The 139619-nt window shown below is 52.5% G+C and overlaps 5 protein-coding genes across 13 annotated transcripts; 3 read left to right on the top strand and 2 right to left on the bottom strand.

The window, feature by feature from the left end:
* The first annotated feature begins 1541 nt into the window (after positions 1-1541).
* On the top strand, positions 1542-11839 carry C17H15orf39 (chromosome 17 C15orf39 homolog). Of its 3 annotated transcripts, XM_075535386.1 has the most exons (4): positions 1542-1690; positions 4314-7081; positions 10078-10111; positions 10654-10796. In XM_075535386.1, the coding sequence occupies exons 2-4, from the start codon at positions 4363-4365 to the stop codon at positions 10661-10663; spliced, it is 2763 nt and encodes a 920-aa protein (XP_075391501.1). In that variant the 5' UTR covers positions 1542-1690; positions 4314-4362; the 3' UTR covers positions 10664-10796. The 3 variants fall into 3 exon arrangements, with proteins under 3 accessions (XP_075391501.1, XP_075391502.1, XP_075391503.1); XM_075535387.1 differs by lacking the exon at positions 1542-1690 and having other exon boundaries at positions 2952-7081; XM_075535388.1 differs by lacking the exons at positions 1542-1690; positions 10078-10111 and having other exon boundaries at positions 2952-7081; positions 10654-11839.
* Positions 11840-39576: 27737 nt separating this feature from the next.
* COMMD4 (COMM domain containing 4) lies at positions 39577-42934 on the top strand. The gene is made up of 8 exons (XM_075536141.1): positions 39577-39675; positions 41128-41199; positions 41359-41424; positions 41585-41624; positions 41768-41887; positions 42031-42111; positions 42370-42546; positions 42654-42934. The coding sequence occupies exons 1-8, from the start codon at positions 39673-39675 to the stop codon at positions 42692-42694; spliced, it is 600 nt and encodes a 199-aa protein (XP_075392256.1). The 5' UTR covers positions 39577-39672; the 3' UTR covers positions 42695-42934.
* A 2993-nt stretch (positions 42935-45927) lies between these two features.
* Positions 45928-51398, top strand: NEIL1 (nei like DNA glycosylase 1). Of its 4 annotated transcripts, XM_075536140.1 has the most exons (10): positions 45928-46200; positions 47398-47854; positions 49097-49216; positions 49298-49361; positions 49615-49714; positions 50067-50194; positions 50465-50492; positions 50653-50714; positions 50845-50983; positions 51124-51398. In XM_075536140.1, the coding sequence occupies exons 2-10, from the start codon at positions 47421-47423 to the stop codon at positions 51204-51206; spliced, it is 1158 nt and encodes a 385-aa protein (XP_075392255.1). In that variant the 5' UTR covers positions 45928-46200; positions 47398-47420; the 3' UTR covers positions 51207-51398. The 4 variants fall into 4 exon arrangements, with proteins under 4 accessions (XP_075392255.1, XP_075392252.1, XP_075392254.1 ...); XM_075536137.1 differs by lacking the exon at positions 50653-50714; XM_075536139.1 differs by lacking the exon at positions 50653-50714 and having other exon boundaries at positions 45928-46216.
* Positions 51399-51730: 332 nt separating this feature from the next.
* Positions 51731-64276, bottom strand: MAN2C1 (mannosidase alpha class 2C member 1). Of its 2 annotated transcripts, XM_075536136.1 has the most exons (26): positions 64144-64276; positions 63785-63910; positions 63301-63424; positions 59636-59706; positions 57712-57889; positions 57267-57456; positions 56450-56556; positions 56218-56328; positions 55983-56075; positions 55758-55874; positions 55566-55661; positions 55339-55484; positions 54945-55068; positions 54584-54705; positions 54409-54494; positions 54171-54326; positions 53992-54098; positions 53751-53845; positions 53446-53550; positions 53201-53357; positions 52965-53108; positions 52625-52734; positions 52451-52530; positions 52218-52366; positions 52017-52126; positions 51731-51929 (listed from the first exon to the last, which is right to left on the bottom strand). In XM_075536136.1, the coding sequence occupies exons 1-26, from the start codon at positions 64239-64241 to the stop codon at positions 51803-51805; spliced, it is 3129 nt and encodes a 1042-aa protein (XP_075392251.1). In that variant the 5' UTR covers positions 64242-64276; the 3' UTR covers positions 51731-51802. The 2 variants fall into 2 exon arrangements, with proteins under 2 accessions (XP_075392251.1, XP_075392250.1); XM_075536135.1 differs by having other exon boundaries at positions 52218-52530.
* A 1281-nt stretch (positions 64277-65557) lies between these two features.
* Positions 65558-129903, bottom strand: SIN3A (SIN3 transcription regulator family member A). 3 transcript variants are annotated; one of them, XM_075535999.1, is made up of 21 exons: positions 129885-129903; positions 104043-104264; positions 100750-100926; positions 95278-95384; positions 94420-94702; positions 93068-93319; positions 92402-92554; positions 92096-92254; positions 90157-90246; positions 87234-87352; positions 86475-86685; positions 85982-86098; positions 83416-83654; positions 81931-82114; positions 80252-80825; positions 78345-78514; positions 72774-72947; positions 70624-70716; positions 69871-69965; positions 69223-69421; positions 65558-67413 (listed from the first exon to the last, which is right to left on the bottom strand). In XM_075535999.1, the coding sequence occupies exons 2-21, from the start codon at positions 104229-104231 to the stop codon at positions 67183-67185; spliced, it is 3816 nt and encodes a 1271-aa protein (XP_075392114.1). In that variant the 5' UTR covers positions 104232-104264; positions 129885-129903; the 3' UTR covers positions 65558-67182. The 3 variants fall into 3 exon arrangements, with proteins under 3 accessions (XP_075392114.1, XP_075392115.1, XP_075392116.1); XM_075536000.1 differs by lacking the exon at positions 129885-129903 and adding an exon at positions 126009-126271; XM_075536001.1 differs by lacking the exon at positions 129885-129903 and adding an exon at positions 125025-125370.
* Between the last annotated feature and the right edge of the window lie 9716 nt (positions 129904-139619).

The raw sequence follows: 139619 nt of genomic DNA, 5'->3' as shown, positions 1-139619 counted from the left end.
CTAGCAATCTGGTTTTGTCTCTCTAGAGAACCCTGTCCAACACAGCTTTTGAGCCCTTAGAGGGACCCAGTTACAAGAGGCTCTGCCCTGCTTAACCACTGGCTGGTGGTTCAAACTCACCAGCTGCTCCGAGGGAGGAAAGTTGAGGCTGTCTGCTTCTGTACAAATTACAAAGCCTACGATGTAAGACATGGAAAAAATAATCTGTAACTTATCAAGGGTTCGTGAGGGAGGGCTGGCAGGGTGGGTAAGGGGAAAGAAATGGGGAGCTGATATCGGGCTCAAGTGGGAAAAGAATGCTTTGAAAATGATGGCGGCATATGTGCAAATGTGCTTGACACATTGGAGGAATGTAGGGATTGCGATAAGAGGTGTACGAGCCCCAATAAAAGTATTTTTTTAAAAACTTAAAAAAAAATTACAAAGGCTTGAGGCCTACCCAGGGCCATAATAGGTCAGAAGTGGCTCTATGGCAGTGGGTTTGTTTGGGGGTTCAAATAAATGGCAGTCAATGGAATGTCTTGAAATCTCGACAGTGAAATTACTGGCCAGCTTATAAAGGCAGCACCCACAGAAATCCACTTGGCTCATTTGTTAGGGGCTTAAGCAAGTGAGACGGAAGCAGCGAGTAAAATTCATGGGTTAATTGAAACGTCGAAAAGGGAACTATATTAAAGAATAACAAGATTAATCACAACACTCAGATCCGAGGTACAAGAATATATTCTGAAATCAATCACTACCGGGGCTTCCCGCGATGGGGAGGGGGAAGCGGGCAGGTCATCTAGCCGTCGGCAAAATGGAGTTACTTTGGTTCGCTTGGCCCCGGTTTCGGTTTTCCGCTAAATCAGTCAAAGCAATGGCTTTCTCCTATGCTCTCTAAGGCAGAGGGGGGAGCCTTGCACAACGATTACGCGCTGGGCTGCAAACTGAAATGCTGATGATTGCAACGTCTTCCGTGCCACCGTGTGAGAGCGGCGCATAGACATCGCACGGCCTAGAAAAGTGTCCTAGGCACTTCTACTCGGCCACCCGGGTCCCCAAGAGTCAACCCCCCCCCCCACTCCGCCGCACCTAACAGTAACAATACAACTCGCAGAATCGAAGGGAAAGAAGGCACCCACTGTGTGCCAGACACGTTAACACAACTTATTCTTAGCCTGGACGCCACGGCGGTGAAGGGGATAGACCATCCCGGCTTGACAAGGAAGCTGAAGCTCGGCGGGGTCAAGTGGCTGGCACGAGGTCACGTCGCCTGCAAGTGGCCTTGCCTGCAGGGCACCGCTGGCCGGAGCAGGGCGTGGGACTGGCCTGCAGGGCACCGGTGCACGGGGCGCCGCGGGAGCAGGCAGCGCGCAGCGCCCGGGCCCGGCCCCGGAGGGCAGGCCCCACGCAGGCCCGCTGCGCTGCACCCCGGGGCCCCAGGGCGCGCGGGCTCCCCGAGGCGCGGCCGCGCTCTGCCCCCACCCCGCGGCCGCCCCGCCCCGCCCCCGCCCCGCCCCCAGCCCGCCCCTCCCGGGACCGCAGACGGCGCCCGGCGGCGGCGCGAACGGCTGCGAGCAGGGTGGCTCCGGGCTTGGGTGCGCACGGCGACTTCCCGCCTCGGGCCGAGCGCCCGGGAGCCCCGGCCTGGGCGGCGCGGGAGGATGCGGCCGCGGGCGGCAGCGCCGGGGAGCTGGGCGCCCTGCAGGTAGAAGCCCGCCCGCCCAGCGGGCGCGGAAACTTGGGCCGAGTTTGCGGGCGGCGCGTGGGGACGGGGCGGGCGGCGCCGCCCCTGGGCGCCCCTACTGGCCGGCCCCGGAAGGGAGCGCGCCGGGCCTGGGCCGGGCACCCGCGGCTTGCCGCTGCCGCGGGGCGGGGGGCCCCCGGCGAGCCTGGCGGGGGCCGCGCCGCTGCGCCGACCTTCCCCGGGCTTCGAGGCTCGCGGGGCCCTGGCAGGGCCTCGGGGTTCCGGCGGGGCCTGGGCGCTTCCCGCGGCGGCTGCGCGGGCCGAGCCCCCAGGCCTCTCGCGGGGCCCGGCTCACGTGGACGGGCGGGGGGTCCCGGACGCGACGGCCCCGCGGCTTCTCCGCCACCGCTGGACTCACCGCTGGCCGCAGCCCAGGCCGGCGGGATCGCCCGCGGCTGCAGCGGCCCGGACTCTGCGGCCCTCCCCGCGCGCTCCGGGACCTCCCTCCGGGGCCGGGCGCGCGGGCCCGTGGGCCGGCACACGTGCAGCGGGGCCCGCAGGAGGGGCGCGAGCACTCGTGCGGAGTGCAGACGGGGGCTGCGCACGTACGTGCACGCACGGGTTTGCATGCGTGGCGGCGGCTCGTGTGTCAGCCTGCAGGCGTGCACGTGCGCCCCAGCGGCGCCGCGCGGGGCCTGTGGGCACCCGGAAGCCCGCTGCGTCGGAGCGGACGTCGGATCCATCCCACGTCGGACGGGGAGGTCGCCCGAAGTGAGGTCGGCCGTGGGCCCCAGTGGGGGCGAGCGGAGGCCGACCTCCCCAGGCCGGGCTGTAACTTCGCGAAAGACCCCGCATTTCCTGCAGCGGAGGGTAGAACCCCAAATCCTTTCCCACCCGTGCAGAGGCTTTTAGGGGTGGCAGTCCTAACGGAGCACAGAGGGGGCAGTGGGCTCTTCTGGACGCTGTCTGCAGTTGGCACCCGGCAGGGCAGTAGGTGACTAGGTCTGTCTGCTCGCTCTTGCCGTCCTTTGTCGTGTGTATATGCCCAGGAAAGGGAGAACCGAGCTACATCTTGGATTGGGAGAGGCCCGGTCTCCTGCCTGGAGGGAGATAAGGGCATCCCCATTGCCCCTCATAGCCTTCTGCTGTCCCCTAGAGCCCTTAGCCTTCCCACAAAGAATCCTGAGGGTCCCAAGTGACCTGGCCCTCTATTGACTGGCTCCCTAGGGAGGGTCTCAGGAAGTCTCCGGGGCAAAGGGCACGAGGAGGGGGGCGGGAGAGAAAGACTCCCTGGGCTGGCTCAGACCCCAGGGAGTTGGGGGTGCTGAGACTAGAGCCAGCATTTAATTAATCCAGCACTTAATTAATCCAGCTCTTGGATGCTCAACACCCTGAAAGCCATTCCACTTTATGCAAAGCCCCCTGGAATGGGTGGGGGCTGTACTCCTGGTTCCATGAGGCTGGCCTGCGGTGGCAGAATCTGGCCAGGAGATGGGACAGCTTTTTAAAAGAGACCTGTAGGGGCTGGGGAGGCTTTGGGGCCCCCTTTACTTTTGGCTACTCCTGTCCTCAAATTGTTCTGCTCTGATTCTGAGCCTGTGGCTGCCATTGGTCACCAGCTAGAAGGGAGGAGGAGGAGAGGGGCTAATGGTTGGTAGACCTGTAGCACCTGGGGGCTTAAGAGTCTGGAGGTGGCACAGGTGGAGGCAGACCCACAGTTGACCCCACTGGGCTTGGGTCCCCATCCTTGTTTGCATTGGGGTCTTTTCAGTGGAACTCAGATTTTCCTTTGAAGACGCTAGTTGCTGGCTCTGGTCCTCCCTCGATTCTCCATCTCCTTGTCCATCTTGTCCCCTGGTGCCACGGAATAGTCCACCTGCATCTCAGAGAGTGAACATCTGGGCTCTCCTGGATCCTGGGGATCTTTTTGCTGTCACCACAGCGCCATCTGCTGGACAGGCTTGACCCCCTCCTGCTGGGAGGTAACTGCCTTGTAGGCAGATGCCTCCCTCCTGGCCGCTGCCCTCTAGGGCGACTAAGCCTGATAGCTCAGCATTGGCTCTGAGCCTAGGGACCTCCACCACGTTGGTGGTTGTTATTGGCAGACTGCCGGGTCAAAGCGGGTCACAGGGTTTTGTGTATTGTAGACAGTGTTTGGATTCGATGTTGTGGCCGCAGTGGGCCCGGGCACCCACCGTGGTATCTTGAGAAGGGAGCCTGTAGTGAAGGGCAGGCACTGGGCTTCCTGTCCCGTGTTCCCGTCCCGTGTTTATGGCGGCTCTTCTATAAAAGTAGGGCGTGTGGCCAGACTGCACGCTGCAAAACCTGAAACCCCCACGGCGAGGGACTTTGGGTCCTGTGGAGGCCAACTGGACTCCGGGGGCTTCGGGGGCGTGGGTGTGGGTTGTGTGCTGTGTAGGTCTCCTGCCAAGAGGTTAAGCAAAGGGTTCTGCAGCCTCACAACAACAGCAGCAGCAAACCGCTGGCAGCCCTTTATTATGTACAATGCCTGCAAGCCTGCATTGGTAGTCTTCTTGGTGCATCTCCTGAGTGCCAGGTTCATGGGGGTGGCAGGAAACCAGCAGGAGCTGCAGCCCTCTCCTTGTTCAGACATTTCACTGACGCACCCGCCTCTCTCCCCCAGGTCAGCAGTACAATAGCAGGACCCCGGAGGCCCAGAAGCCTTTGCCGTGATGGCGGAGAAGCGGCCAATGGGGACCCTGGGCCCCATGGTGTATGGCAAGGTGCCCCGCCTAGAGGCTGGCTCGGGGCCTGGCCCCAGCCTGCCCCCTTCTGCTGGCATCCAGGACCCCTGTGGATACAAGGGTGCCTACTTTTCCTGCCCCATGGGAGGTGCTCCCAAGGCAGGATCTGAGCGGCTGGCATCATGGACCCCGTATCCACCCTTGTACCCCACCAGCGTGGCGGGACCCCCACTTCGGACAGACAGTCTGCTTTCCAATTGCCTGCTCTACCGACCACCAGGAGAGGGCACCGAGAAGGGGCAAGATGCCAATCCTATGGAGTTCCTGCCCTACAGCCCCAGGGCTCACTCCTACCCAGGCCCACCTCTGGCAGCCCCCAAACCCGTCTACCGGAGCCCTCTGTGTTATGGGCTCTCAACTTGCCTGAACGAAGGGGCAGCCAAGAGGCCGCTGGATGTGGACTGGACACTGGTGACGGGGTCCTTGCTGCCTCCTGCTGACCCACCCTGCTCTCTGGCCCCGGCTCCTGGCAAAGGGCAGCCTCTGGACAGTAGCTTCTTGCATGGGCTATCAGCCGGTCCATCTGGCAAAGACTCCTCCCTGGGCTTCTCTCCGTGCCAGGCCTTCCTGGAGAAGTATCGGACCATCCACAGTACAGGCTTCCTGCCAGCCCCTTACTCTGGAGACCACAAACAAGCAATGCCCGAGGGACCCTCAAATCCCTGGACTCCGTTGACCCAGCCTCTGGGGCCAGCCTGCCAGGATGCGGTACCCACCCACTACCCACTGCCTCATGCCCCACAGGCACTGCCTTGCCCACAAGCCTGCCGCCACCCGGAGAAGCAGGCTGGATATAACACCCTGCTCCCGCTGCAATCTCTGGGAGCCCACAAGGCCGCTGGGTACCCCCCTGGTGGGTTGGGCAGCTCCTACCTAAGGCAGCAGGCAGCCCAGACAGCCTATGTGCCCCCCGTGGGACTGGACACTTACCCTTACCCCTCTGCTCCCCTCCCAGCACCCTCGCCAGGTTTCAAGTCGGAGCCACCTCTTGCTCCACGATGCCCCCTGGACTTCCCGCCCCAGACACTGACCTTTCCTCATGCTCAAGACGACCCCTCTCTCTATGGAGCTTCCCCTGGGCTTGGAGGGACTCCACCCCCCCAAGGCAGTGTGCGGGCTGCACCCCCACCCCGGGCCTTCCATCGGGAATGCCAGTCTGTGCCTGCCAGCCAGCCACACCTCGAGCACTTGAGGGCCACTGGGAAAGCGGCGCGGGCAGTGGAGGAGAAGACGTGGCTGCCCAGCTGCAGGAAAGAGCGGCCCCGGCCCAGGCCAGAAGAGCACGTCTCGGCCCCCATTGTCATCCGAGACAGTCCAGTTCCCAGCACGCCGCCAGCACTACCCCTACCCGCCTGCACCCAGGAGCGTCAGCCCCGCCCCCAGAACAAGGGCCCATGTCCACCCGGCTCTCCACCCATGCCGGTGATTGACAACGTCTTCAGCCTGGCCCCCTACCGGGACTACCTGGATGTGCAGGCACCTGACCCCGAGCCGGACCAAGTCCAAGCCCCCCTCAAGAGCCATGACCGTGACTGTGCAGGGCCCCTGCCTGCCCAAGAGGCCCCCATGGGGACGTGCTGCTCCCTGAGGGAAGAGGTGGCGCTGGACTTGAGTGTGAAGAAGCCCGTGACGGAGAAGGTTCCTGGTCCCACAGTGCACACCAAGCCTGCAGGGGTGCCCGATGTGGAGGGCACCGCCCTGAATCTGCAGGGTGCTGGGGAGGACACGGTCTTGGCTGGGCCCATGGTGGACATGGTGCCAGATCTATCAGGCCTGAAAAGCCCAGTCATGGGCACCCCAGGGCTGCCAGGGACACCAATGAGCACCGAGGCCACACCAAGGGCCAACTTCCAAAGCTCTGTGGCCTTCATGTTCCGGAAGTTCAAGATCCTCCGGCCAGCACCCATGCCTGCAGCCGTGGTCCCCTCTGTGCCCACCTCGACCCCTGAGCCCGCACCCCCTGTACTCACCCCCACGTCTGTGCCCATTGGACTCAAGATTATCACTCAGCCTTTGCCTGTGGCCTGCTTAAACCTGGCACTTCCCAGCCCCCCAGCCTTGGCTGTGGCCTCTCCGGCCCCGGCTCCAGCTCCAGGTCTGGCTCTAGCTCCATCCCCTGCTCCGGCCCCGACTTCCACCCCGGCCCCGGAGGACCCCCCTGAGCAGCACTTTGCAGGGCTGCACACATCCTTGTGTGATGCCATCTCAGACTCCGTAGCTCATTCGCCGCCTGACAAGCTGCGTGAGTGGCTTGAAACCGCTGAGCCTTGGGGCCAGGCGGCCTGGCAGGACTGCCAGAGTGTGCAGGGCCTGCTGCGCAAGCTGCTGTGCCAGCTGCAGGGCTTCGTGCGCACGCACCAGTGCCCCTTCCCCCACGTGGTGCGGGCCGGCGCCATCTTCGTGCCCATCCACCTGGTGAAGGAGCGCCTCTTCCCACGGCTGCCCCCGGCCTCCGTGGACCACGTGCTGCAGGAGCACCGCGTGGAGCTGCGGCCCACCACGCTGTCGGAGGAGCGGGCGCTGCGGGAGAGCGCCCTGCAGGGCTGCACCTCACGCATGCTGAAGCTGCTGGCCCTGCGCCAGCTGCCGGACATCTACCTGGACCTGCTGGACCTGCAGTGGCGGGACTGCGCGCGCCGCCACCTGGGTGAGAATGGGGCAGTCTTTCCGACCACTGGGGGCTGAGCGCCTCAGGCCACAGGGAAGGAAGGGCAGGAGGCGCAGGACATCCTGCCGAGGATAGAGGGCTGGTCCTATGCGTGGCTGCTCAGTTCCTGGCCTGGCGGGGCCCTGGCAGGCCTTGGTTTCTATCTGCGCCCAGCCCAGCATCCCCTGGGAGGACGTTTGCATCTAATGTCACCCAGACATTTCCTAGATCCACCCCCAAGCTCCCCCTTCACCCACACCACCCTCTCACTTCCCACCCAGCTTCTAGTTCCTGACACCCACTGGGGCCCAGCTTCCTGTTCCAAACGCTCGCTGTGGCCGCCTGTGTTGGTGTCTGCAGCCTCCTAGACATGTGCTCCCAGGGCAGCGGCCTGTATAACCGGACACCACAGGAAGACATTGATCTCTCACGGTTCAGGGGCCCAGAATTCAGAGCACTGGCCAGGGGAGAAGGCGCGCCCTCGCGGTCAGCTGTTTGTCCTTCCTGTGTCCACCGCTGCCGTCGGTGTGGTTCCAGGCTCCTTGGCAGGCCTGCGCCCTCACAGGTCATGCATCTCCCCCAGCGTGCATGTGAGCTAGAGACTGCATCGCGCAGCCCTGGCTGCTGCTCCTGTGAACCCAGCCAGAGGTGCTGCGACTGACACCTACCCTGATCCCTTCCCTGGAAGGGCATCCCACGTCAGCCTCACAAAGAAAACCCTGCTCCCCACTCCTTCTCCAGAACACACGCACGCACACCTGCTCACACAGACCACAGAAACAAGCCTCCTGCCATGGAGTCCTTCGTGGCTCCCTGAGTCCTCCTCCAGGGCAGAGCGCGCTGTCCGTGTGGGCTCCCGAAGCGGAATGAGCCTACGGGAGTGGCTATTTTATAACAGGGCTGCCATCGTGTCTTCTCTCTGCCCTAAGGTGTCACACATCCATGCTGCTCTCTGGTTAGGGAAGGCCGACAGCAGAGCAGTTTCACATTCGACAAAGCAGTTTTATTAGCACGTAACTTACATGCCATACAACTCACTCGTTCAATCATCAAGGAGAATTGTACAATCATTACGTCAATTTTAGAATCCCCCCTGCCACCGCCGCTGACCCAGCCTGGTTAAATCGTCTTTAAAGTGGGTTGTGCAACCACAATCCATTCTGGTGCTCCCGCCCCCCTCCTGCCTTCATTGTTTACTCCTGAAATCCCCTCCCCCTCCCTACCACCCGCCCCCACCCCCGCATCCCTTATCAACCCTTGTATCCGTTCATGGCACGGTGCATCCACCCCTCCTGTGCGTCACTGACTGGGGAACCCACAGCCGCAGTCCACAACAGTCGCTGTCAGGTGGCAAAGATAAAGTAATAATAGGATTACAAACAATGAATAAGACTCCCATCAACATTCAAAGAGCCAGGGAAGACATTCCTGTCACAGAGCAAGTGAGAGAGACTCACACCCAGAACCAAGTCAGATCCAGTCTGTGGGGAAGCCAGCTGACCGAGGATGAAGTTTGATTCAACACAGTCAAGCTTCCACTAGACTGATTGCAGGCCTGTTGGAGACCCTTGCCTGTGGCGAGAGCTGCCAGGGGCTCCGTCCGAATAAGACACTCTGCAGATGGGTTTGCGGCTCCCACTGCCCTCCGTAGCCGTCTACAAGTTGGGTGTTCATTTAGCTATGACAGTTTTCCATGTGAGAATTTTGTAATTGTCATCTTTGGATGACACAAGCTGGTGTGCTGCTTCTGTGTGGACTTAGTTACCACCTCACTTAGATGGCTTCTTGTTTTGAATACAAGCCCTAAAGACCCCAGACACTATTCTGATTAATAGCCGGGCACCATCTGCTTTCGTCGCCACACTTGGCGCTAGCACCCCTGTCTTCAGTGATCATTTCATGAAGCAGGGCCATGTGATCAGAACTAAGTGTTCTTGGATTGGGGCTGGAGTTCATTTAAGTAGGGGTCCAGACTCTGTCCGTGGGGTTTGCAGGTCTCAGTTTACTTAGGGGATCGTAATATATCAAAATCACAACGCTGTCAGATCTCAACTGCATCAAGAGCAGCCATAAGCTAGCCAGCAGCCAACCAGCATGCATACAACCAGAAAGAAAGAAAAAGCAAACTACAAGCCGGAAATCAAAAACCCGTACAAACAAAGTTCAGCATTGTCAGTCCACCCCCCTGGGGGCTCAGTCGCTTGCACTATACTCATCAACCGTCCAGTGACCCGGCACCCCCAACACTGTCAGTGTCAGGAGGCTATGGGGGTGCAGTTCCTCCTTGAGCCACCAGTGTGATTTCTCACTCGACTGGGTGCTGTTGACCTTCAGTATGAGGATCCAGGCTGCACTCGGCCTTTCACGCACGTCTGAGTCAGCTCGTCTATTGCCACCCTTCAACGCACCATTGGGAATCCCGCTACCTCCCGCCTTCCCAGGGCTCAGCCTTGTCTTTGAATGGGCTTCTCTTAAGTCCTAGAGGCTCACGCCCATGGGCTGAGGCTGGGGGGTGGGGTGCTGAGCCTGCTTCCTTAACCAGGACTTCACAGTGGGCTTGGGGTTGTTTCTGTCCCATGGCTTCCCAAGCCCCCACCTCCACTGTCTCCTGGCCACCCCTGCTCCCCACACACCCTTCCTTTCTGCAGGAAGTGTTCCTAGTTCCTTCTCCATCCTGGTGACCTAGCCCTGGGCTCCTACCTGCCCAAGGCCCAGGACTGTAGGTACAGGGGGAACTTGGGCGCCAGCTGACCAGACCCCTGGCCACTTAGGAAGTTGGAACAGATGCCCCATTGGGGGCTGTAGAGACTACCGAAACTGGGGTGGGGGAGGTGGGGAGGGGGTCGGGCATCAGGAGGCCCAGCTCAGTCCTGTCCCTATCTGCACCTATGGGGAAGGACCGCCCAGTTAGGAGGTGGCTGGGGCACCTGCCTCAGGCTGCCCTCCCTGAGCTACAAGGGCTGATTTCAAGTTATCCCCACCTTTGTTTCTTACAGGTTCCTGTGCGCCCCCGGGCAGCCTCCCTTCAAAGTAGGTGTATTCTGGGCCAGGGACCCCCTCCCTTCTCTCTGTTGCTCCCTCTGGGCAGTGCTAGACAGACCCTGTCTGGGCTCTTAACTCCGTGACTCAGTTTCCCTGCTCTGTGCAGTGGGCCCTTGGCCCCAGCTGAAGGTCCTGGGAACTTCTGGGCAGCACAGATGGCTCGCACACTTGGCTGCCAGCCTGGGAGTGGGAGGTTTGCGCCCACCCGCAGCGCTTTGGCAGAGAGGCCTGGCGACCTGCTTCCTGGAATGCAGACAGCCCTGGAGGCCCATGGCGGGTACTCCCCTGCCCCCTCGCCCGTGCAGGATGGCCGAGAGTCAGTCGCCTGGTGTGAGTGGCTCCTGGCCTGTTGGGCCCCTTCCTTCCCTCTCCTCTCGGGACACGGGTTCTGGAAAGCCAGACCGGAGGGCACATGGGAGGACCGACCATGGTAACTGGCCCTGTCGGTAGCGTTCTGCCCTCGGGCAGACAGAACCAGAGTCTGGATGGCAGTGCGGGGTCTGCAGCCTGACTCTGTGTGCGTTTCCCAGGTCACTTTGACACGGAGGCTGCAGCTGTGCCCCCCTCAGGACTCCCTGTGGCCAGAGGAGAGCCGGACAGCCTCGCCCTGGCTCCAAAGTCGCCGGCCCCCAAGGCTAAGAAGCTGGGAAGGAAGCCACCAACCCCTGGTCTGGAGAAGGCAGAGGCCACTGTTGAAGGGTGGACCCACGGCGCCTCGCCCCCCCCAGCCGTCAGCACCAGCACGTCCAGCTCCACGCTGAAGTCCCGCTTCCGCAGCCTGCTGGAGACCGCCTGGCTCAACGGCCTGGCCCTGCCCACGTGGGGCCACAAGGTCCAGGGACCAGACCGGCTTTCCAATCACCCCCAGCTGTTGGGGGACCAGGGCCACCACACATAACATCGATTGCTGATGCTGTGCGGGCTACTGGCTGTCTAGGGGCCACTGCACTCCTCCCTCGGTCTGCCCAGCTCCCCAGGGTTTGTCCAGCCTGCTCTCACCCTGGAGCGCCCGTCTGGGCCGAGATTCACACGAGATCCTTGCTTCTGAGGAGAAGCTGTGAGCCCACGTCCCACCCGGCTCCTCTACCCCTTGCTGGGTGTGTGACTTGGGGGTGGGGTGTCCTTGTTCCTCATTTGGGCCCCAGGCTCACCCCCCTCCTCTTGTAAAATAGAACAACGCAACCTACCTCGCAGGCTTGTGGGGACGGCGCCTGACACACACCCAGCACCGTTCCGTCGCGGCTCCATCTCTGCCGGGCCTGGTGCAGGCAGGAGAGCAGAACCTCCGTAGAACACCTGTGTTCTAGGACTTAGTCTCTGAGAGCGGTACGTTGTCCAGCGTGTGAGGCACACCTGGAGTCATCTCCCAGGAAGGCTCCGGCTTACGGTCCCCAAGTTTGGGGTTGGATCTGACCCCCTGCCTGACCCTCCCTGTCCCCACACTTGGAGCCTGGGGTTGGCCTCCTTGCTTGGGGCCTCTGTTCCCAGGCCTGCCCTGAATCGATGGCACTGGAGGGGACTGGTTAAGTAACAACTCAGCCCTAGCGCTCTGAAGATGTGGACTGGGGCCATGTGTCCCCCTCCTCCCCTTCCCCACCCCCCTAGTGTCACTGCTCTTGTCAGGCCTGCTGTGGGCTCCCTTTTGGCTGGCTGAGCCCAAGGCTAGGTGGAGTTTGTGTAAGGCTTGGGCCCTGGAGGCAGGCCATTAAAACATTTTGGCTGTTTTTGAAGCCAGGGCCTGGTTCTGTTGTGAGTGTGGGCAGGGTCTTGAGCTGTGGGTCTCCTTGGGACCACCTGGATGTGGTGAGGGTCTCCAGGGAGTTTGTGCGGCTAGATCCGGGCATGCGGACCTTTCTCTTGCTGGCTGGCAATGTCTGGGCTCTGCTGAACCTCCTGGGAACCTCCAGTCCAGGGTGAAAGGCTGGTCACGAGACTCAAGGAGGAGGCCTGCCAAGGTCCGTGCCCTCCCCACACTGGTGACCCTGCCGCCTGATGACAACCCATACCACCCCTCACTGAGCTGGGAAGGTTGGCTCCTTCCCTTGGGCGTCACTCCCTCAGAAATTGGTCTTCAAGACTGAAAGTGACTTCCCACCTGGGCCAGGAGCCAGTCTGCTTTTGCTTGTCAGGCCTGCCTGGCCTCAGTCCTGGTCTCTGCGGGTCCTGCTGAGCCCTCCCTCGCCACCCACCCACACACTCGACTGCCGACCTGCACTGGGCCAGGATCGGGAGGCTCACCACTGCCACTACCACCCTCTACCTTGACCAGACAACCCAAGAGGGATTCTGGCCCATGGACCAGACAGGAAGAAGTCCCAGTCACTGTCAGGACTGCTGGGGCTGTGAAGCTTCGGGGGGTGGGGGAGCAGGACCCTGGTCTAGAGAGAGGGGTGGGGCCCCCTAGAGGCGATGCCCAGACTAGATTTGGGAAACAAGCTGAGTGTCATGTGAGGCCCGCGCAGAGGGCATGGCGCTTTGGTAACGGGAGTGCCCGGGTTCAGGACACAAAGAAGGAAAGTGGGGGGTAGGGCGAAGGGACTTGGAAATCTGCCTTCCATCTCTAAGCTCAACCTGAGGAGGCGGGCTGTGGCTGTGGGCTGCCTGTCCCGTCTGTCCCCCCAACACACCCACACCTGTGCCCCACTGCCTGCCCGGCATCCTCGCCCAAGATGACGGGACTTGGCCTGAGGCCTCCTGGCACCACGTCTCTGGGTCCACTAGTAGTCCAGAGGACCCGCAGTAACAAACCTGGTGGCTGCTGTGCCAGCCAGACCCAAATGGGAGGGAGCACCAGTTCCACCCTGAGATGCCAGTCTGAGTCCCCAAGCTCCTGCTGAGTGGGGGCAGAAGAGCGCTTCCCAGATCCCTGATTCCCAGGCAGCTCGAACGGCTCCACCGTGCTTCCCCACAGCCTGTTCCTGCCCTCCACACCAGTGGTGATGGTTAAAGTGCTGGGAAGGGAAGGCTGGGGGCTGAGTACCCCCTCGGGGTACCTGGAGGAGGGCTCCCCTCACCCTGCTTGGCTGGCTTCTCAGTCACCTGGTAGACGTGCCTTGGCCCTACCAGGCTTGCCTGCAGAGCCAGGGGTGCAGGAGTCACCTGGAGTAGCACGAAGCACCCAAGGATGCCCCTCGGTGTGTGGGGGTGGGGGTTCTTAGGTGCCATTAAGGCAGCTCTGACCCCCATCGGCCCTAGCGCTGCAGCATGAACCCCTGCCTGGTCCTGTACCCCCCCCCCCCCAGTGTTGTGTGAGCCCATTGCTGCAGCCACTGTGTCAGTCCATCGCCATCTTCACGGCCCCTCCACAAAGCATGATGGCCTTTGCCAGGTACTGGTCTGACACGTTCAAAGTTTACAGGACAGATTTCACTACCGTCCTTGCCTCTAAGGCATTCTGGCAGTGCTTCTGACACACGGGCTTGTCCGGGGGACTTTGAATATTCTCCCGCACAATTCAAATGCATCCGTGTGGGTGATTCTCTTAGGTTACAGGGGGAAACAGGTAGCATCTAGTTAGGGTTGTGAGCATCCCGGCGGTGGGTCACGATCTTTCCTCAGTTGGGACACTGCCCAGGTGGCCCTGCTGGGGCCCGGCAGCTCCATCTCACCCCAGGCTAATGGGGAGCTCAGGTGAGGCCCTGCCGAGTCGCTAGCCTTCTGCGAAGCATAGAAGGCTCAGGGGCCAACTGGTTTGCCCCTCAAATGGGAGCTGAGCTTGAGGGGCTGATTGAGCCTGGGAGGACACCGCTCTTGTGGCTGGGGGCATGGGGTGGCCCCAGAGAAGGGTGATGTCTGGGTGAGGTCTCAGCGGTCCTCCCCTGATGATCTTGCTTATTCTCACTAAGAATGTTGGGCTGCAGGGACCAGGTCTCCCCTACACTCCTTGGAGACTGGGAAATGGACCTGCTGTGCCTTGACTGACCCCACAGCTCCCCTGCTGGAGATGGGGGGGGGGTGTCTTCAGCCCCCAGCTCAGATGGCTGCCCTGTCAGACCCAGCCAAGTGGCCTTGGGTGCCAACACGGGGGGGGGGGTGTCACAAGCTCTCCAGCCTATGGGCTCTGGGGCTCACTTGCTGCTGCATTGTTCCCTGTGCCCTCACCCCTTGGTGGATGCCCCCATGACCTGGTGCCCTCTGATGAATCCCCGTCTGCTTCCAGAGAAGAGTAGATCTGGGCACAGGGGAGGGGCTGTGGAGTCTGTCCCATCATCCCTCCCTTAACTTGAGGCCCAGCACAGGCACTGGGGGTCACACCACTACCCACTGCCTCTGCAGGGACCCCAACCTTGCACGTGCCCCCATGCCCCAGTGCTCCTTCAGGGTTGGTGCGGTTATCTACAACATCACCCACAGACCTCGTGCGCCCGGCCCCAGCCTGCTCTGGTCACTCTGCCCCCACTGCCCCTGACTCATTCCTGCAGGGACCAGTTCCAGAGGTCCAGGAGAACCTGGACCCCCAGGAAGTGGCTGCCAAACCCCTGAGACCCTTGCAAGGACTTCCTGAACCCCCTCCTTCAGTCACTTGACCTGGCAAGAGGTCCTTTGCTTCTCTGCCCACCAGCCTCTGGGTGACCGACCCCCTGCAAGGGGTGTAGAGCCAGGTCAGACCCCTTTCCCAGCCCTGCCCGGAGCCCTAGGTTCCTCCAACCTGACCCCAGCTTGACGGCAGCTTCTCAAACCCTGCACACCGCCCAGACATTCCGCAGTCTGCAGGCTCTGCTTAGAGCCACGCAGCTCAGGGCCCAGGGGCTCCTGGCAGCCTCCTGTTTGTGGAAGCGTCCGCCAGGCCTTACGTAGCCAGTGGGCCCTGGGCCAACCCCTGACCTGGGTGGGCTGGGTTCCCCAGTGGACGGAGGCCCCCCTGCTCCGCCCCAGGACTCAACTCCCCTGTTTACAGGAAAACCTGGGCCTCCCTGTTCTGCCTTCCCTGCCACCCCTTGGCTTACCACTCCCTGACACTGCACGCACCTGAGTGCCAGCTTCCACAAGCCAAGTCTGCCCCCGCCCTGCCCACCGCCACCCTGGCAGCTCCTCCCAGGCCAGCAGCCGGCCAGTGTTGCGGGCACAGAAGGGCTGGTCCCTGGCAGGTCCTCTTGGTGTTGCCCCAAAGCTCCCTTACCTCACGGGGCCCTCGCAGGCACCCAGCTTCTGGTAGCCGGGTCCCTTCTAGCTGTGGTCTACTGGGCACTCACCTTCCAGCCTGATGCCATGGCTTGGGACGGCCTGTCCCATTGGGAGCCAGCTTAGTCTTAGGGTGCTTCTGGCTCTAAGCCCCCAGCAGCCTGGCTGCCAGCGTTCCCCCGCCCAGCCACATCCTCCATCAGAGGTGCCCTCAGTGCTGGGCTCCCTGCAGGGACCTCTTGGAAGCCACAGACTTCAGGGGGCCACAGCCCCCCCCCCCCATCCATGTGTTTGCCAGGGGACCCATGCCAAGGCCTCAGGTCAGCCAGGCCCCATGGCTCCTTGCTTTCTGGCTGGTGGCTCTTCCCCAGCCTGGACCCCTAAGGCCCTGGGTGGAAGTGTAAGGACTTTTCTCTCAAGCAAAGAAGCTGCTTAGCACCAGGCCCTGGCTCCTCAGGGTGAGCTGAGGGTAGGGGTGTCACCAAGGGTATCGTAGGCCTCAGCCAGTTGGGAGGCGTGCCAGCTGTCTGCACCCCTTCGGCAAATGCCCAATTGGGTGGGAGGGGCTGTGGACTTAAGAGGCTACAGGTCCCTCTCCCTCTGGGTGGCTGGGCTCCCAGCTCTGGCGTCTGGCCAACAAGGTCAGAGGGCTCTTACCAGAGGCAGGCCGGGTCCCACCCTTCCACAGATACGCTGCCTTCATCTTCCTGGCTGGCCAGCAGGCCCAGAATGCCAGGGATGTCTGAATCCCACCCAGCTGTGTTCCCTACACATGGAGTCTGGCTCCAGCCCTGACCTGGGACTTAGGTCCCTTAGAATTGGTGAGCTCATACTGCAGGGCAGGGACCACGTTGGAGGTTCCCAGTGTGGCCCTCGTGCTCCCAGGGATCCACCTCTGGGGGGCCCTGTCCCAGGGATCCACCTCAGGAGCCTCCCTTCTCCAAAGGAGGCCCTTGTCCCAGCTGCCCCTCCATAGGACTAGCTGCCTTCCCATGGACCTGAAGGCTCTTATCCGTGATCCCCTGGAAAAGCAGGTGCAGCTCCCAGCCTTCCCACGGCGCTGGGATCGCAAGGGTGTCCTTCCTGGTGGCCAGGGCAGGGGCAGAACTGGGAGGAGGGAGGCCTCCTCGACACCAAGGTCCATAGGACGTCTTTTCTGGTCCTTCCCTCTGAAAGCTCTGCTCAGACCTTTCCTCCGTAAGTCTCGCTGGCCCCAGAGCAGGAAGGCAGCTTGCCCAAGGTCACTCTGCAGGCAGGGACAGAGGGGGCCCGGGTTGTCCCTTGCCCAGTAAGCTAGAGCCTACCTTTCCCCTGCTCCACCCCCTGCCAGGTGGTGAGGTACCCAGACAATCTTATCCTGTGAGAGACTTCCATTTGAGGGATCCCCATCTGCTGAGGGATCCCCATTTGCTGAGGGACCAAGATCCAGCCTGAAAGGGGAAGAGGAGCCTGGGGTCCTGCACCCTGCCTGCCCTCAGCACCTTCCCCTCCGACTCGGGCTGTAGACCAGAGAGCAGTTTGGGGTAGAATAGGTGCCTTCTCTGCATGCCCCTTCTCTCCTGGAGTCCCGCACCCCTCGCCATCCCCCCACTATGCCCTGTACTTCCATCCCTCAACTTGCCATGCCTATTAATGTCCCCTTTGGCCACCTGTTCTCCCCGGAGTCCTGGACTGCTGCCCTGCCTACTTACAGGCCCTGGGCAGGGGTCGGGGGGAGCGGCTCCCAGCCTGCAGCCCCTCCTGGCCCCTGAGCCTGTGGTGGGACCCCTCAGCAGTCTACTCCAAGACACAGCCTCGCTGGATGTCCCCAGCACTGTCCCCTTTGGCCGTACCTCAGTCAGGTTGGGGGCTCTGCCGCAGGGCAGGCCTAGGAGCCTGGCTTACACGTCCCAGGATCTGCCCCAAGACAAGGAGGGTCACCAATGGTGGCTCATCTGCTTAAGTTCTTGGCTCCTATGGTTGGACCCTCCTTAGGCTCAGCCCTCCCCTGCCTCCTAGGTGCCCCACCCGGCCACCCCTTGGTCGGGCCAGTGTCCAGCTGCCCGTGGTTCTGAGCAGAAGCCCAAGTGCAGAGCCAGGCCAGGGCGAACTTCCCCGGGGTGGTGCACTGCTCAGAGTCAGGCCAGCCAGGCCTTGGACTGAGCTCCTCATGGTGGCTGGTGAGTGATGTCCTCGCCCACCCCTTCCGGGACCCGGCCTGGGCCCTCGCTAACCTTGGTCTGCCTCCGAGGAGCCCCCACCCCTGTTGCAGGCTCCTAGCTGAACCCGACCGTCTTGCCTCTCTGCTGGAGAATCTGCAACATGAGGTTGATGGAGCCCCCGGGGGATGGCGCGTCCCCTCTCCACCAGACCCACCTCAGAGACATGGCTGCTGTGGGGGCCTGAACTTGAGCTTAGAGCCACTGCACAGTGGCTCCCATCAGGCATTCTACTGCACCTGGGCAGGGGCCTGATGGGAGGGGGGGGCCTGCCCCTCCCTCCTGCTGGGAGGCAGGGAAGAAGGTCTGACAGAGCTGCTTCCTGCCGCCCTGATGGGAGGGTGCTTGGGGGCCAGGGCCCGTCCCCCCCACCACCACCAGCAGGCCCACCTGTGCAGCCTGGCCAAGGGGACTGAGTCCCTCCAACACCTGAAGTGCTAGCTCCAGTTGTCCACTGGGGCTCTTGGGGTGGGACAAGGGACTGTCCGATCACTTGGGTGACTGGCCACATGGGCTTCCTGGAATCCCTCACCTCCAGGAGCTCTGCCGTCAGACCCGGCCTGACCACCACCACCTGACATGCTGGGCTGGGCCTTACCTAGGCTGAGGCTGGGCAGGAGAAGGCTGGGTCTTGCAGTCCCTGTCCCCTCCCCTGATGTCTGTCAACCTGGGGCACTATCAACCCCCTCCTGCGGGTGCTGCTCTGCCTCTGAATTACTGTGTGGACATCAAAGTAATTTTTGTACTAATGTGTGGCAGCTTCTTGTCCCTCCACTCTGCCTTGTCCCCAAAGGGTCAGTGTGTCTCTTCCTTCAGACAACAAAAAGACCGTCTTTTGTGACAAAGCACTGTGGCAGGACCCCACATGTCCCCCACGACCCCTTGCCGCAGTGTAGGCTCTGTCTGCCCAGGGCTAGAGAGCCCATTTCTGTGGATGGGTGGGTGTGAGGGGGGCCCTGGTCTCTCCCTCCCATTTACTCTGTGCCCAACCCCCTGTGGGACTCTGGGTTCTCATCCCCCCTCCCCCACCCAGGAGATGGTAGCCAGTATCAGGGCAGAAGGGAGGCAGAGACTGGGGGAGCTCCTGATCTGGCCCTGAGTGTTCCCAAGTGAGTGGACACAGTAACGAGGGCTTCTGTAGCTTTTGCATCTCTGTTGTGGGCACAGGGTGCAGGGGCGAGGTGGGGGGAGCTTGGGGTTAAAGTTCAGGCTGTCTTCCTGGGGTGGTCAACAAGAAGTTTCTTCTTCCCACACCACCTCTGCGCCCGTCCTGAGTCTTTGCCGTGTGACTTCGGGCTAGTGCCTTGCCCTTCGGGGGTTCGAGGCCCCTGGGGAAGCGTTAGGGCCCTGGGTCCGCATCTTCGGAGTCTGTAGCAGGGCGGGGATGGGGGGGCTGAGGGGTCGGGGAAGAGGAGGAGAGGGGCAGTCGGGGCTGGGAACAAAGGAGAGGAAGCAAAGGGTCAGCGCTGGCATGCAGTGCACCTGGGAGAGCTGCTTCGCCCCCGCCCCCACCCGGCCAGAGGTCAGCAGTCAGGGAGAAGGAAGACCAAGTGGCAGGAGAGACACATGGTTTGGGTCCAGATGTCCCCACAGCCCTTCCAGGGGCTGGGCTGCACTGACTGGGTCCTGCCGCGTGGGGGAGCAGTGTTCTGCCTGTGCCCACCCCTCCAGCCACAGAGGGTCCTACATTCAGCCTGTCTCCTCCCCACTCACCAGCGCCACTTTTCGGGGGGTGGGGGGGGTGGTGCAGAGGAGGGACCGCTGAAAATGACTAGGGCCTGGGAGGCCTGTTAGGGGCACATCACCTCCCTCCCTCGGGGTCTGAGGTCAACTTCCTCAGGGAAATGTTGGCAAGAGGGCTTGGCTTCTGGGGAGCCACCCAAGAGTCAGTGACCCAGGGGTCCCAGAGGCTACCTGCACCTACCTGACTGGGGAGGCCCCAGGCTTCACTGAGCAGTGTCACGCTGGGTGTGTTGCATCCAGTGCCCCCTGAAGATGACCCCGAAGCAGGGCCTGCCCTTGAGCAACTGGGCCAAGAGAAGCAGGGCCACTGGGGTCAGGCCAAGCCCACTGACTGGAAACCCCCTCCCCCCCCCCCCCGCCCGAAAGATAGGGGTCCCTCAGCTTAAGCAAATCTGTTCTCTCTCACGCACATATGCACACACATGCTCCCTCCTTCCCTCCCTGATCCGCCCACCCAGGAAGGAGCCCTGGCCCAAGCGGACACTCACCAGGACAAGGACAAGTGTGGCGAGGAGGAGGCTCACTGCAATGAGAGCAATGGCATAGCTGGGGATGAGGGCGCCGGGCTGAGCGGAGGCTCCAGAGTTGGGGGTGCATGAACAGAGAGGAGCTGCAGGAGGGGGCAGGGCCAGAGCAGGGCCTTGAAGGGCAGTCAGCTGGGACAAGGGTCCAGGAAGGAGGGAGGGAGGAGAGAAGGCAGGCTCCAGGAGCAGCTGAAACACCCCCCCTCCCACCTCCCTGGCCAGTGGCGAGCCTGCGGGAGGCAGTGGTTGAAGGCGGGCAGGTGAGGGAAGCGGGCAGGGCACTGACCAAAGTCTGGGGTGACCATCTGGACCAGGAGACCCTCCGTCTCCCATAGGGTGTGCAGACCCTGGAACACACAGTCCTGCACCAGGGCCTCGGCCCGTGTGTCCCCGAAGAAGGTTGCGCCCACTCTGGCAGTCAGTGGGTCTGGCCTGACAGGAGGACCAGTGTGGGGTTGGGCAGCCTGCAGGTGCATGTGGAGGACATCCCCAGCTTCCTGTCCCAGTGACCACCCTCTGCCCCCTACCCCCCTGCCCACTTCAGTGCAGCCCTGTGGCCGGGTCACCCAGAGGCCCCGACAACTCACCGGAACTCCTGTACCACCACTTGGCTCAAGTTCTGCAGGTGCCTGAGGATGGTGGTCAGCTGGGGAGGTCGGAGGATAGAATAGAGGTGGTCACAGCACACCTGGCATTTGTCCCGGCCAACCTGAGCAAGGCACAAACCACCACCACCCCACCCCACCCCCTCACCCCTCTTGTCAGCTGGCTCCGAAGCTCCTGGGAGGCAGGGCTGGTTTTGTCCATCAGGGCCTGCGAGAAGGTTTGGTCCAGGATCTGCAGCCAGACCTCATACAGCACCAGCTGTGCCTTCTCCCCTAGGGGTATCGGGGGTGGTGGTGGGTGTCATTCTAGGCCCCACCTCCTGGGAGCCCAAGAATAGAAGCCCCCAAGCCCCAGCCCAGGGCTGCACTCCCCAGGTTCAAAATCAAGGGTCAGTAAGCGATATCGGCCAACCAAACCCAGCCACCACCTAACAGTGGGTTTGACTTCTTTAAATGGTTGAGAAACATCCCATAATAAAAGTAAAAATATATTTGAATGAGACATGCCACGTCTCTGATAGACAAATACCACTGTCTATAAAGTATTGCTGGAACACAGCTCAGCAGTTTACAGTGTTTAGGTCACAAAGGCAGAGCTGGGTAGTGGAGGCGGAGGCCCTCCGGCCTGCAAAACCAGAAGTGTCTCTTCTGGGCCTTGCTGAAAACCGACTGCTGAGCCCTGCTCTAAGGTGACGCCTGAAACAGCCCTTTGCCCTTGCTCGCTGAGAGCTGACCTCAGCACAGCAGGGGGCCCTGCTGCACCTTGACAAACATTTCCTTTGTCATTGACCCATTTCTTTTCCTTAACTCTGTACCAGGAACTGGTGAAGGTTCTAGATCCATTTTCCATCTCACTGATTACACCCCCACAATGAAGTGCCATCACTTTCTTGGTGGGGGGGGGGGTTCCTTTTCCCCTACCATGCTCTGTCAGAGAACTGGCCCTGGGTATCAGGTCACAGTGAGGACCCCTGGCGACTCAGTGGGTATCACTTATGCTGCGAGCTGCAAGGTCAGCAGTTTGAAACCACCAGCTTCCCCGCAGGAGAGAAAGGAGGCTTTCTGCTCCCATAAAGGTACACCACCTTGGAAATCCACAGACGGAGTTCTACCACCTTCTGCAGGTTGCTACGAGTCGACAAATGGTGAGTTTGGTTTGATTTAGAAAGATCTACAGCCTCAGAAACCCACAGGGACAGTTCTACTCGTTTAATTTGATGGCAGAGTTTGGCTTTGGTCTCTTTAAGAGGATGGGCAGGGCTCTATTATCTGAGGGTGTGTGGTCAGCCTGGTGTTCTGAAGGTGCCCATTCCCCAGGGGAGGGGACAGTGGTTCCAGCTTGGTGCCCCAAACTCTCCACTGGGAGCTTACCAGGGGGCAGCCTGACCCCTCAAGAGGCAGCAGGGTCCTGGCAGGACTGGAGCCACACTGAGTGGACCAGCACCTCCCAAGGTTCAGGCTATTCCAACATGCACAGCGGCCACCGGAGGGCAGTGGTTGGGCCCAGAAGGCTCCTAATGTGAGTTGAACTGATGTCCTCTGTGGATGGCACTCTCTGGCAGCCTGGTCCATCAGAACACAGTCGAACTTCCCCAGGGGTCTCCAAGGCTGTACAGCAATAGACTCAGACCTCCTCGTCTTTCTTAGGCAGAGTGGTTGTTGGGTTCGACCCACCTACCTACCGGTCAGGAGCTCAGTGCTTCACACTCTGTGTCACCAGGGCTCCTTTGAGATTACACAAGCCTATGTAATTCTTCCTGTTGGAAGGGACCAGGATCCCTAGCACTCAGGCCGTGGGGGTTGAGGGGAATGCTTTTGCCCCTGGCTTGGTAGAAGTGACCTTGACCCTCAGGGGAGGGTAACGGGTCAGCCTGCTCAGTACAGACAGGGCTGGTCCACCTTGTCTCTCCGAGGCTGGCTTCTCACCTCTCTTCTTTGCCTTCCCAGGACTCCCTAGCCCATCTCTCTGTGGGCCCAGCATGGGAGATGGAGTCCCACCCTGACTCCGAGAGACTTACCATTGACCAGGATGCTGGACTTCTGGAAGGTGGAGTCCAGCACGTTCTGGGCTAAGTGACTGGCCAGGCCGTGGGTGGAGACAGGGTCCTGGAACTTGTACTGGATGTCGACGTCCACCCACTGGTCTGCGTTACTATGTCAAGTACGGGGGAGAGCAGCAGGTCTCAGCGTCCAAGCCTGCACACCCGCAGGCCCGGGCTCCGCCCTGCTCCCTGGCTGCTAGGGCAGAGATTCATATGGGACCAAGCTCCCCACCCCCGACACACAATGGCTCCCGCCCAGCCATTCTCAACTGTGGGTCCTGACCCATTGCGGGGTCAAACGACCCTTTCACAGGGGTCACCCAATTCATCACAGTAGCAAAATGACAGTGATGAAGTAGCAATGAAAATAATTTGATGGTCGGGGGTCCCCACCACATGAGGAACTTTATGAAAGGGTCGCGACATGAGGAAGGTTGAGGACCACTGCGCCAGCGGAAGCCTGCCTCCCCTGTGACTCTCAGTCAGGGAGAGGGTGGCCCCCACTCTTCCCCAGAACCTGACTCACCTGAAGAGGAGCAGGGGGTCTTCCTGGGGGGGCACCTTACAGAATCTTGTCACCAAGGGCGTGACCTGTTGATAGTCCTGCAGGTCAGCGTGGGGGCTTGGGAGCCAGTTCTCCTGAGACTCAGCTTGGGGGAGGGGGACCCCCCACTCCCCGCAGGGTCGGGACTAAGGTCCATAAAGTGCAGCACCCACGGCTTAATACTTCAGGAGACCCTCACATCCAGGTGTCCCCACTGCACTTGCGTAGCCCTGAGAGTGAGCAGTTCCTTAGATGCTGGGCTCTGGGTGGGGAGTGGGCATTAGGAAGCCAGGCCCAGAATTCCCTGGGGTCTTTCCCCACAGACAAGCCCCTCTCCGAGCTCACTGCACGCACAGCACCGGTGGAGCAGAGTAGAACTGCCCTTCTGGGTCTCCAAGGCTGTAACCGTGATAGAAGCAGACAGCCTCATCTTTTGCCCCAGGAGCAGCTGGTGGATTTGAACCGCCAACTCTGGGGTTACTCACTCTCCACAGAAGGGTAGTGCATCACACCTAAAACTAGGCCCCGTGGGACAGGGCTGTGTTCCTTCTCCACTGTGTCAGGTCTGCGGACCACCCGTGGAATGCCACCCACCCTCACCGTAAACTCCGATGCCCTGCAGCCCAGGGAGGTAAGCGTCTCCGGTCCTGGAGAAGGACTGACTGCCACCTCACCTGTTGGAGGACCAGCTCTTCCAGCTGGACAAAGGGGGACGAACCAGGTACCAGGAGCTGGGTCAGGAAGGGCCTCATGATGGTGAACCGGATGCTGACCATCTCCAAGGCCAGGTCACTCAAGGTGGACCCTATAGACCAGGGTGGGAGTTTAGGAGACCCAGGTGCCATGCCAGCCACCACAGCCTGTTTGGGGGGCAGGTGGAGAGGCATCAGGGTCAGGGCTGGGGCCAGGCTGGATTTGGGACTCACCGTCAGAGGCCAGGCTATTCTCAGCCAGCACCAGCTTGCCTAGCATCTGCCTGGAAGCCTTCACCTTACGGTACAAAATCCAGAGGACTTGGCAGGCTGTGGGTCCCGGGGCATGGCCCCCGAACACGAGGGAAACATTCACAGCCACAGAACTGGGCCAGGGCACAGAGTCGGGCCTGCAGACAGAGCTGGGGCTGTGGGCAGAGCCGTGTCCCTGCCAGGGCCCTGCAGGACTGGGAAGCCGTGGATGGTGGGGCAAAGCCTGACTGCACCTGGACCCTCTGGCCTCAGCTGCCTCCCAGTCAGAAGGGGACAAGGACCCTTTCCAGGAGGACAGGACAGAGTGACAGAGAGCAAAGCAGGCTTTCCGTGAAAGCAAGTTCCCACGGACACTGCAAGTCAGCTCTAAGGGAGATCCTGAAGGCCCTGCCTAGCCAGGAAGCCAGCCTGAGAAGACAACCTCCTGGGCCGTATCACAAGGAGCAGGGCCTCCAGAGGAGGGGAGGTGATAGGCCAGAACAGTGAGCCTGCCTGAGGAGGAGGCAGCTCATTTTCCTGTGTCCTGTTCTCAAGCCCTATTTCCTGCTGTTTGCCCTCCCTTGCACCCCCCCCCCCCAGTGGGAGAGAGAAACTTCTGTTCATCTGTCCAGGCATCAGCACGGAAGTCTTAAAGGGAGAGCTTTCAGGAAGACAGTGGGTTCTCTGTCCCTGGGAGTGAGCACTCAGCCATCTCAATTCGTGCGTTTGGATGGGTTTATCTATGGGACTTAGGACCCACTGTGAGCTCACAGCTCAAGTGGAGCTGCGATGATTTGCATTGGCTCAGCTTTTGCGAGGACCTGCAGGGCTGCCCAGGCTTGACCCTGCCTGCAGGGCCTCAGCACCAGGAAGTGTCCACCCCAAGGGGGTTTAGCATGCCACTTGTGGGTCATTTACATGCTCCTGTCCCGGGAAGCACCCTGATGTTCTTGCTGCCTCTTCTTTCAGACAACGCCTGGCATTCCTGCCCCGGTCCATAGTTCGGCAGGGCTCTGAGACCCCGCAGCGCAGCCAGGGACCTGTGGACCACCTGTCTGTTGCCCTGCAGCTGCTCCTGGGAACGAGGGGGGCAAGGGGTAACGGGGCAAGGCAGGGCAGGGCTGGAAGAATGTCCTGATGGCAGTGGTTGGGAGGCAGGGGGCCAGCCCTGCATGGCATGGCGCTAAGCCCACTCACCTGCAGACCAGGACGCCCATGCGCTCAAAGCTGGGGAAGGCCTTGCGGTAGACAGGCTCCAGCTGGGGAGCAGTTAAGAGGGGGGGGCTGTGGTGACGGTACCAACCCTGGGTCTGGCTCTTCCTGCCCTCCCCTCTCCTCTCTGCATCCCACCACCTTCCCCATCCACCTTCCAATGTCTCTGGTCCTACCTGCCTGCCTCCACCCAGCCCAAGCCATTCACCACTAAGCAGTAGAGGAGCTTGCCAACCCGCCTCCATTCTGACCCAGGAAGCTGGTTCTCTGGGGGGGGGGGGTGCGGGGCCCCAGGGGCCGCCCATGAACCCTTTGTTCCGCCAGGGCCTCTTCTCTGGGGCCCGGGAATCATAGTCCTTGGGCTCCCATCTCTGAGGGGCAACTACTGGGTGGGTGCTCTGCCAGCTGCCCTCAGGGAGCTGATGGTGATAGGAGGGAGGGACTGGGCTCTGCCAGGCCGGCTCTCCCAGGAGGCAGCCTCCCAAAGGCAGGGAAGGGGCCTGTGGCCTGGGCTAAAGACCAGCACATGGTGACAGCACCTGGCAGGCCCAGGAAGGGAGAGGGATGGCCGCGGGTCAGCATTGTCCTGGGGCCCCTGTGTGGGTGGGCAAGGGTGCTTCACCTGCTCCCGAACCTGCTCCCTCAGCAGCTGGGACTCCGGGGAAGTGGGGCTCCAGAGTGCAGCCGAGAAGGCTCCTCTGGCAATTCTGAAGGTCACAGAGTGGAGCACCGGAAGGGGTGCAGGGGCCCACCGGGTAATAATGACCTGGCTGTGGTCTGGAGGGGCGGGAGCCTGGGTGGGGTCCACACCCCCAGAGCCTGGGGAGTGGGTGACTTGTAGGAAGTCAGAGGCAGGTAGGGGAGGGGGAAGTCTGGAGATGGGTCCCAGGGAGAGGGCAGCCACAGGGACGGTTCTGGGAGGGGACATTGGCCTTGGCTGGACTGTCCACCAAGGTGTAGCTGGCTTTGTGGCCATTGGGGAGGGCTTCGGACGACGGGGAAGGGGGAGGCTGGAGCTAGGGATCTGAGCGCCTGTGATGGCAGGTGGGAACGCAGAGGAAGAAGAGCCCAGAGAGACCCCCGTGACCATGACCGTAGGTAAGAGGGCCGCGGGGGCCGGGGCTGGTGTTGGCGATGTCGGTGGCCTCTGGAATGGTGACTGCGGTGACTGCGATGGGGAAGGTGAAGGGGACAGAAGCCAAGCCGAGTGTGAGGGGGGTGGCGGTGAGGACGAAAAGGGACTTGATGGCAGGGGTGCTCCCTGTGGCAGTGGAGGAGCCTGTGGGGTGTGTGCTGTTGAAAAGGCCCGGGCCCCGAGCCCAGGGGTGGAGGATGCTGGTTGGGACTCAGGGGACCTTCGGGAGGCAGGTGTGGTTGGTGCTGGAGGGGCTGCTCCGGATGTGACCCTGCTTGAGGCCACAGCCACAGCTAAGGGGACAGGCAGGCCCACAGGGAGGCCCCTGGATAAGACCAGTGGAGATGCCTCTAGGGGTCGGGCTACGGCCAAGGCTACCCTGGGGGACTCTGTTGACAGGACTTCCTTCTGGCCACCGCCTTGACCAACGGACACACCGGGGGCCGTAAAAGGCCAGCGGGGGTCTTTGTGAGCAGCAGGTAGGGCCAGAGGAGAAACCAAGACCACCAGGAAACCTGAAAACCAAGAGAGTCCAGAATGACTGGTCACCACAATGTTCCTCCCCATTGCCTGCCTCAGTTGGGGAGGCGGGCACCTGAGGAGACCCCAGCTCTGGTCCCAGATCTGCTCCCAAACCACTCAGCTGGCCCAGGCCAGTTACCTCTTCTCCCTGCAACCAGGGCAGCCCCGCCCTGCCTCCCAAGAAGGGGTGCTAGGAGAATACAGGGTCCTACTTTAGGGATCCCCTCCTCTGAGCCTGCTGCAGGGCTCTCAGCCCGGAGAGCTCATGGGGAGAATGCAACTCCCAGGCCTGGAGCTCTGGCCATCCGCTCCCAGAATGACCCCTCCTGATAGAAGGACAAAAAGCTGCTGGTTCCTCACCCTGGAACCCAGATCCCAGACACTTCTGAGAGCAGGGCAGCCGGTGTGTGTGTGTGTGTGTGTGTGTGTGTGTGTGTGTGTGTGTGTGTCCACCTCACACCAACTGCTGTGTGCCCCGAGCCCCATGGGGCTCTATGCCAGGCCCCCCTGAGTGAGGGACCCTAACGGAGAGTGGTGGCTGCCCTCACAGAGCCCCAGGCCGGCAGGCCAGAGGAAGAGCTCCCGGCCCTGCAGTAGACTGCCAGCCTGGGCTGGGCTAGGGCAGACTTGCACGAAGCCAACGAAGGTCACTAAGAAAAGAACTCCTCCCACCCCGAGATGAGCTGGTGGCTTCTGGGACAGGGTCCCCTTCCTTACCGGCCAGGAGACCCCCAGCAACCAGGAGCCATTGCTTGTCCATGCTGAAGCTGCCTGCTCAGATGTTCGAGGCAGAATTGGTGCCTGCTCACATGCCCCTTTGAGGAAGGGCTCCTATGGTTAAGGGTGTGGTCAGATGAATGCCTTCAGCTCCTCCCAGGGCTGCTCCTTCCAGGGCTGCTCCTCCTAGGGCTGCTCCTCCCCAGCTGCTCCTCCCAGGGCTGCTCCTCCCCAGCTGCTCCTCCCAGGGCGGCTCCTCCCCAGCTGCTCCTCCCCAGCTGCTCCTCCCCAGCTGCTCCTCCCAGGGCTGCTCCTCCCAGGGAGGCTCCTCCCCAGCAGCTCCTCCCCAGCTGCTCCTCCCAGGGCTGCTCCTCCCCAGCTGCTCCTCTCAGGGCTGCTCCTCCCCAGCTGCTCCTCCCAGGCTGCTCCTCCCCAGCAGCTCCTCCCCAGCTGCTCCTCCCCAGCTGCCTCTGCTCACCCCTCTGCCTCAGTAACTCAAGCAGAAGCCCTGGCTGTCCTGACTTGCCAAGTGACCTCCAGCCAAGCCAGACCTCTTGGGGTTCCAGACATTGTGAATGGGGATCCCGAGTGCCCGCCCCAAGGCTCTGGAGGTCACGGGCCTGAGAGCACCTTGAAGAAGAGTTCAAGGGCCTGTTTGGACTTCAGATGTAACACGGGCACCTTTCCTGGGGGAGGGGAGGTCTCAGTGGTTCTGATGGTCCAGGTGATAGGGGGTGGGAGCGAGGGAGATGACAAGGTAGTCATGAAGAGCTGTTACCATGGGGGAGGTGCTAACCATGGAGGAGTCTGTTTGGGTCCAGCTGGGGTGGGGCTTGGTGCGGGGGTGGGGTGGGAGGGGGGTGGAAGGAGGGTAGATCAACACCCACCTCTCTACCCCTGCTCTAAGGCCCTGCTGGTTTGGGGTTTGACTGGGGTTCAGAGGAGATCAGAGAAAACAACCATTCTCCCCACACCCGTTAACTGGGCTCTGTCTTACTGGGCTGGTGCCAGTGACCATGGCAGTGGGTAGATTTGGGGAGCTGACTAGAGCCTCCTCTTGGTGCTTGGGGTCACCAGCTACAGCCATCCCCTCCCATTCCTCTTTCCCCTCGCCCTTCTGAGCCCCTGCCCAGCCCCAACCTGATGCACACTCACGGGCTGTGACAGCGCTGAGCCGCTTCCAGCTCAGGGCTGGAAGGGTGGCAGCTGCGGCCTTCATTGGTGCTGTCATCTGAAGACTGGTGTTCAGGGCCCACACCCAGCTCCACCTGCCTTCTTCCAGGGCTCAGACACGGTGCCAGCGCATCCAAATCCTCTCCCTCCAAGAGTCCTCGTCTCGATGTGCCCTCTGGGAGAGCTCCTGGTGAGTGAAAAGTGGCAGGCCAGGGCGAAGACCCCTGTTCCGTGTGGTGAACCTGCCCGCCTCTGGTGACCACACTCGGCAGTTTCCCCCGCCCCGAGGCCCTCTGGGTAAAGAGGCTAAAGGTCCAAGCAGGGCCAGTGGGGTGAGGGAGTCTCCTGGCTTCTTCCATGGGCACCTACTGCCTGTCCCGGCTCCACCACCTCCATCTGTCCACAGGCCCTCCGAAGCCCCCACCCCAGACTCGCCTTCCCTCTTTGGGGCCGCTAGTCTGCGGTGTCCCTTGCCTGTACTCTCAGGTGCCGGCTCTTACCTGTTACTGCCAAGAGGCTTCTGGCTCCAGAGGTATCGCTGTTCCAGGAGGAAGGAGTGAGTGTGTGCTCCTCCTGCCCCACCCCGACCCAGCTTGGCAGTGGCAGGGGGGTGGGATGAGGCCTCCTCCAGCCTAGGCACCCTCCGGACAAGGAAATGGGAAAGATGACATTGCTCCTGCCTCGGGTTCCAGAGAGATTACCCACATCCCCCCTGTCTTAGCACATAGAGGCCTCATCTCTGCCCTCCCCCCTCTGCCCAGGGGACCCTCCAGGCCAGCTGACACTGGAGCCCAAGTTGGGGCAGGGCTGTGGCAAACTTAGATCCTGGGCTCCCTCATGCTGGTGCCATAAAGGGGGAGTCAGATTAAATCCCCAGCAAGTCCTATAAACCACACAGCGGCATTGGATTGTCTTGGTAATGCTTGGGTTTTATTCAGCACAATGAAGCCCGGTAAACAGATTCAGGGATGAAATTAAAGCATAAACCCTGGCTCGGCTCCCTCTCCTCACAGGCTGCCTGTGGAGATCCGCACACAGAAGGGGTCCACTAAGCCCCCACAGGGCGAAAGTCGCACTTGTAAAATCAAGAGGCAGTCCGCAGAAATGAGCTGAAAGGGTCTTGCTTGGCTGATCACTCCTGGGTAGATGTATCTTACAAGGAAGCTAAGTGCCCTGTTAGGAACGCCCTTGTCTCTGGGGTCTGTGGCTGGCCAGCGAATGCGGCCTGAGAAGGCCGGGGGAACTCACGGCCACCAGGAAGAGGCTTGAGCTGGGAGCCTTCAGGGAGAGGACGCTGCTCTTATGCCGCTTGGCCTGGGGAATTCTCGGTTACCAAGTGCAGGGACTGGCCAGGGGGAGAGCCTTCCGCGGGGATGTTGCTAATACACTGTGGCCCCAGACAAATCACCAGTCACCTAGAGCAGGGGAGAGCGGGACGCTGACCACCCCAAGGAGAGAGGGATGCACACTGGCCATGCTCTGCTGCTTATGATTCAGGCTTATCAGTGAGTCCCTTCTAACACATGCTCCTGGTTCTGCTGGTGGGTTCTGGGAGACCCCACCCCCACCCCCACCCCCACATACCCGTCCGGGGTGGTGTCTTGTTTTGCCTCAGTCTCTTTTCAGGCTCCCCGGTCTTGTTCTTTGTTATTGCTATGTTGCTAGCAGTCATGCCTCACCGTCAGGCAGAGGATTCTGGGAACAAGCACGGGGGGCCAGGAGGCGTGGCAGAGCCGAGTACAAGCTCACTGTGCCCATCAAAGCCCCTGTGACCAAGAGGAATTTTACAGAAGAAGCTCCCTCAGGAGCTGCAGGTCAGGGTCCGGCCTGGGTCCGGGCCCACGCCTCAGAGCGCGGTGGAAGCAGAGTCCGCGTCACTAGATGACCAGGCTCAGGACTCAGTCCCCGACAGGGTTGGTGCACAGCATGGGGGCTGATCTTCTGGGCCCTCACACAGCCTGTCCCTGCAATGGCTTCATCCCAATGCCTGGCACACACCGGGCAGGGGTTCTGGACCCGGGGCAGGAAGAAGCCAACAGAAAGGGGCTGGACAGAAGGACAGCCTTCAGGACAGCATGGAGGACAGGCTAGCACTACTCCCCTCACAGGCCAGCTCCAGCCACTCCATGGGGGCCCTTCCTGGACCTCCAAGCTGTGGCAGGGCCACTGTCCTCCTCTGAGCTGGCCGCGCATTCACTACAGGCTGGAGCACTGAGGATTCTGTGGCTTTCCTGGGTTAGAATGTTGCCCGGTGGGCGTTGGGGAGAGAGCCCTCCTGGGTACCCCGCCGAGCAGGGAGGGAGGCAGGCAGATGGTGTGTGGAAGAGCACGAGGCAGGTCCTCTCTGTTGGGCCCTGGAGAAGAACCAGGACCTCCCGGCCCCTTCCCCCGCTCCCCTCTGGTCTGTGTCCTGGGGGAAGATGGGGAGGCTACCCCGGGAGAGATCCTTGCCCCTGGGGAGCACCCTGAGGATCTTGAGGAGCAGGGTGAAAGCGGGTCCCCAGGGTGAATGGGCGAAGGGAAGAGGTGAGTCACCCCGCGCACCACCTGCAGACGTTCATTTGCCTGGACACACAGTGGGGGGCCGGAGGCTACTGATGTGGCTTCCAGTTCAGGGATGGGGAGCAAAGCTGAGGCCGCCCTCTCCTGCCCCCGCCCTGCCCCCACCAACCCCTCAGCCCAGGCTCTGTGGAGGGCATGGCATGGGGGCTCACAACACCACTGTTCCTGCGCCCGCCATCCCCACGTGACCCTTGGCAGTGCTTGCTAGCTCCCGGCCTTCGCCTCCCTCCCTACAGGCTACACAGGAGCACTGGTGCCTTGCTTTTCAGAAAAGGGATGGGGTGAGGGCTCAGGCCTGCCAGCAAAGGCAGAATTGGGGATTCACAGGAGGCCCAAGGAGCAGCAGATGGGAGAAGGCCCAGCCCCGGCACACTATTTGCCCAATTGAAAATTCTCCCTGTGCCATGAGAGGCCTGGGTTCCTGACCCCTGTGGGCTGCCCTCTGTCCTCACGAAGGCCATGGCCATGCACTGGCCTTGATGAAGGACTGGCCAGCCAGAGGGAGGAGACTAAACCCGTCCTGCCTCATGGGTTTCTGAGGACCTTGGGGTTCTAGGCAGAGAGAGGCCCCGGAGCTGAGGGGTCGAGGGGAGTCTGGGCATGCACTCTCAGAACAGCACGTAGAAAGTGCCCATGCCTCCGCCGCCAGCCCCCCTTCTTCTTCCTCCAGCTCTGTGTCTGGGTCTAACCTCCAGTTCTGTGGAGCATTTTGGGGTCACAGCCCTGCTTACTTCCCAACACCCAGAGTAACCCCATACCTCGAGGCAGGTGGACAGGATCCAGTCTGCAGGCTCCCGTCCGGAGCAAGGGAAGGTGGGTTTAAATGGAGCTAAGTGGAGCTGCCTGCTGATGAGGCCCTGGTGGTAAAGGGGGGCTCTGTGCCGCTAACCACAGTCCGAACCCACCATTCGCCATGTGCCACTAACCACAGTCCGAACCCACCATTCGCCATGTGCCACTAACCACAGTCCAAACCCACCATTCGCTCTTCGGGAGAAAGGGGAGGCTTCCTGCTCCTGACCTTGAAACTGTGGAAAGCCGCAAAAGATTGGTTCCTGCGTTATCAAAGGCAAAATGCTCACAGCAAAGTGCAAGTTTATTTCATGTGTTACAAGTTACATAAAATGTGTGGGCGAGTCGAGAGAATCAGTCATTTTCTTTGGGGCGGAAAGTTAGGTGTTAGCCTTGACCCAGGTGTGTTTGCCGCACCTGAGACCCCAGGAGCACTTGCTGGTGGCGCTGGTTCAGTAGGTTTCTGTGCACACCGGGTCGCGCCCGTTTCTTCTGGAGCCAGCAGCAGCCAAGCCCACGGTCCCCTTACTCACCCCTGGGGTCTCCCGACTATTCGGATGCTTAGAGACTTGGTCATCTTGTCTCTCGTGACCGTATGGCCTCGTGCCTCCAAATTGATTTGTGCTTTATCTGACGCTCTTTAAAAACATGCTTGACCAAGGTTTGGGAAAAATTTTTTTCCATATTCTTTTTTTTTCAATTTCATTTTATTAGGAGCTCATACAACTCTTATCACAATCCATGCATACATCAGTTGTGTAAAGCACATTTGTACATTCATTGCCCTCATCCTCAAAACATTTGCTTTCTACTTGAGCCCTTGGTATCAGTTCCTCATTTTTTACCCTCCCTCCCCGCTCCCTCCTTCCTCATGAACCTTTGATAATTTATAAATTATTATTATTTTGTCATATCTTACACTGTCCAATGTCTCCCTTCAACCACTTTTCTGTTGACTGTCCCCCTGGGATAGGGTTATATGTAGATCCTTGTAATCAGTTCCCCCTTTCTACCCCACCTTCCCTCCACCCTCCCGGTATCGCCACTCTCACCACTGGTCCTGAAGGGATCATTTGTCCTGGATTCCCTGTGCTTCTGGTTCCTATCTGCACCAGTGTAACATATTCTGGTCTAGCTGGGTTGTAAGGTAGAATTGGGATCATGATAGTTGGGGGGAGGAAGCATTTAGGAACTAGAGGAAAGTTGTATGTTTCACCATTGCTTTACTGTACCCTGATTGGCTCATCTCCTCCCCAAGATCCTTTTGCAAGGGGATATCCAGCTGCCTACAGAGGGACTTCGGGTTCCCAATCTGCACTTACCCTCATTACAATCATGTGTTTTTTTGTTCTGTGATATCTGATGCCTGATCCCTTCAGAACCTTGTGATCACACAGGCTGGTGTGCTTTCTTCCATGTGGGCTTTGTTGCTTCTCAGCTAGATGGCCGCTTGTTTACTTTCAAGCCTTTCAGATCCCAGACACTGTGTCTTTTGATAGCTGGGCACCATCAGCTTTCTTCACCACATTTGCTTATGCACCCATTTGTCTTCTGTAATCTTTCTGGGAAGGTGAGCATCATGGAATGCTAAATGTTACTTTATGTATTTGCTGGACATTAGACTGTCTTCTCTTTTTTAAGTATAAGACATTTTATTTATTAAGCATCTTTTGGTTTCTTATACATTCTTTTTAAAAAAAATAATTTTATTGGGGGCTCATACAATTCTTATCACAATCCATCCATTGTGTCAAGAACATATGTACCTTTGTTGCCATCATCATTCTCAAAACATTTGCCTTCTACTTGAGCCCTTAATATCTGCTGCTCATTTTCCCCCTCCCTCCCCACACCCCTCCACCCTGTGAACCCTTCATCATTCATATATTATTATTTTGTCATATATTACACTGTAAGATGTCTCCCCCTGCCCTCTTCTCTGCTGTCCCCCCTCCCCCAGGGAGGAGGCTATATGTAGATTCCTGTAATCTAAACTGTCTTCTTTTTTAATACATCATTTAATAAATCATTAATGAGGGCCCAGAAACTCATTCCCTTGAGGTGTTTGGATATGTCAAAGATGTTTCCATAACACTGCCCCCTGTTTGTTCTACTATACACAGGGATATATTCACAGGACATACAGACATGTATGTAGAAATAGAATTTGCAATAATTACATGTGCCTACCCATTAGATATGTTTTCATTTAGCACACTAACAGTTTGGCCACCTACATTCTTTAAAAAAAAATCATTGTATTGGGGGCTCTTAAAGCTCTTACTTTCCATACAGCAATTGTATCAAGCATGTGTGTCCATATGTTGCCATCCTCATTTCCTAAACACTTTCTTTCTACTTGAGTCCTTGGGATCAGCTCCTCTTTTTGCCCCTCCCTCCTTCCACCTACATTCTTGAAGGTCACCTACAACTATTGCCTCTCAAAAAAATGGGTGAAGGGGGAGGAGTGGGGAAGGAGGGGGAAAATGAGCAGCCGATATTAAGGTCTCAAGTGGAAGGCAAATGTTTTGAGAATGATGTCAACAAAGGTACACGTGTGCTTGACACAATGGATGTACGTATGGATAGTGATAAGAATTGTACAAGCCCCCAATATAATTATTTCTTTAAAAGCGGGTGAAGGGAAATGTTGGACAGTGTAAGATATGATAAAATATTAATAATCTATAAATTATCAAGGGTTTATGAGGGAGGGGGAGTGTGGAGAGAGGGGGAAATGAGGAGCTGATACTAAGGGCTCAAACAGAAAGCATATGTTTTGAGAATGATGATGGCAACAAATGTACAAATGTGCTTGACACATGGATGGATGGATGGTGATAAGAGTTGTACAAGCCCCCAATAAAATGATTAAAAAACAAACCAATAAAATTAACCTCAAGAAACAATTCTAATTATTTAATTATTTATTAATTAAATATCAATAATCAATAATAATATTTAATAATTAATTATTTAATTATTAATATAAATTAAAGTAGAAAAAAGTTTTACAGTCTCAGAAACCTATGTAAGGTAGCCATGAATTGGAATTTACTTGATGGAATTGGGTTTGTTTGTTCGTCCTAATAGTATTATTTCTTGGCTACCTTCAATATTACAGAGTGGACTAATACTCTTCATCATCATAACTGCTGAAGGGTTTAATAATATGTATTGTGGAAAGTTTATATAGTACCTTTAACAAGACTACTGTGGTGGTTAGACAATTTGATGTTAACTTGAAGTTGTATAAAAGTTTGAGGGTGGAATTCACCCTCTGAATCAGGTCACAAGGTCACAGCCTGATGCTGGCTCTAGGGTGTGTGTGTGTGTGTCCTTCTCATAAGGAGGAGCCTTGGAACTTCTCTCTCTCTCTCTCTCTCTCTCTCTCTCTCTCTCTCTCTCTCTCTCTCTCTCTCTCTCCCACCTTGCCTTCCTGCCTGCTGGGACTCTGCTATTGACCCAGAGAGCTGCCAGAGCCCACCGTGTTCCCACTGACCTTGGATCCACACCACTCTGTACTACTGACTTGTGACCTTCCTGCCTTCATCATTGCATGTGGTCGCGTGAGCTTCAATAGGCACTTATGGACTAGTTTTGGACTCCAATTGGGCTGGGCTGGGCTGCCTTCTTGATATATAATTACTTCTTTCTTTATATAAGCTCTTTCTTGCACATATATGAGTGTCGCTGATAGTTAACCCACCTTAACACAACTACCACCACTTTAGCTATGCATAGAGGCATATGTTTTAGAGATATTGAATATACAAAATAAAAATTTTTTTAAAAAGAGGACCTGATACCAAGGGCTCAATAGAAAGTAAATGTCTAGAAAATAATGATGGCAACCTACGTAACATGTGCTTGATATAATGGGTGGATCGATGGTTACAAGAGCTGTAAGAGCCCCCAGTAAAATCATCTTTCAATAGAATTTTTTTAAAAATTAGATTCACTTGACCTTCTGCTTTCTTGTTGTTAGATGCCATTGAGTCACTCCAAACTCATAGTGAGTGGCCCTGTGTGCACAAGAGAGAGCCACTGCCCGGCCCTGCGCCATCCTCGCAGTGGTCCCTCTGCCAGAGCCCCGGGTGGCAGGCACGGTGTCAGTCCATCTCCTTCACTGTTCTTCGACGTACCCATGTGATGTCCTTCCCCAGGGACCGGTCTCTCCTGATCACAGGGCCAAAGTATGTACAATGAAGTCTTGTCATCATTACCTCTAAGGAGCACTCTGGTCATACTTTTAAAAATATAAATAGAAGGATATTGACATGTACATATGTAAATATATATTTTATATTACATATATAAATATATTTATACATTAAATACATACGTACATATGTAATATATTTATATATTGGGATGGGGAAATATATATGTGCATATATTTATAAGTTTAGTATCAAGGTAGCAGAAGGACACTGGGCCTCCACTCAAGTACTCCCTCAATGCAAGAATACTTTGTTCTATTAAACTGGCATTCCATGATGCTCACCTTCCCGACACAACTGCTGAAGACAAAGCAGGTGAATAAGCAAATATGGTGAAGAAAGCATCTGGTTAGGAGGTTATATGTAGATCCTTGAAATCGGTTCCCCCTCTAGTATCAGCTCCCCTTTTTTCCCTCCCTCCCCAACCCTCCTACTCTTGTGACCCCTTGATAAATTATAAATTATTATTATTTTCATATCTTACACCATCTGCCATCTCCCTTCACCCACGTTTCTCTTGTTCGTCCCCCTCAAGGGGGGTATACATCTATCATTGCGATTGGTTCCCCCCTTTCTCCCCTTCTCCCCGCACCTTCCTCCTACCCTCACAGTATCACTACTCCCATAACTGTTTCTGAGAGATTTATCTGTCCTGGATTCTGTGAGTTGAGAGATCTTATCTGTACCAGTGTCCATGCTCTGGTCTAGCCAGATTTGTAAGGTAGAACTGGGCTCATGATAGTGGGGGCGGGGGATGGAAGCATTAAAGAACTAGAGGAATGTTGTATGTTTTGTCAATGCTATACTGCACCCTGGCTGGCTTATCCCTTCCTTGTGACCTTTATGGGAGGGGATGTCCAGTTGTCTACAGATGGGCTTTGGGCCTTCCCTCCAACCCCCCTCATTCGCATCAATATGATTGTTTGTTTGGGGTCATCTGATGCCTGATCCCATCGACACCTCATGATCACACAGGCTGGTGTGCTTCTTCCGTGTAGGCTTTGTTGCTTCCCTGCTAGATGGCCGCTTGTTTATCTTCAAGTTTGTTGCCGGTTGCAATAAGTGTACAAAGATATGCAAAACTGGCTTTTCTCGTGGTGTGGGTGTGGGGACAAGGGATTTGCGTGAGTACAGCCAATAATTCTACATTGCTGCTATTTGCAAGTTCAACCTGCCAAGCAGCCCAAAGGCCAGGAAAGGCTTGACCCGTCTGGCACAGAAGGGTATGACACTCAGTCATGGTGGTGGTGCCATCGTTGCCTGCTCCGATTGTTTGGAAAGGAAGAGGGATGAAACAAGCGCTGGGGACAGTAGGCATTCTAGAAGAGGGGCGGACTAGCCAGTGGAGGAGAGGACACTGGCAGGGTCCATTAGCTGCCCTCAATACTCTTCCCCATTCCTTATGACTAATCGTGTCCTTGATTGTCACCGGGGCATGTAATTGTCCGGGATACAGACTTTATGTCCCAGCCTCCTTTCCAGGGGGTTGTGCCCACGTTAGTGTAAGTCTCTTTCCAGTTAGTGTAAGTCTCAGCAGGGAGTTAGGTAACATGTCTCCCAAAAGGACGGTCGTTCCCCTCGCTTTGCGCCTTTCTGCTGAGTGGGACGTGCAGCTCAAGTAGCTCTCTGAAGCCAGGAGTTGGAGGCCCTGGCCTTCCCACCTTTAGAGGGAAATTCTGAAGGTTAATTTACACCGTTCCTCAGGGACTCCCATACCACACAGAGCACCCACAGTCATAACAGGCCAAGAGACACCTCCAGGTCAACCCCACCTTAGTGGGCTCTCTCTTCTCCCACTCTGGTCGCCCAGGAGTGCTGTGAGCACCCACCAAATCAGTTCCGCTTAGGGACCCAATCTATGTGCAAACAGCAGAAGGAGACTCGGCCCAATCCTGTGCTGTTCTCACAATGGTTCTTATGCCCGAGCCCCTTGATGCAGCCACTGTGCCCACCCGTCTCTCCCGACAATGTGCCCACCGTCCACGAGACCAAATCTCGCCATCCTTGCCTCTCAGGCACATTCTGGCTCTCCTTCCTCGTGGGATCCCCTCTTTCAAAAACTAGTCGAGTTCATCATTTGTGATACAGGCTTTGCTTTGGGGGGAATGGAAACTAACACAGTAGAGATGTGTCCCTTCGAGAGGAGCCCCTTTATGAGATTCTGGAACTTTCGGGCCCGATGACAGGAAGAACCCTTTGCTAGTAGTAAGTGAGATAATAAGAAACCCTGATCTGTGGTAGCATCGCACACTAAGATGTGCCACGGGAGGAAGGTGAGACACTGAGTGGCTCTTGAGCAGAGGCAGGACCTCTGTGGCATAGTGGGTTACATGTTGGGCTCCCAACCACAAGTTCCCCAGTTCAAAACCACAGCTGCTCCTTGTAGGACACATGAGCTTGCCTGCTGCCATAAAGATTTACGGCCTTGGAAACCCACAGAGGCAGATCCGCTGTGCCCTTACTGAAAAGGTACCATGAACCAGAATCAACGCAATGACTTTGAGTGAAGCCATCCCTCCACCTGTCTCCCCCACCCTCCGTCAATCCCAACTCAAAGTGACCCTGTAAGACAGAGACATCCTGGACATTTCCAAGTCTTTACTGGAGTAGAAAGTCTCATCTTTTCCCCCCGCTGGCTGGCAGCGGTTTCAAACTGGGGGCCTTGTAGTTGGCCCAAGGTGTATCCTGTCACTCCCATTGCCTGGAAGCTGACTCACAACAAACCTACAGACGCTAGGACTGCCCATCTTTCTCCCTCAGAGCTGGCTGCTGATTTCGAAATGCTGCCCTTTCGGATGGCAGCCCAATACAGAACCACTATGCCACCTGGGCTCCCACACGCCAGTGGGACCCCTTAAATACACCGTGGCTGAGGGCAAAACGACTCTCTTGGCTGGTCAATGCCAGCAAGAATTCAGGGAAAGCTGGATCAATGTGGAGACTTCAGCAATGAATTTAAGACTCTCACTGCAACCCTTTGTCCTTCGCAGACCCAGTCCGCATAAATTAAGCTCTAATGCCCAGAGGGTATGGTGATGTGTTTCTTTACGGGGGGGGGGGGGGGGTGACCCCTGCCGTGACAATCATAAAGATTTTTATTCCGGTATGTGCCCTTTACCCGAAGGGTATTACAATTGCCGGTGAAGTGTTCTTAAGTGTCTTTTTCTACAGCAGACATATGTTACATGTGGATACATCTGTACACGCGCACGCGTTGCTGAGTGGAGGGAATTAACCTGCAAACCAGCCCCGCCTCCTGTCCCTTAATCGGAGCAAAGTCATCGACTTCCGGTCGCGCTGACGGACCGACGTCTCCCCGGTCGGAGCGCGTCTTTCGAAGGCGGTGACTTCCGGGGTGCGCCCGCAGAGGCCGCGGGGAGCCGCTCGGCCCGCCCCCAGGCCCGCCCCGCCCCGCCCCCGGGTCACGTGACCGCCGGGTCAGCTGACCGAGTGGGCGCGCAGGGAGCTCCTGGCCGCGGACGGCGCGGCGCGATGGTGAGCTGGGGGCGTGGGAGTGGGGGGACGCAGGGCACGGTCCCCCAAAGCCCCACCTTGTCAGCGCCCGGGGAAGGGCGGGAGTGGGATGAGGATGTCCAGGGATCGAGGCGAGGGGTGCAAGGCTTTGGGGGGGCTGGTCATGCGGGAGGGCCGGGGGACCTTGTAGAGCGAAGCTCTGGCCAAACCCACCCACCCCGGACCCCACCGTGCACCCCAACAAGGCAGGCCGCCCGCTGGGAGTCCTCCGAGCCGCCTTGGCAGAAAGGCCCTCGGGTGGGTGGTAGTGGACACTGTCCTGGGGCTTGCGGGTGCCGCCCAGGCGCCCCCGTGTGACCCCAGGAAGACCTCCCAGGGGGGCAGACCTCGCAGCCATCAGCGGGCCTTGGGGAACCCGTGCTTGGAATCAGGCCTAGTCTTGCCCCTTCGCGCCTTCCAGAGCCAACCAAGCAGCATGGGTGTGCCAGCCGCTCATTCCTTCACTCAGCCTGTTTCTTTAGTGCCCAATGTATGCCATGGACCTCGGTGGTCTGCTTACCGCAAGGCCGGCTGTTCAAACCCACCAGCCACTTCGGGGAAGCAAGTTGAGGCTTTCTGCTCTTGGGAAGATTTATATCCTGGGAATCGAGCCAGGGGAGCAGACACCCGGGAGCCAGTGCTGGAGACTGAGCGAGGGCCAGGGCAATGGAGGGGGAGAGTCACGGGGTGGGGGTGGCATTGACCACTGAGGATGCAGCCGCTGCTGACAGAGCCAGAGTAGAATGTGGTGGGGATTGCACGGCTCTTTCTAGCAGACTTGAGCCGCTGAATTGTGTTGTGCGGGAAGCGTCTGTCAATAAAATGGCTTTTAAAAAACGCCGAAGCTGCCCCCTGAGCATGTGGGTTGAGGAGAGAGGGCAGAGGACAGAGCCTGGCGAAAGTAGGCGTTTTAAGATTTGGTGCAAGGAAGCAAGCAGGTGTGCCGGGCTCTGTGAATAGACTTCAGGGGCCCTCGAACTCAGTGCACATCATAAATCTGCATTCCCACGAACTTCGAACGACACCTTAAGCTCTCTTCCTTGCGTGGCAGTTTCTTTAAAGCCCAGGGGGTTACGCAGCGACTCTGACTTGGCCACCTTTGGAAGCACAGACACTTGGATAGCCCTTTAGTGCCGACTGGCAGGGCCTTGAAATGGTGAGGGCGAGGTTGCCAGCGTGGGCTGAGGGTACAAGTTGGCCAGTGGAGGGGAAGGAGAGGCTCATGGGAGTGGAGGGCTCAACTTGGGGCTGGAGCTGCCACTGTGGGCAGCCATCGGGTGGCCTGAGGTCACCGTCCAGGAACTAAGCGACCAGTGGTCCGGGGGAGCATTCTCTTCCGCAGCTTGGTGAGAGGAGGTAGTATGTGACCGGGGACTGGTGAGGCGTCCTGTGGGCGCCACCCCCAGCCTGACCACCCGCCTCACCCCCTTACAGAGGTTCCGCTTCTGTGGTGATCTGGACTGTCCCGACTGGGTCCTGGCAGAGATCAGCACGCTGGCCAAGATTGTTGAGTGCCCGGGGCTCTGCTGCCTGGGAGGGACGGGGCTCTGCGGGTGGGTGGTGGCAGGGTCCCTTGGGGTTCTCAGCCTGTGTCATCCTGGTCATGTGGCCAGCGCGCTCTGGGCACCCCTGGCCAGTCTGACTGCGTGGGGCCTTCTCTTCTAGTCCTCCGTGAAGCTGCGCCTGCTGTGTGGCCAGGTGCTGAGGGAGCTCCTGGGGCAGGGGATCGACGTGAGTACAGGACCTGCCCAGACTCTGCACCAGGCCCAGGGAGGCGGCGGTCCAGCCTTTTCTTTAGCCCCAGCCAGAGGGTCCAGGCTGGAGAGGGCAGGCAGGAGGGGAGGGCCTGGCTGGGAGGGCCGGGCCCCCTGAGATGCCCCTTTCCCCATAGTATGTGAAGATCCTGAAGCTCACCGCAGACACCAAGTTTGGTGAGTACCCTCTAAACCCACCGGCCTCGGGCTGGCTCCCAGCAGCCGTCCCTGACCGTGTGCCCAGGGAGAGCAGGGGATCGAGTTCCCAGGGCAGCAGCGGCAGCTGGAGCCACGTGACCCTGCCCTCTATGTCTCCTCAGAGTCGGGCGACGTCAAAGCCATGGTGGCCGTGCTGAGTTTCATCCTCTCCAGCGCGGCCAAGCACAACGTGGACAGCGAGTCCTTGTCCAGTGAACTGCAGCAGCTGGGGCTGCCCAAAGGTACGGGGACCTGGCGGGCAGCTGGACAGCCGGCTAGGCTGGGCAGCCCTGAGAAGGGCACCAAGCTGACTGGCCGGGGGCCTGAGAGCTGCCCACCGAGCAGCCCCAGGCTGGGCCTCAGGGGACCTCCGTTCGGCCTTTAGAGCACGCAGCCAGCCTGTGCCGTTGCTACGAGGAAAAGCAGAGCGCCCTGCAGGAGCACCTTCGGGCCTGCAGCCTTCGAGGTGAGTGGAGTGGGGGCCGAGGTCCATTTCAGAAGGTGCGTGCAGCTCTCCCCATGTCAGTCCTCAGGGGGCTGCAGCCCCAGCCCATGACCCACCTGAGCGCCTGTCCTCTGAGCCCCGAGCCCAGGTCGGGGTGGCAGCCCTGATGGTGAGAACGAGAAGCAGGCTCAGAGGGAGCAGAGCTTGGCAAAGGCCACCCAGCCCTGCAGGGCTCAGGGCTGCCCAGGACTCTGAGCGCCACCCCGCTGCGCCTTGCAGTGAACAGGCTGGCAGGCGTGTGCTGGCGGGTGGACTACACACTGAGCTCCAGCCTGCTGCGGTCCGTGGAAGAGCCCGTGGTGCACCTGCAGCTTCACGTGGCATCTGCCCCGGGGGCCGAGGCTCAGCCTGTCACCATGTCCCTATCAGCAGACAAGTTCCAGGTTCTCCTGGCAGGTGAGACTCATCTAGACCCGGAGCACTGAGAGCACCCCCCCCCCCCCCCCGCCCGTCCATCCACCCGGCCACCTGCTCACATGCCTCCCTCTTTCTCATCCCCGCAGAACTGAAGATGGGCCAGACACTGTTGAGTTCCTTGAGCTGAGGAGAAGCTTCCAGGACTACTGGGTCCATGTAGAACCGCTCTGGCCATGTGAAGTGCCCCCCCCCCACTCCTCTGTGGAGAGCGGCCCCAGGCCTAGGCCTCCTGAGCCCCTGGCTTCGGGCCCCCCCCACCAAGAGCTCAGCACTGGGAGCTCACAGCCCTCTCAGCATCGCCTTCCTTCCGCATCAGAGGCGCTCGTGGGCCATTTTCATAAGGCGGAAGAATAAACAGACATGCGAAGGACTGCGTGCGTCTGGCCTTGTGGGTTTCATGATCGTGACCAGGCGACACGTGAGTGTTGGCATCCCGGCTCAGCACTCATTTCTCAGCCACTGGTAAGGCGAACTGAACCCCCAAAAGAATGTGCTTGCCCATGGAGAGGAAGGCTTGGGCCCTAGCTCTGCACTCCCCATGCCGGCCTCAGGCTGGCAGCAAGCACCAGGGGCCCCACGTGCAGAAAGGAGAGCACTTTCCGCCATCTTTACAGAGGAAGGGGCCCGTGCCTGAGCCCACTCCCATGCCCCCCATGGATCAAGCTGGGTGCTGCTGGTTTTCAGAGGAACCCTAGCGACTCCCTGTGACAGGGCAGAACTGCCCCCTGGGGGTTCCTGGTTGTAAGCTGCATGGAGAGAGCTCAGGTGACACAGTGGGGTAATGGTTGGGCTGTGAGCCACAAGGTCAGCAGTTCGAAGCCACCAGCTGTTCTGCAGGAGGAAGAGGAAGCGTCCCAGTCCCATGAAAAGTCACTCAGAAACCAACAGGGGCAGCTCTTCTCTGTGACCGGGTCGCTGGGAGTGGGAATCGCCCGGATGGAAGTGAGTCTGTCTCTGTGTGCATGTCAGGGAGCAGAGGGCTGGGCCTGAGTCCTGCGGAGCAGCTGGGTCACCCGCCAGACACTTGACTCTTGTACCACCAGGGCTCCTCCTTGAGAACTAAGAGTCTTTTTTTTTAAAATAATATTTTACTGTATTTTGGGTGGATGTTTACCCAGTAAAATAAGTTCCTATTCAACATTTCCTATGTAAATGACTCTCACACTGGATCCGGTTTTATCAGTGTCCACGCTCACCCAGAACCACGTGTCAATGTAGCCTTTTTTATTTTTAGTAACATCTTATTGGGGGCTCTTACAAATCTTGTGACAGTCCATCATTCAGTTGTATCAAGCATGCATGTGTATCTGTTGCCATCAACATTTCCAAAACATTTTCTTTCTACTTGAGACCTTGGTCTCAGTTCCTCTCCCCCCCCACCTCCCATCCTCATCAATCCTTAATCAATTTTATATTGTTGTTGTTTTTTTGTGTCTTACACTGTTGTCTTTCTTCATCCACATTTCTGTTACTTTTTCCCCTCTCTTCCCCCGGAGGGTGCTTTATACCCAATCTTGTGATGGGTTCCATATGGTAGCACTTTTGCTTCACCCACCAAGCTATTTATTTTTCAATTATTACTGCTTTCATCATGAAACTTAAGTATTGTTCCAGTTGCATCTTTAAAAAAAATCATTTTATTGGGGCCTCTAACTCATAACATTCCAGCACCAAGTCATTAAAAATGGGCTCCAGGAAAGGCAGCTCTGCTCTATTTAGTGTGGTTCAGACTGCCCAGGAGTGGCCAAGACCAATGGGGCAAAAGCCGATTCCTGGCTCCGAGCAGGGAATGAGCCGGGGACGGCCCGCGCGAGGGCTCTCTCAGACAAGGATGTGTCTTGCCAAAAGGAGCCAGCTTGCTCCGCTGGTCAAAGAGATGGTTTAAGCATCAGAAAAAGAGTGGACCCAACCCCTGACTCATGCAACCAGTGAGTAGATGCACTTTTTGATGAGTGATTTTTATTACTTTATTTTGAAGAGTGATTTTTAATTGAGTCCTGGATAATCTGAGTATTGCGTTAAGAGACTGGGAGACACATAGATCCTTTTAAGAGCCTGGCTCTGACACTGCTCAGAATCGAACCCAGGACTATGCCTCTGTAATGGTCATGAAAGACACATTTCCCATTCCCGCCCCCCCCCCCAAAAAAAAGGTAGGAGGTGGGGTGGTGCCATCTAGATTAAAAATGATTAAAGAGATATCACCCTACAATAGAAACAGCCTTGAACAAACTTTGGAAGAAATTTGGTGACCACGGAGGAAATTTGTAGACAAGGTATTAGGTAGTATTTATTGTTAACTAGGCTTCAGGAGCCCTGGTGATGCAGTGGGCTGCACATTGGGGAGTTACTGCAAGGTCATCAGTACAAAGCTACCAGCCGATCCGTGGCACAAAGGAGGCTTTCTGCCCAGAAAGATGTACAGTTCCGGAAACCCACGGGCCACTCTTGGGTGACCTACGGAGCTCACACCGAGACAGAACTGACTCAATAGCAGGCCTGGTTCTCTTTGGAAGGATGGTAGACCCACTGTGGGTTGGTGGGCAATAGGAATGCCCACTGAACTGTTGATAGCACTTTAGGGATGAAGCGCCAGATCTGGCCAATTTAAAATACTTGGGCCACAGATGGAGATGGGGACAGATCATGTCGATGGGTCAAGCCCACTGCCTTCAGTACCCTGTCACACTCGCCCAAAGCCTCGCAAGCCATCAGACTGGACCTGGACAGCGCCTATCCTCTGTCCTCCGGAAGCCGCCCTGGGCCACACCGCAGCCACCCGGGTCTGGTCTTCGCCTGGGTCCTTCTGACTTCCGAGCCTGCTGCCTGCCTTCTGCCCTCAGTCATCTGGAGTCCGCTCTCCTCGGCCCTGGGCTCGTCTTGCGTGGCTGCATGTCCCACTTGACAGGCAATGATGTTTGGTGGTGCCACTTAGCCGCCCCCCCCCCCCAGGTCCCCAGGGCCCACGCATAGCAACACCTGCGCGCCCAGCTGCAGTTTCCTGCGGGGGGGGGGGTGGGGGACGGGGGTGACGCCCACCAGCCTCGGAGACAGCTGCAGCTCGGGACCCAGACTGACCCTCAGACGTGCCCAAGCCGGGCAGCGGGACGCCAGAACCTTGCTCCGTCTCTCAGCCAGGTGACTGACCCCACGCCTCCGCCGCCCATCTCCCTAGCTGCCTGGCCACTGCGCCCTCAGAACTACATTTCCCAGCAGCCCTGGGCAGGGACCGCAGCTCCCAGCACGCTCTGGGGCGAGGCCCCGCCCCTCGCATTAACCCCTTAGTGGCTGCAGCGCAGGTCGCGGGTGGTATGGTGGGCTCGGGCGGGTGCTGCAGAGTTGGGGGCCGGGAGGGGATTGGGGGAAGAAAGGAGCCAGGATTAACCGCGGCCAGAGTCGCGGCGAGGGAGAGGATGAGGCAGACATAGATCACCCACCTCTCGCAAAACTAGAAATTTAGACGTTCACTTTTTCCGGCAAAACAAACCTTTTTTGGCTGCCAGTCCCCGGGTGGAGCTGCGGTATGGGGGCGGGGCGATGAGGAAATCCATCCCGACCCAGTGACCCGGTGCACCGGACCCAAGCCGCCCTCGACCCCGGGACACTGAGGGTCGAGTCCCCTCCTTCTGCCAGGTGATAGGGGCCACGGGTAGGAAGTGGGCCGAGGCACTAAGGTGGGGGGGTAGGGTTCTGGCGTGGCCCTTGGCTCTGAACTCGGAACCGGCTCCAGCTGGCGCCCTCCCAGTCTCTTGGATTCCAGAGGTGTCCGGAGGCTCCTGCGCCCCCAGTCGTTGGCAGTCCCCGTGCGGCTGGGCGCCAGTTTCTCAGGTCCCTGCCCCGCGAGCAGGGTGGTGGAGCTACATTCACCGTGGGGTCAGCAGACGCAGGCACCGTTCTAGCGCCTGGCGCCCAGGGCATAGTTCACCCTTAGCAGGGAGGCAGGCAGTTCACAGCAAGGCTTTCCTGCTCAGTGGATGCAGCCTCATAAGGGACCCTACAGGACAGGGCAGAACATCCCCCATGAGTTCCTGAGACTGACTCTTTATGGGAGTAGAAAGCCCCTTGGTTCTCCCTCGGAACTGCTGGTGGTTTCGAACCGCTGGCCTTGTAGTTAGCAGCCCAATGCCTAATTGCTACACAACCAGACCCCCTAAGACAAATCCCAGGTGGCTCTAAATCCAAGGTAAGCCTGGGCTCCCCTGTGTGTGCTCCTGGATCTGCAGCGGTTGTTGTGCTTGGGTCATGGTTGACTATCCATTAGTGAAGGACAAATGAGGCCCTGCTCACTGGGTACCCCAATCCCCCCAGGGATTGTACCTTTGAAGAGGCTTTTGGGTTCTCTGACTGTGGGGTGGGAGGCAGCACCCGGTTCATACCTAGCAGCAGAAATTGTGATGTGATGTAGAAATGTAAACTTGTTGACTACAGGTGCATAAGCAAGCACTAGGAAGCCGGTAGGCAATCTGATAGTGGGTGTAGGGGAGAGCTCGGAGGGATGGTCCAGCCTGGAGGGACATGAGGACTAAGGTGGGGAGTAGTGGGGGAGTCAGGCAGTGCCTGGGGGAAGCCTGGGAGGAAACCGCTGGCTGGAGGTGAGCCTGCTAAGACTTGGGTTTGAGTCTAACATCTTCAGAGCGAGTGTTAAGAGGCCTGCTTCCTTCCCAGATGCAGCTCCACTGACAGGGCTTCCTCCACACTTCTGATGGGGGGCCCTGGGGTTGAGGTCAGGCCTATGCTATCTGTCCCCTCTGGCCCTCAGACTTCTACCTCCTGGGATTTGGGGGGGTGGTGGAATATACTGGGTCAGCCTGCTGTCTGCTTCCCCCACAGGGCTCAGCCACCCCTCCTACAGGATGCCCGAGGGCCCCGAGCTGCAGCTGGCCAGCCTCTTTGTGAACAAGACCTGCAAGGGACTGGTGTTTGGCGGGCAGGTGGAGAAGTCTGCTGTCAGCCGAAACGCCGAGGTGCCCTTTGAGAGCAGTGCCTACAGCATCTCGGCCACAGCCCGGGGCAAGGAGCTGCGGCTGACCCTGAGCCCTCTGCCGGGCGCCCAGCCTCCCCAGGAGCCATTGGCCCTGGTCTTCCGCTTCGGCATGTCCGGTTCCTTCCAGATGGCGCCCAGGGACGCGCTGCCGCGCCATGCCCATCTGCGCTTCCACACGGCCCCACCTGGCCCCCCACGTGCCCTCTGCTTTGTGGACATCCGCCGCTTCGGTCACTGGGACCTCGGGGGCGAGTGGCAGCCAGGCCGAGGGCCCTGCGTCATCCAGGAATATGAGCAGTTCAGGTAGGGCCAGCAGCAGGTGTGAGGCACAGTGTTCTGGGCTCCAGGCCGGGGGGAGTCCGGGTCTCCTCTGGGCCTCAATCCTCTCACCCGCAGACCAAGAACATGACCTGGGTCCTGGGGACAGCTAGCCGCTGAACGAACGCATACATACATAACCCCACAAGCAGACAGCTGGCTGTGGGGAGCAAGAGCATGGGCAGGCCCTGGAGACCAGGCCAGCGAGCCTCGTGTCCGAGCTGGGCCTTGGGCCCAGAGCCCCACACTGCTTCTTGAAGGGGCGCTCAGCCATCCGGAGGAAAGGGGGAAGGGGCTCACAACAGCTAAGTGAGGCGGAGCAGGAGGGACAGTTCCCAGAGCAGGGCACCAGGGGACTGGTTAACGGCGTGGTTTCTACATCAGGGTTTGTGGGGGCCCACATTCAGGCTAGGGCCCATGGCTGCGCCTGGGATACGATGCGGTCACATGCATGACAGACTCTGCCGTAGCCACTTCCTCCCACCTAGAGGAGACACGCAGGAGTGTTTCCGGCCAGGTGCTGGGGCACAGCTGTGAGCAGTGGCCTGGTCCCTGCTCTGCAGAGGGGGTGGGGACACAAGCAAACAAACAGGTGGGCGTCAGACCTGTCTAGGCACTCTGGGGGGCATGGTGAAGTGCCAGTCTGGAGGGGGGCGTCGCCAGTTCTCCCTTGCTGGGAGGTTGCACCTTCAGTTGGCCCTTAGAAGACAGTCTCACCTCATGAGGGGCCAGGGTGCCTCTGGGGGCCTCCTAGTCTCCCTGTTCAGCCTCAGGGAAGGTTCCGTCTAGAATTTGGGTTTCCCCGGGGGATCGTGCCAGCTGTCTCTGAAGACCCTCTCAGGGAGGTTCTGGCCCAGATGGAAATGGATGTTTGGGTGCTAAGGCAGGGGGCCCACTGCCCTCTCTGGAATGAGAGTCACCTCAGGCCAACCTTCCAGCGGAACCTTCACCCCCTGGTGAATGAAAACCCCAGATTAGTGTTCCCACAGGGCAGGCAGGCCAACTGAGACTCTAGCTACTGAAACAGCAGTATACCTAGGATGCGGCTGGGACTCAGTTCCCCCTTTCTTATAAGCAGAGCTGACCAGGCGTCCCTGGTCCTCTGCCATCTCTCATCACACTGCCCGCCCGAGTTGCAGCTGGAGTCAGTGGTGTGGCTTGCCTGCTCCTGCTGGCACGAGCACCGGGGAGAACCAGAGGCCAGAGCAGGGGTGGGTGTCCCCTCAGGGAGAACGTGCTACAGAACCTGGAGGACAAGGCCTTTGACCGGCCCATCTGCGAGGCCCTCCTGGACCAGAGGTTCTTCAATGGCATCGGCAACTACCTGCGGGCTGAGATCCTGCACCGGTCAGTGGGGTGGGCCTCGGGCACGGGCGAGGGTGTGCCCACAGCCCCCTGCTCAATGTGGCTCCGTTCCCTACCCTTCAGGCTGAAGATACCCCCCTTTGAGAAGGCCCGCACAGTGATGGAGGCCCTGAAGCAGCGAAGGCCGGTGGGTACAGCGAGGCCTGGACATACATGTGCTGGCCCAGGCGTGTCAGCACGCAGGCCGCCAGGGGAGGGGCCACGTTGGTGCCTCCAGCTTTGCTTTGCCATGACCACCTGTGACCTCAGGCCAGTGGGCGCTTCCTAGAAGCTGGGTGATTGCCCCTTTGGGGAGGGGTGTGTGGTGTGTGTGTGACAAAGTGCCCCTCAGGTTGTGGGTGAGCAGCTCTGCCCACGCTGAGAGCCTGCCCCTGCTTCAGAACCCAGAGCTGACACTGAGCAAGAAGATCAAGGACAAGCTGCAGAACCCGGACCTGCTGGAGTTGTGCCACTCTGTGCCCAAGGAAGTGGTCCAGTTGGGTGAGGCCTGGGCAGGGCAAGGATGGCCAACTGCCTTGGTCTGGGCGTACTGTGTGTGGGCATTGGTTGCCTTGCCTGGGCTCAGTTCCCTGCTGGGAAGCGGGTGGCTATAGTCTCGGTGGTTAAAAGTGGACGGGGTCGCCCCACTTTCCAGGTGCGGGCACCCTCCAAACGGCCCACCTCCAGGATGGGGATATCAGTCTCAAGTCACACAGCTGGGAGAGGGAGAGCCTCTGAGCCTGGCTCTGCCCATCAGCATGTAGCTGAGGCTTGGGCCAGGCTCTCCTGGCTCCCCTTCTTCCCAGGCTGTGAGTCTGCTCCCTGAGCTTCGCCTGGGTCCTCTGTCCCACAGGGGGCAAAGGCTACGGGGCGGAGAGCGGGGAGCAGGACTTTGCCGCCTTTCGAGCCTGGCTGCGATGCTACGGGGTTCCCGGCATGCGCTCCCTGCGGGACCGGCATGGCCGCACCATCTGGTTCCAGGTGGGGCCCCACTGCTCACAGTGGCAGACTGGCCCCAGGGAATCTGATGGGAGAAGGGTGGGGGGTAGAGACCTGGGGGCACAGCAGGGCGGGAGCTGGGGCCTCTCCCTGGAGGGGCTACTGAGAGGTTGAGTTCCCGCTGGTGGAGGGCAGAAGGCCTTGCCCCTTGCAGATGTCACGGGGCTGCCCTGTGAGGGTCCCCAGGGGAGGTGCAGGTCTGCCATCCAGCACTGCCCACAATGACTCCTGAATTCTCCTATTCCATATTAGGGGGACCCCGGACCCCTTGTGCCCAAAGGTAAGCTGCCCTTACGAGTGTACAGAGCTCAGAGTGGGGCACCCGCCAGGACCACCCTTCTCCATGCCTACCTGCATGCAGCCCTGGAGCGGGACGGGCAGAGGGGCTAGAGAAAGGGAGCTGGGGCCTTCCGTCTCTGACCAGCATGGGTGTCCTGCAGGGCGTAAGGCTCGTGCCAAGAAATCCAAGGAAACCCAGCCAGACGCTGAGAACGGAAAGGAGGTGTGCCCCTCGCCGGCCTGCTCCCCTGCACTCTCTCTGGCATGCTTGCTGACAAAGTGGAGGCGGGTGGCCCTTAACCAGTCTCAGAACTCCTTTCTGAGCCACCCGGGGACCTGTTTCCTCTACTCAGGACCCTCCACCTCCAAGCCAGACCCCTTCCAGGGCACGAAGAGCCCAGAGAACCCTTCCCAAGCAGTCTGCACCCCAGGACCTGAAAGCTCCCACAGCCCCCAAGAGGACGAAGAGGGCAGTCCAGCCAGCAGCCTCAGGTGGACTTCCTCAGCACTCACCTCTGGGAGGGAGGCTCCCCCCACCAGCGGGAGAGGATGGGATGGCAGTGGGAGGGGGGGTGTGCCCCAGCAGGGAGGGATGGCCTGAACTGCCCTTCTCATCCACCCACCCCTACCAGGCCCACGCCGCAGAGGCCGCAGTGTGCAGAGGACGAGGCCCAAGCCCGAGTCTGGAGAGCAGCAGGGCACCTCAGCTTCTTAGCAGGACCCCCCTTGCTTTGGCTCTCCCCTCCCTGCTACCTAGCCCTGGATCTGGCTAGGGCCTGTCCGGCTTCTTAGAAACTGGGCACTGCACAATGGTGATGTTTTTAACTCTACCCTCACTCTCCCCATTCTTAAAGCCTCTGTGAAAATGCGGTTTTTAAAGATAAATAAACTTCCAGGAACTTCTTGAGCTGCCTCCCTAGCCCTGACCATGGAGGCCACCTCCTTAACAGAGGGAACCTAACCCTGCTCCCTGGCTGCCCCTCCAATCCTGGACTCCTCAGTGTCCACACCCCTGACTAGTGGGCCTGGGCAGGACCCACCTTCCTGGCCTCTTCCCTGCTCCCAACACTGGTGCGGCACTGCCTCTCCTGGTCCTGTAACCCGTCGTCACTGCAGACCTGCAATCTCTCCCGGGGCTACAACCCCGAAACTGCCTTCCCAGCCACACCTTAGCCATGTCCCCACCCTTCACGCTAGGGCCAAGTCCTTCTCCTTCAAACTCCAGGACGGTCCAGGGCATGGGGCTGCCAGCAGGGCCGTGGCGGCAGGTTTATTGTAGGGGCACAGAGGGGTAGGTCTCCCTCCTGGGGCTCAGTCCGTGGGGGGCTGCAGCACCAGCAGCAGGGACTGCACTTGGAAGGGAGAAAAGGTGAGCTTCAGGCGGTTGTTGCTCAGGGGCAGGTGACCGGCTGGGTCTCGCTTCTCCAGGAGGTCGCAGCTGGAGAACAGGAGGGGCTATGAGGCCGCCCTTGCCCTCTCCAAGAGCCAGCCTCCAGCCCCCCTCCTTGGTCGGTGCCCCACTCACAGGACGGCCTCCTGAACTGGCAGCGACGTCTGCAGCCAGCAGTCCACGTGGCTGCCATGCGCCTCGTACAGCCTCAGCACCAGCGTGCGGCTCAGGGGCGTGGCCTCAGCCTGGGGTGGGTGGGGAAAAGGCTGTGATGGGCGGGGCCGAGGCGTGCGTGTACAGGCCCCGCCCCCTCCCCACCGCAGCCCCGCCCCGTGCCTGCTTGACGGTCTCCAGGATGACCGCTGGAGTGGACAGCGAGAAGGCGCTCCAGGGGCCCGCCGGGGCAGGTCCCGGGGCTGGCAGCGCCAGCAGGGGGAAGTTGAGGTTGTAGGCAGCTTGGATGACGCCCGCATCCTGGAAGGAGCCTGGGGTGCGACCAGAAAATGGGGGTCGGGCGGTGCGGCTGCTGGGGCTCCGAGGCCCGCCCGCATACACGGTCCCGCACTCACCCTTGTGCGGCATCAAGGCGTAGGTGAACTCGTGGCGTCCCATGTCAGCCGTGGCGTCGGGGGCTTTCGGGGCTCTCAAGCTGGGGCGGCGGGTGGGGGTGGGCACAGGTTGGAGCGGCTGGGGCGCGGGTGGGGAGCAGCCAGCCCGGGTGTCGGGGAGGGGCCCCCACTCACAGCGAGAGGCTGAGGATGTTGCCGCGCACCGAGGCGCCGTACTTGGAGTCGTTGAGCAGCGCCAGCCCGAAGCCGCACTCAGACAGGTCCATCCAGCGGTGGGCCCACACCTGGCGGGCAGAACCCCCCACCCACCCCCGTGCTGTCAAAGCCAGTGTCCTTCAGCCTCTCACTGTGGCCGGGCGAACGAGGAGGGCCCTCTCCCGGCATTCTGCTTCTGTGGAACGGGGATTGACCGGGCACACCCATCACAGAGCCCGAGTATTAAAAAGTCCGTGTGAGCCCTGTCGGTCCCTCCTCCTCCCCACCATCACCACCCACACAGTCCGGCCAGGCACACCTCAAAGCGAGCCCAGTCCCAGGAGGTGTTGTAGTGGGTGGGCCTCTGCAGGTGTCCAAACTGGATCTCATAGGTGGCCTGTGGGCTGCGCACACGGGCAGGGAACTCCACCTTCAGGAACTTGTGGGTCTCCTGCCAGTGCACCTGCAGGTGGGGGAGGGTGGGGACCTGTGAAGCCTGGTGCCCTCCACCTCCCACCAGTCACCTGAAGAACCTGCCCCCTGCCCAGCTGCTACCTCCGTGTGGAAGCGAACATAGGGGCACCCGATGTCCAGCACCACCTCCTGGCTGAGCCGGCTATGGGGGCTGAGCTGTAGCAGGAACCAGGCACTGCCCTGCAGGCCCCCCTCTGTGCCCACTGCCAGGGTCCCCGGCTGGCCCAGCACGGGCTTCCTGTGGGACATGGTGGGAGGTGCTGAGTCAGGGAGGGCTGGGAGTCCTGGTCGCCTGTGGGCCTCCACCCCTGCTTCCCAGCCCGCACCGTGTCTCCAGGTGGTAGTCCATGACGTCCCACGCATCCCAGTACAGGGGCACATCGTCAAAGAGCACAAACTGGTTCCCCACGGCACCCTCAGCGATGGCCTCCCTGGAAGGAAACAGGGACTGGCTTACCCCTGGCTGACCTGGCTCTACCTGAGCCAGGGGCAGAGCAGAGCGCTCCCTGATCAGCCTGCCCTCTATGCTTGGGGCCTAGCCGGGGGCCCACCGCTGTGGGCAGGGTTGTGGCCAGGAGATGGAGGCGGAGTCTGCCCAGCACTGGGAAGGGCAGGGAAGGCTGGTACCTACCTGCCAGAGGCTAGCAGGACCAGGGACGTCAGGCGGCCAGTTGGGTCCAGCCTCACTCGGATGATGCCGTTGTCCAGAGTCACGGAACCATCCGTCTTGATGGAAAAGGCGGAGACTGAGCCTGCAGGAGCTTCTCACAACCAGCCCAGCCCACCTTTCCTACAGGCTGGGGCTCAAAGGCCCATGTCACTGGGGAGCAGACAGGCCAGTCCCCACCTAATGGGGTCCAGCCGGGACTCACCTCCTGCACTACGACCACAGGCTGCTGGGGCAGCTGGGGCAGCAGGGGGTGCTCAGAAGTAGGAGTGGGAGCAGGAGCAAAGCCCATGCTGGGCACCGTCACCAGCGCTGGAGGGGAGACCGGGGTCAGTGCAGCCGCCTGGACCTTCCTGGATTCCCCACCTTCCTACCCCCTCCTACCTAGGCTGTGGGCCCCACCAGACCGGGGCAGGGCCAGCACTTCAGTTCGAGTCCAGGGCAGGGTGTTGACAAGGAGGAGGCCCTCGGGACCTGGCTCCCCGGCACACAGGGCTGCCGTGGCAGCGCTCAGCAGGCTGTTGCCCTGGGAGCGGATGTCTGCGGAGAGACTGGCTGGTCAGGGGCCAGGCTGTGGGTCTGGTATGATCTCCTAGCGTTCCCCCGACCCGCCCAGACTCACCTTGGTAGTGGCTCATGGCATCTTCCACCACCAGCTGGATGCAGCTTCCAGGCACCACGTCATGGAACTGGTTCAGCAGCAGGAGCCTGCAGAGGCGAGGGCAGGGGGGCAGCACAGAGGTCCAGGAAAGGTGGCCCGTGGGGCGGCTGGGCAGGGCAGGGCTGGGCGCACAGACCTCCAGAGGCGCCGCAGCTGCTTGGCAGGGTATGGGAAGTGTGTGCTGTGGGCCAGGGCCAGGCTGCTCAGCAGCTCCACGTCATGCAGGATCCTCTCGCACTCCCGATTCCCCTTCTTGACCTGGGAAAGCGGGGAGAGGCCAGTCTGGGGTCACCTCCCAATAGCCAACATGGCTTCCCGGAGCTTCCTGGAAAAAGCCTCTGGGGGTGAACTCAAGGCCCCTCAGCCCCGGCTCCTGAAGCCCAGGGTATACAAGCTTCTTCCCCAGCTCCATCTACACCCCATGTCCTCGCCTCCTGCTCTGAGCCCCTGACGACCATGGCCCACCCCGTGTCCAGCTGGCTGGGGCCTGCCCTGACCTGCGCGTGGGTGGTGTATGTGCCATTGTGCAGCTCCAAGAAGAGCTCCCCGACCCACGTGCACAGCTGGCCCGCGTCGCTCTCCAGCGCCGAGAAGAGCCGGTCCGGAGAAGACAGCTGTACTCTGAAGAGGCATGGGCCTGCTCTCCCTCAGCGCACACCCGCAACCCGGCCCCGCAGAGAGGAGCTCCCAGGTCTGGGCCCCTGGGTGGCAGGGGCTTTCTCCAGGGCTCATGCCCCTGCCCCCCCACCTTCAGCTTTGGCTCCCACGCCAACCCAGGTGGAAGTTTGGAGGCCCAGATGTGGGGCAGGACTTGGTCCCATGGGAGGGTTGTTATCGGTCTGTGAGCAGGACCCGAGGGGCAGCCCGTGCAAGCTGCTGGTCCAGGCTGACCTGGGAAGCCCGTCTGTGTTGCACAGGCGCTCCAAGCGGTCCACCATGGTCTGCGTGGGGCCACCACCCCCGTCCCCAAAGCCGAAGAGGAAGGCACTGTGGTTAGTCCGCCCCTTGTCCCGGTTGTTGCGCACTGTCTTTAGCACCTGGTCAGGTAGAGGCAGGCCAGTGTAGTCAGCCCAGGACGGACACAGCCCTCTTCAACCTGGTCACTGGCTGCCCCTTACCTCCTCCACACTGCCCTGCATCCCGTAGGAGTCGCCTGGTGGGAAGTGGGCCAGCACACGGGAGCCGTCCAGCCCCTCCCAAAAGAAGGTGTGGTGCTGCCCGGGCAGGGAGGACAGAGGCCAGGGTCAGAGCTGGCCCTTCCTGACTCCGTCCCGCCCCTGCCCATGGGGACCCAGGCCATGCCTGCGCACCGGGAAGGTGTTCACCAGGTTCCAGCTCAGCTTCTGCGTCAGGAAGCGCCTGATGCCACAGCCACGCATGATCTGGGGGAGCTGCGCTGAGTAGCCAAACGTGTCTGGCAGCCAGAACTGTGGGGAGAGGGGCTCTGGGGGACGGGAGCAGGGCTCGGGGACAGGGGGCGGGGGACAGCTTCCTTCAGCCCCTCTGCACGCCACTGCGCCCACACGCAGGCCTACCTCAGAGCACAGCTTCCCAAACTCCTGCAGAAAGAAGTTCTGGCCTTGTAGGAACTGCCTCACCATGGCTTCTCCGCTGGGCAGGTTCCCGTCCTGGCGGCACAGGTGAGAGAAGCAGATCCTTCCTGCCCCACTGTCTGTTCGCCCCGTCAGCAGATTTCCGTGCGGAACCCCCACCCCCTTGGTGCCCCGGACCCCAGGGGCTGCTGAGGGGAGAACAAGGAGCAGCACTCACCATCTCCACCCAGGTGCCCCCCACGGGCACAAACTGGCCCCGGCAGGCGCACTCCTGCAGCCGGGTGTACAGGCCAGGGTAGTGGCTCTTCACCCACTCGAGCTGCTGCGCCTGTGGGCCAGAGGGAGCCAGTGCTGGGGCAGGATGGGTGGCCTGCTCAGCCTCTGGGGGCCTCGAGAGGCTGAGAGTGAGGAGCGATCCGGGATCCGGGTCCCAGGCCGAGCCGGCTGACCTGGGAGCAAGCGAAGACGAAGGCGGGGTTCTGCTCCATGAGCTGCACCGCGGTCACCCAGCTGCGGGCACACTTCCGCACGGTCTCCTTGAAGGGCCAGAGCCAGGCTAGACAAGGGCAGGGTGGGGAGCACAGGAAGGCCCCGAGCTCTCAGAGTTCTAGCCTCACCCCTGTTCCTTCAGGCACCCAAGCCAGCCCTGGATCTGCTGTGCCAGGGTCTCATGCGCTGCACAGACTGGTGGCATCGTCCAGAGCTGTTACCTCAACCCCCTCCTATAATGGGAGATGAGGACGGGGATGGGGGTGCAGGGCTACCAGCTCAACATTACAGCTTAGGAAAGGGAGGCCCAGGCACCCCCAGAGAAGACCCTGTGAGGTCGCAGGAATGTAACCCCCACTGCCTGCATATTGATGAATTGTCCAGAGACCGGGGCAGCTGCACGGGCCAGTCATCCTGCGGTCTCTCTGGACCCCTCAGCCAGCCTCCTCCTGGCCTGGCCATGCCAGCCAACTCCCCGTCTTGGCAGAGAAAGCTCTTGGGCTCAGAATCAGCGCCATGGGGAGCTTGTTAAACATGTGCATTTCCCTTGACACTCAGATACATGCTCATTAGATCAAAACCGAACTCTTGATCCCCGCCGCACTGGAGATCGCCCCATCTCAATGAACCCCACAAGACTCCGCCTTTAAAAGGCTCTCTGGCATCACCCATCCTCCACCACCCACTGCGGCCGCCTGACTTCCCTTCAGATCTGCCTGGCAAGGGGTCTCATGAATGTCAGAGCTTGTTGCCAGTGTCCACAGCCCGAGGCCCTACCCGTATCAATGTGGCAGTGTCCGATGGCATGGATAGTGTGCTGGCTGTCACCTCCACGCTGCCCAAAGAACCTGGAGGCCAGGGCCTCGGCAGCTGGGAAGGTCTCGGGCCGGGCAGGGTCGCACATGTTCACCATCTGGTTGGCCGTGTGCAGGGCCTGGAAGCTGCGCTGATCGTCTTGCCCGAGGCCCTGTGGTGGGGTTCCACCTTTACTCCCCACTCCTACACCTTTGAGCTGCTGGGGCTTTGGAAATCAGGCCCCAGCTGATCTCCCTTCTGGGGGTTCTTAGCCTTTGCTCCCATTGGTCTCCCCTCTCCCGGCCCTGCTCTCTGCGCGTAGGGAAACCTTTCCACACTGGGACAGGCAGGAAGAACTTTCCAGTCTGGATTCTCAGAGTCCTAGAACGGGGCTCTAGGTGCTGGGGGTGGGGGTGAGGCCTGGTACCTTGGCGATCCCCAGCAGCAGCTCCAGGTCCAGCAGGAGCCTGTAGACGCCCCGGTGGAACACAGCCAGCTCCGCCTGCGTCAGCTCAAACATCTTCTCGGGGTCCGGGGCTGCAATCATGCTCCCCTTGCCGGCCCCCAGGAGCCCATTGCAGGCCACTTCCACATAGAGGGTGAGGCTACAAGGGTGAGAGGTGGCCTGAGGTGACAAGGGACCAGCCAAGACCCTGGGGGCTGCAGGAGAGCGAGCCGCTGACCGTTGGAGAAGGGCATGTGTGAGAGGCCAGAAGGTCAGTGGACCAACTGTGGTGGAAAGGCCAGACCAAACCCACGTCCTGCTGGGAGTCCCACCTTAGACGTCAGGGACAATCAATAGCCACGTTTCGAACTGCTGACCTGCCCTGCCCTGTTTAGCCTTTTGTTGACTTGGCACAGCAAAGTCTGGTAGCACAGCAGAGTGTCGTGGTTGGCACACACCACAGGAGAAAGGCGGGGGCAGCCTGGGAGACCTGGGCCAGTTCTCCTCGGTCCTGTAGGCTCACTGAGTCAGAGTCCACTGGCAGCGGTTCTTGTGGCCTTTGAAACTTCCTGTGTCCTCAAGGTGTGTTTGGACTACCCACCCAATGGACACTAGGGCTCAGACCCACCAGCCACTGCGGGCAGGCAGCGTAGGGTTTATGCTTGATGTGCTCAAGGGCACAGGCAGAAGCATGACTTCTTTAGTGAAGGTCCCCACCACACACACACACACCCCACACCCCCACGCCTCTCCTCAGGGTGCTGAGGCCCAAATGAAGCGCCCAGCATTCTCCTCCGTTCCACAGAGACGTGCGTGTCTCCTCCTGTCAGGGCCACGCTGTCTACCACCGTGCTCTCAGGGGCTAGGGGCACTCGACCATGCAATGACCATGAGGGCCTTTTGTGGTGTGGCCAGTTAATAAAGAATGACCCAGCCAGGATGGGAAGTATGAAGGAAACACCATTTCAACCAGTGAAATCCAGGCACGGAAGAAACCCCGCCAGGCTGGAGGCCGGTGTTCACGATGGCCATCCACTGTGGGTGGGATAAGGGGAGCGACTTTCTCTGCACTCTTCTGCATTGACCACAAGCAGGCAGACGACCTTTTCCTGGTGGGCCGGGTGCAAGAAGGTGGGGGCAGAGACTGGTAGGATTCAGCTGGGAGTGCTAGCTAATAGGATTGTGTGACTGTCACAAAACGAGCCACCTCGGAGGCCGGAAGGGGGATCACACTACGCATGAGCGACGAGCCAGCAGTGGAGTGCATGCTTTGGACACAAGATTCCGATGCACTGAGCCTCCTTGGTCCAGGAGACGGTGGGGACACCAGTGACAGAGCAGTGGGGTGGGGGCAGCGGCATTAGAACCAGGAGCAGGGGCAGCGCACTTCATGCCCAAGGAGCAGGGAAAGCCGAGTGCCTTTGGGCAGGATAGTGCCTTGCAGCAGCGTCGGGTGCCTCTAGGAACTAAATGGTGTGTGGAGGCGTAGCGGCTGGATTTGCTGACCCCTGGGCTAGAGCTGAGTGCCTCCAGGCTCAAGCTGATTGCTGCGTGGAGTGTCCTTTGGGCATGTATTGGCAGCCCTAAAAGAGCTGTCAACATTGCCCACACAGGGCAGAGCCAAAGGTCAGAGCAGGGCCCGCCTGCGGCACAGCAGAGGCTGTTGGGCCTGAGTGTCTGTCATCTGTGAATTTCTGTTGGCGAGCAGCGGGCACTGTGCACGCGAGGCCACAGCAAGGAACCCTCATGGGGAAGTAGAGTGAGGTGGGCGGGGCATTGGTGCTGCAGCTGCAGGGAGGGGAGTGTCTGACCTCGGCCTCCCAGGACTGGGCAAACTAGATGCGCTGGAGGGGTGAGCGAGTGGGGTCTCTGAGATCTGGCCCACAGGACACAGGGGATCACTCACCTCCGGGGGTCTCCTTCCCCAAGCTTGTCAGTCAGGACATAGCTGGTCTTCTCCCCCTCTTTGGTCAAACCCTGGTGGAGTGGAGGAGGGTCTTGGCATGAGATGCACCCTCAGTCCGAGGAGGCCAGTTCCTTCCACCCAGTTCCAGTTTTGGGTGTCTCCACCCTCAACCACCACCAGCACCACCACCAAGGAAGAGCCAAGACTGACAAATCAGGAAACAATTGAGTTGATGGCGGTGGGTTTGGGTAGCAGATGCCCTCTGTTGGCAGTCAATGCCACGCTGACCACATGACACCTGTTTGCACCAGTTTAAAAAAAACACACAAAAAATCTTCTGCTGTTTATGGAGGTCTAGACAAAGACATGTACATGCAAATATATATAGGAGGATGGGGAAATAGATCGATGTGTCTATATTTATAGGTTAAGTATTAAGGTGGCGGAAGGATCTTGGGCCTCTACTCAAGCACTCCCTCAATGCATGAATACCTTCTTTTATTAAATTGGAACTCTATGATGCTCACTCTCCCGACACAACGGCTGGAGCCAAAGTGGGTGAACAAGTACATGTGGTGAAGAAAGCTGATGGTGCCCGGCTATCAAAAGAGATAGTGACTGGGGTCTTAAAGGCTTGAAGATAAACAAGTGGCCATCTAGCTCAGAAGCAACAAAGTCCACATGGAAGAACACACCAGCTTGTGTGATCGAGTGGTCCCGAAGGGATCAGTTACCAGGCATCAAAGAACAAAAAATCATATCATTGACTGCACACCTCCATGATAGGATCGCTGAAGACAAACGGGTGCATAAGCAAATGTGGCGAAGAAAGCTGATGGTGCCCGGCTATCAAAAGAGATAGTGTCTGGGGTCTTAAAGGCTTGAAGGTGAACAAGCGGCCATCTAGCTCAGAAGCAAAAAAGCCCACATGGAAGAAGCACACCGGCCAGTGCGATCACAAGGTGCCAAAGGGACCAGGTATAAGGCATCATGCAAAAAAAAAAAAAAAGATATGTGTGTGTATACACACACACACACACACACACACACACACATATATATATACCATAGTGAATGAAGGGGGAAGTGCAGAGTGGAGACCCAAGGCCCAAGTGTCGGCCAATGGAGATCCCCTCACAGAGGGGTTCAGGAGAGGAGATGGGTTAATTAGGGTGTGAGGTAGTACCGATGAAGAACACAGCTTTCCCCCAGATCCTGGATGCTTCCTCCCCCCAACTACCATGATCCGAATTCTACCTTGCAGGGCTGGATAGGGCAGAGGCTGTACACTGGTACATATGAGGGCTGGAGGCACAGGGAATCCAGGGTGGATGATACCTTCAGGACCAAGGGTGTGAGGGGCGATGCTGGGAGAGTGGAGGGTGAGTGGGTTGGAAAGGGGGAACTGATTACAAGGATCCACATGTGACCTCCTCCCTGGGAGAGGGATGGCAGGGAAGGGGGGGAAGGGAGACTCCGGATAGGGCAAGATATGACAAAATAACGATGTATAAATTACCAAGGGCACATGAGGGAGGGGGAAACGGGGAGGGAGGGAGGGAAAAAAAAGAGGACCTGATGCAAAGGGCTTAAGTGGAGAGCAAATGCTTTGAGAATGTTTGGGGCAAAGAATGTATGGATGTGCTTTATACAATTGATGTATGTATATGTATGGATTGTGATAAGAGTTGTATGAGTCCCTAATAAAATGTAAAAAAAGAAAAGAGGAGAAAAAAAAAGATAATTATTAGGGCAAAGAATGTACAGGTGTGCTTTATACAATTGATGTATGTATATGTATGGACTGTGATAAAAGTTGTATGAGCCCCTAATAAATTGTTTTTTAAAAAAAGCCTCTGCTGATCTTATTGGGTGTCCTGGGTAGGGTCTAGATTCCAGTATGCGGCTCCCCAAGTGTCCGCACTCTTAGGTAAGGAGCTCAAAGGCAGCTGCATGAGTGCAGGGCCGGGCTTGCCTCACTCTCAAGACACCTGCTGGACGCGGAGGACTCTGCCTCCTTTCAGCACAAGAACCCAAGCCGTAAGCCTTAAGTGGTGAGAAAGTTAAGCTTGAAGGTTGGTCTAGCAGGGGATGGCAGCTGTATGGATCTGGGCAAGTCAACTGTCCTCATACACTTTTCCTTAATCCGTACATTGACTTAAAAAGACTGCCAGGTTCTCACGATTAAGCTACACATGGTTGGCAGTATGCACAAGGCGTAATGCTTCTATCTAGGGCAGTGGTTCTCAGCCTTCCTCACGCCGCGACCCTTTCATACCTCATCTTGTGGTACGCCCCCCCCCCCCAACCACAAAGTTATTTTCGTTGCTACTGTCATTTGGCTACTGCTAGGAAACCTCAAGCAAATCTCTGATAGGCAGGTTGTATTTTCATTGTTACAAATTGAGCATAAGGAAAGCATAGTGATGAGTCACAAAACCAACATGTCATTCTATGTTGTGAACTATTTATTTCTAGCGACAAATAAATGAACTGTTGTCTTGAAGCGTGGTGCAGCGTGGGTCAGTTTTCACGTGGGGTGCTTGTACGTGCACGTGCCTGCATGCAGGCAGGCCTGCCTGGAGATGCATAGAGGAACGGTGTCTGGGTTCCTAAGACCATCGGAAATATGTTTTCCGATGGTCTTAGGAGACTCCTGTGAAAGGGTCGTTTGACCCCCAAAGGGGTCGTGACCCACAGGTAGAAAACCGCTGATCTAGGGAATGGGGAGATTTAATTAAGGGAAAAGTCCAAAATCAAACTCACTGCCATTGGGCTGGTTTGGATTCACAGTAACTCTCTGGACAGGGTCGAGCCGCCTCTACGGGTTTGAGGCTGCAAATCTTTGCTCCACAAACCCCAACTCACTGCCATCAAGGGATTTCAACTCGTGGGGACCCTATAGGGCAGAGTAGAACTGCCCCTGTGGGTTTCTGAGGAGCGGAAAGCCTAGCCTTTCTTTCTCCGGTGGACCACCTGATGGTTTACACCTGCGGGCTTTGTGGTTAAAGCCCAGCTCGTCATCACTACGCTGGAGTTTCATATTTCTCCTGCAGAGCGGTTGGTGGGTTCGAACTGCCGAGCTTGCAGCTAGCAACTCAACGGTAACCCACTATGCCACCAGGGATCCTTACATTAAGAGGAAGTCTTAAAAGCTCACTTTATACCAGGCAGGGCTGTGTGAGAAACGTCTCTTATAAGCATGTATTCTAAAAAATAAAATTAAAATAGAAACAAAAAAACAAGTATGTATTTTAAACAAAAGGAAATGCAAATGCAAAAAAAAAGAAGAAGAAGAAAGCTTGTTAAAAGCTAGGAAGTACTATGGCTTGCAGAGTCCCCTGCTTGGCACCTAGGAGCGGCAGATAAACGGAGCTGCTGCAATGATGGATCAGCATTCTTGATGAACAATGGCAGTTAAGTCCGATTGGGAAGGTGGTCGACTTCATGCACTGCTGGTGTGGTAGGAATTAAATCGAGATCGTGGCCGCTCACTCAAGGGCGCTGTGGCAGAACCTGTCCTAGGGGTGCTCAAGCAGCAACTGCCCCAGCCCTGAAATTCGGACACTGCCCACCCAGCAGGCAGGGTCACTCAACTGTGGCTTCTCCAGAGACCGGGGCTAATAAAATGTGGTCCTAGCTGCTCTTAACACAGGGCTCCTCACCTGGACAGGTTCTCCATCACGCCACACCAGGCCTTCGCCATTACTTTCCCAGCGAAGGTGAACTTCCTGCCCCACCCATGCCTCTGGGATGGTCAGCTCCACCTGGAACCAACAGGTCCACCATCTACAAGAGAGCGCGCCAAGACAGGCTTAGAAGCCAAAGCTGTCTCCCCGTCAGGCTGACCCACTTCCTTCGACTTCTGATCTTCTTCAAGGACCTGCATTTTTAAAAGGACCCGGTGCTCTGGGCTCCGGTGCAATGGAGGAGGCAGGGACCTGCGATGGCTCTTTCTAAAGATGTCAGGCGGCCGAGAAGGAAGAAGGGGCTGTTTCCAGAAGAGGGTGCTGCCGTCTCCCGGTGAAGGGCTGGGGCCACAAGCAACGAATGGGGGCGAGTCCTCGTGCTTCCTTGGGGGAAGCAAGCCGCAAGCGGGGCCCTGCCCTGACATGCCCCCGTCCCGCCCACCCTCTGGGCATTACCCACGTGGGTCCGAAGCGCTCGCCGACCTGCGCCGGGCGGAAGTGCTGCTGGATGGCCTGCTGGTAGGGAAGTCGCTCGGGTGTCAGGAAGCAGGAGAGCGCGGCCACGGGGCGGCTGTCCCCGTAGAGCCTGTGCGAGAGGAGCCGGTGAGCGCGCGCGCGCTCGGAGCCGCCGCTTTCCGCCCGCGGGCCGGCCAGCAGTTGAGGCCTCGCGTCCTCGCCATCGGCCGATGCGAGCGCCCCAGGGCGGCCGCGGCACACCCTTCGCCCGCCTTCCGGGGCCGCGGCCCAGTGCCCAGCGGGCACTTTACCCCGCGGCCCCAGTTTGCGTTTCCTCCCCCCGGAAGGGGAGAAGGGGCGCACCTGCCGCGGAGGTTACAGTCGGTGAAATACAGCGGCGACACGAACTTCTCCACCCGCTCCAGCGTGGTGCGCCAGTGCTTCAGCGCCGGCGCCGCCATCGCCCGCCGCGCGCCCCCCGCCCCGGAAGGTCCCCGGCGCGGCCGGCCGCCCGCAGGAAAGGTTCCGGAGGCCGACGAGCGCCGTCCAGCCCGGGCGGCTTTTCTCGCGACACCAACGAACCCCGGAAGCCCAGCAGCTCCCAACTTTGAACTTGGGCGGAGAGGAGGCGGTGGCCGCAAGGTAAAGGCTCCGGCTTCGGGGTTAGTGGGTTGCTCGTTGGCGTTTAACACGGGAAGCTGGGCGTTCAGGCCCCCGACGGTGGGCCTGGGGCCCACCCAGCACTCTGGGGGAGCCTCGCTGCTCCAGCGGGCAAGGGGAACTTCTCCGCCCCCACCGCCCAACCGCAGCCCCGGGGCTGCCAGGGCCGAGTGCTCTCAAGCTAAGCAGACTTTGCAAATAATCTCGGCTTTCTCGATTGCACGTTGCTTTATTGCTCATCACCAGAAACTCTCGGTTTTTGACTTGAGAAGGCACATAGGTCACGGAGTTCGGGATCCCAATAAAAAGCTTTATACCAGCGCGCTGACAAACGCTGGGCAGTACAGTGGTCCACGGGCAGCTTTGATGTTCCTATGGGACTTGCCCGGAGTCCTGCTTACAACCATCAGGAAGACAAACATAGGCACACCACCAGCCCTGGCAATTTTCATGTAAACACCGACCAAACCAAGGGCACGTTTCCAATGCAAACCACTGGGAAGGTGACTCCAGTACAGAATACACAATGTTGCAGGCAACCAACTCTGCTCTAATACAGGCCCGCCCGGTGTAGAGCTTGGAGGCTCAGTCTGGTCGCAGGCTGCAGGAGGGCCCCTTTTGTATTGGTTACATTGGCAGGATGGGGTTCTCTTCCCTGGCCTTGTCACAAGGAGGCCCACTGGTAGGGGTTCTGGCCATGGCACCCCTGGGGAATCACTACTGGTGCGGTCTTGGCCAGCCCCTAACAACTTCCCAGGCCAACATAATTCTAGAAGGCTGAGAGGTGGGCAGGTGAGTCACTGCTGGGAAAATGTGAGACTAGCACTCCTGACTCCATCCCTGTGGGTGACCTCCCACCTGGCCAGGTCTTCTTGCCACCAGACACTCTGGGGTTAGCCTCCTGTCCGCGGTGGGAGCAGAGCGCTCAAGCCTGGAGCAAGCTGCAGCTTTTCAGATACATGACATGGGTGGTGGGGAGGCTTTGCTGGAGAAAGACGTGCACGCAGTCTGCTCCCAGAGTTACGGCTTTGGAAACCCCAGGGGGAAGGAGCGGGGCGGGCATCCTACTCTGTCCATAGGGTCAACTGAGCACTGGAATCAACTTGAAGGCAGTGGGTGTGGTTTGGGATTTTTTAATTAAAAAGCAAACAAAAACACAACACTGTTAGTGACTATACAACTCTGACTCAGGCAATGGTTGCTGGAGAAACGCCCACCAGGGCCCTGGGAAGGGCTCCAGCGGGTCTGTGTGGAGAGTCCAGGCCGACCACATTAGAAACCCTCAGCGCTCGTGTTAGATATCTGCCCGTCTAGATTTACGTAGTTAAAAATAGAGATCTCATTTGCAGTTCGCTAATGAAATGTATCAAATCTCCCATTATAGCACACACCTTTTACACACTTGTTTCAAATACTGGTTTGGTATTTAAGATGTTCACTCCTATTCTGTGATAAGAAAAAATATATAGAAATACAAATTATGTATAGCTCGACAACTTACCCAAATATAAAGGATTTCCCAACAGTTGAACAAAGGGACTGAGGGAGAGGAGTACTAAAATGAAGTATGCCATTTTAAAAATCTGGAATCTCTTGATTTGGGTGAGTCCAAGGAACTGTTAACTACTTAAAGCAAAAATCCTGCCTTGACCCTGGGCTGAGGCGTGGAAGCCCCAGATCCTTGCTTCCCAGTTGTTCTCTGGTGAGGACAAGGGACCTGGGCTGAGCATTCCTTAAGAACCAAGCTTTATTTATTTACATTAAAAAAAAAAAAAGTCGGGGTGAGAGGGACAAAGACAAATTTTACACAAAAGTACTACAACGGTAACTCCCTTTGGTAAAAAGTGTAATAAATGTCTTGTACATGTGTTCATAGGTACTAAATCTGAAGCCACATAGTACTATGGTACACAAGAAGCTAGAGCAGTTATGCTAGCACATCAAAGCATATTTCTTTTAATAAAAAAATCGACAGTATGTACAGTATTTACAAAAAAAAAGTTAAAAGTGTGTGCGTGCACACGCATGTCAGTGTGTAAAGCTGGTGCTGGCACTAGGGCAGACTAGTGGACAAGCAGGTACAAAACAGTTCCACGGGAGCGAAAAAAGGACGACTGATGGGAACTTGTTGAGGTTGAGAACCAGAGATAGAAGGGTGGGCAGCAAAGGATTCATTAGGAACCAAATCCACAAGATAATCAACCTCAAAGCCCAAAATGCAGGTCCCAGATAAAACCTAGTGGGGGAATCTACATTTGAGTGGCGGGGGTGGGATAATAAAAATCCAGTTTTGTTTTGTCTTTCCTATTGGGGGGAATGGGAAGGAGCAGTGACCATCAGTTACAGTCCATCTAAGCCTTAAGTCCTTCCCCAGTCTGTCTTGTAAATGCACTGCCGTCGGCTCCCTCACGGAAGGTCAGGCCACAGGAGACTGCAGTCTTCACTCTGCTGGTGTCTGCGAGCCAGCGGCGGGTCTCTGTGCTGGCTCAGTGCTAGCCTTTCCCTCCAGGGCAGGCAAGTGGCCCACACCCTTGGGAAAAGTTCCAAGTCCAGCGCTACGGTATCCATGTTCCTTATAGGCAGCCTACTGGGTACCAGGTTGCACCAGCCACACACGTCAGGCGGCCATGTCCCAGAGAGGCCCAGTGAGGCTTGAAAGGCATCTTCCTTGTTTCTCCAGCGTGCTTGAGGACACGGGCCCCACACACGCTCCCCCCTCAGGTTTCTGCTCTGGCTCCGCAGTTATGGGGTTTTGAACACTGTGCCGTATTTGACACGATACTTGTTGATGCTCACAAAATGCAGAGTCTCTGTGTCACACGTGGTGGTGCAGGGCACCAGGCCCTCCAGCCCTTCACCCATGAGCCACTTGCTGGTCTCAGCTGCCATTTCCCGGGGAACGTGCTCCTTGGTCCATTGATCTACCCAGGCCTGGAACCGCTGGTGGAGCCGCTTGCTTACCCGCTCATGGGACTGCAGAACAGAAGAAAGAAAAACTTGAGCAAGGAGCCCGGCACAAAGCCCCCTTTTCTGCTAAAGGAGCACAGGGCAGAGGTGGACTCGTCTCGGCTACCATGGGAGTGACAAGAGGCGGTGGAGGTGGCAGGGAAGAATTCGAGGAGATGGAAACTTATCAGCAAAGGGCAACTGAGAGGACACAAGAAGCCTCGGCTGGTGTTACTTCTGTCAGTACAACCAGCCACTTCTAGGTGGGAAAGTGCAGACTCGCAAACAAGAAAAACCGCACCAGCTGCTGCCATGCTGACTCCTGGGAGACCAAGGCTGTCAATCTTCAGTCACGTCCTTCTCACAGGAACTGCTGGTGCGGTCAGAATCATGGCCTTTGGGCTGGCAGCTAAGCACTTTAACCATGGCACCCCCAGGGCTCACTCAAGTGCATGTAAAAGGCATCACCACCCACTCTCCCTTTCCATGTTAGTGCTGCCCTCTGCCCAGCAGAATGCCAGGCCCGACAGATCGTCAATGGATATCGATGTTCCCACCGATACATCCAGTCCATATTGGTGTCCACATATACCAGGGGAGGGGACACAGAGATGATCCGGGTGAGGTTCCATTCCCCCAAAGGACATGAATCTGAAACCCCCGCACCCCACCATAGAGCAGATGCAGTCAACACCCTCAGAAGTACACTGCAAAGCCCACCCACCATCTCACTGAACATTGTGCAGTCCTCTCACACTTACCTGGTTCAGAAACCAGTGTCTGTTCCCGCAGCCTGGTAACCTCGTATCAGCAAATGCACACCCCCACACTACCCACTCACTAAAGCAAAACTGTAACAGACCTGGGCGTCATCTTCAGTGTCATTCTCCTAACCCTCACCCCAAACGCTGACAACTCAACTCTGCGTTAACCTAGCTGTATGTAACTGGCCACGGTTCCACGGCCACTGTGACAGTCCAGGGCACTCATCAAGAGCAGCGTTGTGAATGCACTCTGCTCTGCAACACGGCACCACCTCAAGCCCAAGCCCACTCTTCCAAGCCATCGTTGTCCACTGTGTACCTAACTCAAAGCCTAAACAAGCGCAGCCGGCATGGAGCCTCTGTCGCCTCTCCATCCTAACTGGTTTCCCCATTAACTGACTCCTGTTAATGACTCACCCATCAGCATTGCTCATTGATGACCCCCAAAAACCTATCCTGTGCACTCAAACAGCTGACAAAATGAATGTTGAGGTGGGATGTTAAGATGGTCAAGGCTGTGTGTGTCAACTTGGCTGGGCCATGATTCTCAGTGGTTAGGCAGCTATACTTCATAATGATAAAAACAATCCTAACTGCATAATTTCTGAACAACACTGTTCAGACACTTCCAGTCGCCCCACTTGATGTTTCTTTTGCCTGGAAAGCACCTCCGCCAGCTCTTCACAGCCTGACTTCTTGCCGTCTGTCATTCAGGCCTTCTCTCCTAAGCAATGTGGGCTCACATGCCAGTCACCCGAGGTCATTTCACCTGGGCAGTTTCCTTGCTTAGTGCTTCTTACATGACCCATTAGCTCTCTGTAGTATTTGTAGTCCCAGTGCCTGACACATGCCTGACACGCAACTGCCCCAGGAAGGGTTCACGAGTAAGATAAAATGCGAAGACAGGCCCAGTTCATGCACAGAAAACCACCAGTTACGACTAGAGATGTAAATTCTGGGAGTAGCTGTACCAGAAGGTGCCACCAGGTAAATTTACCTGCACTTTTTATGAAAGGAGAGAAACTCGGAGCGTTCTGGAGACACACAGAGAATCTCCGTTGGTGGGCCTCACCTGGTGTGCCCGGAGCAGGGCGGTCCTCCGATACATGTAGTCCTCAGACTTGATGACATACACCATCTTGTAGGAGTTGAGCTTGAACCTGCACTCCAGCTTATCCAGGCTGTCCACATTCTCCATGCTCTTCTTGCCGCTCCCTTCCTTCTCCTGCTGCTCTCGGCCACGCTGACACTTGCGAATGCGCCGCAGATTCCTGAAGAGCAGATGACAACTGGTCCAGCTGCAGACCCCATGACTCCCTTCCCATGACCACGCGCCTTCATAGTACATGCCACAATTTTAGTCAGACACACAGTCTCACGGTTTCCTCAATTAGAAACACATAAAAAGCAGACTTTCAGTCGGTCTTAATTCCTCAAATCCCATTTGCTGTGGAGAAGTCACCGTTAGCCCTTTGTCTATTTACGCATGCACTCAACAGCCGCAATTCTGTTTTGAGACGCCCACCTCCCCCTGAAAAATGGGATCGTCCTGTCCTGGTGCTTTGACACACATTCCCGGTAAAGCCACAAAACCTGGAATGAGCTAGCCCCCCAGACAAGCAGATGACTCAATAGAGAGAGCTGATAAGCCAAGTGTCATGTAACTGCCCACTCCTCAGCTGCACGCGATGCGATGGTCACGGTCGCTTGGCTCACTCACCTTGGGAGAAACACTGGTTTCTGTGCCAAATGCTCCCGGAGCTCAGGAGAGGTCGTATCAGAGTTCATGTAACGCTCCACATAGTCTGACCAGCGCTGGGGTTACAGACACAACATGGGGATAGGTGAGGTGGGAGAAAACAAACAGACAGACTCTGGCTTCTTCAGGGGGCCCAAACAAATCTTATGACTAAAATTCCATAATCTATTATTTCAAGAACACAAAATCCCTGTCTGTCATGGGTTAGTTCTTGCTTGGTATTAGCAGAGATGAACAATTTCATCACTAGATAGCAAGTCCTAAGGCTTCTCTTCTCAGAACCCCAAGGAGAAACTAATAAGCTTTCTTTCCCCACAGTGAGCTTCTATTTAAAAACAAAGTAGTACAGTGGCAAATATTTGACAATTACAATGTCTCTTTCACTTTAAAATCTGAATTTCTGGCCTAGCTTGAAGGCAGGGGTGGGGAGGGAGTCAGAGAGGAGGTAATCATCAGTCACTATATTCCCCCTAAGCAAGCCTTCCTCTCTATCCCCAACATCACATCTCCGGCCTGAACCTCATTTACATGACCCAACAGATCCAACTTTGAAAGCCACTTTACTCTGTCTACTCTGTGAGGTCAGTGATGCCTGGCTTCACCTAGGCCGATAAAAAAGGTGCCTTCGCCTTCCAGAAGATGGGGGCTGGGCCGGCTCTCAGGAAAAGACAGCTCCGCTCGGCCCCCGCGCTTTCTGAAACCTGCCTGCCCTACCTCTGCGTCCACAGGGTCATCCGAGTTCTCCTCTTCTGTGTCCAGAAGCTCAATAGCCAACTGAACCTTGTCTTGGCTCTGGATGAACATGAGCTGCAAATAAAAACCACTGTGTGTAAATAGAACAATATCTCCAAAGCTACAATCTAGTTTCTGGAGGGTTCTGCAGGGAGGCAAGACTGGAACGCATGTTTTTCTTTATTACAACTGAATTGATGAGGGGACACATTCCAGACCGTGAGAGGCCAGGGACAAAAAGCCCAAGTTCAACCCATCTCACAAGCAGCAAAACAAAACGTGAAGGCTCCCCGTCTCCCAGATGGGTAAAAATAAGCAACACCAGGAAGTCGTTTGTTCATCAGAAAGGGAACCAGGGCAGAGACGAGGGGCTTCATGAAAAGACAGACTTTCCCAGGGACTTGCAGAAGTCCCTCTCTATCCCCAGACCATGAAATGTCAATGCTCGCTCACTCTTCTCAAATGTCCTGCAAAGAGGCAATGAAGTCTATAGTCCATCAAAAGAGGTAAGCCATGACGATGTGGAAAACAGCAGCCATGCACAACCACTGTGGGTGCACCATGGCACAGACTACACATAGTAAACATGGCCGGGACAAGGACCTAAACATACACACACTGTTTGAGATTTACTGCAGTGCTGTCAATTGCACTTGAAACCAGAAATTCTAGGATGGCTAATGCTTGTGTGATCGATGAAATACGTGTTTAAAAGCAACACATGGGCAGAGGCAAAAGCAAGCCATATTTTACATAAAAGAACTCAGAATGATGATGACAATACATGACGCTCCCATTTCAGAACTGTGAGATTAGCAATGCTTTGCCCTACGGGCTTGTTGCTGATGAGGCAGCTGACAGGAGGGCAAGACGAGACTTTCTAAAGGAATGCTTATGCCAAACGAAGATGCCTGCATTTTATTTGCTATGCCAAGCATTGTAAAGACAAAAATCACTCAGGAGGCTCCGCTTTTCTCGTCCCTAAGCCTTTGTTGCTACCACTCTGTTCTGCTGAGCAGGTAGCAGTAGTCCTCCCTTGAGAACCCTTTAGCTAGCTTTACTCTTCAGTTACACTGTAACTCACTGTGGTGCCACTGCAAGTTCACTCAACGTAAAATGAAACACACAGTGAACTCCCATCAAGCACGTGAACATTTAAAACTGTGTCAAGGTTAGGAACCATCTTCTGGGTTGGAAATCCCTTGGTGACTGATGCTTGAAGGTCAGGTTTGAGGCTGATGTAGAAAACTCATTTCCAGTTTTCTGGTTCTAAATTAGGGAAAGGCACAGGTGATGGGCTCATCACTGAAGAACTTGCTGAGAACGCAGACCATTACGGCACATGGAACATGCCCAGAGAGGGAGTACTCAGCTTAGGGTTCTGCCCTGCCAACGACAATTCTTGCTCCGAGGCACCTGCCCATGTTCTTAAGATGTAAATACACACAGGCTCTGTTCATTGTGCCCATTTGTTACACCGCCGCAATCATGGGACACACACTTCTGTAGAGTTCCATTTCAGCCTTGTTACGAGGAATAATTTCTAGTGACTACAAATATGCCACCCGGTATTTACAAATATAGGCTGCCATCTATCCAGTTCCACGTTGGGTTGGACAGCTAGGTTGTTGCTATTTGCTTTTCTAATCTACTGGAAAGACCCCGAAGATTCAATAATATACACAGCATTAAACCAAAAGCCAAACCCACTACCGTCACACTACTTCAGAGGCACTGCTCCTTGCGTGCCCACAGATGGTCACCGCTTGCCCCGGGAGAGGCTGGTGGCTCCACATCAGCCACCCAGCTCGTAAGCCCCACTGCTCCTCCAGCATGCCTTTTAAAATGTTAAATAGCCATTAAAAAGTATTATAATATGAAATAATGTCTAGAGAAAAAAAGCAGCACACCAAAAAAAACATAAAATGAAGTTTTGTTAAAGGCAGGGACGGGAGAAAAAGTGGGTGGTCCATGGGGATCGTGACTTCCACCATGCTGAATTTTTGGCATTTCTTCAATGGGCTCATTAGGAACGAGTTCCAGAGGGGTCTTGCTGATCAAAGCAGCTGGTTTTTGACTCATGAGTGACCGGCCCACGTCTAACTACTTACACTGGTACCTGCGGTTCTCACCTTAAAGCAATTCTCATCAGACATGAGCTGCTCGGCCTTCCTCTGATATGTGGATTCTAGAAGGTTCCTTGAAGTCTGGGTGCTCAGCTGGCCTCCAGTGGCTCCGTTATTGTTCTCTGACAGGTAAAGGTCTGTCACCTGCACACAGATCTCATCACTCACAATGTGCTGCAGCTGAAGTAAGAGAAGGGACAGTCGTCAGTGAAGAACAACATATCGCAAGGAGCTGGCTCCAAAACGTCCATGGAAGCAGCCCACTAACTTTTATTTCCTTTTCCCATCAACTTTTTGGAGTCCTCTTCCTATTACTCAGTCACCCTTCCTTTGACTGTTCCAGTAACCCAGAATGGGGGCTGGAAATTCTACAGAATTACAAACCCAAAACAGCTATTTTACTTTCTTGGACAAAACCTATGTATGCCAAGATCTTCAACCCATATCACTAGTCCTTGAGTAAAACATCCACATCTAAAGACAAAAATGCAGCAGTAACTAAAGTTAATGTACTTATTTGAAGGAAAATCAGAAATGTTCACAAAGTCCCAATTATGTGCTGGGATGTAAGAATGCTGCTTTCACAGATTCTCATTGGATCCTCATGGCTACCTGGGTAGGAGGAACCCCCTCCCCAGTGGGGGGGGGGATCTTTAGAAAGCCCATCTTGTATGTGTTTGATGGCCTGAGGAAGAGAAGCTGGGCCTTAAAAGCCTCAGCTCTATTTTCACCTCAGGTACAAGGCTTGAAACTCATCAGATGTTCATGCCCATGGCCTTCTGCTGAAGGAGGGCAGTTGGTGGCAATCTTCAGGCTTCCCGACTCTTAGACCCAGTCCTCTTTCCATGCATCCATTTTACTTTAAGATTCTCATAACCACTAAGGCATCCAATTTTAGGCGGACACATTTCTTTTTGAAATGTAGTAACCATGACGACGACTTATTTTTAACATTAAAAAAATCTTACGACAAAGATCTTTATTTGTATATAACTGGACAGAGTGCAAGGTCAGAAGGGTAGGAAAAATGACCAGTACCCAGATGATTATGAAGTAATGATGAAAACCATGCTCACGAGGACTTGGTAACACGAGGAAAAGCTGGAGAGACCAGTGTCAGGAGTGAGAACACAGGGAAAGGTGTGTCCCATGTATGGTCTCTACCATGCAGAATGTCTTGATTCTTTCTGCTGAAATAGACTTGAACACCCCCCCCCCACCTGTGCCCTTGTCACTACTGGGTAACTAGGCCCTCCAGGAGCCTCTGGGAAGAGCAGCAGGAGGGGCACTACACACCCTGGGCTGAGGCGGCCACTCTCAAGCCTCAACACTAAGCTAATCAGATGACACACCAAACAAACACCTGGATGGAGGGGCCAGGGAAAGCCAGGGCTCCCACTGCCAGCCAAACCTGCAGGGAGCTGAAGAAGCCTCCAGGGCAGATGTGCAGAATGGTGAGTTAGAGGAAGAACCTTCTAGACCAGGCACAGGCAGTTTTTCAGTCTACGAGACTGTCTACTTTATTCCCCTCGTTTTATCAGGGGTTCATGCAACTCTTATCACAATCCATACAAACATCAATTGTGTAAAGCACATTTGTACATTCATTACCCTCATCATTCTCAAAACATTTGCTCTCCACTTAAGCCCTTGGTATCAGCTCATTCCCCCCCCCACCTTCTCCCCCCACTTTATTCTTAAGACAAACGAAATCCTTCTTCTTCAGGTAGCCTGAGAAAGGTCAGGGTCAGTATGGCTTGACCCTGAAATGTTTGTTTTTCCTCTAGGCTGCAATGAATGCTGAAAGGCCATCAAATGAAATGAGAATAATAGAAGCTATGCCTCCACAAAGGGCATTGATAGAGGTCTAAATACAGGCATGTACACATGTAAATATATTTATATGAGGATGGGGAAATAGATTTATGTATATTCATCTATAGGCTTAGTATTAAGGTAGCAGATGGACATTGGGCCTTCACTCAAGTACTCCCTCAATGCAAGAATACTTTGTTCTATTAAACTGGCATTCCATGACACTCGCTGAAGACAAAGCGGGTACATAAGCAAATGTGGTGAAGAAAGCTGATGGTGCCTGGCTACCAAAAGATAAAGCGTCTGGGGTCTTAAAGGCTTGAAGATAAACAAGCGGCCATCTAGCTCAGAAGCAACAAAGCCCACGTGGAAGAAGCACACCTGCCTGCGCCATCACGAGGCATTGACAGGATCATGTTTCAGGTATCAAAGAACAAAAAATCTTATCATTGTGAATGAGGGGGACTCAAAGCCCATTTGTAGGCAACTGGACATCCCCTTATTTAAGGGTCTCAGGGAGGAGACGAGCCAGTCAGGGTGCAGTGTAGCAATGATGAAACATACTACTTTCCTCTAGTTCCTAAATGCTTCTGCCTCCCCCCACCCCCAACACCTCCCATCAAGATCTGTCTACCTTACAAACCTGGTTAGACCAGAGGATGTATACTGGTACAAGTAAGATAGAAACTGGAAATAGGCAATCCAGGACAGATGATCCCTTCGGGACCAGTGGTGAGAGTGGCAATAACGGGAGGATAGAGGTAGAGTGGGGTAAATGATTACAGGGATCTACATATAACCTTCTCGCTGGGTGATGTACAACAGAAAAGTGGTTGAAGGGAGACGTTGGACAGTGTAAGTTAAGATATGACAAAATAACAAATTATCAAAGGTTCACAAGGGAGGGAGAAAAATGAGCTTACGTGGATAGCAAATGTTTGAGAATGATGAGGGTAATGAATGTACAAATGTGCTTTATATAATTTATATATGTATGGACTGTGATGAGTTGTATGAGCCGCCAATAAAATGATTTAAAAAAAAAAGAAGTTATGCCTCCAATGGAAGTCTGAGCATGAGCATGAGGTTTCAAAATACATTGCATTTGGTTTGGGGGAATATTTACCAATATTCATTAGAAGAAGAAAAAAGATGGGATGGAACATTTTTTAAAAATCATTTTATTAGGGGCTCATATAACTCTTATCACAATCCATACATACATCAACTGTGTAAAGCACATTTGTTTTTTCATTGCCCTCATCAGTCTCCAAACATTTGCTCTCCACTTAAGCCCCTGGCATCAGGTCCTCATTTCTTCCCCTCCCTCATGAACCCTTGATAATTTATAAATTATTTTGTCAAATCTTTCCCTGTCCAATGTCTCCCTTTCCAACCCACCCTCTCTCTACATTCCCAGTATCGCCACTCATACCCCTGGTCCTGAAGGGATTGTCTGCCCTGGATTCCGTATGTTTCTTGTTCCTATCTGTACCAGTGTACATCCTCTGGTCTAGCCAGACTTGCAAGGTAGAATTGGGATCATGATAGTGGAGGGGGCGGGAGGGGGAGGGGAAGGAAGCATTTAGGAACTAGAGGAAATTTGTATTTTTCATCGTTGCTACGTCACACCCAGTTCTGGCTCGTCTCCTCCCCGAGAACCCTCTGCAAGAGGATCTTCAGTGGCCTACAAATGGGCTTTGGGTCTCTACTCCGCACCTCCCCACCTCATTCACTATGGTAAGATTTTTTGTTCTGATGATGCCTCATACCTGATCCCTTTAACACCCCCGTGATCGCACAGGCTGATGAACTTCTTCCATGTGGGCCTTGATGCTTCTGAGCTAGATGGCTGCTTCTTTACCTTCAAGCCTTTAAGACCCCAAATGCTATATCTTTTGATAGCCGGGCACCATCAGTTTTCTTCGCCACATTTGCTTATGCACCCATTTGTCTTCAGCGATCGTATCATGGAGGTGAGCACACAATGATATGATTTTTTTGTTCTTTGATACCTGATCCCTTTGACACCTTGTGATCTCACAGGCTGGTGTGCTTCTTCCATGTGGGCTTTGTTGCTTCTAAGCTAGATGGTCACTTGTTTACCTTCAAGCCTTTAAGACCCCAGACGCTGTATCGTTTGATAGCCGGGCACCGTCAACTTTCTTCACATTTGCTTATTCACCCGCTTTGTCTTCAGCGGTTGTGTCGGGAAGATGAGCATCATAGAATGCCAATTTAATAGAAGAAAGTATTCCTGCATTGAGGGAGTACTTGAGTGGAGGCCCAATGTCCTCCTGCTACCTTAATACTAAACCTATAAATATAGGCACATAGATCTATTTCCCCATCCTCATAAATATATTTGCATACATACATGTTTTATGACTCAAATCCAGCCTTTATTTATTGCTTCAAATCCTACTATCAGGCTTACTAACCGTAAGCTAGGTTGATGAAGTTTTTAAAACGGTGTCACATGGAGGATGCTGGTGGTAGAAGCCTATTCCTCTTATAGCAGCAGGAGAACGCTAAGACCAGGTGACTTAGAGCTTTCATTTTAAATACGGTTAGGGATCTGCTAGCAGAAAACCCCCACAGCCATGGAGTCTATCCCAGCTCTCAGCGGCCCCTGGGGCAACGAGCCGCTCCCCTGGCTTCCAAGATTGACTGCTCATCGTTCTGGGGCAGAGCACCTCATCGTTCTCCCGGTGAATGGCCTGGTGAGTTAGAACTGTTGATGACCTCAGTTACCACCCCACTAGGGCTCTTTAGCAGGGATTAGACTCAAAAGTCATGACCATACCTGACTACATCCATCCAGTGGATTCTAGCAGACATATGCAGCAGACTCTTTAGAAAAGGTCTAAGAACTTGTTTGCATTTCAGGGGAAAAAAACTACCTGTGTGACAACTCCCCCCCGAAGATCCAATTATCTGCAGAGCTCTTCCCGCTCCGCAGTAGACACAGAGAGGGGTACTGGGCCAGGCACTCCTCCACACTGAAGGCAAAACCACAGGTACTCTGCAAAAGACTCGGCATGCCAGCCCAAGACGGCACGCTTTCCTTCCGGAGTGGCAGCGTGACCCTGAGAATGAGCCTTTGAGCTTTACATGCTCTTACTTTTGAGAACTAATATGCTGTCATCTCGGATCCCTTCAGGAGTTCAGAGCTACAGGCAAAGGAGTACCAATCTGTCTGCAACATGCTTTGATGCTAATGAATGACCTCACCTCTGTAAACAACAACATCTGCACAAACTCCCAGGGTACCAAAGGAACCTAACTCAGAGGACACTGCTGGGAGGTGAGAAGTAAAACCCTTCCTGTGAGATCTCCAATTACCAAATGAGAAAAGCACGTGGGATTGTCAACATCTGTGGCAGAACTGTTACACACGTGCCCCAGCAGCAACCGTGGGCCAGCTCATAGGCTTTTCCCCAACACAGTAAGAGCAGGCAGCTGGGGCCACAATCACGGCTCTTTATCTAAGCAGACAACAAAGGGGCAAAACACGGAGTCTGAGGTGGGTTCAGAACACTGTGAGAACGTACTACCACTAATAATATTAATACCAGCTCATTCTGGGGCTGAAATACTCTTCATTTTTTAACACAGGGAACCGGTTACCTCTTAAGCAGTCCCAATATTCACAACTCAACATTCACAGACATTTTGCATGAAAAAATGGCAATCTTGCCCTTTCTCTTTGTTGGCTCCAACTGTTTCCAGTTCCCCCAGCCCCGGCCTCTCTCCCCTCACCTGTCTGACAATGCTCTGGATCAGCTTGTCCATGGTAAAGGCAATGTAGGCGTGAATGGTGAACATTTCTCTCAACGAATCTTCATACTGTGAGGAGTCGATGTTGCCATCCAGCAGGCTCCGCACCATGTCCAGGAAAGCTGGGTAATAATCTTCTACCTCCACATCCACTGTGGAAGAGAGGGGCTAGGTGAAGCCTCACCCGACTTTAAAAAAGAGCGGGACGAGGGTAGGGTGAAACTCACAGCCAGCCTAGCGTCAGAGAACACACCCACTGGACATTCAAGCCATGTCCACTCCATCCGCCGCACACAGAGATGAACTCGGACAGATGGCTCTCTGACCGCCAGCTCTGCTCATCACAGGAGAGTGACACCGTGTCGGACGGACCGTGCTCATGGCCCCTCTCCTACAGCGTGGAAGGAGAGCACAGCCCTCTGGGAAGAAGGTTGCCCTTCAGAGTTGCTGGCTCCCCGTGCCTCCCGAGAGCTTGCCAGCTCAGTTATTTACTGCCGTGTCAAGTACAGATGAGAAGGGGCAGGTAGACACATTCTGACATGAGGAAACTTCTTGGAAAGAGAAAAAAACAGGTGGGCAAATTAAACCCTCTATCAGTAATAAAGTCATCTGCATTTGTCAAACTCCTGTTGAAAAATGGACCCCCCCCACCCAAATCAATATAAGAAAAATGGACCCCCAGCGTTGTACTTCACAAATGGCATGACATGATCTGTATCTGCCGCACATGCTCTTGACTCACCCCAACACGTTGTTAACAAGACACTTGGCACCTAGTGGTGACTGAACTGGTCTTTGGCTAACGTTTAAAACCCAAGACCCTTTATATAAAGTTCACAAGCAGGAAAAAGCAGGCAAACCCAATCTCTCTGTCTTGGAAATCCTAAGAGTGGTTGGTTACCCTTAGAGCCTTAGGAGCCCAGAGGGGCCATGGGAAGGGTGGGGCAACGGGGGGCCATGATGCTTCCTTTTTGAGCCCCAGTGCTGGTTATATAGGTGTGTTCACTAAGCTGTACAGATTCTAATTTGTATTCTTTTGTGTATACGTATCACATACTTTAGCAAAAAGGGTACTACAAAAAATACAGACAACTCTTCTTCATGGACCAACAAGTCAACCTATCTGCGTGTATGAAGTGTTGGTCCAAGAGAAAGGAGGAGTTCCGAGTCAAAGCCCCGTCCCCTGCAGCTGCAGTTATGGACTCATTAAAAACGGTCCAACGGGGCAGTTACCGTGCAAAATACACGGCTCCTTGACCGGGCCCACAGCACAGGCACAGGCCTCGGAAAGCCGGCAAACGACCTTGAGCCAGAATAGAGCACTGGGAGTCTGACCTGAACCGGAGGTGGATTTAAGACCAAACGATGGCCCATACTTGGAAACATACTCGCATGGCATTCTGGTCCCTTGTCGCCCGCCCCTGCAAACCGAACAGCTCCATCTTACAGTAGTCTCCACTGCGCGCTCCACGCAGAACTACGCTGTGTTGTAAACCAGGTTAAGCCAGTGGTCAAGTGAGGGTTAGGCTGTTACAATTATTTCCAACTTCTACCCAAGTAGATGAAATGTTCACACTGAGGCCCAGAAATAACACAAGTGAAAACTTGTCAAATTAATTTCCAGGGTTGTATAGGCAGCCAGCTAAGGCCCCCACTTTACACTGTCATTTGAATGCAGAGAAGTGCCACTGGGGAAACTGACAGCAACTGGTGTCTGCCTCCCCGGTGTTCACAGTGCTAAGCCCCATGACCGTGACTCACACACTATGCAAGGTGCTCTGCGTAGTTTCTGTAGCTCTGCCAACTCCCCTGCGCCTCCAAGTCTTTGCTCTAGGAGAGAGCAGCCCCAAGTCTAACTAGGCCCGACAGCCCGCAACCTCGGCACTCACTAGGTTCTTTGAGACGCAACTGGATAGCAGGGCTGTCACTCTTGTCTCGCCTGACCCCCGGCATGTCATGCTCCCATACTCTCTCACGGTTTTCTTCTTCAATTTGCCGTTCAGCTTGGGAACAAATCCGCATCAACCTCAAGCAGAGAATCTGGTGCAGTCGCATAAAAATATACCAGTTGTTATTGACATAGAAGAGGTTGTAGACTTCATCCATCCCTTTTAATTTCTGAGCTGCGGTGTTACTAAAAAGTAGCTTGGACTTAGGGGGGCTGCCCCCAACACCATTGTGCTTCTTAGCCACTCCGGTGGCTTCATCCACATCCATCTCTTCTTCTTCCTCCTCCTCTACATCGGAGAGATCCCCCCTTTGAGCAAAGAGCAGATCTGGAATGAAATGGTGCATGATTTGCTTGATTTTGTATTTGTCCTCCTTTTGAATACCCGTCTGCCTCTTCACATGGTGGATAATCAAAGCTGCAGCATCCTCCAAGATTTGTTTGTCTTCATAGACAAGCGAGAGGTGGGGACCGACGGGGACACCAGCATTCTCTTCCGTAGCCTGCTCTTGCCTCTGGCGGGAGACAGATACAGAAACACAGACACACACAGACACAAAGTGTATTACACAACATGTTTAGGGCAAACCAGACAGGTCTGAATGGCTACCCCAGGAGTACACTCTCCATGACCAGCCAGAATAGCTACTTTTTTTCCTATCAAAAACCAAGACCAGACCTTAGTAAATGTGGTGCCTTTTCTGTTAACACCATGGAAATGTGGGAGACATGATTTTACGTCTACAGGGTGCCCACACACTCGCAGGTTCTGGACTCTGATGGTTTATAGCACACAGTATAGTCCCACAACTTACTTGGCTAACCACCCTCTTTTTTAAAGGAAAAGCCCCGCACACTGGTATGATAGCCCAGGGGTAACTGTAGCCATCTGCTTTTGCAGCCCCTTCATTCACCCCAGCAACCCCAGGGGTACTGCTCATGCCAGAGAAACACTGGCTTAGAGGACTATGGAGACCGCCTTGTAAAATCCTGGATTAGTGTTTCATAAAGGACATCACATGAGGTCTAAGACAACTTGGAATACTTCTAAGGCTGAGCGTGTGGGGTGACAGATATTACAAAATGGAAAAGACAGAGGTGATTATATAAAGCTGTGGCAGTTTTCAGGGAGAGGGAGAGAGAGGTGTGTGTGTGTGTGTGTGTGTAATCCTGGAGAGAGAGCGAGAGGTGTGTGTGTGTGTGTGTGTGTGTGTGTGTGTGTGTGTGTAATCCTGGACTTCTGGGCATTCTCAATCGTTTCTATCCGTCCTCGAAGACTGCAAGCGCATAAAAAATTAGAGTCAGTTTAAGAAACTGATGTTAAGTTTATAAGTTGTGGGAAGCTGGAATAATATACACAAATATAAAGCATTGCTCATGGGAATTAAACTTGAGGCAGGTGTGACTTAAACCTTGATGTTAAATTAGACTGGTGAAGCAGCTCAGGTACACAGGAGATGGCAGGATTGGGTACAGACTAGGCTAAGACTGTTAAGCAAGAGTCAACAGATCTTGAAGAATCTCATTTTCATATGACCAAGCAAATTCCCCTAAATCAAAGCTATGCTGAACATACAGATGGCAGTGTTCTTTCTCAGAGAGGTAGACGCCCCAGCTCACCTCATCATAAATACTCTCGATCTCATTTAGTAAGCTCTTAGACCTCAGGACCTTGGTGTCGTTCTGTTTAAAGTTGATGCCCTGGTGGTCCAGAGACTTCAAGTAGTATTTCTCATTCTGCTCTCTCCACACTTTGTTAAAGCCTCTCTGAGCTTCCCGCCACTCTTCCTCCTTCATCTTCAACCTAGCAGGGCGAGGAGGGCAACAGACAACATCGTAGGCATTCAAACCGTTCAGAAGTAAGGAATATGGCAGGTTGACTTTACAAATATTTTCAAAGTCAGAAGAGAGATAAGGCCAGTCAAAAATATCAGTCACTTGGGATAAAGGTTATCAAAGCAATCTTTGTTACGTGAAGAAAAACATTCTAAAATTGACTGTGGTATTGATTGGTCGGTCAGCCCTTGTTGATGTGATTCAACTTCTGAATTGTATGATGTATGAATAAAGTGTCAATAAAACTGTTAAAAACAAAATTACTCAATCAGGACCTATGTGGGGAAATAATCGGTCCCAAAGCCAGAAATCTTACCTAGAACAGCTATTTCTCCAACAGCATTCCACAGACCTCTCTGAGATGCCAAGGAGCAGGCCGCCTTGGGAAGAGGGTTCTCAAAGTTCGACGCGTGTCTTTGGCGCTAAGAGCCTCTGAACACATGCACACACAAGCCCAAGAGCAGAGAGCCCACCCAACAACGCTCCTTTGAACATAACTTGAAAAAGCCCACTCCAGAGGAGATGGTTAGAGTGGAATAGAACACAGCACAACGGGACCAGCACCAGCAATGAAGGGCAGCCGCATCTCTAAAGCCAAACGTCACTGGCAACAGGAGTAGCAGCCTGTGCCAGCTGTAGAGATGAAGATGGGGAGGAACAAAATGTAAGCAACAAATACATTTCTGCCAGATTACAGGAGATCCAGGTCTAAGCAAGGGTTCACAGTGCAGTCAAGAGCACCATGGACTTAGAGGAGCCTGGAGTTCAGTCTGGTCTCTCACCTCCTTGACGCTTGGCCTTAGGGGAGTACAAAACGCCCCTCTACTCAGAAAAGGTAAGACAATCCTGGTAAAAGCGGTAGCACTGAAGTCTCTTCCTTTTGATGTGTTTCAGTTGTACAAGAGCAAAGATAAATTAAAACAAACTAAAATGTGAACAAGAGTGCTACCGGGCAAGGAACACGGGTGCTCCTTTCTTTCTATTCTTTTGTATTCGAAACCAGCCCTTAAAATACCTCGAAGCCTATGAAGTTGGCTTGTTACACATTCAGAAATGTCTATCTTCTTGGGTCATGGCTTACACCAGGCCTGATACTGTGGACCTGTATCTAAGACCTGTTTCTCAAGTGCTGGCTGCCCTGAAGCCACATAGCCCATTATCTCAAACAGCCAGGGGAGGTCTACTGAGAGGCGAGCACGCCTTCCTTCACAGGGCACGGAATCTGTCGACAAGTGTACATAAGCACAATGGACGTCTCCACTAAGGTACCTTTTAAGGACGATCGGGACGGCGATGGAGGGGTTCTTCCTCAGGCCGTCGATGATGTCAGCGGCTTTATCGGCATATATCCTCTGGAGCGCTTTTCGGTGGAGGACTTCTGACGTGCCACCAAGGGTGTTGTCCAAGCGGAATTTGGCTTGTTCTTCAGCAGACAAGCGGGAAAGTTTCTTCTGTATTGCTTCCAGAACCCGGATTGTGGCCAGGTTGGTCTCTAAAACGACATCAAGCTAAGGAGGAAGACAAGTGTGCTTAGTGTCTGAAGCAGAAAAGTGGTCAGTCAGGAGTGCAAGTTCCCTGGTCTTGATTCCTCGCTCTGCCTTCCCGTTTCCCTGACAGTCAACCAAGGGTAACGGTGCCACAAGGTTGTGCTCCAGGGCTACTGATCCGACTCACATACAGTTGTTAGCGCAATGGCTGGCACAAAGCAAACGCCCACTAAATGACAGATGGGTGGAATGATTACTCCTACCATAGCATGCTTTTGGCTAGGGCTGCAGGACCAGACAGGATCTATTAGCGGGCAACCTACTGTTTCTTTGAATTTTCCTGATTGTTGAGGTCTGTTTTAAATCCTAATAAAGCAATCTCAAAAAGACTACTCAAGAGAATAAATCAGTCTCATGGGCTAGTGTTTTCACGGTAAATCAGGATATTAAAATAACTCAATAATCTTGTTCAGTAGTATTAAGTACAGTGATTAACGGTCAAAAGAAATTCAATAAGAAAAATAAGCCCCATCGTAACTGTGGGGTAACCATTTGAATACTCCCTGAGCACCTGGCACTAATTTTCTGATATTTTTAAGGACACAACTGGCACGCTTTGAATCTAAAAATCTTCCCTAGCCTTAACCCTGATGGACCAGATTCTAAGGATACAGAAATGACATAGAGATCTACAGCGGAGTGTGACAGAGGTTCTCTAGCTTTGGGGCTATGTTTTGAAAGATGCACCTGCTGTTTTTTCTCCCTCCAGAGTTATGGACAAAAGATGGATTGAACTTGCTGCCTTCCTTGTGACTGGAGGGCCACTAGTTCTGGTAAAAAAATGATGTTGAAGTCTCCAACCGAAGCACTTAAGTGTGAGTCCCTTCTGAGCTCTCCTTTCCCCCTAGTAACGGATGAAGTGCAAGATGGCAGCACTCTGCAGGTCTGGGTAACGGAGCACGTTTTATGCAAAGAATGTGTCTACGGTTCTACCAGAGGGTGCACCCTCTATGGCCTGGTTTCCTGTGAGTACTGTCACGTGTGTGCACATATGATTTACCTGTGCACAGTATATGCTAAAGATCAGAGTCCTTCCTCAAACAGCAACGCACATGGAGAATAAAAATAAACACGTGGGGATAAAAAACGCAACTGTGTTTACAGCCACTGAAATGTAGGGGCTTTCTGTACTGGAGAATTACCCAAGCTATTCCAATAAAGGAAAACCCCATTCAACGTAGCCCACACCACAACCACAATCATGGATCAACCCCTACACATCCACACTCTCTCTCACCCTTACAGTCACAAGTAGTAAATACAGTTGTTGCCTCCCATTTGCAGGTATGCCAGCTGAGAATGGAGCTGCCAAGCTCTGCTCTTGAAAGCTATTAAATACAGGTAAAAAAAGAACAGCTTTCTTTGGCCTGAGCAAGCTCCCCATGGGAGTTAACATTTGTCATGATTTCATTTTCTACCAGCGGGTGCAACTTCTCAAACACCATGGCAGAGACAGCAACCTAGCAGCCAGCAGTTAAGTAACGCGTGGCTCATTCATTAGGAACTGCCACCAACTGAAGGCAAACTGGCAGAGGAATTAGTAGGAAGGGGAGGCGATGTCCTCTGCGCGGGCAGCTCAGCCAGTCTTGGGGGAGCCATCGGTGAATGGGGGGATTCTGAGCGACTGGACACAGGTGCTGCATCACTCAAGCTCTTCCCTCCCCGACAAATTTAACAGAAAGTCCTTCACCTAACATCCTTCCAAAGGGGCCAAGTCCACCCCAGAAACCTGAGTGTGACTCCAGTTTTCACAGAAGAGCTGGTTTGCTAACGGAAATATGTGCAAAGATAACATCCCACAGACCTAAAATAAAATAACTTAAACTTCAAGAAAAACCCCACACAAAAAAGAAAACCCCCACAGATATAACTCAATATGCCACATAAAGCTTGAACGCAAGAATATTTTAAAAACCATTAAAATTCAAAGGCTTATTATTCAGACACCAACCGACAATTTTGGTTGAAGGGCTCAAGTGGGCCAGGGAAATCACAGATTTACTAATACAGGTGACAGGCTTGTAGGGCGCCATGGTTCCCTTCCCAGGACAAGCTGACACCACCGGACACTATTGGAGCTCTCCAGCTTACCAAACCAGCCCTCAGGGAGACAACCAGGCTACCCCTTCACTGCAAAAATGCCAAACTCATGCCACCTAGCAGGGACCCTGTAGGAGAGGGAAGTGCCTCTGTGGGTGCACGAGACTGCAACTCTGTTCAGGAGTAGAAATGCCCGTCTTTCACGCTGCACCTCCTAGTGCCCTGAGCGTCTGAAGAGCAGCCGGTACCTCAAAGCGCTCATCTTCACATCGATAGATGTGCTCTTCATACTGTGTCTTCTTGGAGCTCACAAAGGTCGAGTCCTCAGACCAGGAAGGGAAGGAAACCCAGGTGTCATTTAAAACCTGTAGGGGGAGGAGGAGGAGAGTCTGAAAAGCATTCTCAATACATCGACTAAACTCTCTAGGAAAGAGAAATGCTACAAACATTACTCTGTAGCTAACACGAGGGGCTTTAAAAATGTTTGTGGAAAAATCATTAGCTTTTAACTCAATCGGCAATGAACACTTTTGAGTTCTCCTTTTATTAATTCTGTAGGTTTCACCTTTAGCAAGTACACACACACACACACACACACACACACACATGCTTATAAATAAAAGTGAGGCTTTCTTTTAAAAATCTTGATGTCGCTGAGCATGTAAATTCTACATCGACTGCTTGCACCCTTCTGGAGTAAGCCTGGGACTGAGGGCTGAGCCTTGCTTGGGGAAGCCTTACCTCTTTACAGAGAGGAGTCCGTCCTGTACACTTGGGTTGCTGGTAGCTCTTGGGCAAGGCTCGATAGCTGGAGCCCAGCCGTTTACAGGACGCATAATCTATCTCCATGGCGATGCCCTCGGTGGCTCGCTCCTTCGGGAAGGTTTCCAGATGTACAGACTCTTTATAGCCCAGAAAGTTTTTAAACCAATTAAACAACTCCGGAAATTTCCTGAAGAATCAAGCCGAAAATTCGTCAGCATGAGGCAGCTATCCTGAGAGATGACCCCCCCCTCCCCACAACGCCTGGTGATGGGTGAGAACTCTGTTACTAGGGGCACATTTCAGTCAGTTATCATCCCCCAAACCAGCTCGAAGCAGTGACTGTTCCATTCAGCACTCACGGCTATGTGGTGGTGCCCAAGAGGGCCAAGAACCAGCCATGCTTCTGATCAAGAACCCTGCCTCAGCATTCAGTTAATTCTTCCGTTGTGACAGAGTCAGATTCTAGAACCCCCAGGTAGATAGATCAGCAGCTCAGGAGACCACCTATCTAGCCATTCATCAAGAGGCATGTTAACCCTTTTCTGTGTTCTCATCTCTGGAGTTGGAATAGAAAACGTCCAGACCCTTTTAACACTTTTTTTATGAGCCACCAGACAAGACCCACATCAATCAAATCAACTTCTCATGTATACTCACAAACCAGATGATCATCTTGCCTCTAAAATTTGTATCCAGGCGAAGCCCCTCCCCCCTCCCCACGGCCATTCCATTTACCCTAGAAAGGGGGAGACGAGCTGGACTAGCTCTGCCCGAGAGATCACCTCCTGGTTAAAGATAACCAGACAGCGCAAGAAGTTCTCATAAGCTTCTGCGCTCCGAAGAGCCTTCCGGACCTAATGGAGACAACCGAAAAGAAAAAGAAAAGATCTAGTTACATGAAGGAATTAGGAGAGCCTACATTAAAAAAAGAGAGAGAAATTTGAACCCACATATTTGAGGAATCACTGTGATCATGATTGTGAAAAAACTCTCATTGCCATCAAGCTGATGCCGAGTCTCAGCAACCCTACAGGACAGGGGAGAACTGCCCCTGTGTGTTCCGAGACTGCGACTCTTTATGGGAGTGTGGAGTCCCGTCTTTATCCTGTGGATCAGATAGATGGTGGTTTCGAGTCATGGAGTTAGCAGCCCAACTTGAAACCACAATAGCACCTGTTTTGACAAAAGGAGTCATTTAAAAGAGAAAACTACTGAAAATATTTATGGCTCAAGTCGTAGCTTGGACTTGTCCCCGATAACCGGGGTGGGTGGCACACATATAAACGAGTGTGCTGGCTCTGGTGGAGCTGGGCAACGCTGAGGAGGGATCACCAGGTCCTTCTCATAGTCTCTGTAGCTTCACACAGGTTGAAACTTTCCATGACAATTTCATGGAAGTGGGAACTAGGAGTAAAGGAGACTTTTACTTAGCACATGCTTTCTTCTCCAGCCATAAGAGATACCCAAGCTTTTGTTTTCTCCTTTTTTGGGATGCCTCTCTTAAGAGATACTGACACCATGAATCTTGGTCAACAATGTTTCCAAGCTCTGGTAGGTCATCTTGAAAAATCAACTTTTAAAGCAAGCTATTCCTGTTCCCTGGTGATGTGGCTTTCCCTTCCTCCATTTTCCATTATTGAACATTTTAATATATTAAAAAAAATAAAGTGTCAGGGCACATAGACTAGCCTGGTTAGATGATCAATGTGGAGCTTTAGCTCCACAAATAGGTATTTAGTACTAAGATCCTCTGATGGGCGCTGCAGACGCCCACATCAACAACTCCTGCTCTAGGAGCTCAAGTACTTTTAATAACCATCCATTAATGGACACCATACGGGTTACAGCCATACATTTACTGCAGTGTTTTACACACACACATACACACACGCACACACAATCCTAAGTGTGACATTTCAGCAATATTTAAGCGGACAATTGAGTGCCCCTTCCTAATGCCCATATTGCCCTCCTCCTCTAGCCCCTAGAAACCATGAATAAACTTGTGTCTATGCATTTCATTATATTGGCATATGTTCTTTTAAAGATAAAAGATGTAATTTTTGTTCTACACATATTTTACATTTTTATTATCTTTATTGAGTCTATGTTCAAATATCCTCAGATCTACTAAACATCTTTTTAACACTAGTATATATGGTATTTATTCAGTTTATTAATATTTATTAAACATTTTATTGGAGGCTCTTACAGCTTATCACAATCCATACATTTACCCATATTGTCCAGCACATATGTACAATGATGTTGCCATCATCATTTTCACATTTTCTTTTTACTTGAGTCCTTGGTATCAGCTCATTTCCCCCTCCCCCCTCCCTCATGAATCCTTGATAATTTATAAATTATTATTTTTCTTCATGTCTTACACCGACTGCTGTCGCCCTTCCCTCACTTTTCTGTTGTTCGTTCCTCTGGGAGGGGGTTATTTATCGATCATTGTGATCAGTTTCCCCTTTCTCCCCCCACCTGGTATCCCTACTCTCATTATTGGTCCTGAGGGGTTTGTCTGTCCTGGATTCCCTGTGTTGAAAGCTCACAACTGTACCCATGTACATGCTCTGGTCTAGCCGGATTTATAAGGTAGAATTGAAGTCATGATAGTGGGGGGGCTACTAAACATCTTTTTAAAAAATCGGTTCTTAAAATTGGGATTCAAACAAGGTCTCCATGTTGCCATTGCCTTTTGTATCCTTAATTCCTCTTTAACTCTCACAGTGTTCCTCAATCCTCCTCCACTGTTCTAGCCTTGCGATGGCTGTGAGTTGGCGTTATCTATTTGCCTCAAGAGTCCTGGGGTCACAGTGATTACACGTTGGTCCCTGAAGAGACAGATGGGGCTTTCTACTCCTGTAAGCAGTTACAATTTCAGAAACTCAGAGGGGCAGTTCTGCGCATTCCTATAGGGTGGCTATGGGTTGGCATCAACTCAATGGTTTCGTTTTAGGCAGCCTTCAGCCTTCAGAAATGGTTCAAGTCAGAGCTACGGACTGTGCATATCTCCTCAGGATAGCTCAGAGTCCCACAGGGCCTACCTTTAGGACACAGAACAGTCAGAGATATGGAGTCATTTGCCCTTGTGCAAAAACCCAGAGGTACCCCCAAAAGGATAAATCCCCACCAGATCAAGCTGAGCCGACTCCTATTTCAGGAGAAGCCTATTGGCTGCCAGTTACCCTGATGACTTCAGTTATGCCACCCAACAGCCTTTGCCCTAGTTGCAATTCTGGCGCAAGTGATTCTAATCCACGTGATCAGAATCACTTGGAGAGCTGCGAACACACACAATTAAATCAGGACCCCACGAGCCTCGTCTGCATCCAATGCAAGCGACGCACCACAGCCATTAGAGTGCAAGTCCCTCTAAGTGTAAGCCCACCCTCCACTGGCTCAGAACCGGATATTCTGGACATTGACAATACAAAGTCACCTTTCCACACATCTTTCCAGAGGACGAGAACACACTTCGAAGCTTTCTTCCACTAAGCAAAAAATGCCCTATTTTGCTACAAACCAAGCCCTAAAACAAAACAACGGGGCCATTTCTCTAGTTTTGCTAATCATCGTAGCAGATTAAAAGAATTTACAATTAGAAAACTATGATATAAATTAGGGTATAGCAATAGACACTGCTCACCTTATCAAAAAATAAAGATTCAGTTCCCACGCCATGCTTGCTGCCATCTGCTACAGAGGAATCCTTCAGGTTGATCAATTTTGGTTTCTTCTACAAAAAAGAAAACAACACCAAAAGTTCGGAGATTGAAATTCACAACCATTTTATTTTCACCTGTATCCAGTGGGCCCACCAGTGACCACTGCTAATAATTCAGAAAGTCGCTAAATCAACTTCCAGACTTCTTCAGACCCTTGTCAGTTTGCCTGCCAGCTTCTTTCTCCACCAGGGAGAGGCTCGCCAGTCTACACTCCCCAAGTGCTCTCTCACCATGGGAAGTCTTTCAGAGTTAATACCCTGTCTTCCTTTCTCCAGGGGCCGATAGCAACTGGAACCTAACGCCACTGCTTCATTCCCCTAGTCTGTAAAAAGAGCTGGAGTCCCCTGCCTGGTGTGGATATAAGTCCATCTTTTATTATCAGTAATTCAATTTTTAAATTTCATGGGGAGAGGTGTCGAAGAACCACACAAAACCAGGGCTAACTCTGTAACAGAAGGAACCGTTTTCCGTCTTGTCCATTAACATCCGTTCAGAAAACTTACTCTCTCAGGCTACTCTTAAAAGAAATGAACAGACCAAGACTAACCCTGCCCAGCAATTTACTTGAGGAAAGCCACTTCTGGGAAGAAATGCACATGTACTGTGGGCAGGCACGACTTTACCTGTGTAACCTCAGAGTGCCCTCCTCTCCGAGGAGCCATGGCCTCGGCTTACACTGACTGAGCAGAGAGGAGGTGGGGCATTGTAGGAGCCCATCTAGTGCTTCCACCTGTGGGTAATCGAGGGTGGGCGAGCCCAATCTATATGCTGGGCTGGTCTCTACGACGAAGGTGAGCATATGTATTTAAAAAAAGAAAATGAGTATCAATTATTACCATGTCTAGTGTGATTTCAATAGAACCTAGTACACAGACACTGAAAAAGCAGGGTCTTTCAGTAGTGTCTACTACCTGTCAGTCTTTGTAAGCTTTCTGTGAGCAGATCAAGAGTTTGCTGTAAGAATCAACATGACAAGACAACTCACTAACAGGGGTTTAGGCCTATCCATGTTCTAGCCCAATGGCCTTGCCTTAGAGATTAAGATGACAGATGAGAGCTGGTAACACAACCAAGAACACTGGACAGAAGAGGCCTCTAGGTCTCATAAGACCACAGATCACTTCTGAAAAATCATCAAAACCCACGACTCTTTCTGGACATAAGAGCATCAAATCAGAAAAAGGAAATACTGGTTATGTCTTAAAAACTCTTGCAACAAACAAAGTAAAAAATGAGATGACAGCTAATAACAAAAAAGAAAATACAGAGGAAAACACTAAGAACTAAGGGGCACAGTCATCCAAGCCACAACTGGCGGTCTTAGGAGGCCTGCGCATGGAGGGTCAGGAGTCGGGCTGCAAAGCAAGGTCAGCCGTCTGAACCACCAGGTGTTCCCGCAGGAGAAAGACGAGCTCTTCTACTCCCAGGGTTCCAACCCAAACCCACCCCACGGCCACGGGGTTGACGCCGACGCACAGGGACCCTGTAGGATGGGGCAGAACGGCCCTTCTGAGTCTCTGAAATAAGAGTCGAAAGCCCCGTGTTCCTCCCACAAGCAGCTATAGTGTTTGAGAACTGCTGACCTTGCAGGTCGCACCCCAACTCAAACCCACTGTGCCACTAGGGCTCCACTCTGTAAAGGGTTAGGCTCAGAAACCCACAGGGGCAGTTCAGTCGGAATCGAAAATTCAGTGGCAGCGAGTGTGGTGTGGTTTTGGGGAACATTTGTTTACAGAGTCAGATACGAAGCTTGAAGTACACAAACTCGCCCAGGACACCCAGACCCCAACTGCCTGAATGCTGCGGTTAAGAGAATAACTGCCCCCACAGGCCAAACGAGCAAATGCTGCTAGTTTTCACCTTCACGGGAGGGGCTGTGCCTGTCCCAGAGTGCCGGCGGATCTGACAGCCATTCTGGCTGGGCCTCTGTGGCTTGTTGTTCAGTTGGGGCTTCTTCACAGTGCCTCCATGGTCATTTCTCACGGAATCCACCTTCTCAGCAGTTGTTTTGCTTAAGAGCTGATCAAGACACGTGAAAGAAATTAATGCTCTTATCAAAGCAAGTCATGTATGAAAAGTACCTTCCTGATTCCAGCTTCTTAAGACAAGACTAATGCTAAATAGTGTAGTTTTGTGTATATAAAAGAAGAAAAAAAAAAGAATTACCACCGAGCTGTTGGCATCTGGTAGGAACTGTCCAAACTCTGACAGCAAATCTTCCTGATTTTTAAAGAGCCGCGCCACTTGGGCGTACACCTCCTGCTCTGTCAACGCAGGGGTGTAGTTCCCCCCAGCTTCCTTGGCGTTTCGCTGCTCTTTCTGAATAAAAAAATTACAAGTGAGAAGAGGTCAGAGTGCTACTATTTTGAATGACTTCCTTTGTACACTTTCTGGGCTATCTAATAGGAGTTTTGTATGCTACTAGACTGCCCCTGTCTTAGCACCCGTTTTGACCAAGAAAGGAGAAAATGGTGGCTGACAACTCCTTTAAAAGTTGGATAGTAATTGTCCATGCCCAGGGACAACTCCCATGTGATAAAACACAAAGCACGAAGAGAAATTCTTCCTTTTACTGTTGATTAACTGCACAAGGCAAATTGTCCCTCTGACTTTCCAGATAAACAGCTTTCCCGTTACACGGCTGCTTGCTGCAGGGCACTTTCATTAGGCAAAGAAAATTGCCTTACACACTCTCACCGTACTCTCCGGCTGATTAATTTCCAGTAAGGATTAGTGAGCATCAACAATTGTTATTCAGGTTCTTCTCAAGCCAGGCGCCCCTGAGAGAGAGGGTAACCTGGTGAAGGGAGATGAAAGGGCAAACTCACTTACTTGATACGTGTGCAAAATCTCCAGAAACGCTTTGTAGATGTCGGGCTGCCCCTGGAACCTATTCTTGATCTTATTAACATAGTTGATGGCGTGATTAAACTCCACAGGCTGATTGTTCTGCAAGGATGGGGCTGTTCCCAACGAGATTGTCACTGGTGTGTGAGGCTGGACTGGCGGGGAACGTGGAGATGCATATGGTGGAAGTGGGGGCGTCTGCTGACTGGCTGGATTATGTGCTTGTAGTTGAGAAGGCTAAAACAAACAAAAGCATTATCAGGAACACAGATAAGAGAAACAACACACCTGGCTAACTTAGAGTCTTTACTACTGGCCAGGTCATTTTCACTCCATCGAAACCGTACTGGGAGTAAGAGGTGTGAAGAGCTCCCACATCCCACAACAATTCCAATTCAAAATATAACCTTAAAGCCAGAGATATTTCTAATTACAGGAAATAATTTTAATATGTGATTTTTTAAAAAAGTCCATTAGTTCACCAAATACAAACAGATAAGAACACATTTTACAGAGATCTTTAATATTCGTCAGAAAAGCTAGCACCCTCAATATTGGCTTAATTCCACATAAAAAGTCGTTGAGATCATTGCTACCCCAGTAGGACTTGCTTAGATGATGAAATGTTCTCTCTTTGCACTGTCCTGAGTGATAGCCACATGTGGCTACGGAGCTCTTGAAATGGGGCCACTGCAAATGCAAGAAGAGCTGAATAGATTTTACTTAATTGAATAGTCCTAAGTGGCGGGTGGCTACTTTATTGAGACAGTGCAGTTCTGAGCCAAGAACCTGTCACCACCATGTGCTCCTGCTCATCTTCATCTGATCCAGTCAGGTCAAGAGAGTGTAAGTGTTGAAGATAACGACCAGGTGGGCAAGGACTCTAATGTAACCATGATAAAATGGTCACTTCTGCCTAGGCTGTCAAAGTACTATTTCACAAAGTCACTAACTCTGTGGATACTCAAAGGAGTTCTTATAGACTGCTGTGTAGATTTGAAAGCGACTCATGAATTTCGACCCCCTTAGTGCTGAGCAGAATGGTGCTCCACAAGGTTTTCATGGCTGGGACTTCTCCAAAGCAGATAATGAGGCCCGTCCTTAGAGGTGCCTCCAGAGCTTCAAGTCACAAGCCCCTATGCTAGTAGTGATGTGCACCACCCAAGACCACCATAGCTGTTAAAAGATACCTGAATATTGGGTGTGTGAATGTGAACTACTTTAGTCGTGTTGATTTTTCTTTGATGACATCATCTAAGTATTGCATAATGGGGACACGTCAATGAAGTGATTTCTATGCTGAAATCCCCATGATGGAAAACTTTCTTGGTGCTCACCTTGCTGACTTTGGCAGGTGGAGGCTGAGGAGCAGGCTGGGCAGGAGCTGCGGTTGACTGTGCTGAAGGCTGGGACGGATGTTGGGGTGGTGGCTGAGGCTGAGGCTGTATGCCATGGGTGGGGATCTGATGAACCTGACCAGGAGTTGTGACATTCACCATGTCATTGGTTTGCACCTCAATTTTGTAGCCAGGGGGCAAAAAGGTATTGAAGCCCATGATCAGGTCCGGGTGGCCTTTGAACAGCTGGGACACCCGACTGATCACTCCTGGAGTGTCGATGCTGATTTAAGAGAGAAAAAAAAGACATGAAGAAGAAAAACGGTTCACTTTCTACTGGGCTTTCTAAACAAAATAATGGATAAAACAACTTGCACAATTAACAGCACATAAAACACTCTTTAAAAATTTGAACAGAATGTACATTTATGGTAATAGTTATCAAACAAATATCAAGACAGTAAATCTAAGCACAGTAAATTTGCCTGTACTTAAGCAAAATCAAGGCCTGGTGCACGGCGTGAGGCCTTCAGTGCTGCACGAGCTGCTCTCTTGCAACTGACAGAACTTCGGCGTCTCTCTTTTCAGTGTGACAAAGGGAAACAGCCGGCACCATTACCAATGCGACTTCCACGACACAGATGATGCGCAAAGCAAATTACCAACAGGAAGAAAACCAAGGTCTACTTCCTGTCATTTCAATCCATAAAGACAGAAAAACAAAGACATGGTCTTGAAAAGTAAGTCGACCACAATGGGGCATCCTTTATCTTCTAACAGAGGAAAACAAACTATATTCCTCCCCCAACAATCAACACTCCAAGCACAAAACTTGAATATCACACGTATGTCATTTACCTCTGAGATTTAAATTCCTTCATGATGTCAAGGAAGTCATTGTAGACCTGAGGCTGACTACCAAACTGCAGCTTCACCTGGTCAAGATAGGAGAGCGCGTCTTCCACCTGAGACAGACAGGGCGAAATGTCAGAGTTAGAGGGAAAATAACCCAGGAATCATTAAAGCAAAATCAGATTATTTAAAAATAAAACAATCTTTTATGTAAATGAAACAAATGTGTAGAAAAATGTGCACGGAGATGGTGACAAAGTAGCCACAGTCCTGGCTCCATAGAACTTCGTTGGCATCTAGTCAGGAATCACAACAGAGAGGCAGCATACCATACAGCAGCGTCAGTAGGTAAAGAGTGGGCAGGTGTTGAGTGTAGGGAAGGATGGCTTCCCCAGGAGAGGGTCTAGCCTGAGCTCTACGGATGAGCACAGGGGCGCCAATGTGACGCCTGTGAAGAGTCAGGGAAGCAGCATGGTGAAATGCCACACGGGACCTTTGGGAAATGGAAGCCAGCCAACTCGCAGTGAGGATTCAGCAGACACAGGTCACAGGACAGAGTAAAGGGCTCTCTCTCACTGAGTCTCCACAGGTATACTTGATGGATGATGACTGTCACATCTGTCTCCTATAGGTTGGCTAGTGGGTGTGAAGCACAGGCTGTCACCCAAGTGCTAAACTCCTGTCCTAGCAGGACTCCCCAAACTGAAGAAGTACTGGGCTCAATTGTAACCAAGGAATTCCACTTGGCCAGGAGTCCTTTGCACTGGCTACTGAAGTCTTTGTTTCGCTTTGCTTTAAATACAACCACAGCTATCATTTGTTATGTGGTCACATACTTAAAAGTTTGATACATATCTGACATGAGATGAGTCCTACTTTTGTGATACACAAGAGACCAGGTGCTGCTGCTGCTGGGAACGTGTTGGCCTACTGACCAAGCTTTCCAGATGGTCCTTGACATAACGATGACAAAGATTCACGGCTTTGCAAAATCTCCACTGAGTTGTTGGTGTGCGCTTTTATGACGACATACAAATAGGTGTGTAAATAGGCTACTGAATGTTTTCTCAAGAGCTGCCCTAGGCTCCTCGAGGCAATAGTTACATCAAGAGTATGTCATTGTTGCAATAGTACACAGCTGGTGCGAGGGGATACCCAACAATAACTGGGACCCCACCCTCCCAAATCTTTGTATTTGAATTATTTTTACAAAACACAACCTTGGCACCTTCCCACTTCCATTATACTTAATACAAATGTCAAATCTGTGATTCTATTCTTGGAAGCATTTTTTTCTTCACCTCTTCAACGTTGTCAAAATGCTGTCCTTTCATTTCCCTCTTCATTCAAGGAAACAAAAAGAAGTCCCACGAGCCAGGTGAGGTGAGTAAGATGCGTGGGGCAAGAGAGGGCATGAGGCATGCTGGGTTTTTTTTTTGCTAAAAAATTGGCTACTGATGGCTACATGAGCAGGTGCATCATCATGATAGCAAAACCAGTCCCCATCTGCCACAAATCAAGCCTTTTTTGTCGCACAGTGTTAACGCAATCTTTTCAGAATATCTAAGTAGAAAGCTTGATTAACAACAGCCTGACCTCGAGGAGTGAACACCAAGAATACTATGAACTGACATATTCGCCTGTTTGGGAAGTTGGTGGACATCAAGAACAAGGTTAGTTATCGATCAACAGTTCACCTTTTTTGAAACAAGAAAACCACTAGTACACTTGAGTTTTTCCCATAGTGCGTTGTGTTCAACATCACAACAGTCTCTGGGGCATTTTTCCCAAGCAAGAACTAAATTTTCAGTCACACACTGTTCTGGTAAATCAGCCATCACACACACACAAAAAAAAGGGTCAAGAGAAACCTTTACCAAAAAAAAATCACTGTGACCAGAGAGCACTTTCCCAGGTGACGGCCACTGGGTGCACTAACTCCAAGCAAATTGCTCGATGCTCACCTCACACACTAAGAAAGCTCCACTCAGCCCATAGACTTGCTCTATACACCGCCCCCCTGCCTTTGGTGGTTGATCTTTCCATACTTTAGAAATCAAATGGCCATTTCTAGTAGACATTTTCATTAACGGCCAAGTTGAGGGCACGGAAAACACGGGATTTGGAGCAGGAACAAAGACGTCAGAGATATTTAAGAAAAGAACCAACAACCACATGAGCACGGGGGGAGAAATCAATCGACATGATATATTGAAATACCAGTACTATATCAAGCCAAAAAAGCCTGAAGGAGAGAAGTGTATGTGATATGAGATGGCTTCAAACAGTTCCTGAAAATGTAGTCAAAAGATGAATGGCATTTCTCTCAACTTCTTGAAGCTCCCCTGATATGTGTATGTTTAGAAGAAAAAGGAAATGTGAATGTCAGTGAACCATCGTTTAAAAATTAGTTATAAAATAACACGACCTTTTAAAGAAAGAGCATGACCCCCGCATTATAAATGAGATGCCACATTTAAAAATCATGAGCAAATTCTTCCATTGCCTAAAGTACACCTCTCTATAAAAGTATGCGCAGAATCCAAGAACCACAACTTAACAACAACAAAAAACAAAAGCCCAAGCCTTACAAGCAGCTACTGAATAGCTACAGACATAAGGGTGGGGGCATCGAAGGAGAATCTTAGCCTTCGCCGCCGAATTTCCCTGGATCACTTTAACAGGCTCATTCAGATCTTGTTTGGAAGACCAACACAAACAACTATAAAGAGAATTTGCTAAATATGTGCCAAATATTTATGGTGCTGGCATTCAACAAATAACAAAATCACACCAAGCATCCCTCAAATCATTCAAATTTTCCTTGTCACCAATCTGCCAAACACAAAAGGGAAGTAGGGACAATTTGATGCTTAAAATAACCTAAGCATTCCCACTGAATACATCCTTATTATAGCGTATAGTAAATTGTTTACTGAAGTTGATGCAAATGCTTACAAAGCATTTTGACTGATTCAAATATGGCAGGTAATGTGGGAATACTGATCTAAATCTTATGGCAGCACAAGCAAGCATTTTACCTCTCCTCATTAGAAAGCACACACAAGTTACTGTGCTTAGGAATCACACTCAAGTGCTGATAACTGAAGGAACAAGCCAGAAACCCAAGCTCTCCCTGTGATCCTCACACTAGAGCCCCGCCTCTACAGCCATTGCTTGCTTCTCTGCCAGTTTCTATATAACAGAGTACAATCCGTATACTTATACCCAGGACTCCTGTGAGGAAACTAAGTAAAGAACATGTTGTGCTTTGATAAGGGCAATTAAAAAGGCCCCAAGAATATATTTCTATTTTAATAGCACATTTCAAAAACTATGTGCAACAATAAAGCATTAACTATTGAATACAGTATTACTATGGAATTAATCACATTAAAGAGTTTCAGGGCTTGGTAAAGTGCTAAGTCTAAACAGCAATAAATGTGGGCACACAACCATCACTCTACAGAGTATTAACATTTGAAAGAATGTATCTAGTAGCAGATGCACACAGCCTGTGTGATCACGAGGTGTCAAGGTGTCGAAGGGATCCAGGTATCAGGCATCAAAGAACAAAAAATCTTATCATTGGGTGCTCACCTCCCTGATACAATCACTGAAGACAAAAGATGCATAAGCAAATGTGGTGAAGAAAGCTGATGGTGCCCAGCTATCAAAAGATAGAGCGTCTGGGGGCCTTAAATGCTTGAAGATAAACAAGCGGCCATCTAGCTCAGAAGCAACAAAGCCCACATGGAAGCAGCACACCAGCCTGTGCGATCATGAGGTGTCGAAGGGATGAGGTATCAGGCTTCAAAGAAACAAAAATCATATAATTGTGAATGAGGGGGAGTGCAGAGTGGGGACCCAAAGCCCATCTGTAGGCCACTGGACGTCCCCTAACAAAAGGGTCTGGGGGAGGAGACGAGCCAGTCAGGGTGCAGTGTAGCAATGATGAAACATACAACTTTCCTCTAGTTCCTAAATACTTCCCCACCCTCCCACCCTCCACTATCATGATCCCAATTCTACCTTTCAAATCTGACTAGACCAGAGGATGTACACTGGATAGGAACTGGAAACGCAGGGAATCCAGGACAGATGATACCTTCAGGATGTGGTGAGAGTGGTGATACAGGGAAGGTAAAGTGGAAAGGGGGAACTGATTACAGGGATCTACATATAACCTCCTCCCTAGGGGACGGACAACAGTAAACTGGGTGAAGGGAGATGTCGGACAGTGTAAGATATGACAAAATAATAATTTATTATCAAGGGTTCATGAGGGAGGGGGGAGCAGGGAGGGAGGGGGCAAAAATGAGGACCTGATGCCAGGGGCTTAAGTGGAGAGCAAATGTTTTGAGAATGATGAGGGCAACGAATGCACAAATGTGCTTTACACGATTGATGCATGTATGGATTATGATGAGTTGTATGAGCCCCTAATAAAATGATTAAAAAAAGAATGCATCAGCAGAGCCCATACAAGGTATCCGGAAAACCATCTAGCAGTGTTTTAACGCTGAAATCTTTTGTACCCTCTTTAAAGATCTTGCTTGAGCTAATGGAGAGAAGAACAGGTTTGTAAATGTATAGTTTGGTACGCTATGTTGTCCATGAAGCTTTCTAACTTCCTCAGGCCAATATGGCCTAAGTTCCTGAGTGTTTCAGAAGGCTGGAATTATTTGCAACACACAATGCATCCTTCAAGAAGCTATCATGCTTCCCTACCTCCAAGCAACTCATGATAGAATCAGGCTAATGTGCCCAAATTAAGAGCTAGCATCTTATCTCTTTCTAGTGCAGACATCTGTATCTCATGTACTCAATTCCATGTTTTATAGAAACGTAAAATTAGCAAAACTGAAACCTGGAGTGCTTGCTGCAACTCACACCGTCTGAAGAGGATCGCTCAAGCAAGCAGCAGAGCAACAAGGCTAGCTGGGAACACAAGCTGCACTCTCCACACACACCTCACGGATGTCAAAACACACGCTCAGCAGAACAGATGAAAGCATTGCCACTTCATTTACAATTAGTTTCTCCAACTTTAAATAAAGAATATGTCTTACTAAGAATGGACCTGAAGATGTCAGCCAATTCCGCAAGTGATGTACAAGAATAAAGAGATCACACTGTAAGACATTGCCGGGCAGTAAGACCTAATTACTGTTCTGGCCCACCGCCCATCACATGTGTGCTCAATAAAACCTTGTGCTAAAAACTAAAGCGTTTAGAAGGAGGCACCCATGCTAATGGGCTTTAAGGTTTAGTTTCTAGGAAAATAGCTCCTCCCTTCTGATAATTTGAGTACTATGCAGCTAATACATTGCACGCACATTTCTAGACTCGGGTCCCAGAATTCGCCTATGGATCACACACTGGCACTAAGATGAGATGTTCAACGCTGTCAAGCCACCACAATGTTCCCAACTCGGATAAAAACAAAATGACAGGAAAAAAAGAGCTGAAGAGCACCTTGAGTCTTTGAAACTGTTGCTGCCCCTGCACGGGCGCCACTGGCGGGGTGGGGTGCGTGTGGCTCTGGACCACCTGGCCCCCGTGGGGCTGTGCAGTTGAGGGGTGGTGATGGCTGCTGTGAACCGCTGCAATGGCTGGCCCATGACCGCTGGAGCTCTGTGGTACAGCAGAAACCTAGGAAGACAGAACACAGGCAGGAAACATTAGGGTTTATACAGTCCCCCCCAGGTGTGTCATACACAGATAATTAGACAAAGTGCAAAACAGTACCCACAAAGAATGATGAAACAAATGGTCGCCCAGTCACATAACAGGATTCTCTGCAGCTAGTAAAAATTACTTAGATCAGACCTTCCTGCACTGTGAAGAGGCAGTCTCTCCTCTTGAAAGACTGGCTAAAGAAGCAGAGATGGCGCGCCGGGTCGAGGTGCCTGGGGGAGGAACCCCTCAGAAAAGGAGAACGGCTGCACAACTTCAGGAACATAAGCAGTGCCACTGAACGACACGGGCACCGACTGCAGAACTCCAATAGGCTGTGCTGCAACAACAGGATTTAAAACCCTGACACACCACGGCAAGAAAAAGTGGAAGAGTCTAGAACAGGGAAGCCTAGAGAGACAGAGAGATTAGTGGTTGCTGAGGGGCTTATGGATGGAGGGTTTCTTCCTGAAGTATTCTAGACTTGCCTGTGATGATGATAGCATCTCTGTGAATATACTAAAACATTGTTTTAATTATATACTTTGAATGTGTGAATTAAATGGCATATGAAGAACATCTCAATAAAGCTGTTTTAAAAGGGGAGAAAAAGACAAGCCCATAATTTTTGTTTGATTTGATGCAATTGCTGTCAGTATCTAAACACTCAATTCCTCATCAGACTAACAAAGTCTACAGACCAGCCCTCAATAGCACAGACATAGACGACGCTCTCTCACCGTGATCTAACTTTTAAATAAGGAGACTACGGGACACCAAACTTCCCTGTCTTGAGGTAAAGAGGTACCACAACTTGATGAATAAAGTTTCTTCACATTTCCATACATTTCCAAAGATTGCCCTGACAGAAAATACTGAAACCATAAATTCACAGAAAAAAGACTCAAAAGAAGTTAAAGAAAAACTATTTAGTTCCAAAAGCTCAACCCTCTGTCAAAGAAGGGTTGTTAGTCTGAGCTGCTGTAGTCTAACATGTGTATGCTGAATAGGTTTTAATACGACCTTATTGGAATCTGTCAGTATGGGGGCGGCTGGTTTTATGTGGGCACATTACAGATTTGACAACCCCATAGGGCAGGTAACAGACAGTTGTGAAAATAAAAACGATCACCAAGGGCAAACAAGTAGCCTTGCTTTGTCCTAAATCCTTAAAAGTCCAGACTAGCTCAGTTCTGATATGAGGCTCCAGCCCCATATAGTAAAACAAAACAAAACATATGAAAGAGTGATTCAGGATAAATACTGCCAATAAGGATTACACCAAGTTATATTCCTAGCATCAGCCATACTTTGTAAAAGCCACTACCAAGTTAACGGAAGACCTTCCCAGGCTCGTTGTTTAATTAAAAAAGAAAGATTTTGCTGGAACCTATCCCTCTATCTAAGGAGGCTTAGTGGGTTACATGTGAAGCAGCTAACCACAAGATCAGCAGTTTGAAACCACCAGCTACTCCACAGCAGAGTTATTCCATTTGAGCCCAACAGCCCATCCACAGGAGGAAGAGGAGGTGGTCTGCTTCCATTATGATTATAGCCTGGGGGGGGGGGGGCAGAGAAAAGAGCAGTTGAGACTCAAGTCAAAGAACTTGTTTTGGAAATGATGATGGCAACACATGTACAAATGTGCTGGATACAACTGTGGTATGGAACGTTGTAAGAGCCCCCAATAAAATGACATTTTTAGAAAAGACTACAGCCTTGGAAGTCTACGGGGCTGTCCTACTCCTGTAGTCATTATACATTGGAACAGACAGTGACAGGGACTGGGTGGTGGGGGTAGGAGAGGGGAGGTGGGCAACTATATTATGAAGGGGCTTCAAAAAGTTCACCAAAAAACTCCATTTTTTCCTCAAACACACCCCCAAGTATGTAGGCCTTAAAAACAACCAAAACAACCATGGTCGTCTATTACTTCCATACTGTGCAGCAGACATGTTCTCCATGAAAGCAAGACTCTGGAAAACCAAACAGGACAGCCAGAACCCATGAGACGTTAGCGTGTATAGACAGCCTTAGCTGTCTTTTGTTGTTATAAACGTGTCTTTGGCTCTCAGCCTTTAGCAATTCAGCTTTTTGCAGATGGATAACCTATTATCACTTAGATCCATCTGCTGAGCAGCCCTGTCCCTGACTGATGTGACTTTTCCCTCACCACGAACCAAAACTCAGTGCTCTGCAAACAATTACAAAAGGACAATGAACAAATGTCTTCCATTTCCACACAACAAACTGAGCAGATGAGATATGTGATCAGGACATGGGACAACAAGAATAAATGGCATGCTGTTGATAGGCCTATTGCTAGCCTAAGTCTGGGAACAAACTGGCATTGCCTACCCAAGTTGAGATGCCAGCACTCTGTGAGCCAGCAACCTCTCTGAGAGGCTCTCAAGTGCCCACCCACCTGCTGGCTGGTCTGCAAGAAGGGGCTGCTCCAGCATGTGACTCCCAGTGTCGAGGAGCACTCTGCTTAACTGAGTTGTCCTCTGCGGGCAAGGCTCCCACATAGGAGCAGCACCGTGGCGTGCGTGCGTAGAGGATCACAATGAGCACAACTACATGAGAAGCATGCACCCCATGTTCTCAGCAGCACCTCTGATCAGCAGGCTAGAAACTGCCCAACTGTCTCTCACCAGTGAGACGGATAAGCACCGTCCTCTGATTTGTACCAGAGTGAAAATGACTCATTTACAGCAACACTCAGTGAAAACAAAATGAGTCAAAGAGCATATACAACATTTACATGAAAGTTCAACAAACTCACGCTAACTAAACAATATTGTTTCAAGACACAAACAAAAGTAACATAAACTAAAAGAAACTAGATTGGCAGACACCACGCTCCATTAGCAGACCAGGAAGGAATGCAACGGACATGTCTACGGTTGTGGTGATAGTTCTTAACCTGTACAATGGGTTTCACAAGTGCACACTCTTACTTTTTACACCTACTCCATTTTTAAAATGTCAAATTCAACACTTGATTTAAAAATGCTTCACTGAAAAAAAAAAAAAAACTTCACTGGGTGAAGTCACCAGTCCTCCTCTACCTGCTTGTGGCTGAAGTTTACCTGATAGCTGGGTGTCACCGAGTACTGAATGCCCGTGGCAGACTGCATGGTGTCAGACACGGCTTCATATACGGGAGGGGCAGGGGCAAGCACCCGGTGCTGGTGAGGAAAAGCCTCCGTGCTGCCAGGGAGCCGACGCTGCTGGGCCGCATACACCGGTGACTCCTGGTCATCCAAACGCCGCTTCATTCTGCGCTCATGCTCAGGGATGCAATACAAAACCTGTGGGAACCAGAAGCAATGGCATCCGAATCAGTTTCCACTCCAGTATGGTGTATGCAATTTAGGGTCAGTCACCCAAGTACAATAAGCTTGACTCCCAGACTGACTTCTTAAATACAATCACTGGGTTGGTCAAGCATATAAACACACACGTCATATGTTGAAAAAAGCATACACACTAAATTTAAATAATAATTCTAGCAAATTTGATACTGCAGAGTTAAAAAATAACATACACAATCTTTTTTCTTTAGTCTCTTGTTTCTCACCAAATGCTACCCTTCCCAATAAAGACACATTCACGTCCTCACCACATCATCGGAAGGCTTCTTCCTAACTCCTCCCGAAACCTAGTCCTGTGAATCAGGTAGCCTTTTCCAGCAGGGAAATGGCATGGTGGAACTAGCCAGGAGTAAGCGGACCAAGGCCCTAGACTGGACGTCTAAGAAGCTGTGCACATTTCAGTACATTCCTCATCCCACGGGACTGTCCCTTTCCTCAAGCACAAAACAAGGATGATGAAGAGATACTTCCTTAGGATTCTCCTCCCAGCATGCTTTAATGCCAAGGGGGTTCCAGACTATCTTAGCCTGATGATCCCTCCTCTCCAGAAGCCTTTCCTTTCGGAAAGCACACACGGGCTGATATCACGGCAGACCTTTCCAATGCCAGTTCCACTAAGCACATTGTACCATCAGTAAGAAGGCTCCAGGTACCCAAGGACAAAAAGGAAGCAAAGCCTCACCATTTATGCACACACAAATCTATTAACTAAGATTTCTTTATGGTAAGAAGATTAAAAAATATATAGAGGGTGGGAGATCTAGCAAGCCAAGCTCACCTGACGTAAAGCTTTTTGGTAAATGAAAAATAGCTTTCACCTAGGTAATTTCTAAGCCCACAAATTCGGAAGGGGAAAATGTTTCTGAAGGCCTCCCAAAGCAGACTGCCTTACCATCTTCCTCAGCCTGCCGGCTGCTCTTATCCTCAGCCTAGAAACATGGTGTCTCGGGGCTTTTGACCCATCTCACAAACCTAAATGCATCAGATCCTGACACAGTAGCACAACTGGTTAATTTGTAGGTTGTTCATATTTTTTGTTGCTGTTCATTTTTAATTCAGTTTTGTAAAGCTCACCCTGTAAGTATGCTATCTTTACTGTCTGTGTTAACTTTAAATCAATGGCTATGTTTCCTAAGTTTGTGCGATGGAATGTTGAATTCAGTTCACTGGCGTTGAGAACACAGTGACGACAGCTGGCTAGTGGAAATCATTTGACATGTCTCCACTGGCTATGTTTTGGTAAAGCTTTTCTAGTCTGAAGTAGCAGTATTTTTAAACTTCTCAAATACAGGAAGGATGTGGAAATATAGTTTTCTACATTATTTGATACCTGAAGAGGCATCAGTCAACTGCCTATGACATTCAACACCACCGATTTGGGGATGAAGAATTGAGTCAAGATAGATGAAATGAAAAGTCATAAAGATATTTTGTTTGCTACTTCTATGTACACCATGATTTGGCTTGAGTTCTGATGGTCTGACACCTATAAGCTTAATACTCCAGATTAAACTATAATCAAAAACCAATTAAATAATCTATATATAGAAAATGAAATTCCTATCCGAATAGCATAGCATGAGACTATGGGAAAAACAAAAACATGAAGAATATCTATCGCGACCTGGATTCTAGTTCTTAACTCTCAGCTGTGTCACCTTGGTTTGGTTTCCCCACCGGCAAAACAAGGCTGGTCCAGACTGCTGCTACTGGGTGCACGGAGTTGGTTCGGCTCAGCACAATTCCATGTGAGTGGAACAACAGCATGGGCCCACACGGTTTCCCGCCCATGACTGAAACGTCACCAGGTCTCTCTGTGTGGAGCCACTCCACTGGTGTGAAGGACCGACTTTCTGGTTAGTGTCTGCGTGCTTACCCCTGTCACTAGGGATACAATATACTACAAATGAGAGGGCAAATCCACTGCCACTGGCTAGATTCTGACTGAGTCTCTACAGGATAGAGCGGACTGCACCACAGGGTTGGAGCCTGTAAATCTTTACCACGGTAGCCAGCTTCATCTTTTCCCTGCAGATGGCTAGTGGGTTAGCAGCCTAATGTTTAACCCATACGACCACTGGGGCGCCTACCTCCTTTAGACTGGCACGACTCCCAAGTGTTGGTTTATGGACCAGTCTATAAGAAAACGAGGAATAAGTAGAAAAGCAGTATTTTCTCTAGGCAAGGTGTTAAATACAATACTTTTCCTCCAACATCATGCCCTTTTCCCCCATTACCGTATATACTTGTGCATAAGCCGAGTTTTCCAGCAAATTTTTAATGCCCTTTTTGTGGTAAAATTAGGTGCCTTTTGGTTGATATTTGGGTCAGCTTATCCTTGAGTATATATGGTATATAAAGTATTTAATTTCAGCTGTTTCCGGTTTGCCTTTCAGACCTCATATCACTGAAGGTGTTTGGCATCTGGACTTTCTGTCAATTGCCTTTTACTTCTTTAGCAATCACCACGTGCTTTACAATTCTGTGTCCCTCGAGTTGATTGGGTCTTCACATCAAAATGGTAGCAGTGAGGGCATGTGACCTCCTCTAACTTCAGGAGAAAAGAATCCAGACCAACAGCCCAAGACTGCTTTCTACAAAGCAGAGGCCAAGCCTCCCTCCAACATTTTCACCAATGTTGATCCCAGTCATCCCTCCCATAGCACTCTACTATGCTGGGTTCGAAAAGTCCCAGAGAACTCAGAGATAAAACCCATAATAATTACAGGTTGATTAGGGAAGTAACAGTTAACACTGTGGATCAGGAACAACTCGAGATACAGTTCTTTATTCAGTACAGCTTCTCAGTAGTACCTACAGGCAGGCTTCTCCCTGACCCTTAGCTTCTCATTCTTTAGCCCAGGGCAGGCCCAGCCTCTGCCCTATTCAGGCAAGTTTACTTCCACCAATAAATGCGCAGAGGCACTCTGCCAGTAAGCCTTGGCTAAAGATGCTCTGCTCTCTGTTCTGCCAATAACACTCCTGCCTGAAGGAGTTCCAGTCTTCTCATGCCACAATCCAGGAAGTTCAGGGAATCATTTCCTGTTCTAATGCCTCCATTGTTCTCCTGCTGCTTCTTGCCATCTCCAGGCTCTGGGCTCTAGAAAGAACTTGGTGGTGGTACCCTAGATACACTCAGTGGTGGTACCCCAAACACTTCTGCTGCTGGGATGACCACGTGGGAGGAAAACTGACCGATCTCACTAGGTTTCCATATACCTAATTTGTGTGGTTCAATCCCCAATGGGGTTCCACGCACCTTATTTGCATGTTGCTTTTAGGTACCTCTGAATTGGGCCCAACTCAGTTACCCGATGTGTAACAGAAGGAATCATGTGGAGTCCTGCACCGTTTTCACAATCATGGCTATGTTTAAGCCCACTGATGAATGCTGTATCAGTTTATCTACATGAAGGCCTTCCTTTCTTTCCCTGACGCGCAAGTCTACACAGCATGTATCTCCTCCTCCAGGGACTGGTCCTTCCTGACCACATATCCAAAAAGTATGGGAGCAAGTCTTGCCATGCTTGCTTCTCCAAGAAATATCTCAACTGTGCTTCTTCCAAGATGGTGTCTATTCTTCTGGTAGTCTATAGCATATTTCATATTCTTAGATAACATAATTCAAAAGCTAGTTTTCCTCATTCACCCACCTCACTGGCCAGCTTTCACATGTATATGAGGCAACTGAAAATCCCAAGGCTTGTCAGACACACCTCAGTCCTCAAGGTAACATGTTTTTTAATACTCTAAAGAGGTCTTGTAAGTATTTCTCCAATGAGATGCATAATTTGACTTTCTGACTGCTGTTTCCATGCACACTGATTGTGGTCCATGTAAAAATGAAATTGTTGACAACTTCAATCTTCTCTGTTAACCATGTTCCTTATGGGTTTGGTTGTGAAGGGTTTTATTTTATGTTGAGGCTGTAGTCTTTGATCTTTATCAGAAGTGTGTTAATTCCTCTTTGCTTTTGGCATTAATCCCACTTAATCATTTGATAGGAGTTACAAGACCATGGCTGGAAAAGCCACAAAGGAACAATCCATTGCAATGACTTATCATGTCACTTTCTTAATTCAGGCCCTCATCACACCTCACCCTAGAGTGCTGTCAACATCCTCAGTCTCTCTGCCCCTCCAATGAAACCTTTTAAAACTATCTGCTGAAATGTAAATGATTCTACTTTCAATCTACACTGGTTTTCCATCACTTCCTTACTGATGGGCAAAGAATTTAACTTACCAATTAACTTGTCCCATTCCCTACCCTACTACCCAGATTTGTCAAGTGTCTTGCTGTGTTCCTAACCAAGTGACACATTTTCAAGGTAGATGAGCAGATCTAACAAATTACCCTCAAAAGCTATAAATGCAAAAGCAAAGAACAGCAAGTTAACGTAATAATTAGAAAGTCTGAGTGACAAGCTAGCTCTTCTATACAGTTTACAAACCTAACAGGCAAGGCGCTGTAATAACCTGCTTTATAAGGAGGAGCCCTGGTGGTGGTACGGTTACATGTTGGACTGTGAGCCACATCGTTGGCCGTTTGAAACCATCAGCAACTCTTCAGGAGAAAGATTGGGCTTTCTACTCTGGTAGACGGTTACTGTCTTGAAAACCCACAAGGGTCACTGTCAATCAGCATTGACTCAATGGAGCGAGTTTGGTTATAAAGGAGAACTAGAGATTGAGTAAACTGCCCAAGGCAAACTGGGATGAGTCTATAAATGTTGACACTACACCACAGGTTCCTAAACTTATTTCACCCCTACTGAACTCTCTTTTCAGGGAAAAAATAAAACAAATCACTTAGTACCTGTCCACCACCCCCATGGGGGGCTGGGGGGGAGCAATGAAAACCTTTGTGCCGTCAACCATTATCCAGGATACAATACAGGTATCTGTGCTTTTGCAGCCTCTTGGATCATTCCAGCGCTCTACATGGGCCGGGTATCACTCATTTTGGGAAACACCACTCTGGAGCCTCCGAAAATTCAAAATCAAGCTCTTTGCTACTAAGTCTATCAATGTGACTCTGCCTACACTAAACCATTTCACAATCAGAGAGGAGGGAAAAGATGGGGAAAATCTCATTACTTAAGACACATGTATTGAGCTACTTTAGTCTGCTTTAATCTCTCCATACTTAGCTTATTCATCCTTTCTTCAACCGCAATCTAAAATCACCTGAAATGCTTTGGCAGCATTCATTAGCAAAATGTTCAGTGAACTAATATGAAAGTGGTAGATGATCCTAGCTCTTGCTTTCTAAAAACTTAAAAACTATATGGGAAGATCCTCATTAGTGTCAAAGAAATGCAAGTGAATGAGAGTCACCCCAGAATAACTCATAAAAATTAAGACAATGGTGATAATTCAGTGTGAGTATTGGGAAACAACAATGGTGGAAGGTTAAATTGATAAGGCCTATTTGGTTTGCAATCATCTATTAATTTTTTGTATCTATTAAAATGTAAGCATGCATATGTAGCAATGCCACTGCAAGAGACCTATACCTGCTAAGTATATTATGGCAGCTAAGTACAAAAACGTTTTCAGTATTGACCAAAATGAAGCCCTGCTGGGGCAGTGTTAAACACCTGGCTTGCTAACCGGAAAGGGGGTCAATTCGAACGTACCAGCTGCTCTGGAAGGAAGGATGAGGCATCTGCTTTAGAGATTACAGCCTTGGAAACTCATCAGTGAAATTCTACCCTGTCCTACTGATAGCTAAATAACTCCAAACATCCTTATTACAGAAAACTATGTAGCAATCAAAAAGGCTAGCGTTCCTCAACTACACCAGATTAGTGCTCCAAGATGGGCTATTACATGAACAGAGTAAGCAACAGACTATACACAGGACATGTTTATATGTAAACACATCTACAAAGTACTCTTAAGACTTACACATCTTTTCATTGTACAAGAGTTAAGCCAAGCATTACTACTAAGGTTCCAGTTCATACATGCATGCCTTTATTCCAAACTCCAAAAGGTCAAACTCATTGCCTCTGACTCAGAGCAACGCTGTAGGATAGTGTGGGTTTCTGAGACAGTAAATCTTTATGGGAATAGAAAGCCTTGTCTTTCTTCTGTGGAGTGGCTGGTGGTTTTGAACTGTTGAGTTTTCCATTAGCATCCCAACTTGTAACTTCCATGCTACCAGGGTTCCATTTATTCTACACAAAACGTATTTAAACATGTCTTCCATCAGTGAATGGCACCTGTCTGAGTCTCAGTAGAGTACCTTAATCAACATAGTGGTTTTTGAGGGGGATCTATTGGGCCAGTTAATTAAAGCAGAAGTCAGTTTAGAAGGTTACAGCAATTGCATTTAGAATTCTACAAATAGTTTCTCAAGGTGCACGGGGAAAACATGGGCATATTATGAAGTGTTAAAAAAGCCGAAAACCACATTCATGAGAAAGGCCAAGAAAGGTGCTCTAAGGAATTACACTCCCCACCCCCACCCCCAATTAGGGCAATGCACTTGTGCATTCTTTGATGGTAGCAAGGGTTGTCCTAGAAAAACTTTGTTGGGAAATGTCACTCCATCCACCCTACATAATTCCTTTATTGGCTGTTTACGTTTCTTTTTGCTTCTACAACTCAAACAACACCCAAAGGAACAAGATTTGAGTCACTCAAGGATACGTGGAGTACCATTTTGCACTAACCCACACAGGGGAGGGTGCTGACTGTGTCCACACAGGGAAAGAGGACCCGACTTCAACCTGGTGCTCCAAGAACGCAACACACTGACATGAAGCAGGTAAAAGAGATCCCTGAGGGGCCGGCCCCATTACCAACTAAGTGGACAGCACCACCCTGCCCCTAGAAGAATTCACTTTAGAGGTCAGCAATGAAGCTATACAGCTCAAGGAGAGGGACTTGTCTGATTAAACAGAAGCCAACAAAGGGGAAAGGGGGAAAAAAATGTGAAGCACATCCTGGCTCACCAAGCCCTGAGGACAATGTTTCTGAAGCCCAGAGCAGCAATGCACAGAGAGGACCACAGGGCCAGTCCCACCACGGGACACAGCGTTCCTCACTGAGCCATGGCACCACGGGGGACAACACTAGAGACACACAAGGTGAACTGTGCCCGTCCTGAGCCCACTACACTGAAGCCAGCCACTAGGGGTGTGCAGAACAGCAGGGGAGCAGAGCAATAAAGTTCCCAGGGAATGCCAGGGATAGATGTGGGGCCAGGGCAGGGCACCCCATCAGACTCGACTGGAAAACACTCGTAAAGGACAACAAATAGACCTTGAACTATTTATAGGGTTTTGTTGTTGTAGCTATTGTTTTATTTTCTATGGTTGCTTCATTGTACTCGGTTTTGTGATGATGCATATTGTTGTCACTGCATGTCTACCTGGAAGGGATAGGTGAGATGAGATAAAACAAGCCAGAAAAGAGAACAACAGGATAGCAGTTCTGGGGACACATGAGAGAGGGGGAAGCAGGGGAAAGGACGTGGTGTTAACAAACCCAGGGACAAGGGAACAACAAGTGATCCAAAATCAGTGGCAAGGAGGGTGTAGGAGGTCTGGCAGGGCTGGATCAAGGGCAATGTAACCGAGAGGAATTCCTGAATCCCAAATAAAGGCTGAACATGATAGTGGGACAAGAGGAAAGTACAAAGAAAAAGAGGAAAGAACTAGGAGGCAAAGGGCATTTATAGAGAACTAAATACAGGCATATACAGACGTAAATATATTTATAGACAACAAGAAGAGATCTATGTACATGTTATTTATAAGTTTAATATTAAAGCAACAGACGGACAGTGGGCCCTACCCAAGTACTCCCTCAACACAAGAACACCTTGCTCTAACAGTTTCACAGGCTGAGATGCTCTCCTTCCTGGCATGATCACTGAAGACAACAGGTGCACAAGCAAATGTGGTGAAGGAAGTTGATGGTGTTTGGCTATCAAAAGATATAAGCAAGCAGCCATCTAACTGAGAAACAACAAAGCCCACATGGAAGAAGCACACCAGCCTGAGAGATCACCAGGCGTCGAAGGGATCAGGCATCAAAAGACCAAAATAATCATAGGATTGTGAATGACGGGGAGTGCAGAATGGGGACCCAGGAACCATCGGTGGGCAATTGGACATCCCATTGCAGAAGGGCCTCGGAGAGAAAACCAGCCAGTCAGGGTCCAGTATAGCAATGATGAAACATACAATTTTCCTCTACTGTTTGAATGCTTCCTCTCCCCCACTATCACGATCCCAATTCTATCTTACAAATCCAGCTGGACTGGAGGATGTACACTAGTACAGATAGGAACTAGAAACGGAGGGAATCCAGGACAGATCAACCCCTCAGGACCAGTGGTAAGAGTGGCAATACAGGGAGGGTAGAGGGAAGGTGAGGGAGAAAGGGGAACAGATTACAAGGATCTACATATAATCTCGGGGACAGCAGAGAAGTGGGTGAAGGGAGATGCTCGACAGTGTAAGATATGACAAAATAATAACTTATAAATTATCAAGGGTTCATGGGGGAGGGAGGGGAAATATGAGGAGCTGATACCAAGGGCTCAAGTAGAAAGCAAATGTTTTGAGAATGAGGAGGGAAACAAAATGTACAAAAGTGCTTGACACAATGGATGTATGTGTGGATTGTGATAAGAGTTGTATGAGACCCCAATAAAATGATTTAATTATAAAAAAAAGGCTGCCATTTTGACATAGGTTAAAAACTGGAAACACAGGGAATCCAGGACAGATGACCCCTTCAGGACCAGTAGTAAGTGTGGCGATGCCTGGAGGGTGAAGGGAATGTGGGTTGGAAAAGTGGAACCGATTACAAGAATCTATGTGTAACCTCTTCCCTGGGGGATGGACAGCAGAGAAGTGGGCGAGGGGAGATGTCGGACCAATGTAACATGACAAAATAATAATTTATGAATTATGAAGGGTTCATGAAGAGGGGGGAGTGGGGAGGGAGGGTAAATGAGGAGCCGATATTAAGGGCTCAAGTAGAAGGCAAATGTTTTGAGAATGATGATGGCAACAAATGTACAAATGTGCTTGACACAATGGATGGATGGATTGTGATAAGAATTGTACGAGCCCCAATAGAATGATTTTTTTTAAAGTTTCTATGATTCATAGCACTACTTTAAAAGTTACCCTTGTATATAGATTTTGCATTAAAAGAGAAAAAAAGCTGTAAACCAATACTAAACTCTAGTTAATGATATTCATGCTGAAAGGGCATAGGGGAAAACGCACTAATAGCTACAATATACTTTGAAATACATCAAGATATGCCTTTGAATGAATCGATGTAGGGATGGATAGATTTAACAAGTATTATACAATGCTAACTTTAATATTTACGTTGTATATATATAATTTTTAACAATTAAAATTTTTATTAATAAAATCTTGGAAGGAAATGTTAAAACTAACACATTTTGCTAGTACAAAAAGTACGATAAACTCAGGAAAGGACAGAAACATATTTGGGGAAGGTTATCGAAGTGCTGATTCAGTTATGTCTTGAGGGGGGAACCAGATGCATTAGAACACAGCAGCTACGACATGAAATTCAAATATTATAGTAATGGAAGAAGAGACAATAAACCATTTACAATCTACACCAATTCAGCCATCCCATAAATAATTCCTGAGGCCCCATTACGTGTTGGACAGGATTTCCTGCCTCAAATAACCAAGTCCTCCATACATGACAGCTAGCAGTTGATGTACCCGTCACAACAGTTCTGTCAAACAATGGAAACTGACACTCAGAGCAATTAAGTGACTTGCTCAAGGTCATGCATAGCTGGCGAAAGGCGCAGGCGGCTACTTGGGCCACATGACCCATCTGGAGTAGGGACACTGGGCAGACTACACTATCCCCCTCGGAGGGTACAGTGTACTTCCAGGTTCCAAAGTATTCAAAGGCCAAAATGATGGAACCACAGACTCAAACAGCAACTTTCAAGGCCTGCTTCAGCTACCACTATCGTCTCCCAACTGTTTCCGGTTCTCAGCTCACATTATTTTCAGAACACTCTGGCACCTGAGTAATACAAAGAAAAATGTTAAAAACTGATGAAGAGAAACCAAGAGGAGAAGACTACGTGGACAGAGGAGGATAGCAGGACACTAAAACGTCACCTGGTCAGGGAAAAGCCCCCAAATCACCGAGAAAAACCATCAGGATGCAGTGAAATGCTTTCTTCCCAAATGAAGGGAATAGAGCCAGGTGACTGGCATTGCAAGGGAATCCTTCTGTCAAATGCGAGAACTAGGGAGTGATTCTGACAAGTTAGACAAAACTAGGAGGCCAAAAGGTAGAAAACAGAAGACCTTCAACCTCAAACATCTTTAATCAGCGATCAAGATTTGGCCCTCTTGAATTCCATACATCTATGATTATTAAGATACAAGCAGAAAACCCCACTTTCAAGAATTTTATCTATTCACTAAGATTAAAATCTCTTAAATTGTTATAAAGGGAGAGAACAAAATCATCTTAGGCAATAAGTTCAAAGTAATCATATATATGGAAGACAAACCTCTGAGGGTGCCCTCTCTGGGAGGTTTTTAAGGACAACTACAGTAAGTAATGTCTTATTCTTTTAAAAATGAACTTCTTTAATACTTCTAGTTTTATAGTGATGTAATCTTGGAACAGTTTTTAAAGTTCATTTCTCTATATAATTTTTTAAAAATTATCTGAAGTTATCCTATCTTACAGGTAGGCCAGCATCACATGAAATACTCCTAGCCAGTTCACAGAGATGACTATTTCTGAAAATGAAGCGGGTCTCTACAGTAGCAAAGCAACGAATGAAAAACTCCGCCCAGAGCAACTACCCACAATAACAGAACAGTCTACTTCAAAACATGTCTAAAAACCCACCCAAGTTTCCATCTGCTATGAGGGGGGTTCAAAATGCTTGTGGAAGAATTTCATCATCTTTTAATTTCATTTTTCCACAAGCTGTTTGAAGCTCCCTGGCAGTTCAGAATCAATAAAACCACAAAACACAGTCAGTTCTGACTCACTGCGATGCTCTATATGGTTTCTGAGACTATACATCTTGATGGGATTCAAGTAGCCTCATCCTTTTCTTGAGGAACTGATGGTAGGTTTGAACTACTGATCTTGGTTAGCAGCCCAATGGTTATCCACACCACCAGCCGGGCTTCTTAGAATACATAAAAGAGGCATTTTATTACTTCAGCATTACTTAAGAATAGGAGCTCAACAACATGAACAACCCATCCTTCTCCAAAAAAACCCCACAAGACCAAATAACCAAGCTTGCTTGGAGAACACTGTTACATTCATCTAATGCAGTGGTTCTCAACGAGGGAGGTTTTTGTCCCTCTACTCAGGAGACATTTTTGGATGTCAAAAGTGGGGGAGAGAGGTGTTACTGGTGGTTATCTCAAGAACCCAAAAAGAACAAAAACACCTCAAATCAAGCTCACTGCCATCGAGTCAGTGCCGACTCATCGTGATCCCCTGTGGGTTTCCAAGACAGAAATTGCTTACACGAGTGACAACAAGCCCCGTCTTTCTCCTTGGGAGCAGTGAGTGGTTTCTGGCAGATCACAGTCCAACTACACTATACCAGGGCTCCTCCATCTCAAGGACAGAGGCGGAGAGTGCTGCCAAACCCCTGGCATTGCACTGGACAGGCGCCACCTAACACTAATGGGATTCAGACATAACCAACACGGTGATGTGCGTTAGGCGTTGAGCTGCCAACCGTACAGTCAGTAATTCAAACTCACCAGCTGCTACGAGGGAGAACAACAAGGCTGTCTTTGTCTGTTCCCATGAATCCGTAACGGTTGCTATGAGTTGGAATCAACTCGATGGCAGTGGGTTTGGGCTTCTGATTTTTGTGAGCTCCAATGGAATTAGGTCACACCTGGCAATTTTTAACATGGCAGCTAGCTCAGCATTGTCTTCTTAGTTGCTCAGAAGATACAGCTGCTTTCACTACAGCATGTAGTTCACCAAACCCTCAGCTTACCAGAAAAAGGAGTCCCATGGCTCTGTGAGGTAATGAATTGCTGGGCTGCTAACTGAAAGGTCAGCTCTTAGAACCTGCAGCGTGCTCAGAAGGAGAATGAGGCAGTTTGCCTCTGTAAAGATGGAGTCTTAGCAACTCTGTGAAACAGTTCTACCATGTCCTCGAGAGTCTCTAAGAGTCTTACATGACTCACTGGCAGTGGGACTGTAGGAAACCCACAGGAAAATTTACCATTATTTATCACTTGCATTAAAAACTTATTAGAAATTGTTATAAGGAAATAATCTTTGTGTTCTATGTGATACGAATACCCCCAAACATCATGTAAAAGGCAACATCATTTAAAATGCAACCAACTTTGCTCATCAACTTTCATATATGAACCTGGAACACAGCCATTCTTTAAATAGTAAGACAAGATTTCAGGCACACTTGTAACAAGGGTCTAGCTTATTTTCAATTCTTATTTTCAAATGTGATACTGTCAACAACTTTGAGGGACACTTATCTTCTCTGCTCTATAGCTGCAAGCATGATCATTTTTGGATTAATACCAACTACTATAATCACTATCTTATGAACTCTTACGTTTCTACAGCATTTCTTTCCCTACCACCATGTTTGCACCCACGTGTCCACTAACAAACCATATCGATTATATTTTGGTGCATAATTATCCTAAAAGGACGAGAGAATATTGCCATCCATCTTTTTCGCAAAACTCATTTTGTTTCTTACAGAAAAAACACTGCATTTTGAAATCTTTCTTATTAAATGATTCGTCCACTCCAACTCTTGATTTGGAGAAAATTTATCTAGGCTGTATCATCTGAAAATTCAGTCTAATGTGGCTTACAAAATCAATTTTACAGTCGCGGCCTAGGGTGCTGCTGCTGCCTGTCACATTGTCTTCATCTACTAGTCCCACTAACTGCGACAACGTGCCACGACAGGAAAGTGAACACTTCCAATTTCTCAGCTGTAGCCAATGAGAGCTCTAAAAAGAGTAATGGCCGTTGCCATATACCTATAGCCTTCATCCAAACGCCCATATAATGGTTGTTTTTTTCTTCATATAATGTTTAATATGGTCTCTCCAAACTTCTTTTGTACCATGTGCAGCAATGCTTCGGACAAAGAAAAAGCTTTATTCTCTATTAAAAATATTTTTCTTTTTGTTCTCTTTAAAACTTCCAATAAATACAAACAAACAAAAATACAAACCATGAAACGAAAAACTTAACAGTAGTAATAATGCTCAAAAAGAGACTAAATTTTAGGTCCAATGGATTTTACACAGTTAAGAGAACTGTTTTCTACCCCATCCTATGGTTATGGGCAAAAAATAGGAGGCTATTTAGTTCAACTCACAAAGTATCAATAATGGTCTCAATGTTGATTATCTGATTTAGATGATCATATGGGAGTCCTGGGAGGAACCAATGTTAAAATCTGGTCACCTTACTTTATAATCAATCACATGGCCTTTGGTTTCTAGATTATTTGTACCCCTTTTCTGTGTGTCCAGGATCAAAGAATCCACAGAACCCCTGGCCCTGGTGAGTGTGCGCTCCAATTCCACAGACCATAGAGCAGTGGCTCTCAACCTGCCTCAGGCCGCGACCCTTACATACAGAGTTCCTCATGTGGTGGTGCCCCCCAACCATCACATTACTTTTCTTGCTACTTCACAACTGTCATTTTGCTACTACTATGAATCATAAGTATCTGATATGCAGGATGCATTTTCATTGTCACAAATTGAATATAATTAAAGCATAGTTTTTAATCAGAAAAACAATATGTAATTATATATTAAATATTTATTTCTAATGACAAATCAATGAAATTTATTTCCTCTTGAAGCATGGTTATCAGTTCTTCACGCCGAGTACTTGAATGTGGGCGGCTCTGCATGTAGGCTACCCGCCAGGAGATGGATAGAGTGGTGGTGTCTAAGACCATCAGAAATATGGTTTGTCCGATGGTCTTAGGCGACCCCTGTGAAAGGGTTGCTCGACCCTCCAAAGGGGTAGCGACCCACAGGCTGAGAACCGCTGCCATAGAAAGTTGAGGCTTTTAACTTCAGCTTTCTACTACCTGTGGCGTTTTAACTCAGTGTCAGGCTCAGGCGGAATCCAAGTCTCCTGACTCCCAGGCTAAGAACTTGCAGGCTGTGTGTAATGTGCTGTGTCCCACGGTTATCTGGTGGTTCTCCCCCAAGTTTATTAGTTGGAAAATTCTCATGTTAATTCAAGATCAGATTAAGATCTTAAGGGAAATTATGGATTCTTTGAATGAAGCAAAAAAAAAATTTAAACAACTTTGAAAAGACCTAAGTGATCATTTACACTTAGGAGTCTTTTTCATAAACTTATCATATTCTAAGGGTTAAGAGTGTACGTGTACCTCTGTTACCTTCTAATAGATCTTTGCAGTAAAACATAACCAGGAAACCCGTGCCTTTCTTTCACTGCCGGCAGGGAAACACATGGTCCACAGCACTGGATACCACCACGTAGACTGGGGGGACACCAGTGAAGGAGGATGGGAACACATACGGAGGACAAACCCATTTGGAAAATATGTTAACGTGTGCCTTTACTGTAAAAACCGTCATGAACTTTTTTTTCATCAAAAACTTTTAAAGTGTTAATGAATGTTAAGAATTTGGAAGAGGCCAATCTAGTACACAAAGCTTTCCCCAGTTCAGTTGGCCATTTTCTTAGGGAAATGTAGATTTTAACCTTGGATTCACGGGAGTGAGCCCTTACGTGTAACAAAGAAAGGCTCTGGAGTACCTTAAAAGCATTTGTACAAATACAGTGATGATGATTTATAAATTATCAAGGGTTCATGAGGGAGGGGGAGTGGGGAGGGAGGGGGAAACGAGCTGTTATCAAGGTCTCTAGTAGAAAGCAAATGTTTTGAGAATGAGGGCAACAAATGTACAAATATGCTTGACACAATGGATGTATGTATGGATTGTGATAAAAGTTGTATGAGCCCCCAATAAAATGATTAAAAAAACACTGTACAAACTCTATGCAGAAACTGATTTATCAGTCAGGGACAGATATCAACTCAGTGTTCAGGTAATACACAACCTACCTACGACAATTTCTGGCATTCTAATTGGTTGTAGCGAACACAGGATCCACAGTGGCAAAAGTTAAAGCAGCCCAAACTACAGGGTGCTAGGCAGCTGGTGCAAGTGATGGCAGAGAACTGCACAGGCACAGAAAGATGTTCTTCATTGTGATTTGTTGCTGAGCGTCAACAACCTGGCACAGAACCGGGTAACAGAGCAGGGCTGCATTTATAAAACGCCTTTCTGTGTATGCGTGTATGCCACGGAGGCCAGGTGTTTGAAAGAACACTTACTAAGATGCCAATATTACAGTGTACCCCAAGGTAAGATTCTGAGGCATTCATCACAGTCTTCTTTTATGAATGATTTTACTTATACTAAATTTTTTAACCAAAAAATAAGTTTAGTTTCTAAAAAGTTCGTGTGGAAAAGCCCCAATTTCCCATAACCTTCATATGTGCATTTAGTGAAGAGTTAATTTGAGCGAACTTATTTTGAGAAGTTTCCTGGGAGGATAAGGTGAGAAAGTTGGCATGGTGGTGATGTGAGATCAGAGAGTACTTGACTGTCCCCTCAGTCTGAAGTTGCATCACAGGCTGAAACATGCTACCCCTCCAAGTCCCAGATCCCTGTAGGTGTGACATGTCTTCCTGCCTTTTCACATCACACGGTAGCCTTCACTTGCTGGGGATTAACTGTGACGGAGGGCACAACTTGATATTCCCCTCCATGAATCCATTCCACGATTTATGTTCCTTGAGAACTGGGACAATATTTTAGTCTGCTTTGTGTCCCTATGGGATACATAATAGTTACTCCATAAATATTAATTGGAGAAACAACTTGTATAAAGAGCGAGAGGTTCCAGGTGCAGGTCTTTGACAAAGATTCTTGAATTGGGATAATCAGAAGGCTTATTTGAGAAAACGAATACAAACTGGCTTTGGAAGTATGCCAAAAATCCACCAAACGGGGTGAAAGCAAAATTAACATACTTACTACCAGTATATGCTCCCATGCAGAAGTCACGTTTTAACTTTTAAAATAATTTTAACTAATCTCAAGGAGTATAGTGGCATTCTTAGAAAAAGGCACCAAATCTTCCTGAAAGTTGTGCTGTGCCAGTGACAAATGCATGGAAGAGACTCAAAGCAAAAGTGTAACACAAGCCTGATGAACTGTCACAGTCAAAGGGAATCAATGCCCCTTCTTGGACCTCAAAAATCATGGCAACAAAGGGAAAACCCTTTCACACTATCAAAAGAGTTTATTGCAGGTACACCCACAGAAGGCAAAGCATTCGTTGTAGGGATTTTAGAAAGGTAATACAGGGAAGGCATTTGGGGGTAGCCTCAAGTACAACCAGATCCGTGACACAAGATACATGAATGGTTGCACAAGTGCAACCACCGAAAATAGGTTGTCCCCCTAAATTAGCCGTGGAACCAAATAAAAACCTCTTATAAGAACTCTTTACCGGAGTAGAAATCCCTGTCTTTCTCCTGTGGAGCTGGTGGTCCGGCACTGCGGACTTTTTGGCTATGCTAACCAGTATCCCACAAGGGCTCCCTAAAATGCTGCTGGCTCCTCCTCCTCCTCCTCCTCACGTTTTTAACAGCAGAAAGAAGGTATACAAAGGAATACAAGTATTTGGAAACAGGAAGTGACGATCTTAAAGAGTACACCTTAAGTCTGACAGTCACAGTAACATGAATTTGGGACTGTAGATCCTTCACAAGCCAGCAGCAGACTTGATTGGTGAGGACTGGTGAAGGAAGGGTCCTGGTCATGACAGATAGTAAACACGAATAACATACAGATACAGAAGGAAAGGGAGGCCACTGGAGATCCCCTTGCAGAGGGGTCTAAGGGAGGAGACCAGCCAGTCAAGGTGCGATGTAGCAACAATGAAAAGCACAACTTTCCTCTAGTTCCTAAATGCTCCCCCGCCCCCTACTACCATGATCCCAATTCTAGCTTACAAATCTGGCTAGACCATAGGATGTACACTGGTACAGATAGGAACTGGAAGCACAGGGAATCCAGGACGCATGATACCTTCAGGACCAGTGGTGTGAGTGGTGATACTGGGAGGGTAGAGGGAGAGTGGGTTGGAAAGAGGGAACCGATTACAAGGATCTACATATGACCTCCTCCCTGGGGGACGGACAACAGAAAAGTGGGTGACGGGAGACATCGGACAGGGCAAGATATGACGAAATAATAATTTATAAATTATCAAGGGCTCATGAGGGAGGGGAAAAAATGAGGACCTGATGCCAGGGGCTTAAGTGGAGAGCACATGTTTTGAGAATGATGAGGGGAATGAATGTACAGATGAGCTTTACACAATTGATGTACGTATGGATTGTGGTGAGAGTTGTATGAGCCCTAATAAAACGATTTTAAAAAAAAGAAGGAAAGGGAGGAGGGAATGCAAGAGGAAAATTTAAAAAGCTTTAAAAAAAGTTTATCAGCTGGGAATTGCCACCAATAAACACTTAAGTACTTTAAAGCCACTTGGAACTAAACTTCAAAATGCCATTAGAATTCCGTCTGCAATGTTCCTTAACCATCACCTACGGCATCAACACTGTCCGGTGTGCTGAAGTTTAGAGCATTAAGACCCAAACAGGGCAGACTGTGTCCTGCTGGTGCAGTGCTCCCTGGAGAATGCTGGTGAGGACAAAAACCTCTGTGTACCTGGTTCTACCAGACAACAAATCCACTGGGCATGGTCTTTGAGGAAAGAGACCCACAAAATAGATTTCTGTTTTTAAAATGGAACAACAATTAGAACTCACATGGGGGGGTGTCAGGCAAAAGTTATTTTTTTCCAAAGTAAGAATATAATCAGTTTCAGAACCCCAATTCACAAGTTAGATGGGTTACATTATTCAACTGTTTTGCACAATGAAATGTAAAATATCTACAATTATGTACTTAAGCTGCAATTTAAAAAAAGGAAAAATCCTAAACTATTACTACTACTCACTTTTTTAAGTAGCAAGAAGGTATGGGAAAGAATAGCAGTTTTACAAAACATTAACTGACAATATTAATACACCAGAGTTTGACAGATCACAGTAGCACGTACGTCAAACCCATAGTGTCTCTAAATAGCTTCCAAAGAAGTAGGGAGTTCAGGTCTGCAAACTAGAGTGAACACAACTCAAACATTAGAGACCAGTTCACATTCCAATTCCAGTGCCCCGCCACCTATCCTAACAAACATTCCAAAGCCTTTCTGAAAGGACTCTGAGAGAGATCTCGCTTCATCTGGATCTACAATTCAGATAGCACCCTCCAGGTTCTCAATCAGTACCCCTCTTTCTCCACTCAACAGGTGAGTCATCCTTGGAATTCCTTACAGCACTGTGTATTTTTATGACACCCAACCCACACTGATTTGCTGTAAAATCATGTGATCACCTGCCTTTCCTTGTAAAAATGTAAACTTCTTGGGGACCAAAGACTCTTCTAGTGTCAGCCCAAAATCATTTAAGGTGGTCAATAAAGACTCAATTCATCTTCAGAATTGGCACCCCAATCTTTCCTCTTGAAGCTGCATAGATCCTTTACTGTTAGCTGCACCAAACTCAATAACCAAACTCACTGCCACAGAGTCAATTCCCGACTCAACATAACTCTGTGGAGCTGGGTAGGCCTGTCCTGGTGGGTTTCCAAGACTTAACTCTTTACAGTAAAGAGTCTCATTTTTCTCCCAAGAATTGGTGTGTGGTTTCGAACTGCTAAGCTTGCCACCAGGACTCCTTTCACTAGACTGAAAACAGTCAGTGTAGAGTTAAGAACATGGACTCTGGTCCCCTGACTGCCTGGACTGAGATCCTTGATTTGCTACACAGCATATGCCTTAACTTCTCTGTGCTGCTGTTTCCTCATCTGTAAAACGTGGATTTCATACCAACTCCGCCCAGAGGGGTGCTCATACAGGTTATATGGAATAATAAATGTACAGTGGGAGGCACAGTAAGAACCTAAATACAAGTTCATTACTCAAGGGGGGGAAGCAGGGTATAGCCTGAAAAAGCACTATTATTTCCCACAGAACATACAAAAAGTAAAGCTTAAACTCTTGCCTGGTGTGGAGTTTTCCAGAAGAATGAGACAGCGTTGAAAAGCACTCCTTAAAGCTGCCGAATGCTGTGGACATAACCTTCTAAATCCAACCTAAAATCACTGGCACTGAGATCCGCCCTGCACAGCTCTCCGGCCTTAGACCTTTTGGCACTCGCGGTATAAACAGGACCATGCTTTGTCAGAAGCTTACTACTTAGTAAAAAAGGAAAGGTTACTCCTGAAGTGAAGTATTATATTAAACCCTTCTTAATTAATTACATACATTTACAGGGTTTCTCATTGTAAGTGACACTAACCACGAGGTGGCTCCTGAAACAATCCACGGGGTCTGGAAAGCAGGCACCTATACCCTTTATCCTGGGTTATGAGATACAGTCAGTTTTTCATTTCCAGGGGGAAAGCTGAGTAATTTTTGGGGGGGGAGGGTTACTGCCAACTAAGTTTGGGAACCTATGGTATATAACGTTGACATCTGGAGAGACAAGAAACACTTATGAAATGCCTTAATATAGTATAATATAGAGATCCTTACTTGAAATGTTCAAGTCTCTAGGAGACTTCTGACCCCAGCTCTCCACTGGGACAGCACATGAGGAACTCTCCTCTGCTCATGGATACAGCAGGGTGCTGACCACACTTTCCTCTGTGTCAGAGTCCTTCGCTATGTCTGAGAGTTTACAGAAAGACCAAACAAACAAAAACAAAATCGGCCCAATTTTGCTGTCTCCAGCAATTCCATTACAATGGCCACTAACCAAACTAATATACTGCTGCTGCTTTTGCGATTTCCTTGGCTGAAAAGGCAAGGGACGTAACTTTACAAGTATAGCACAGGATGCCCAACGCTCAGGCCCACAGACAAGCCCCAGGACAATACAGGGATTACTCAGATATTCAGCGAGTTTATGTCAACAGCTCATCGGCCGCTCAAACTATTAGATGACTTCCTAAGCTTAGTAAGACATTTCTCTAGCAAGCCACCCAGTTTAATGTGGCTTGGCACTCATGATCCCGAATGTCCCATGCACAGCTCCCCAGAATGCCAGACTTAACTCCACCCTAGTGTCTAATTCAAAACAGAAGAACGCTCTCAGGTGGGATGCTCTAGATCGTTTAACAGAACTGCATAAAACCAGACAAGGAAAACTTTTCAAGAATGCCTAAAATTACTTAAATAGCAGCCTACTTCTCTGTGAAATCAAGCTCACACACAACTAGCTACACAATGAACACATTTTTAAAATGTAAGACATATGCGTATTATACTCGGCCTCTTGAGGTTTCTGAAAGGCCCCGTGTTTTATGAACGGTTCAGTTTTGTGAGCAGGATGGCTTAGCCAATCCTTCCTTTTTATAAATCTCGGTTAAGAGCTTCCACTCGTCTCCTCGCGGCTGGGTTTGAAGTCCTAAGGCACCTGAAACGTCGCCAAGTTTACACAGCACCCCAGTGACTCAAGGCCCGGCCCGAACAGCCACGGTACCTGAAAATCAAGGGAACTCCAGGCAAAGGTTGTCCCCGGCCACCTTCCCAGTCTCCGAGGGCACTCCGCCCCTCCCCTCTCCCGTCAGCGCCGTGGAAGCAAGGTCAGGAGCGCCAGCAGCAGCACCGCGCTCGGCCGCCAAGAATCTTCCCAAAGGTCTGTGGGCGCCTCGCGCCAATAGTTACAGCCACGAGGAGAGCGAAGAGTGGCGGCCACGTTCCGACTCCCATGGCTGCACGGTACCATCCACGCTGCATGGAGCCCAGCGGGGCCAACAGGCTCCGGCACCCGGCTCGCGTGCAGCGGTCCGACACCGCCACGGCTCCCAGGCAGCAGGGGCTCCTCCCACCCCACGGAGGGAGACACGGGGCGGGACGGACCCGGGCCCCGGACTGCCGGCTAGACGGACCGCGGCTTTCCCGGGCCCCGCCTCACTTGCTGAGGAGGCGGAAACCAGGGGAGAGGGGCGGCGAAGGGGAGTGGCAATGTCGCTAGGCTCGGCCCCCCTGGCCAACCGGATCCGAAGCTGAAGGACGCGGCTTCACGCCCCCTCCCTGCTGCACCCAGAAACCACACGCGGGAGACCCCCTGAGGCGCCCCCCCCACGCCAGCAGGCCCGGGCGCGGCCGCCCGCCCGAGGCCCCGCCCATCGCAGGCCGACCGGGAGGGGGGGGCCCGCCGCAAACAGCGCCGGGCGCGAGCCCCGCCCCGCCCCTTCCTCCACAATCGCACGCGCGCGCCGGCCCCGCCCCCGAGCGGCGGCGCGAGAGCCCGCCCCCTCCGCGCGCACCGGGACTACGCTCTCCTCCCCCTCCCGCACGGAGAGCTACCCCGCTCCGCCCCCCACCCCCCTCACACAGCCACACGCCTCCCGCCCGCCTTCTCTACGGGAAGCCGGGAGGTCAGCCCCCCTAAAAACACACACCCTCGAGTCCGGCGTTACCCGCCGCCCGGGATCCCCGCCCCGGCCCGGCGTGCTCTCACCGCAAAGCTGCCTCAGTCGCAAGTCACTGCGTGTCCCTCTCGGCGTGAACCTCGGGCTCAGCTAGGAGGCCCTGAGAACAGCAGTGGGCGCAGGCCCGCCGAAGCGGACTGGCAGCCCCCCTCTTCCCTAGCCAGGCGTCCACGGGCCCCGGTGCCCAGCCTGGGGAGGAGGGAGGGAGGGAGGGAGGGAGGGAAACTCCAAGGGGGAAAGGGGAGGGGGGGAAGATGGAGAAACCGTCTCCGCCGCCTCTACCGCCGCGGCCGCTTCTCTGTTACCCGGGAAATCCCGCCCACTCCCTAGTCCCGCCCCACAGAGGGAAGACTCTATTTCGTTCCACCATTGGATGCATAATCCGCCCGTCAAATAGTTCGCCAATAACTACTCTCCGTCTGCTGAATGCCCGCCCCTTCCCCCTCGGCTAGAGAGGGAGGGGGGAGCCGCTCACCTTCTCCACGCCCCTATTGGCGGGGAGCGTCCCTAACTCGACCCCGCCTATTGGAGAGGGATGGCTGAATCCCACCCTCAAGCCGCAACGCTATTGGAGGAAAAAGGGAGGCCCTTCATGTCTCATTGGAGGACACCATATGTCCCGCCCCATACGATCTCCCTCACAGGCCCTACAAGTCTGCTCCCGCCTCCGCCGGTCTTCGCAGAGGAAGGCGGCTACCCGGGCTCTCCCACCGCCCCAGTAAGGTAAGTAACCGAAGTGGGGTAAAATGTCCGTAAGTGAATAGGCCCCTCCTACCCCACTGCCGGGGCAGGCCCCGCCCTCAACCCTGGGATTCGACAGCTCGGCACGGGTTGGAGCAACCATTGGTCAAGAAGCCCGTCTAGAAAGGCACCGGCTCCGCCCTGCGCGGGGAGGCTGAACCTTAGCAGTCCTTTTGTGGAATGTTTACACTAGAGACAAGCTCAAAGAGTTCCACGGCCCGCGACGTGAGATGGCGCGGAGATCCCAGGCCCTGACATTTGAGGAAAGGCAACACATTACCACCCGGGACGCCCCCTTGCCGAAACACGAGAAAAAGAGCGCCTCACCCTTTAACACCCAGTTCTCTCTTTACACTATTATTTCCGCACGCTACCATCTAGAAAACACAAATTCGAGTGTATATCCGGGGCACAGCCGGCAGCTCCCTTCAGCCGGTACAAAAGCAAGGGTTGGAAACTTAAGACAGAAAACAGCGCGCTGGGTTGCCAGCCCGCCCGCCCCCGAGGACGCAGTCCTAGAAAGCTATAACCGAAAGAAAAGCAGTCTTAGCACAGTCGCCGCCCTTAGCAATCCTCCAGAAGGCGGAGCGTGGAGTAAGACCCTCGCGATCTCTGGGGTAGAACTGAAAAAAAAAGGAAAACACCAAACCGACCGTGGTAGAAATGAACCCCGGGTATATCTAACTGGGGGCAAACCAGTAAGAATTGTTTTCTTCTTCCTTGACTAATGAATGTTAATATCGCTTGCCCTTCTGCTGCGCATGGGTAATAATGCCGTGGAACACAGTGCTTTCGACAACTAGGTTGCTTTTACTTGTTCCCCAAATTGGGCGGAGGATTGACGTTGGCCCTGGGTTGGGGGGGCCCTCACACAGCTCCAGAAAAGGGGGCGGGACTGGAGACTTCCCGCTCACTCCAGCAAAAAGGCTGCACTCCACCGAGAGGAGCTCCGAAGTGGCAAACCACAGAGAATCTGCTCCTCGATCCCCCTACCCGGTCCCTCCTTCCGCAGCCCAGCAAAGGAGCTCTGGCAACAGGTGGGCCTGACTCCAAGGATGGCTCCAAGTCGCGAGGACCGTGGCAGCAAATTGTCAACTCCACGAGTAACCGACAGGTGGGAGCGGGAGCAGTCTCACTGGGCGCTTCGCTTTTGCCCTTGGACGGAGCTCTAAAACTGAGTGGGACAAAAGCGACCCCGGGGCCAAAACTGCCGGAGGTTAGGAAGAAACAGCATTTTGGTGGGATGCGCCAAGACGCCTTTAGTCCTGGGCTGTCCCCCTTCACAGGCTGGATGCCACCTGGAGCATGCCAAATCGCAGCCAAAACGCACTACCCCTGGCTGCCTCTGCTCTCAGGCTCCCAGGCCAATCGTAAAGACACTGCCAGCGTCTGTTGCGCTAACTAAAGCTGAAGACAATCTCCCGGAAGAGAATAACCAGGTAGCACTGTAATCTTCCAGCCGAGAAGGGCACTTCTCATCCTCAATTCCAGCAGAACCCCGCGAGTTACGCCCCCTAAATCCACTCTACATGGTTACTCATCTCCAAGTTGCACCCGGAAGGCTATCAGATGTCGATCCTTGGAAGGATCTTTGTGTGCCTTCTTCGCTCACCATTAAACTCCCCCACCCCCCGCCAAGGGCGCCGAGTTCTGGACTTCCGGGCGGGAGGGCAGTTCAATGGAGCGTGGCGGGCCCCATACAGTGCGAAGCGCGCACACGAGCGAAGGGAGGGGGCAGGGAAGAGAGGTTGACTTTTCTCCTCCCCGCTCGCCCCGCCATGGGCGGAGCTACCCAGTTCGCCAATCACAAATAGGGGCGGGACCTTACGCCACACGTAAATCGCTGGCATCCTTCCTCCGCCCTTCACGGAAAAAAAGAAAAAATCCTAGCAACTTAAAACTCCAGGCCGCCCTCCCGATAGGCGGAGCTCGAAAGAATGTCATCCAATTGACGACCAAAGTGGAGAGAGGAAAAAAAAGGCAGTCTCGCCCAGCCAATAGGAAACAAGAGAAGGCGGAGCCTCTGGAGGAGCCAGCGGTGGGCGGAGAGAGCGCTCCGCCCCTCAGCTACCCTCCCGGCGGGTTGCACAAGCCCCTGCCCCAGCATAGTAAACAGGCTGGGCCAATGAGTGGAGGCTCGGGTAGCTCCGGTCCTCCGCGGGCCCCGTCCCCTCCGCCGCCGCTGCTGGCGTCGCCTGCCTGACCCTCGCACTTGGCGCCGGTCCCCGCCTCCCCGCGGGCAGCCTGCCGGAGGCCGCCATGCGAATGACAGGCGCGCCCCCCGCGCCCCTCCCCGCCCGCTGATGCATTTCCTTTTCCCGATTCCGAGCGTGGAGTCTGTTTTCCCGGTTTCCGACCTTCACTGCCCCTTTTCAGGCCGCCCCTTCGTGCGCGCGCGAGCCCGCCCGCCCGCTCGACGCCGAGCGGCCCGCAGCGGCACCTCGCGGGAAGGGGGAGACCGGGCGCGGCGCGGCGGGGGAGGGGGAGGGAGCAGCCGGCCGGTGCCGCCGCCACCGCCGCCGCGGGAGGGGAAGGAGGCAGCTCCATGTTTGTAAAGGCATCAGCTGGGGCAGCGGGACGAAGCCGCCGAGTTTCTGGCGGCTTCCCACCCCTCCGGGCCAAGCTCCGCCACGGTTCACGGCCTGGCGGGCTCCGGCGCCCAACACCGGCCGCACCACCCCGCGGGGGCTGCTGCGGCCGAAGCGCGGGGACGCTCCGGCGGCCTCCCCCGCCCCCCGCCGCCCCTCCCGCCAGCCCGGCGTTGCCCCCGCCCCCAGAGTCCCTAACAACCGCGGGCCCTGGCGCCCGCGCCGCCTCCGGGCGCGCCCACCGCCCCCTCCGACAAGTTTGTGGACAGAAACAAAACCCCGGGGCGGCTGCAGCCGCCGGGCGGCGTGCTCGGCGGGGAGAGCTGCGGCCTCCGCCCGCTGGCTAACTCCAGCTCTCCACCAACTCCAGGCGCCACGAGCTCGGTGGGCCCGGCCAGCTGGCCGCGCTCCGGCCGCCGCCCCTCGCCGGTCTCGCGCGCCACAACCGGGGCCTGCTTCCAGTAGGTGTACGGAATCCCCTATTTTCTCTTTACAATGGGCTTGCTGGGGGCGGGGGTCTTTTTCCCCAAAGGGAGGGACATTCCAGGAGCAGGGAAATCTCCTGCCTACCCCTACCTCATTCCACCGCCGAAACCGACTACTCGGAGACATAAACTAGGCAGCATGGCCGGTGCCCCGGCGACCCCAGGCTGGGCCGGCCCCCTCGCGGCTTGGAAACACACATGCACGCGCGCGCACACACATACACACACACACACACACACGCAAGCGGGCGGCGCCAAGAGCTCTCCTTCCTGGCCTGCCCCTCGCCTCCCTCGGCCGCCGGCCTCGGAGCCTCCCCCCAGCAGAGCTCCGTCCCCGGGCTCGTGGCGCCTGCACCACGGCCGGCTGGCCGAAGCGAGCGGCTGGCGGAGTGGCCCCCAAACGCCCGAGATTGGGGGGACCAAATTAAAAGCAGCTGTTTAACATACCTTCCGAGCCAGGCGAGGAGTCCTGAATGGGGGGGAACGCCCCCCACGGGCCATTGGCTCCTCCGTACTCACGTCAGTCACCCTTGTCCCGCCTCTCCTCTTCGCTCCGCCTCTTCCCCTTCATTGCACGCCTCCTCCCTCCAAAAATATATATATATATAAATTAATTAAACGCGGCGAGAAGGAGGCGCGGCAGGGGCCGGGGCCTGTAACTCCTCAGCCCTGGAGTTAGGGACCCGCGGAGTGGAGAGAAACCTGAGAGTTGAGGATCCGCTGGCTGGACTCGGGAAGAAGGAGCAGGCTACGCGTCCCCAACTTCCTTCACACCGACACGCACACAATTGGGAGCTGGGCTGAGAGGCGGGAAAGGGCGCCGAGCGTTTGGCTGGGATAGCTGGCTGGCCGTGACCTAACCGCGTCCCTCCTGCCCGCTTTGTTAGGCGCCTGGAAAGGTGACATGTCCAAGACAGCAGGCCCTCGTCGGAGCACCGACATTCCATACCTCACCTGCGGCGGAGTGCTTGGACCGAGGCTGAGTGAGACCGTATAGAAAGCGCTAACTCGGCACAGGAACGTGTACGTAAATAGACATCTCTGTGTGCCCAGAGGAGGGAGCCGATGCCTGTCGTTTGGGCCCATCCAGTCTTTTCTGACCCATAAATGAAACACTGCCCAGCCCTGCGCCATCCCCACAATGGTTGCCTTGCCTGAGCCGGTCCCCAGAGCCTCTGTGTCCATGCAGCTGATTGAGGGCCTTCCTCTGGGGCTGCCCGTCCACTGTACCTAGCAGGGTGTCCTTCCTTAGGGACTGAGATTCCTTCTAGCAGAAGGCTAAGTGGGAAAGGTCTAATAGCGGCTGTGGCGTCCTGCAGGAGATCTCATGAGGCAACAGTGGAGGAGCACTGTCATTTACAGCAAGAGACAAAGGGGTGGGTACAAAGCACTGTTGGGACCTGCAAGTATACCTGGAGTTGCTCACGAACACCGCAGAGTTGTGAAGATGGGGCCAAAGAGAGGCAGGCTAGAATGTTGGCACCACTGGGTGTTTCTGACCAGAAGGGTCCAAGGACCATACTTAAGGCCCAGAACTCTGGGCTAAGATGCCGGGCCTCAAAGCCAGGATCTAGGCTGTAGTGGGAGAAGTGGACGGGTAGAGAGAGTCTAGAAAGGATTTCCCTTCTCCCTCTCCCTCTCCCAGTCACCTTCATCAAGTCTCCCCACCATCCAAAGCCCTGACTCAGATCCCTCTCTGCATAACTCCTAACCAAAAGGAGTTAAGCCTGGGGGAGGCAGCACCCTCTCCATATAGATGTTGGTGTTTCATAAAACTGAGCCTGGAAAGGAAGCCCAAACTGTGAATTGTTGACAGCCCTAGGCACACGTAGACAGAGGAAAACAGTGTGGATGAGGTGAGCCGTGCAGAATACGGTCTCGGAGGATACCCCAATAGTTAAGGTAAACTGTACTGAACACCTGACTAGCAAGAGATTTGTTTAAGACAGATGCCAGGGGAGCACGTGACTGTTCAGGATGAGCACTGAAAGAATGATAGTAACCAGGGGTCTGCTGTTGAAGGATGTGTTTCTGGAAGTCCGGTCATCTGAGTTCTAAGTCTCGCGCAGCTAGGCTAGTTAAGTGGCTAGTGACATAGCCTTAGGCAAGTCCCTTTCTCTCCCTGGACCCAGTTCTCGATTATGAAATACAGGGGAGGGAGGAGGGGAATGAAATAGAATAGTCTCTAAGGAGGTAAGCACTGGACTGCTGCTAATTGCAAGATCAGTAATTCAAATCAAGGGATGAAACCATCTGTTCCTGTAGAGATTTATAGCCTCGTGGAATCCAGACCCTTCCCTCTCTCAGGGCCCATGGACCTACCCATGTGTGAGAGAGAGAGGAATAAGTGCCAGTTTGGGAAGTACAGTGGGTCAACCCCAGGAGTCTCTGCCCTCGGGATCATCCAGGGAGGGAAGGATCATGAGTTAGGGCTGTGTTTAAGGAGAAGCCCAGGACCTGGCAGGGCCCTGGAAATCAAACTTCACCCTCAAGCTGGGGGATTCCCTACAGTGAGGACCAGAGACCCCCTGATAGAGTCCCAAGGGGCTCTGCCCTCACCGAAGGCATACCAATGTCTACCTGGTAGAGCAGAAAGAACAGTGACTTGGACGCTGAGCCCCCTGAACCCCATTCACTTCCTCATTCTCTGTAGGACAGCCCCCCTCTCTCATACATGAGAATGACACGACCACCCTTGCCCTGCTCTTCCTGGGCTGATGAGGTTCTAATACAATGCTAGGATGCACTTGAACACACCTGAAGTTCTGTGCTTCTGTGGAGGCCAAAGACCCAAGCCTTTGACTGTGAGCCTGTGCAGCAAGCATGATGCTGTGGATGAAATTACTTAAGAAGTGAGCGCTTGCAACTAGAACAGTCATTAACCCACATGCGTGCGAGGACACACGCAGGCACACCCACCCACACACAATCAGAACCAGGTTTCCTGATAATCCCAGCCCTAAAGGCACCAACTTTGAGGGGCTCCCTCCTCAAAACCCCCAAACGTCACTGCAGAGGCCTCCTGGATAGGGCCTAGTGACTTGTTTGCAGCGGGTACATTTGAAGCTTGCACTGCCAACCCCAGCCTCTTTGGGAAAGCAGGTATTTGAGTTGGTGACAGTGGCCTGAGAGTTGGGCCAGTCACCCTCTCTCCTTATCGGGGGGTACAGAGCAGGCACTGGACTGGACGGCGTGAGAGCTGTACTCAGAAAACATGAAGACCTGTGGCCACGCCAGGTTCTGGGTCCCAGGAGCCCTCGTGTGTGTGAAATGGCCCAGGCATTTTCTTAACCAAAGGAGGCATCTGAGGCTCCAAGCACTAGTTACTTTCCCAAGTCAAGCAGCCAAGAGCAGTCTGTTTTGGTCCAAAGAGTGTGCTTTGTTCCTACCTGCTATCTCTTTTATGTACTGGGACCCCACGTCAGCTCCAGGTTCTCTGGCTCCACATACCATACACAAACACCCTGGCAACTCTGAGAGCGGTGTGTCCCCAGATGCTTTGTTTTTTGGCTTACGTTTTTTTTTTTTTTACTCAAAGCAGCAAGATTTGTCTCCCAGTTTCATACCTCATACACTCATCACACCTTCTGACATCCACAATCTCAATCTTTATTCACAAGAAAGCTCCCAGTCAGTCCTCCAGGGTGTCTGTGGTGACCGTGAGCCCTGCAGAGCTTGCACTGCCATGGCAGGCTGACAGAGCCTCCGCCCAGCCTGTCAGGGACATTTGAGGCTTGACTTTAGGATCCGAGGCTGGCTACCCAACCCCTACCCAAAGTACCCCTAGGTTCCAGCAGGAAGGCTCCAGCACTGGACTGATCAGACTTCCAGTTGGGTTGCTTCTGGTGGCTCCATCTTTCTGCGGATCTGTCTACTAAAAATGCCTACCTTTGGTGGGTTTGGGGTGTTTTTGGGTAACCAACCCCGAGGTTGGCTGTTGACACCCACCAGCTGCTCCTGGGGAGACAGGTGAGGCGATTTCTTCCCATAACGGTTTATTTACAGCCTTGAAAATCCTGAATAAGGTGGCTCTGGGTAGAGACGGACCGGGTGGCAGTTGGGATGGGTACTAGCCTTTAGGTCCACATTCTCCGACCTTGGTTTTTGTTCCCTTTTCCCATCATCCTCCATCCCCCTTCACCTAGTCATTCAAATGCAAAGTCCCTGGCGTAAAGCCAGGAAGGAGCAAGCCTAAAGAACCAAACTGTCCGGGTGTAAAGTGTGCGAAGAAGAAAACACATTTTTTTCTGGCAACCAACTGGCTTAGCCAAGCCAAACCTCCAAAGTTGCCATCAAGCTGATTCAGATTCATAGCGACCTACAGGACAGAGTTGAACTGCCCCTGTGGGTTTCAGAGACTCTTAACTCATAAAGGAGCAAGCCAATGGGCTCAAACCCCTGACCCTTATTGAATGAAGAGGGAAGTGCAGATTGGAGACCCAAGGCTCAAGTGTCGGCCCATGGAGATCCCCTCATGGGTTTAGGAGAGGAGATGGGTCAGTCAGGGTGCAAGGTAGTACCGATGAAGAACACAGCTTTCCCCCAGATCCTGGATGCTTCCCCCAACTACCATGATCCGAATTCTACCTTGCAGGGCTGGATAGGGCAGAGGTTGTACACTGGTACATATGAGGGCTGGAGGCACAGGGAATCCAGGGTGGATGATACCTTCAGGACCAAGGGTGTGAGGGGCGATGCTGGGAGAGTGGAGGGTGAGTGGGTTGGAAAGGGGGAACCGATTACAGGGATCCACATGTGACCTCCTCCCTGGGAGAGGGACGGCAGGGAAGGGGGGGGGAGACTCCGGATAGGGCAAGAAATGACAAAATAACGATGTATAAATTACCAAGGGCACATGAGGGAGGGGGGAGCGGGGAAGGAGGGGATAAAAAAATAAAAGAGGACCTGATGCAAAGGGCTTAAGTGGAGAGCAAATGCTTTGAGAATGATTGGGGCAGGGAATGTATGGATATGCTTTATACAATTGATGTATGTATATGTATGGACTGTGATAAGAGTTGTATGAGTCCCTAATAAAATGTTTAAAAAGAAAACAAAAAAACCCTGACCTTGTGACTAGTAGCTCAATGCTTAACTCACGACTCCACCAGAGCTCCCTTTACCAACTGGCTTATGTGACATATACGGAATATTCTGATTTCTGGGTGGCCTTGGTTTGGAGCTTTCAAATGGTATGGTGACTGCCACTGTTTGCCTTGACGTACCTTCCTTCCTTCCACTAAGCAGTTTACCCCCTGGGCAGCTTCTAGCCCAAATCTGGAAAAGTGATACCATAATTGTCTATCCCCCAGACTACCCGACTTCATGCTTGTAAAGTGCTCCCTTTTCTCTTATCAGTTTTGGTGGTTTGTTTTTTAATCGGTGGGCTCCTTTGTTCAGATGAAATCTTCCTGAGGTCCTCATATGCTAAGAAAGTAAAATAGGTCCTGCTTTGGCGGAAGTGGGAGTAGTCAGGGCAGTGCAGTCTCTACTTCTCCTGCCCTCTTCCTCCCTCTGACAGCCCCTGCCCCTAGAAAACAACTCATTCTCACTGTCACCAAACTGATTCTGACTTACTATGACCCTATAGGACAGGGCAAACCTGCTTTGGCTGAGACGGTAACTAACTCTGGAAGTGAAAGGCCTTATGTTTCTCCCACGGAGCGGCTGGTGGTCTCGAACTACTGGCCTTGTGGTTAGCAGCCCAACACGTACCCCACACCACCACCAGGACTAGTAAACCCATATTTTCAAATCTGGTTCACTCATCTCAGCCATTCCCCACCTCTCAAGTCTGTGACAACCCAGCCTGGCCTTGTCCTAAGCTAACACTGCCTACGCATCCGTTCAGGGACTTTAAATCCTATCTCTTCAATGTACGTGGCTCCCAGAGGTCTCCGATCTTCTTGCCCTCTCCCTTGTCTGGTCCCACCCACTTTCAGTGCCCACTGTTAACATCTACACTAAGTCCCCAGTTGACATTTACAGTCCAGTATCTGCCCAGAACATCAGGCTCACATCGCAACTGGTTCCCGGGCACAGGTGGCCATGAAAGGTCAAGGGAATCAAAGAGACCCCACAAGATGAAATGGCTGGCCGCTACTCAGCTGCACATCTACCTGCTCAGCCTGAAGCCTTCAAATTAAACTGACTCAGCAAAGAAGCCAAGTTCTAAGACTGGGGAGGAGAAGAGAGTGAGCCTCGAGTGGAAGATGGGATGGTGTAGCTGCCGCCTTCTTCCTCTTCGGTTTCTTCTCTACTCTCTAAATTCCACTTTGTGTCCTACTCCCATAGCCATCACTGTCCTAACACCTATCACGAACATATTACCTGACGGTGTTGAAGAAGCTCCACTGCCTCCGTCCCCACCCAGTACTCCACTAGGATGCTGGAGCCACTGGTCTGGCTCTCGCCAGAAAATATCAGGTCTTCAAGACTGCATCACATCAGATTTAGCTTATAGCATAGCTTGCTAACAGCTGTGGTGAAGAGGCGGAGAAAGATCAAACACAGCAAGTCCGATGGTGGAATTTCGACTTGTGAAGAAGACCCCAGCCTTCCCTGTGGCCAGTCAAGGGCAGGGGTCCCCAGAATACTTGCTATGCACGGGTGTGGATGGTAAGCAGAGGGCACATACCTCCTGAGAGAAAGTCTGGGTCCCTTGCCGTCCTTTGCCCTTGTGGGAGCTTCAGGTCTGTCTCTAGGAATGTTAACCATAGCCTGGGTAGGGACCAAGGTTTAGATACACCTAAGACCCGTACTGGGAACTCTGGGACCTTGGCCAATTCATTGCTGGGCTCTAAGTCACTTCCACCACCCCAATTGGTGTAGCAAGGATGGCTTAGAGGTTGAAGGCCTACGGTTGGTCTTGAGGAAAGCAGAGCGATTCAACTTTCCATCCAAGCTGAGGACTTTTGGGGAAGAGGTTCCTGAGGGAACCTTGAAAGAGGAGACTTTTCCTTGAAGGAGGAAAGTAAGCTAAAAGCAGAGGCCGGAGAGCTCCTCTGTGTGCTGGCCAAACGCAGACCTGGGCCCTTAGCTGCAGAGCGCTTTCAGTAGGGTTATCTAGTGCAGCCCCTTCTGGGCCACAAGCCCACAGAAAAGCTGAGCCACTCTGGGAAGGCTATCCTAATTGGTCATGGTCTCCGATTTGGGAGAGGGGTATGTCTGGTGGGAAAGCTCTCAGGGACGAGAGCCACATACATCTCCTTCATGTCAAGAGGCCAAAATAACCCACTTCTCTTTATCTGCCACGCTGCCACTTAACCTACATACAACAGAGAAACGGCATGAAGGCTCGCCACGGTGGACCGCCTAGGCCGACACTGTGGGGCCACCCCCACCCCAGACATCCCAAGCTAGCTGACAGAGCTGAGGACCTGAAAGGAGCATGAACACGTGAGAGGAAAGTGGGGTTCTCCCCTGGGTTTGAAGAATTACCTACCCTAAAGCCAAAAAACAACAAAACCACTAGTACTCAAAGCAGAAGCAGGTGCCTGCTTCCAGCATACACTGCTCTTTACCCCTGTGAACGCTTTCACGATACCTTCCAGCATTTGATTGTTGCTCCGTTCACTAGGTCACCTACATGAGAGTCTTAAACACACACACCTGTCCGAGCAGATTTGGCACTCCTTCTCCACTGTCCCCCTCCTTGACCTCTTCAGACCCACCTCGGATTGGTCACTACTGAATGCCAATAATCTTCCCAATGGTGGAACCATGGCACTTGGGGTGAGCTATGGATCCCTGTAAGGGTCTAAGCATTCAGGTAGTTAACAGGGTGGGTCAGAGAGATAGACTTAACGGTTCCCAAACCTGGCTCCTCCTCAGCCCTACTGGGTGGGACCCAAGGGATAACAGTCTCACCGAGGAGCCGCTGCTGGGCAGGTCCAGTGTTGACCTTGCAGTTCACAGCCCAACGCATAACCCATTGTGTCCACCCCTTTGAATAAGTGACAGTTCCCGATTACTACCTCCTCCAGACCTCTTATTACTAAACTCCTTTCCTATGAGCCTTTAACCTCGGCTTCCCAGATTTCAGAGAATCCCCATTTACTGCTTAGGCTTCCCCCAAAGGAATGGAGCCTCACCGAGGGCAAGGACTGATGACTCACTCAAAAAATCATTGGCCAACCAGGAGATAAACCCTTACTAAAAAGCCATCTCGCTTAAGAGTTAAGAACATCTAACAGTCCAGCATTCTGTGATGCTCACCTTCCTGACACGATCACTGAAGACAAAACAGGTGCATAAGCAAATGTGAAGAAAGCTGATGGTGCCCGGCTATGAAAAGATATAGCATCTGGGGTCTTAAAAGCCTGAAGGTAAACAAGCAGCCATCTAACTCAGAAGCAATAAATCCCACATGGAAGAAGCACACCAGCCTGTGTGATCATGAGGTGTCGATGGGATCAGGTATCAGGCATCTAAGATCAAGAACAAAATCATACCCAATGTGAATTGGAGGTGAGAGCTGGGGAAAGCCATGGAGTGGAGAACCAAAGCCCATCTGTAGATAACTGGACATCCCCCACACAGAAGGGTCACAAGGAAGAGACTAGCCAGTCAGGATGCAGTATAGCACCGACGGAACACACAACTTTCCTCTAGTTCTTTGGTGCTTCCCCCCCCCCCCTTAACTATCATGACCTCAATTCTACCTTACAAATCTGATTAGACCGGTACATGCACACTGCTACAGATAAGAACCTGCAACACAGGGAATCCAGGATAGATAGACCCCTCAGGGCCAACAATGAGAATAAAGATACCAGGAGGGTTAGGGGAGGGTGGGGAGATTAAGGGGGAATCAATCACAAGGATCAACATATAACCCCCTCCCAGGGGGATGAACAACAGAAGAGTGAAGGGTGACAGAGGATGAAGTAAGATATGAAAATAATAATCTATAGCTTATCAAGGGTTCGTGGAGGGTGGAGGGAGGGAGAGGAAAAGCTGATGTGAAATCAAGGGCTCAAGAAGAAAGAAAATGCTTTGAAAATGATGATGGCAACATACATGCAAATGTGGCTGACACAATGGATGAATGTACGATTGTGATGAGATGTAAGAGCCCCCAACTAAGGTATTTCATAAAAATTTAGTGAATTCGAATTTTTTTTTTTAAAGTTAAGAACAGGTAGTCAGGTGGCTCAGATTCTTGTCTGTGGCAAATTACATTTCCTGTCCAGTGCCTCAGTTATTCCCTTCTGTCAGTCTCCCCCTTGAAGATGAAGAGTACCTACCGAGCACCTTGCACTGAGCCTGGACTTAGGTAAGTGCTTACTGTGAGCTCCAATCAGGGCTCTTGAGAACATTTCAGACAACTGTCCCACTGAGCAGGGCGCCACTGGCCAGCATGCCTAGTAGTTCTGGTGTGGGGAATGGTCTGCAGGGACCTATCTTCTGGTCTCATTCTGAGAGACACACCGTACTCTAGATCTTCCCAAGGCACCGAAGACCACTGTCCTCCTATGTTTGGAGTTTCCCGGGAATATGGAGACCCCTTCTGCTCAGAAGTACACTGCACACCCGAGGCCCCTACAACCAGGAGGTCCTGTCTGAGAGAACCAACGGTCAACCCCAAGCCTCCATTCTAGTCTATTGCATGCAACATAGGCTCAAGATCAATTACCCAAGCCAGAGGGCTGGAATCTAAGACCTGCTTAGACTCGGAAGGAAGCTAAAATAAGACTCTAGCCGACTAAGACAAAGCACGGTCTTAATCTTTGAGAGTCAACAGAAAGACCAAAGACTAGGTAAGCAGACCAACCTGAGCTCCCATTCCAGGGCCGCTGTATGGGGAAGGCAGCGTAGGGGCAGG

This window comes from Tenrec ecaudatus, chromosome 17 (genome assembly GCF_050624435.1).
Source record: "Tenrec ecaudatus isolate mTenEca1 chromosome 17, mTenEca1.hap1, whole genome shotgun sequence".
Lineage (NCBI taxonomy): Eukaryota > Metazoa > Chordata > Mammalia > Afrosoricida > Tenrecidae > Tenrec > Tenrec ecaudatus.
This window is presented reverse-complemented; position numbering and strand designations above follow the sequence as displayed.

Coding starts and splice junctions, on each gene's coding strand:
- C17H15orf39 (XM_075535388.1), top strand. CDS start 4,363: ATGGCGGAGAAGCGGCCAATGGGGACCCTGGGCCCCATGGTGTATGGC. Junction 7,082..10,653: donor CTGCGCGCGCCGCCACCTGG/GTGAGAATGGGG, acceptor TGCGTTTCCCAG/GTCACTTTGACACGGAGGCT.
- SIN3A (XM_075535999.1), bottom strand. CDS start 104,231: ATGAAGCGGCGTTTGGATGACCAGGAGTCACCGGTGTATGCGGCCCAG. Junction 82,115..83,415: donor GTCCCGATCGTCCTTAAAAG/GTACCTTAGTGG, acceptor TCGCCCTGCTAG/GTTGAAGATGAAGGAGGAAG. Junction 69,422..69,870: donor AAACCAGTGTTTCTCCCAAG/GTGAGTGAGCCA, acceptor TCTGCTCTTCAG/GAATCTGCGGCGCATTCGCA.
- MAN2C1 (XM_075536135.1), bottom strand. CDS start 64,241: ATGGCGGCGCCGGCGCTGAAGCACTGGCGCACCACGCTGGAGCGGGTG. Junction 55,485..55,565: donor TGCAGGGCAGTGTGGAGGAG/GTAAGGGGCAGC, acceptor CTACCTGACCAG/GTGCTAAAGACAGTGCGCAA. Junction 54,706..54,944: donor CATACACCACCCACGCGCAG/GTCAGGGCAGGC, acceptor CCGCTTTCCCAG/GTCAAGAAGGGGAATCGGGA.
- COMMD4 (XM_075536141.1), top strand. Junction 41,200..41,358: donor TCAGCACGCTGGCCAAGATT/GTTGAGTGCCCG, acceptor CTTCTCTTCTAG/TCCTCCGTGAAGCTGCGCCT. Junction 42,547..42,653: donor GTTCCAGGTTCTCCTGGCAG/GTGAGACTCATC, acceptor TCATCCCCGCAG/AACTGAAGATGGGCCAGACA.
- NEIL1 (XM_075536137.1), top strand. CDS start 47,421: ATGCCCGAGGGCCCCGAGCTGCAGCTGGCCAGCCTCTTTGTGAACAAG. Junction 49,362..49,614: donor CCCTGAAGCAGCGAAGGCCG/GTGGGTACAGCG, acceptor CCCCTGCTTCAG/AACCCAGAGCTGACACTGAG. Junction 49,715..50,066: donor CAAGGAAGTGGTCCAGTTGG/GTGAGGCCTGGG, acceptor TCTGTCCCACAG/GGGGCAAAGGCTACGGGGCG.